This window comes from Oncorhynchus mykiss, chromosome 6 (genome assembly GCF_057628025.1).
Source record: "Oncorhynchus mykiss isolate SJ-2025 chromosome 6, ASM5762802v1, whole genome shotgun sequence".
NCBI classification, from domain to species: Eukaryota; Metazoa; Chordata; class Actinopteri; order Salmoniformes; family Salmonidae; genus Oncorhynchus; species Oncorhynchus mykiss.
In genome coordinates this window covers 33,488,627-33,631,742 of record NC_143027.1, presented here as the reverse complement: position 1 = coordinate 33,631,742, position 143,116 = coordinate 33,488,627, and the positions used below count along the sequence as shown (strand labels likewise).

General features: G+C 42.3%; 8 protein-coding genes, 2 long non-coding RNA genes and 1 pseudogene across 17 annotated transcripts in view; 5 read left to right on the top strand and 6 right to left on the bottom strand.

Annotated features, from left to right (window-relative positions):
* The window catches only part of LOC110525815 (tissue-type plasminogen activator), a 19,600-nt gene extending 12,681 nt beyond the window's left edge, over window positions 1-6,919 (bottom strand). Inside the window, exon 1 of one of the 2 annotated variants that reach the window (XM_036979957.2) lies at window positions 6,426-6,919. The gene's annotated coding sequence lies outside the window, so the exon portion shown is untranslated. The remainder of the gene's footprint in view (window positions 1-6,425) is intronic. The other variant, XM_036979956.2, reaches the window with a different exon arrangement.
* Window positions 6,920-57,929: 51,010 nt separating this feature from the next.
* LOC110525814 (non-selective voltage-gated ion channel VDAC2) lies at window positions 57,930-72,628 on the bottom strand. 2 transcript variants are annotated; one of them, XM_036979952.2, is made up of 10 exons: window positions 72,489-72,589; window positions 67,188-67,303; window positions 65,597-65,668; window positions 65,009-65,058; window positions 61,046-61,198; window positions 60,580-60,632; window positions 60,135-60,362; window positions 59,816-59,966; window positions 59,636-59,693; window positions 57,930-59,463 (listed from the first exon to the last, which is right to left on the bottom strand). In XM_036979952.2, exons 1-10 carry the CDS (start codon window positions 72,581-72,583, stop codon window positions 59,372-59,374), a joined length of 1,068 nt encoding a protein of 355 aa, XP_036835847.1. In that variant the 5' UTR covers window positions 72,584-72,589; the 3' UTR covers window positions 57,930-59,371. The 2 variants fall into 2 exon arrangements, with proteins under 2 accessions (XP_036835847.1, XP_036835850.1); XM_036979955.2 differs by lacking the exon at window positions 67,188-67,303 and having other exon boundaries at window positions 72,489-72,628.
* Window positions 72,629-81,075: 8,447 nt separating this feature from the next.
* LOC110525813 (DNA polymerase beta) lies at window positions 81,076-88,168 on the top strand. The gene is made up of 14 exons (XM_021606251.3): window positions 81,076-81,459; window positions 81,965-82,022; window positions 82,192-82,258; window positions 82,436-82,510; window positions 82,693-82,751; window positions 82,904-82,953; window positions 83,116-83,167; window positions 83,321-83,375; window positions 83,472-83,544; window positions 83,724-83,794; window positions 84,797-84,883; window positions 85,181-85,248; window positions 85,405-85,544; window positions 87,233-88,168. The coding sequence occupies exons 1-14, from the start codon at window positions 81,399-81,401 to the stop codon at window positions 87,325-87,327; spliced, it is 1,011 nt and encodes a 336-aa protein (XP_021461926.1). The 5' UTR covers window positions 81,076-81,398; the 3' UTR covers window positions 87,328-88,168.
* Window positions 88,169-88,514: 346 nt separating this feature from the next.
* Window positions 88,515-92,682, top strand: LOC110525812 (dynein light chain 1, cytoplasmic). Its single transcript, XM_021606250.3, has 3 exons — window positions 88,515-88,672; window positions 91,750-91,888; window positions 92,302-92,682. The coding sequence occupies exons 1-3, from the start codon at window positions 88,551-88,553 to the stop codon at window positions 92,437-92,439; spliced, it is 399 nt and encodes a 132-aa protein (XP_021461925.2). The 5' UTR covers window positions 88,515-88,550; the 3' UTR covers window positions 92,440-92,682.
* Window positions 92,683-93,746: 1,064 nt separating this feature from the next.
* Window positions 93,747-98,473, bottom strand: LOC110525811 (large ribosomal subunit protein eL6). 2 transcript variants are annotated; one of them, XM_021606249.3, is made up of 7 exons: window positions 97,814-98,473; window positions 96,760-96,909; window positions 96,548-96,646; window positions 96,163-96,306; window positions 95,285-95,333; window positions 94,865-95,049; window positions 93,747-93,927 (listed from the first exon to the last, which is right to left on the bottom strand). In XM_021606249.3, the coding sequence occupies exons 2-7, from the start codon at window positions 96,907-96,909 to the stop codon at window positions 93,775-93,777; spliced, it is 780 nt and encodes a 259-aa protein (XP_021461924.1). In that variant the 5' UTR covers window positions 97,814-98,473; the 3' UTR covers window positions 93,747-93,774. The 2 variants fall into 2 exon arrangements, with proteins under 2 accessions (XP_021461924.1, XP_090093840.1); XM_090237714.1 differs by having other exon boundaries at window positions 96,760-97,086; window positions 97,712-97,822.
* Window positions 98,474-98,949: 476 nt separating this feature from the next.
* On the bottom strand, window positions 98,950-103,499 carry LOC110525808 (3-ketoacyl-CoA thiolase, mitochondrial). The gene is made up of 10 exons (XM_021606246.3): window positions 103,119-103,499; window positions 102,330-102,496; window positions 102,099-102,227; window positions 101,556-101,672; window positions 101,273-101,420; window positions 100,897-101,072; window positions 100,561-100,690; window positions 100,371-100,441; window positions 100,013-100,167; window positions 98,950-99,776 (listed from the first exon to the last, which is right to left on the bottom strand). The coding sequence occupies exons 1-10, from the start codon at window positions 103,132-103,134 to the stop codon at window positions 99,692-99,694; spliced, it is 1,194 nt and encodes a 397-aa protein (XP_021461921.1). The 5' UTR covers window positions 103,135-103,499; the 3' UTR covers window positions 98,950-99,691.
* Window positions 103,397-105,088, top strand: LOC110525810 (uncharacterized). 4 transcript variants are annotated; one of them, XR_016496629.1, is made up of 4 exons: window positions 103,427-103,499; window positions 104,023-104,054; window positions 104,146-104,227; window positions 104,410-105,088. It is a non-coding gene; the product is annotated as an uncharacterized LOC110525810 (long non-coding RNA). The 4 variants fall into 4 exon arrangements; XR_016496631.1 differs by having other exon boundaries at window positions 103,477-103,613; XR_016496630.1 differs by lacking the exon at window positions 104,023-104,054 and having other exon boundaries at window positions 103,397-103,499; window positions 104,410-105,004.
* On the bottom strand, window positions 104,977-107,911 carry c6h22orf39 (chromosome 6 C22orf39 homolog). The gene is made up of 3 exons (XM_021606247.3): window positions 107,610-107,911; window positions 106,204-106,371; window positions 104,977-105,982 (listed from the first exon to the last, which is right to left on the bottom strand). The coding sequence occupies exons 1-3, from the start codon at window positions 107,637-107,639 to the stop codon at window positions 105,845-105,847; spliced, it is 336 nt and encodes a 111-aa protein (XP_021461922.1). The 5' UTR covers window positions 107,640-107,911; the 3' UTR covers window positions 104,977-105,844.
* A 251-nt stretch (window positions 107,912-108,162) lies between these two features.
* LOC110525806 (ubiquitin recognition factor in ER-associated degradation protein 1) lies at window positions 108,163-111,859 on the bottom strand. The gene is made up of 12 exons (XM_021606245.3): window positions 111,809-111,859; window positions 111,226-111,358; window positions 110,975-111,007; window positions 110,750-110,871; window positions 110,358-110,488; window positions 110,179-110,251; window positions 109,942-110,010; window positions 109,760-109,828; window positions 109,636-109,686; window positions 109,408-109,496; window positions 109,095-109,179; window positions 108,163-108,935 (listed from the first exon to the last, which is right to left on the bottom strand). Exons 1-12 carry the CDS (start codon window positions 111,809-111,811, stop codon window positions 108,864-108,866), a joined length of 930 nt encoding a protein of 309 aa, XP_021461920.1. The 5' UTR covers window positions 111,812-111,859; the 3' UTR covers window positions 108,163-108,863.
* Window positions 111,860-112,218: 359 nt separating this feature from the next.
* On the top strand, window positions 112,219-119,777 carry LOC110526890 (cell division control protein 45 homolog; annotated as a pseudogene). The gene is made up of 12 exons (XR_016496969.1): window positions 112,219-112,418; window positions 112,647-112,706; window positions 112,845-112,937; window positions 113,053-113,232; window positions 116,564-116,785; window positions 117,027-117,125; window positions 117,794-117,951; window positions 118,488-118,617; window positions 118,673-118,756; window positions 118,922-119,038; window positions 119,192-119,269; window positions 119,499-119,777. The product of XR_016496969.1 is annotated as a cell division control protein 45 homolog (transcript).
* A 4,682-nt stretch (window positions 119,778-124,459) lies between these two features.
* LOC149982836 (uncharacterized) lies at window positions 124,460-130,903 on the top strand. The gene is made up of 2 exons (XR_016496628.1): window positions 124,460-124,562; window positions 128,004-130,903. It is a non-coding gene; the product is annotated as an uncharacterized LOC149982836 (long non-coding RNA).
* The last annotated feature ends 12,213 nt before the right edge of the window (window positions 130,904-143,116 follow it).

Below are 143,116 nucleotides of genomic sequence, written 5' to 3'. Positions count from 1 at the left end.
AGGTTGGATGGAGAGCATTTGTGAACAGCAGTTTTCAGTTCTTTCCACAGATTCTCGATTGGATTCAGGTCTGGACTTTGACTTGGCCATTCTAACACCTGGATATGTTTATTTTTGAACCATTCCATTGTAGATTTTGCTTTATGTTTTGGATCATTGTCTTGTTGGAAGACAAATCTCCGTCCCAGTCTCAGGTCTTTTGCAGACTCCATCAGGTTTTCTTTCAGAATGGTCCTGTATTTTGCTCCATCCATCTTCCCATCAATTTTAACCATCTTCCCTGTCCCTGCTGAAGAAAAGCAGTCCCAAACCATGATGCTGCCTCCACCATGTTTGACAGTGGGGATGGCGTGTTCAGCTGTGTTGCTTTTACGCCAAACATAACGTTTTGCATTGGTGCCAAAAAGTTCAATTTTGGTTTCATCTGACCAGAGCACCTTCTTCCACATGTTTGGTGTGTCTCCCAGGTGGCTTGTGGCAAACTTTAAACAACACTTTTTATGGATATCTTTAAGAAATGGCTTTCTTCTTGCCACTCTTCCATAAAGACCAGATGTGTGCAATATACGACTGATTGTTGTCCTATGGACAGAGTCTCCCACCTCAGCTGTAGATCTCTGCAGTTCATCCAGAGTGATCATGGGCCTCTTGGCTGCATCTCTGATCAGTCTTCTCCTTGTATGAGCTGAAAGTTTAGAGGGACGGCAGGTCTTGGTAGATTTGCAGTGGTCTGATACTCCTTCCATTTCAATATTATCGCTTGCACAGTGCTCCTTGGAATGTTTAAAGCTTGGGAAATCTTTTTGTATCCAAATCCGGCTTTAAACTTCTTCACAACAGTATCTCGGACCTGCCTGGTGTGTTCCTTGTTCTTCATGATGCTCTCTGCGCTTTTGACGGACCTCTGAGACTATCACAGTGCAGGTGCATTTATACGGAGACTTGATTACACACAGGTGGATTGTATTTATCATCATTAGTCATTTAGGTCAACATTGGATCATTCAGAGATCCTCACTGAACTTCTGGAGAGAGTTTGCTGCACTAAAAGTAAAGGGGCTGAATAATTTTGCACGCCCAATTTTTCAGTTTTTGATTTGTTAAAAAAGTTTGAAATATCCAATAAATGTTGTTCCACTTCATGATTGTGTCCCACTTGTTGTTGATTCTTCACAAAAAAATACAGTTTTATATCTTTATGTTTGAAGCCTGAAATGTGGCAAAAGGTCGCAAAGTTCAAGGGGGCCGAATACTTTCGCAAGGCACTGTATGTGCCATGATGGCATACCCTTAACACAGTTATTACAGAGTTTACTCTGCACTGAGGGAAACCAGGCAGCCATAGGAGTGATCTGATAAGCATCACATTGAACCAGAGTGAACTAGAATGATACGCACCTGTGGTTTGGTTCTAGCTAATTATCTTCCTTTCCTTCTCTTCCTAGGTTTGTTTCCAATACTCTACAATAGTCTTATTTTCTATGTCTGTAACATGTGCGCTGAGAGTCAGGAAGCAAGTTCAGGGAGTGAGTGTTTTAATAAATAAACGTAACATAATGCAAAACAACACAAACAACGCACAGACATGACACAGGAACAGAAACAATAACGCCTGGGGAAGGAACCAAAGGGAGTGACAAATATAGGGCAGGTAGTCAGGGAAGTGATGGAGTCCAGGTGAGTCTGATGACGCACAGGTGCACGTAACGATAGTGACAGGTGTGCGCCATAACGAGCAGCCTGGTGACCTAAAGGCCAGAGAGGGTGCACACGCGACAATGTCTCGTCATTACTTTTTGGGGACGAGACACTGGATATGTTGCGCCCACACTATCATAAGGACTATACTAAGTTATTAACTGTGTCATAATAATGATATAACACATGTCATGAAATCTGACGTCTGCCTATGACCACTGACCTAACACTGTGATGACACTATGTGTTACTTAGGTATGGTAAGCTACTTGGCTGGAGCCATGCCTGCTATACCAGGGTCTTTATCTAAACCCCTCTAAAGGGGGTCTGGTGTGGGGGTCTACTACAGAGGGGCCATTGTGGTCTTTCATGCCCACTCTACACATGGTCTGTGTGACAAATGGCACCGTATTCTCTATTTAGTGCACTACAAGGGCTCTGGACAAAAGTAGTGCACTAAATAGGAAATAGGGTACAATTTGGGATGCATCTACGGTATAACACCTGCTCTGTTCATCGGAGAGACGGTGAATGTAGCCACAGAAAAACATTCCGGTTTAGAGAGAGGGAAGGGGGAGAAGAGGGAGAGAAGAAAGATTAGAAGAAAAAGTAGAGATTCAGGCGAAAGAGAAAGGAGCGACATAAGAGAAAAAGGGTGAGAGAGAAAGAGGGAAAAGTGACAAAGTAACAGAATACAAAGAGGAGAAAGAGGGGAAAGCAACCCCCTGAAGTCAGCAGGGTAGTGAATGAGTCGACCGCAGCTAGCTGTATGGAGAGAATAGTTGAATCATCAACCGTAGGCTGCGGAGAGAAAGGGTAGAGGTAATAGGGAAGAAGGATGGACCAATGGATGGATAGATAGAGAGATTATACATAAAGAGCCATCAGATCACATTTTAAAATTAGACATATCAAATAGAGCTCCCACTGTCTAACAAATTAAACCCACTAAACGTATCACTCTATGACCAGACAGACTGGCCGACCAGTGACCACAGAAGGCCAGTCACTCATGACCTGTGAATCAGACAGAGCACTGAGTGCACTGAGACAGAGCACCGCCACACAATGCCTGGTGACACAACCCACTACAATACTCACTAACAGACTACGATACTCATTCAGAGCAAAGAATGCACTAAATGCACTGATCCGTAAGCAATGATCTGGGATCAACTTGTTACTAAGCAACATAGCTGAGTTTGGACTACTATGTAGCCCCTTAATCGTCAGCCGGTTCCTGGAAGGGACCCTGTCCTGATGGTGGTGCATGTGAGCCACCTCATGTTTGTCTCGTTCATTCACAGTGTATCCGAGGACACTAAGAGTGTGCTGTAGTACTGAGAGATGCTGTCCAGAGGAAATCCCAAGTTAAGAGAGCTGCTTAAAGCCTACAATTATATACAGGGCTAGTCAGGCACGAGGTGGAACCAACACACGCACACATACAGTTAAAGTCGGAAGTTTACATACGCTTAGGTTGGAGTCATTAAAACTTGTTTTTCAATCACTCCACACATTTCTTGCTAACAAACTATAGTTTTGGCAAGGTGGTTAGGACATATACTTTGTGCATGACACAAGTAATTTTTCCAACAATTATAGACAGATTATTTCACTTATAAGTCACTGTATCACAATTCCAGTGGGTCAGAAGTTTACAAACACTAAGTTGACAGTGCCTTTAAACGGCTTGGAAAATTACAGAAAATGATGTCGTGGCTTTAGAAGCTTCTGATTGACATCATTTGACTCAATTAGAGGTGTACCTGTGGATGTCTTTCAAGGCTTACCTTCAAACTCTGTGCCTCTTTGCTTGACATCATGGGAAAATCAGCCAAGACCTCAGAAATAAAATTGTAGACCTCCACAAGTCTGGTTCATCCTTGGGAGCAATTTCCAAATGCCTGAAAGTATCAAGTTCATCCGGACAAACAATAGTATGCAAGTATAAACACCATGGGAACACGCTGCCATCATACCTCTCAGGAAGGAGACATGTTCTGTCTCCTAAAAATGAACTTACTTTGTTACCAAAAGTGCAAATTCATCCCAGAACAAAGGACATTGTGTTGATGCTGGAGGAAACAGGTACAAAAGTATCTATATCCACAGTAAAACAAGTCTTGTATCAACATAACCTGAAAAGCCGCTCAGCAAGGAAGAAGCCACTGCTTCAAAACTGCCATAAAAAAGCCAGACTATAGTTTAGAACCGCACATGGGGACAAAGATCGTACTTTTGGAGAAATGTCCTCTGGTCTGATGAAACAAAAATAGAACTGTTTGGCCATAATGACCATCGTTATGTTTGGAGGAAAAAGGGGAATGCTTGCAAGCCGAAGAACACCATCCCAACTGTGAAGCACGGGGGGTGCTTTCCTGCAGGAGGGACTGGTGCACTTCACAAAATAGATGGCATCATGAGGTAGGAAAAGTATGTGGATATATTGAAGCAATATCTCAAGACATCAGTCAGGAAGTTAAAGCTTGGTCGCAAATGGGTCTTCCAAATGGACAATGACCCCAAGCATACTTCCAAAGTTGTGGCAAAATAGCTTAACGACAACAAAGTCAAGGTATTGGAGTGGCCATCACAAAGCCCTGACCCCAATCCTATAGGAAATTTGTTGGCAGAACTGAAAAAGCGTGTGTGAGCAAGGAGGCCTACAAACCTGACTCAATTACACCAGCTGTGTCAGGAGGAACGGGCCAAAATTCACCCAACTTATTGTGGGAAGCTTGTGGAAGGCTACCCGAAATATTTGACCCAAGTTAAACAATTTAAAGGCAATGCTACCAAATACTAATTGAGTGTATGTAAACTTCTGACCCACTGGGAATGTGAAGAAAGAAATAAAAGCTGAAATAAATCATTCTCTCTACTATTATTCTGACATTTCACATTCTTAAAATAAAGTGGTGATCCTAACTGACCCAAGACGGGGAATTTTTACTAGGATTAAATGTCAGGAATTGTGAAAAACTGAGTTTAAATGTATTTGGCTAAGGTGTATGTAAACTTCCGACTTCAACTGTACACACACACACACACACACACACACACACAGCTACCTCCAGGGAACCACATTCCAATAAACATTTTCTCTGTGTAATCTCCGTCCTGTTATCTGAAATAACACTGCTTCACTTGTTACAACTATTTGCAACAAGAAGTTTAAGAATGACCTCATTTTAGAGCTGTTGATTACTGAGAGAGCTGATGGATGATGAAATGAGAGCGGGATAGTGAGATGAACACTGGAGAGAAAGGTGGGAGAGAGATGACGGTATGAAACAGAATGTGAGGGGAGTATTAGGTTGAGAGAGAGGGATAGAGAGCGAAGAATGGAGAGAGAGGTGGAGGGATGGCGAGAGAGGTGGAGGGATGGAGCGAGAATGATGACATTAGTGAAAGAATACAAGAGTATCAAGTGGAGAAAGGGATAAAGAGAGATGAATGGAGAGAGAGAGGTGGAGGGATGGAGAAAGAGAGATGAGTTTGGGTGTGAAAGATTTGTGATGGAAGGGGAGAGGAATGTGGGAGAGAGAGATGTGGCAGGGAATGGTCAGCAGTAGTTGATTTGAGCAGTGAGAAAGCACTAATAGGTGAATTCCTTTTGACTGACTAACTCTGTCACTCCCAACATAGCCTACATGTGCCAAGGTGCGGAGACATCCACCATCAGGTGACAAGAATGGCATAGACCTGAAATACATGAGAGCTATATACTGTGTAAGTAATGGAGCATAACTGGCCTACACAATAGGAACCAAGAGTGTAAATATATGCTTGCCATTTACACCCTTAACTGATCCAAATTCCCATAGGACCAGACCTGGGTTCAAATACTATTTCAAATATCTCAATTACTTTTACATAGATTTCGAATGAAGTATTCAGATATTTTTTCCTTGAAAAGACAAGTAGTTGAATATCGAAATGTATTTGGAAATACCCCTGGAAAGTATTTGAAAATACTCAAATACACTGACTAAATTACATTCCCATGCATTTAACAAAGGTATTTGAAAATGTTATTTTAAAATACTTTTTTTACAAATAACCATTCAAATACTCAAATACAAGTATTTGTTTTGGACTGTTTATTTTAAAATACTCAAATACACAGAATTTTATTTTATTTTAAATACCTCAAATACATACGTATTGGAACCCAGGTCTCCATAGGACATACAGTAGTTTATAAACCAAATCTAGATGTAATTGAATTGGCCCATATTCCTGATAAATAAATTAAGGGAAACACTAAAGTATAGATTCAACTATGTAATCTCATCTATAGATAAGATAAATAAAAACATTTCTAAGCATCCAAAACAACAACCTATGAGAAACTGCCATAATGACTTAATTATAATTAGCCTACCTATGCATTCAGATTAAAAATATGCACAAGGGCAAAGCATGGAAAAACTCGATTAAAACAAACGTGGGGGAAATAACGTTAAAAGTTCATTGAAATTTGATTTGACATTCCATTTGAGTACAGTAACGTTATTACTGAAATCCTTTGGCATTCCATTAGAAATCAACTGTTATTTAGCGGACTAAATCCACTCCATGATGAAGGAAGTCTGCTTGCTATACATAAATAATCCGCAAAATGTTGTAGTCTAATGCAATCACTTCTACAAAAGCCTAAACACCAACTGAAATCTGGAAAACAGAAGGCAATGTGGTTGTATTGACATCGATATTCTTACCTTGTCCTTGTGTATGGTATGTTCCTAGTCCTCAATATCCCTCTAGTGACAGTTGGTTTCGGGGGTCCAGGGCGGGTTGACGATGAAGTGTGATCGCTGCTCTGCTTCTCTCGGTTTTTATCCGAGCCTCTAGTTTTTTTTGCGGAAGAGGGAGGGTTGTTTGGAAATGATCGAGCCAGAGAGGCAGGCTTGCCCGATGATGATGCGGTTTGGGCGGGTATCTGGCTTGGCTCCGGATTAGAGCATATAAACAACTGATAACGGATAGCGTATAATAGCTAGAGTATGAGGTCAGCGTCAATGAGGTAATCAGTATTCACAACGTGATTTATTGACACTCGATATGTTGAGTCACTTCTGTTGAAAACGTAGATTTTTCTATTGTTACTATACATGATTACTATACATGACTATTTCCAGAGGCATTGTTCTGTCTGTCTGTCTGTCTGTCTGTCTGTCTGTCTGTGTGTGTGTGTGTGTGTGTGTGTCTGTGTGTGTGTGTGTATCTGGTTGGCATTGGCCTCCCCATGGCTCCTGGCCAGGCCAGAGTTAAGGCTGTCGGTGACAGGGTGGGTTCAGTTCCAATGAAAATCCAGTTAGTGGTGAATCTGGCACCAGGGCTGTGACCCCATTGTGGTTCTCTGACATCCCACAATCCCCTGTCTTGACCCATCCCATCCTCAGGAAGTCTGTCAATCACTCAGTCACCAAGGCCCAGTTTTCTAAAAAAATATATATATATTGAAATAGAATTAATAGATCGGACAACTCAGTGACTTGAATGGGGATCGCTGTTCTATTCATTCTATTTCCATGCCATTTAACCCTATTTGATACCCGAAATCCAGATAGATAACTTTTGAAAAACTTGGTCCTGAATAGCAACTCATTCAATAGAAACAACAGAAATTCTAATTCTACAGCTTCTTCATTGCAACTCCACTTTAGGGGCTGCTACAAAGACTTCAAAACATTGTCCTAGTGTGCTGTTACGGAGAATATGACTGAAGTTGTTTAACTTTTATTCAACTGGGAGAGGAAACTATTTTTATGGACTAATTTAGTGGTTGGGGAAGTTAATTGAGCATGTCTTTGTCAACTCCATCTCTGTTAGATTAGTGTGGAGTCACCAGGGTTTGATGAGGAAACGCACGCATACATTTACAGTACACACACAAACACACACTTACAGTACACACACACGTTTGTCACTGATTGTGTCACGATACGTTGTGCTCGTACTACTTGATGAATAAGGATGCAATTATAACCAAGTCATGTCAACAAAATAATTATCTGTAATTAATGCAATGCGATGACCACAATGCCAATGCAATGAAACAGTTTTGATCCCCTTTTGTAGGCATGTAGCGCAACGCAACGCAACATGATTCTAGGGTTTGGTGCACAATTTTGTACTAAGCTTAGGGAAGGTATTAGGCCTACAACTCAGGTTTTTGTTACTTTAAGGCATGCACATTTGGAACTATATCAAGTTACAGCTATACACTTTTACCTCTACTACGATGTATAGTTTTGTGCATAGCAGAGTTAACTTAGGCCAAAGGCAACTGTGCACTGTAATTGTGACATTACTAGGCCTTTTTACAAAACCCCATATTAAGCCAACAGGACCAGGAAACAACACCATTTTTAGTAAATGTAAACAGGAAATAGTTTCTCTAAACATAGGCCACTCAGTTAGAGTCTCTATGCACATACAAAGCACACGTCACAAGTGTAAAGACTTTGTCTACGTCATATGTGTGGAGTTTTTGTACATAAATAAAAGCATGTATACAGGATGGGTATGAACCACAGTGAGGGTGCAAATCAGCCGGATGTGGGAAGGATGTTTCATGTTGTTGTTGATCTGGAAATGTGATGACATTTTCATTACAAACAAGTTGAATTCTTTGTGATGACACTTTTCTGGAAAAACTGAGCTTTTGAGTGCCAATAATCTGTTGCAACAGTCATTGCATTATTGTCTTACATTAGGTGGCATCACTTCTATGTGACACTCGTCCCCCTCAACTGACAAATCATTGTGCTATCTGACTTAAGGCAATGTCATTGCATAGCATTGTGATCATGATACCACTAAGTTTTTTACCAGGATTACTTACACTCTTAGAAAAAAAAGTGCTATCTAGAACCTAAAAGGGTTTTTCGGCTGTCCCATAGGATAATCCTTTGAAGAACCCATTCTGGTGCCAGGTAGAATGCTTTTTGTCAACCTGGGCTCAGGGGTAGACGTAGCATAGTAAATGTAAATCCGGGGGACTGCAATTCATTTGATATGTTACATTTCGTATGGTATGTTATTCATATTTTTTAATTTTTTATTTAACCTTTATTTAACCAGGTAGGCTAATTAAGAACAAGTTCTCATTTACAACTGAGACCTGGCCAAGATAAAGCAAAGCAGTGTGACACAAACAACAACACAGAGTTACACATGAAATAAACACACATACAGTCAATAACACAATAGAAGAAAAGTCTATATACAGTGTGTGCAAATGAGGTAGGATAAGAGAGGTAAGGCAATAAATAGGCCATAGTGGTGAAATAATTACAATTTAGCAATTAAACACTGTAGTGATAGCTATGCAGAAGATGAATGTGCAAGTAGAGATACTGGGGTGCAAAGGAGCAAAATAAATAAATAACAGTATGGAGATGAGGTAGTTGGATTGGCTATTTACAGATGGACTATGTACAGATGCAGTGATTTATGAGCTGCCCAGACAGCTGGTGCTTACATTTAGTGAGGGAGATATGAGTCTCCAGTTTCAATGATTTTTGCAATTCGTTCCAGTCATTGGCAGCAGAGAACTGGAAAGCAAGGCGGCCAAATTAGGAATTGGCTTTAGGGGTGACCAATGAAATATACCTGCTGGAGCGCGTGCTACAGGTGGGTGCTGCTATGGTAACCAGTGAATATGAAGCGAGGGCCAACCAACGAGAGCATACAGGTCACAGTGGTGGGTAGTATATGAGGCTTTGGTGACAAAACGGATGGCACTGTGATAGACTGCATCCAATTTGCTGAGTAGAGTGGATCCAATATGTGCGCCAATGGTATGATATGTTACAAATTACAATTTGTATGATATGTTACGAATTCCAATTTATTTTGGCTAATGTTAGATAGATAGGCGACTAAAGATTCACTTAGCTAGGTGGATAATGTTAGCTAGGCCAGGGGTTAGGCTTAGGGGTTAAAGGAATACTTTGGGATTTGGTGATTTTGGGTCATTTCCTCTTTACTCAGAGTCAAACAAACTCATGGATACTATTTTTATGTCTCTGCAGTTTGAAGGAAGTTGAAAGTAGCATATCGTTAGCTTAGGGCAATTGCTGAAAGTCAATTTGTACTGTATGTACTAGCCAGCTCCTCTCAGAAGCAAAGAAATAGACATTCTAACAAATCCAAAGCTGTGTGGCTCGCACTTTGTATGCTCAGTATTCTTAACAAGTATATATTAGATTATCCAATTTTTTTATAATTTTTTTCTTTCTTTTTTTTATTCTCCAAACTGTGTATTTCTGTCACACCCTGATCTTTTTCACCTGCCTTAAAAAAATGTATTTAATTTTTAACCTTTATTTAACTAGGCATGTCAGTTAAGAACAAATTGTTATTTAAAATAACAGCCTACCCCGGCCAAACCAGACAACGCTGGGCCAATTGTGCGCCACAATTGGGACTCCCAATCAGGGCCAGATGTGATGCAGCCTGAGTTCAAACCAGGTACTGCAGTGACAGCTCTTACACTGAGATACAGTGTCTAAGACCACTGCGCCACTCAGGAGCCCAATTATCCCCAGTGTATTTATACCTGTGTTCTCTGTTTGTCTATTGACAGTTTGTTTTGTTCGTCAAGCCTACCAGTGTTTTTCCACTTGCTCCTGTCCTTTTCTAGTTCCTGTTTTCTAGTTTTCCCGGTTTTGACCATTCTGCCTGCCCTGACCCTGAGCCTGCCTGTCATTCTGTACCTTGTCACACCACCCTGGATTATTGACCTCTGCCTGCCCTGACCCCGAGACTGCCTGCCATTCTGTACCTTATGGACTCTGATCTGGATTACTGACCTCTGCCTGCCCTTGACCTGTCGTTTTGCCTGCCCCCTGTTCCAGTAATAAACTTTTGTTGCTTCGACACTGTCTGCAACTGGGTCTTCTCCTGAAACGTGGTAATTTCATTAATCCGCTGTGATGATGGGCGCAAGGATAAATTGTGTTCGAGTGTAAACACAGTTGGCCAACTGACACAGCAGGACAGTGGCAGTTTTGAACGAGTTCACTAGATATCAACCCTTACAAAAAAAGATTGCTGTTTTGAAACTTCAGTAACTGCAATCAACTGTGGTATTTTGGACACAGTAATTGCAGAATAACTGCAGTGTAAAACAGTGTTATTTTTTGCAGCATACTGCACTCTAACTGCAGTTATACATCAGTGTACTGCAATCTTTATTTGTAAGGAAGTAAGCAAAGTGTGGAAGAGTACATCGGCAGACATGTCCAAAGCAATAATTTTACCTAGTAACCGTGACTGAAGATTGTTGACACTGCTGGACGTATTTTCAAGCAATTCAATAGCTTACGTTAGCCCACGTAGCTAGCTACAGTGCCTTCAGAAAGTTTTCACACCCATTTACTTTTTCCACATTTTGTTGTGTTACAGCCTGAATATCAAATGTATTAAATTCAGTTTTTGGGGGTCACTGGCCTTCACAAAATACCCCATAATGTAAAAGTGGAATAATGTTTTTAGAAGAATTTCCAAATTAATTAAATATGAAAAGCTGAAATGTCTTGAGTCTATAAGTATTCAACCACATTGTTATGGCATGCCTAAATAAGTTCAGAAGTAAAAAATGTGCTTAACAAGTCACATAATGTGTCGCATGGACTACAAAATAGTGTTTAACATTATTTTTTAATGACTACCTAATCTCTGTACCCCACACATACAATTATCTGTAAGGTCCTCAGTCAAGTAGTGAATTTCAGATTCAACCACAAAGACCAGGAAGATTTTCCAATGCCTTGCAATTAAGGGCACCTATTGGTAGACGAGTATAAAAATACAAGTATTTTAAAAAGCAGACATTGAATATCCCTTTGAGCAAGGTGAATATATGAATTACACTTTACATGGTGTGTCAATACACCCAGTCACTACAAAGATACAGGCGTATTTCCTAACTCAGTTGCCAGAGAGGAAGGATTTAATTATATCTGAAACCGCTCAGGGATTTCACCATGGTGACTGTGGTGACTTTAAAACAGTTAGAGTTGTTTTAAATGGCTGTGATAAGGGGAAAACTGATTATGGATCAACAATATTGTTGTTATTCCACAATACTAACCTAACTGACAGAGTGAAAAGGAGGAAGCCTGTAACAGAATAAAAAATATTACAAGACATGCATCCTGTTTGAAATAAGGCATTCAAGTTCAACTGCAAAGAAATGTTTATGTTCTAAATACAAACATTATGCTTGGGGCAAATCTAACAACACATTACTGTGTACCACTCTTCATATTTTCAAGCATAGTGGTGGCTGCATCATGTAATGGGTATGCTTCTCTAGAACGTTTTTTAGGATAAAAAGAAACGGAATAGAGCTAAGCACAGGCAAAATCCTAGAGGAAAACCGGGGTCAGTCTGCTTCCACCAGACACTGGGGGATTAATTAACTTTTCAGCAGGACAATAACCTAAAACACAAGGCCAAATCTACAATGGAGTTGCTTACCAAGAAGACAATCAAATCACATGTATTTATATAGCCCTTCTTACATCAGCTGATATCTCAAAGTGCTGTACAGAAACCCAACCTAAAACCCCAAACAATGCAGGTATAGAAGCACGGTGGCTAGGAAAAACTCCCTAGAAAGGCCAAAACCTAGGAAGAAACCTAGAGAGGAACAGAGCTATGAGGGGTGGCCAGTCCTCTTCTGGCTGTGCCAGGGGGAGATTATAACAGAACATATGAGAGAGAGAAGAGAGAAGAGAGAGAGACCAGTGACTCAACCTACTCAAATGACGCACACCCCTCCTAGGGACGGCATGGAAGAGCACCAGTAGGCCAGTGACTCAGCCCCTGTAATAGGGTTAGAGGCAAAGAATCCCAGTGGAGAGAGGGGAACCGGCCAGGCAGAGACAGCAAGGGTGGTTCGTTGCTCCATTGCCTTTCCATTCACCTTCACAATCCTGGGCCAGACTACACTCAATCATAGGACCTACTGAAGAGATGAGTCTTCAATAAAGATTTAATGGTTGAGACCGAGTCCGTGTCTCTCACGTGGGTAGGCAGACCATTCCATAAAAATGGAGCTCTATAAGAGAAAGCCCTGCCTCCAGCTGTTTGCTTAGAAATTCTAGGGACAATTAGGAGGCCTGTGTCTTGTGACCGTAGCGTACGTGTAGGTATGTACGGCAGGAACAAATCGGAAAGATAGGTAGGAGCAAACCCATGTAATGCTTTGTAGGTTAGCAGTAAAAACTTGAAATCAGCCATTGCCTTAACAGGAAGCCAGTGTAGGGAGGCTAGCACTGGAGTAAAATGATCAAAGTTTTTGGTTCCAGTCAGGATTCTAGCAGCCATATTTACAACTAACTGGAGTTTATTTTGTGCTTTATCCGGGTAGCCGGAAAGTAGAGCATTGCAGTAGTCTAATTAGCCTGTTTGGGCTAGGGGGCAGCATTTTAACTTTTGGATGAAAAGCGTGCCCAGAGTAAACTGCCTCCTACTCAGTCCCAGATATGCATATTAGTAGTATTGGATGGAACACACTCTGAAGTTTCTAAACATGTTTGAATGATGTCTGTGAGTATAACATAACTCATATGGCAGGCAAAAACCTGAGAAAGAATCCAACCAGGAAGTGGGAAATCTGAGGTTTGTAGTTTTTCAACTCAGCCAATATTGAAGATACAGTGGGATATTGGTAATCTTGCACTTCCTAAGGCTTCCACTAGATGTCAACAGTCTTTAGAATGTTGTTTCAGGCTTCTACTGTGAAGGGGCTGAATGAGAGGGGATTGAGTCAGGTGTCTGGCAGAGAGCCACGGGCTCGTGACGCGCGGTCATGAGAAAGTTACCTCTCGTTCCATTGCTTTTCTACAGACAAAGGAATTCTCCGGTTGGGACATTACTGAACATTTACGATAAAAACATCCTAAAGATTGATTCTATACATCGTTTGATATGTTTCCACGACCAGTAATATAACTTTTTGGAATTTTCGTCCGACAATTCCGTTGGACTTGCCCGCGCCTCGTGAGTTTCGATTTGTTTACTAAACGCCCTAACAAAAGGAGGTGTTTGGACATAAATGAAGAACTTTATCGAACAAATCAAACATTTATTGTGGAACTTGGATTCCTTAGAGTGCATTCTGATGAAGATCATCAAAGGTAAGTGAATATTTACAATGCTATTTCTGACTTCTGTTGACTCCAACATGGCAGATATTTCTTTGACTGGTTTGGGCTCTGAGCGTCATACTCAGATTATGCTTTTTCCGTAAAGTTTTTTTTAAATCTGACACAGCGGTTGCATTAAGGTGAAGTTTATCTAAAGTTCCATGTATAATAGTTGTATCTATTATCAATGTTTATTATGAGTATTTCTGTGAATTGATGTGGCTCTCTGCAAAATCACCGCATGTTTTGGAACTACTGAACATAACACGTCAATGTAAAATATTCACTTTATCAAACAAAACATACATGTATTGTGTAACATGAAGTCCTATGAGTGTCATCTGATGAAGATCATCAAAGGTTAGTGATTCATTTGATCTATATTTCTGCTTTTTGTGACAACTCTCTTTGGCTGGAAAAATTGCTGTGTTTTTCTGTGACTTGATGGTGACCTAACATAATAGTTTGTGGAGCTTTCGCTGTAAAGCCTTTTTGAAATCAGACACTGTGGCTGGATTAACGAGAATTTTGCCCAATACTTGTATGCTTGAGAAATTTGATTTATGAGATTTCTGTTGATTGAATTTGGTGCCCTGAAATTTCATTGGCTGTTGGCGAGGTTCCCAGACAGGCTAACCTAGAAGTGACAGAAGCATTGATAAAAAAAAATTGGACAGAAAATGTCTGATATTTGCATTGTTACGTACATGGAAAAAGAGAGATCAGGGTCCAGAGTTACGCCGAGGTCCTTCACAGTTTTATTTGAGACGACTGTACAACCATCGAGATTAATTGTCAGGAACAATGAATGTCCCTGAGTGGCCGAGTTACAGCTTTGGGTTCAATTTAGCTTGAAGAGCTTGAAGAATTTTGAAAAGAATAATGGGCTGAACAATGCAGGTGTAGAAAGTTCGGAGGCTTCCCCAGAAAGACACCTGTAATCACTGCCAAAGGTGCTTCTACAAAGTATTGATTTTTTTTTAAACTTTGGCATTATAGGATATTGTGTGTGGATGGGTGAGATTTTTATTTTATTTCATTCATTTTGGATTTAGGCTGTAACACAACAAAATCTGGAATAATTTCTGAAAGCAATGTGTAACTGTAGAAAAACAACCCCACTTATTTGTCACTCTCCTTAGCTGGTCTCAGATTATCTTGAAGTGTTTGTGACAGTACCACCTGTCCCCCGTTGGTGCCAAGAGCTCTAGGGACATAAATCTGCCCTGTCAATCCGGATCCAATAACCTACTCACCCTGACAGGCCCCATTCTTTCACCACTTAATTTCCCAGAACACTGTGCAGATATCAACGATGCTTGTCTGTTGAACTTATGCCTGTTTGTGATCAAATGTCCAAATGTCCTTTTCAGGAGTCAGTGCTTCATCACATCTGTGGGGTCCATCGCTGGGAAGAGAATGGAGTGGAACACAGCTGTTACCATTGAGAGCTAACAGAGGACCAACAGAGGAAGAAGAGGTGGCTACAGCAAGATTCCCTAACCTACAAAGCCCTGCACTCTCTGGTCATGGACTAACGCCGGCTGCTTTAATCTACGTCCACGTCATCGGTGCCTGGGGAGCAGTTGTTGTTGGGGTTAACTTTTTCAAAGGCAGAACAGCAGATTTTTCCACCTTGCCAGCCAAGGGAATTCGAACCAGCAACCTTTCGGTTACTGCCCAGACGTTCTTAACCGCATGGCTACCAGCTTACCACTCAAAAATGCAGGAATGACCCGATGGAGTGTGTCCTGCAGAGACGCATGCACAAATCAGTGAAATACTGGGAGCCAAAATCCCAGTGGAAGTGGCCCTCGACTGGCTGTCAACATAGCCCACATCCCACATCCAGCAAGGAGGAGGTAATTTATATATAAATATTTTTAACCTCTATTTAACTAGGCAAGTCAGTTAAGAACAAATTCTTATTTACAATGACTACCCCGGCCTCCCCTAACCAGGAAGACACTGGGCCAACCGCCCTATGGGCCTCCCAATCACGGCCGGTTGTGATACAGCCCGGGATCAAACCAGTGATGCCTCTAGCACTGAAATGCAGTGCCTTAGACCACTGCGCCACTTGTGAGCACAGACATCAAGAGCACAGACATCAAGATTCAAGGACACTTGAGGGCTATTCTGACCCCCCCACCCAACCACGGTTCATCGATTGTCATATCACTACATAGGTACACACTATGATTTGTTGGGTTTTTACCATTTACCTAAAGTATTAAAATGTTATTGATACATTGATCTGACTGCTTTATTTCATACACAACATCATATGGCATACTGTAATACATTACTTATAGTAGATAGTAACAAAACAGGTGGTACTGGTTCAAATAAATAATGGCATTTATTAATGTGATTCGACAGAATTGTACAAAATAGGATGTACTGGTTTATTAGAGGGATTTGACCAAGTTGGTTGGTTAGGCAATGTCTGGCTGTGAAGCTGAGTCATCGTAGTGTAATACAATAGGCCCATCACATCGTCTACCTTATTGAATCAATCCCACGTACACCTCTGACGGCGAGGGATATTTGTGTCACATGACACAAACACATGAAGGCAAGACTCTTCTGTTCCCTTGTCCCAGTCTCTCTCCATTCAGTGCCCATTCAATGACCAGTTGAAAAAATAAACCTGGGACCTAAGGGCACATAAATAGTTATTTTTAGTAGCTACATACAGTGCCTTGCGAAAGTATTCGGCCCCCTTGAACTTTGCAACCTTTTGCCACATTTCAGGCTTCAAACATAAAGATATAAAACTGTATTTTTTTGTGAAGAATCAACAACAAATGGGACACAATCATGAAGTGGAATGACATTTATTGGATATTTCAAACTTTTTTAACAAATCAAAAACTGAAAAATTGGGCGTGCAAAATTATTCAGCCCCCTTAAGTTAATACTTTGTAGCGCCACCTTTTGCTGCGATTACAGCTGTAAGTCGCTTGGGGTATGTCTCTATCAGTTTTGCACATCGAGAGACTGAAATTTTTTCCCATTCCTCCTTGCAAAACAGCTCGAGCTCAGTGAGGTTGGATGGAGAGCATTTGTGAACAGCAGTTTTCAGTTCTTTCCACAGATTCTCGATTGGATTCAGGTCTGGACTTTGACTTGGCCATTCTAACACCTGGATATGTTTATTTTTGAACCATTCCATTGTAGATTTTGCTTTATGTTTTGGATCATTGTCTTGTTGGAAGACAAAATCTCCGTCCCAGTCTCAGGTCTTTTGCAGACTCCATCAGGTTCTCTTCCAGAATGGTCCTGTATTTGGCTCCATCCATCTTCCCATCAATTTGAACCATCTTCCCTGTCCCTGCTGAAGAAAAGCAGGCCCAAACCATGATGCTGCCACCACCATGTTTGACAGTGGGGATGGTGTGTTCAGAGTGATGAGCTGTGTTGCTTTTACGCCAAACATAACGTTTTGCATTGTTGCCAAAAAGTTCAATTTTGGTTTCATCTGACCAGAGCACCTTCTTCCACATGTTTGGTGTGTCTCCCAGGTGGCTAGTGGCAAACTTTAAACAACACTTTTTATGGATATCTTTAAGAAATGGCTTTCTTCTTGCCACTCTTCCATAAAGGCCAGATTTGTGCAATATACGACTGATTGTTGTCCTATGGACAGAGTCTCCCACCTCAGCTGTAGATCTCTGCAGTTCATCCAGAGTGATCATGGGCCTCTTGGCTGCATCTCTGATCAGTCTTCTCCTTGTATGAGCTGAAAGTTTAGAGGGACGGCCAGGTCTTGGTAGATTTGCAGTGGTCTGATACTCCTTCCATTTCAATATTATCGCTTGCACAGTGCTCCTTGGGATGTTTAAAGCTTGGGAAATCTTTTTGTATCCAAATCCGGCTTTAAACTTCTTCACAACAGTATCTCGGACCTGCCTGGTGTGTTCCTTGTTCTTCATGATGCTCTCTGCGCTTTTAACGGACCTCTGAGACTATCACAGTGCAGGTGCATTTATACGGAGACTTGATTACACACAGGTGGATTGTATTTATCATCATTAGTCATTTAGGTCAACATTGAATCATTCAGAGATCCTCACTGAACTTCTGGAGAGAGTTTGCTGCACTGAAAGTAAAGGGGCTGAATCATTTTGCACGCCCAATTTTTCAGTTTTTGATTTGTTAAAAAAGTTTGAAATATCCAATAAAAGTTCAAGGGGGCCGAATACTTTCGCAAGGCACTGTAGCTAATCAAATGTCTACCCAGACTATTTGCATTGCCCCCACCCCCCTGTCCCACCCTCTTCCATGCTGCTGCTACTCTCTGTTATTATCTTTAATAACTCTACCTACATGTACATATTACCTCAATTACCTCGACACCGCTGCCCCCGCACATTGACTCTGCACTGGTACCCCTTGTATATGGCCCCACTATTGTTATTTACTGCTGCTCTTTTAATTCTTTATTCTTATCTCTTACCTTTTTGGGGGGGTGTTGTCTTAAAACTGCATTGTTGGTTAAGGGCTTGTAAGTAAGCATTTCACTGTAAGGTTGTATTCGGCGCATGTGACAAATAACATCTGATTTCATTTCATTTCATGTAACAAGGATTAAAAGGGATTTGCCAGTATATTGTCGACTTGATTCATGATGATGACTGCTAGCTAAGATTTTGAAAGTATGATGTTGACATGATCAGCCCAATCAAAGCTACTGTACATATAACACGCCCAATTTTTCAGTTTTTGATTTGTTAAAAAAGTTTGAAATATCCAATAAATGTCGTTCCACTTCATGATTGTGTCCCACTTGTTGTTGATTCTTCACAAAAAAATACAGTTTTATATCTTTATGTTTGAAGCCTGAAATGTGGCAAAAGGTTGTAAAGTTCAAGGGGGCCGAATACTTTCTCAAGGCACTGTATATATATTTATTTATACTGTATATATATATAAAAAAAACGTAAAACAAATCCTCTCACCCTTGACCCATCCTCCTCTACTATATTCACTGCCTCAGCATATGACACCTTCTGCACTACTCTGACTCTGGCCACTTCAACCTGCCTCTCTCGCACTGGACTCATCCGATCACCAGCAACATGAGCATCACTACAGTTGACGCACAACGTTATCCACGAAAACTACACAATCCTCTGTCCCATGCCCACCTGCATACTTCCCACATCTTAGAATCTCCCTCCTACACACTACTGCAACATGACCATAAATGTTGCACCTGAAACAGTGCAGTGGATTCTGCACAAACCCTTTAACAGGATAACTGATACATCCTAACATTACTTTATCTGGTAGAGACTCGGACTCAAAAGGACTGACAGTGACTCCTTTGTTTCACCATGCTCCCCACCGTGTCTGCGTCAAACCAAACGGCGGGCTTCACAAACACCAGGAATTTTCAACTTCAATTGCTCCACCTCCACACTTAACGCTACCCCAGAAATCACTCCTTTCAATGGTGCCCTTTTACTAAACAAGAAACAGATCTTGACCCAAGTTGCGTCACACAGAGTGCCTGCTCACTCTGGCCAGAAGAAACACAAACAAATATCACCAGTCCACTACAGGTTACCGTCACTGATTCAGTTGCACCCAACTCCTTTGTCATCCACCCTGAAACCATAAATGAATCTGCCAAAAGGCATGCGTCCACTTTCTCTAAAAATGTCAGTCCTACTGGTCCAGATTTGATCATGTCTGGCGCCATTCTTCCTCATCATACATCTTCCCACTACACTCGGCTCTTCTCCTTCTTCCTCGCTGTCCATAACCATCATCCGCTGCATTGGCGGGGTGTTTCTCCAACACCCAACTTCTGTTCCTTAGCCCAATTTACAAGTCTGGCTATCTCTGGCCTCTCCTTCAGCCACAACAAAAGCAATTTCAGCAGGAATCGTCTGTCTTTTGTAATCATACCAACCGTCACATAATTTGAGTGCCCCGGATGTAAGTTTACTATGTTACGTCTAGTCTATGAGAGCAGGCTGTTGTGGTTCCAAGTAGAACCATTTTTGGTTCCATGTAGAACCCTTTCCACAGAGGGTTCTACATGGAACCAAAAGGGGTTTTATCTGAAACCAAAAACAGTTATCCTATGGGGACAGCCGACAAACCATTTTGGAACCCTTTTTTCTAAGAGTGTAGGGTAATTTCCAAGTAGAAATTGTACCCTAATTTTCCGTTATTATGACACTCCACTGTGCCAAGCAGGGATTGGCCTAATAGGGCTTACTTGCGCAGGACTATAGTAAGATCACTATTGGTCCAAGAGGTGCTAAGAGCTTATGGTGGTACTTTCCAAAAAACGGCATGTTTTTTTCAATGCAAATAAGTACACCATGCATTGTAAATACTTTCTTTATGGGAGATGCCATCCCTCATACTTTCTTTTTTGGACTACATGTTTACCCCAATCAGCACCCAATTCCATAGACACCTTTGATTTAGTAAGTTTGCTCACAACACAGGTGTGTTTGCGAGAGGAAAATTATTTTACCCTAAGGTCCTGTTTGTACTGTACTGTATTTCCCATCAGGATTGTAGGGAGAGTAAACTATTGCACACAATGCCTGAACCAAACTTATGTTGAAAACCCCAGTGTTCAAATTATACATTCACTTAGGGGTGCCCGATGTCTCTTTGGGGTGCCCAAAGTCTCATGACAAACGTGCTTAGGAAACTCAAGTGTAAAGATTTTTCCGCTTGATCTAGGTCCAGATGTATTATGTGATGTGACCTAGGGGTCTGTAAGGCTTTGATTAAACATTTGAAAGCAATCCAAGTATTTTAAAATCCTCTTAGTGCTGTTGCTAGGGAGAGTAAACCCAGATACCTGGGGACAATTCTTGGCAGCAAGCTGCAATGGGAGGAGAACTCAAAGGTCATTCACTCAAAGACCAAGCAGAGACTTTTCCTCCTAAGAAAACATAACTTCTTTGATGTTGACAACTGAGAGTTTGGGCCTATGAGTGAATGGCCTTTGAGTTCTCCTGTACACAGCAGGCGGGGGCGACACCATACTCCAACTAGCTAACTAGCAAGCTAGGTAGCAAACGGTGTTGCTAACTAGCAAGCTAGCTACTTAGTTAGAACACTGTGTTGCCCCTGCCTCCCGCCTGCTGTGTACCAGAGTAGCTGGGGAGGGGCAAACAGTCAACAGTGTCCTTCACCCCCGCCTGTCAGGCACTGTTTTGCCACAGTCCTGTTAACGATGGTGAGGGCAGGCAGGAGCAAAGAACACCGTCTACCGCTAGCTAGCAAGGAGGACTCCGGTATACAGCAGACAGGGGCGAAAAACTCAGACATTACTTTAATACTTTCTTCTTATTTTTCTTCTTCTTCTATTTCAGTAGGGTTTAACGGCGGTTGGCATCCAATATGTTGCTTTACCGCCCCTAACTGAACTACAATACAGATCCATTACACTTTGTGATACAACATGGGAAAGGACAACCGGGAAAGGTACAAAATAAAAAATATACAGATATTTTTTATTACTCTGCCAGCTAACCCTATATTCATTAAAACCAATCACCTTATTCCACTACTTTAACCCTATGTAAGTCTACCCTAGACCAACAGCCTCAGAGGACAGGACACTGAACATACGCTGTAACTCTTCTGAAGTCAAATCTCGTACCCCCAAGTATTTCTTTGCAGCTGGCACCACAACATCTTTTTTCACATCTACTTATGTTCCATCACCGCGATACAGTTGATAACCATTTCTATGAGCGCTAAGAAGCCAACCTTACTGAAACATAGATGTATATCACTCATTGGCCTATACCTCTGTTCTGGCAGTTATCTACTATTCATAGGGATCCTCTCAGAATCCCTCACCCTTGATCCACTCTCCTCTACTTTCTTCACTGCCTCAGCATACAACACCTTCTGCACTACTCTGGACCTGGCCACCTCATCTGCCTCTCTAGCACCGGACACCTCCGATCCCCAGCAACATGGGTGTAACGGATGTGAAATGGCTAGCTAGTTAGCGGTTCCCTTGCTCTGAGACCTTGAAGCAGTAGTTCCCCTTGCTCTGCAAGGGCCGTGGCTTTTGTGAAGCGATGGGTAACGATGCTTTGTGGGTGACTGTTGTTGATGTGTGCAGAGGGTTCCTGGTTCGCGCCTGGGTATGGGCGAGGGGGACGGTCTAAAGTTATACTGTTACATGGGCACCCCTACTGTTGACACACACTACTTTTTCCAACGAAACGACACATTCCTCTGTCCCATGTCCTCCTGCACACTTCCCACATCTTGAAATCTCCCTCCTACACACTGCTTCGACATGCCCATAAACGTGATACTTATAACACCACAGGGGGTTTGGCACAAAAGCTCCAACAGCATAACTCATATATCCTAATCCTAACATTACTTTGTCAGGTAAAGACTCTGAATCAAAGCTCAAAAGAACAGACTGTGCGTCGCACCAAACGGCGGGCGTCACAAACACCAAGAATCTTCATCTTCAATTGCTCCACCTCCACACTTAACTTTACCCCAGAAATCATTCCCTTCACTGGAGCCACGTACCTAAGCGTAAAGCAAGATACAAGTATTTTTCCAAATTGCATCGCACGGAGCGCCTGCTACCTCTGATCAGAAGAACACAAACAAACGTCAAAGTCCAATTTGGATGACTTTCACCGACTCAACAACACCCACCATCTTTTCCACCCAACCTGAAACCACCAATGGATTAGCCAAAATGTCTTGATCCAACTTCTTCAAAAATCTAACTCACACTATACCAAACTTATCTCTATCATAACCATGTCCATCGATGCAAAGCTCGGGCTCCGGGCTCCTCACCACACCTTCCACCTCTTCCATTTCTCCTCCAAAACACTTATGGGCATCCGGCTCACTCTGTCTGAACTTAACACCAATCTTCCTTGACATACCCTCTCCCTTGTTATTGCTGGCTTCAACAGATTTGCACCCATCATCTGCCTCCCTCAGTATTTTCAACCTCATTTCTCTTTCCCTCCAACCCTCCTCCCTTAACCAATTACCCGACTCCTTCTGAAAATATTCCACTTTTCCAAGTCGAAATCTCCTCCAGGGACATGTTGTGCCCTGTACTCGACCTACAGTCGTCCACTATCCCCAGGTCCTTTCAGCCGTTCCACAAAGAAGTAAAGCACATTCAGATACAACACCACAGGTTGTTGTTTTCCCCTCTGTCTCCCTTGACTTGTTCTCCTATCTTATCTTTAATACATTTTGACCCCCAAGCATGAAGATGTCGTGCTCGAAAGGGGGGGGGGGGGGGGCATTCATGCAGGAACCAATACGAAGGTCTGCAGTCTACAGGAGGGACACACTCTATTCACGCTACACTAGGCCTTCAGTTTCTCACACAGAACAAGAATGCACTATGCTCTAGTGGGTGGATCCACGCCGCGTGCAGGTTTACAGGAAATAGGACTGCTAGTGTTACAAAGTTAATTTCATTATCAAAAGTGTATGCCAGGTAGCTGGGTTTATTGCTATAAAGCAAACGTTTTTCGTTGGGCAAAGTCTATGTTCCTATGTCTATGTAGGACAAATTTTACAGTCACTCAAGTCACAAGCGAAAGATGCAGTAGTTGTGCTATATTACAGTAGCATCAGGCAAGACTATGCCAGTAGTGTTCTCTACTAAGGGGAAAACAACAACTAAAAAGCTTATGATGTTTATAATCACAATATAAGGATATTGTTTATAAATGGAAACACAAACTATTCGCATGACATAGGTTTAGGACACAACATCGGGAGTCCGTGTATTGGTTGGACTCCATGAGTTTGCATAAATCTGGTGGGTTGAGATGGAAAATAATCATAACACAATATTATATTTTAGCTCCACAAAAAAAATACTTTCCTGCCAACAAAACCACCGTATTCCTGGCAAGTGCCTACCACGCACTTCAAGCGAGACTTCATAACACAAAATCTACAGCAGGAATATGGTGCGGTTCGGACCAAAGTTGGATTCAGACGTTTATTTGATAGCAAGGGACACATTTCACTTTATGTCTGGTCAGTAGACTTCCTAAAGATTACAGTATATGCTTTTGTTGAAAGGGACGGTTATTGGGGGTGAAGCCGGCTATATTATGGTAGTATTATTTTCAGTCGCCACCCACCAGACGGATGCACAACTCAGGGAGTCCAAGCCATAGAGTACCACAGTGCGAGTCATAACACCTATAAAACCCAGCGGTCAAACAATGAAATGGTTCCAATCGTTTTTCCACCATTCATTTTTTCCACAGGAGATTTTAGAAACATTTAAAATATGAGCTGTGTTTCATGTAGGGTTACCCTGGTGTGACATTTTGATAATGTGGCTATAATAAAGAACTACAAATGCCATAAGGATCTGGACGAGACTGCTGAATCGAGGATTAACTATATAATGTTAGCTAAATGTAGTAATGAATAAATTGACTGCATTTCTTTAAAAGTTTTAAATTGACACAATACCTGTTAGCAAAGGTGTCAGCTAGAGATGACGTGCAGGATCTTGCAGGGATTTGTAGTTTTGCACGATGTCTACTTTGATGCGAATCTGAGCGGAATATATTGATAAAAGTCACCTTATCCCAGAGAGATTTACATGGTTATCAGAACGTCATGCCAGGGTAAGCCTACACAAAACACAGCCCTTATTTGAATTGTTTCTAAAATCCCCTATGGGAAAAATGAATGGTGGAAAAACTATTGGAACCATTTCCCTGTTTGACCGCTAGGTTTTATGGGTAATATGACACCTCCACTGTGGGGCTCAATACACACTTCCGATGTTGTGTCTCAAAGCTACACATGATACTGCTGTGATGCTGGCTGTTGCTTTATAAATAATACATTTGATGTTGTCCTCCTGTAGCCTGCTGACAATGCAATACAGCATCAGTGTTGTCATTTCAGTGTTGTCATAATGTGGCCCAATAATGTATGTATTAAGAGGCAACAACTATGGATCTTGAGCTAGTAACCCTGTCATTATAGGGCAAGTAGTAGCCAAAGAAACTTGCTCACTCCTGTGCCCAAAAGTTCCAGGCATGCTTAGGACTATATACATGATAGGCTAATAGTCATGTATGAGTTGCCTCAGTGATGACATGAACCTTTATGTTTCTTACTATCATCAGATAGCCTACAAGCTGTGCTGTTGCACAGTCATATTGGATGTAATATTCAATTCCCTCATTCCCTCTCTACATAGGGTGGATGCTTTAAATTTAACTTACAGGAAATGCACTCAGCTGTATCCTTTCACCCAGTCCATAGAACTCTACATCCTTGCTGGCCTATGACATCACACCTAGTCACAGGATGAGAGGGACGTAGATGTACAATATTATAGATCACACCATGGGAACTGGTCCACACCCATTCAGTTAGCCCTTCCCTCCACTGTCTGTGCATTGTCTGTCTGTCTGTCTGCACCACTACACTGCTTAATGTAGTCTCAAGTGAATTCAGCTTAGAGGGCACAGTGGTAGTACTGTGTGGACCCCCACCAACTATGTAGGTCAGTGGTAATGACAGTGCCTGTAAGTATGGTATCAAATCCCTTTGCTGGCTGATGCTTAACATGATTGTTTGTCATTTAATATTATAAGAGTTATGAAAAGGGAGTGAATGTATGTGAGCATTAATATTTGATTTGATTTGATGAGCTCCTCAGAGACCACAGAGAGAGGAAGGTCATTGGATCTACCTAAGTAGTGACGTTATATAATGGACCATTTTGGAGTCAGAGAAAAAGGTCTAATGTTCACATACATTACTTCCTTTTCCTGGATCTCATGCTCTGGCACTTCAGCCACCTTTCAGTCTATAGTCTCCATTGCTTATTGTCCACAACTGCTCACTCCACTCCTGGAGGGCCATGTCTGTGTGCTGGCTGTATTTTGGCCCAGTGTAGGCCATGATCCTTTTCTCTGGGGACTGATGCCACTGTTTGTAGAACACTCACTCATCCTGTAACCAATCAGGGTAGTCGCCGGTTAGCTAGAACGGATACCAAGCATTAGAGTTGAATGAGCAAGTAGGCTACATGATCAATGTCCTTAACTGAAGGTTAAGGGTGAGGTCGAGGTTGATGATTAATGGTAAAAATGCATTTGTGGTAAGAAAGTGCACCTTCGTAGAAAAGACAGAGGGTAAAAACAACATGTACAGTAACCATCAGTGTTACTTCCACGTAACTTTTGGGTCATAGGAAGTGGAAATGACATGGAGGGAAGGGCGTGAGGGCACTGACAGCCCCTCCCACTGGCATTGTTTTAATGGGACATCTGCTACTTCCTGAATCATTGGTGATGATGCCATCCGTTACCTCCTGGGAACTACAGCATGCAATGACATTCTAGACGATTCTGTGCTTCCAACCTTGTGGCAACAGTTTGGGGAAGGCCCTTTCTTGTTTCAGCATGACAATGCCCCGTGCACAAAGCAAGGTTCATAAAGAAATGGTTTGTCAAGATTGGTGTGGAAGAACTTGACTGTCCTGCACAGAGCCCTGATCTCAACTCCATCGAATACCTTTAGGATGAATTGGAACGCCGACTGCGAGCCAGGCCTAATCAACCCAACATCAGTCTCCGACATCACTAACGCTCTTGTAGCTGAATGGAAGCAAGTCCCCGCAGCAATGTTCCAACATCTAGTGGAAAGCCTTCCCAGAAGATTGGAGGCTGTTACAGCAGAAAAGAGGGAACCAACTCCATATTAATGCCCCTAATTTTGGAATGAGCTATTCCACAAGCAGGTGTCCACATACTTTTAGTAATGTAGTGAATCTGTTTGCATCATATCTAGGGGTAGCTATGGAGTAGAGTATGATAGGAAGATGACACTTTGAACCTGACAGATTAGGTTTATTACCATATTTTTACCAAATCCCACTAGGAGCCTAAATCCCACTAGGAGCCTAAATTACTCACAGCATCACTTAGATTAGATGGAAACCTTCAAGAAATCTTGCATCTTTCAGGCCACATACGATGTCATGGCACATTCCATGATTCTCTGATGACATTCTGACTTGTTATGTTCCCTTATTAGTTTTATTGCGGTCCACAATGGGGCAGGAAAAAAAACTACGATACAGCCATTTTTAGCTTCTGCAGTAGTAAAATGACCTGAAAGCTGTGGCTATTTCAGTATGTGGGTTCTGTGTTGGTCATTTGGCATAGGATCGTCTTCGCTTTGGTGCCTGTGGTAGCTAGTTAGCGAGTGGCAGTGTGTGTGGGGGTGTGACAATTATTTCTGGTTTGTGTCGGATTTAATGTGTAGGCGGGGGGGGGCTAATTCTTGGTGTCAATATGGGTGTGGGTGTGGAGAGGTAATTTGTAAGTGTGCTTTTGTGTGTTTGTGAGAGAGAGAATGGGTGTGAGGCTTTCTTGTTTTCAGGTCATGCTTTAACGACTGTGTTGTTGTCAGACAGACTTGGTCTCAACCACAACCCTCTCCTGCACCCACGTACTGCTAAACCTCAGGACACACACACACACTAACACACACTTACACAAACACACACACACATGCACACATTGTCGTAGCTCTGTCCATGCAGAGTACAAACCCAGGTTGCTATCGTATCAATGTAATAACATCAGATTTCCAGCCAAGGTTAACTGTACAATGTAAATATTTGCCTTATTAGAATACAATACATTTTTCTTAATCAGCCCTTCAATGTCAGGCCAAAGTCAGCTTCAGGTTCAGGTTTTGTGTGTGTGTGGTATGAAAAAGCCTTTGATTGAGTCACACTTTCACAGATACATTATAATACCTCATACAAACGATATCATACACCCCAATAACTTCATAGACACTGCCCAGCGTACGTCAGCTAACCTCAGGGGTGAAATAAGTAGTGGTGGTAGGCTACACCGTACTGGTTGAACATGAGCCTATCACAGGAATTTTAAAAAAGATGCCAAGAAAACCTTAGGCTATTACACTATTATTTATCATTACATCATGTCACCTGCATGAGAAATTAGCGAATGGACATGAAAACACTCCAAATTTGTAGGTTAAAGGAAACTGCAGAGGTTCAAAGAACGTTTTACTATGGTTCCCTGAAAGTTTTCCTGGGAGGTTTTATTAATGTTCTGAGAACAAAATATATAGGTTATTTGAAGGTAATTAAATAAGGTTAGAGAACATTCTCTAAATGTTGTGAATGTTTTGAAGGAAATGTAAAGGTTATTTGGAAGTATTGAATAACTTCCTTAACATTTTATTGAGTCTTTAATAACACTGCTATCTTAGGTTAACTGTTTTGAAGTCCAAGCACAGATAGGACACATGTCAATTATTTTGCTTAGGCATTAATCGTGCAAACACATTTATTTTTTTACTGTGGCACGACGTCAGTGAGATTCAAATCTACAATCTTCTGTTCTCTATCAATGGAATTAGCCCACAACAACACCAGGATGGAGCTAGCATGTCATGGTTTTTTTAACTCACGCACAGCTCTTCATTTTAGTATATTCAAACAGACCCCATTTCAAAGGAAATAAACACTCGTTAAGATTAGGTGTGGCCAATTAGTGGGTGCGGCCAACACACCTGAACACACTAATAGAGGATAGAGAGAGTTTTGTTGACGCTGAGAACGGAATGTACAGTATATGTTTTTAAATAACATTCTTAGAACATTACTAATGTTTTCTTGTGTTTTTATGGAATGTTTTTGTAATGTTCTGAGAACATGATTTAAATAGAAACATGAAGAAACCTGTAGAAAACGTTATGCTGTAGTACTGAAATTCCCACAGAATTAAATGTTTTCTTAATGTTCTCTGAACGTTTTGAGAGCATTTCCAATGCCAAATCAGTTGGAGAACGTCCCTAGAACATTACCAAAATGTAAGTGTAACCATGTTTTAACTTTTAGGAAATGTTCTGTTAAAGTAAAAAATAATGTTTGTTTTTTGTAAAGTTCCATGTGCTCATAATGTTTCAAAGCCAAGCAACTATCCTGCACCATTCCCAAAAAGTTGTGGGAAGGTTGTATGCAAAATAACCATAGGACAACCCAGCGCTCAACAAGCTCTAAGAAACATATGGTTCTCAGAACGTTATGTGCTAGCTGGGTGGTTATGTTTTTGTCACACTGAAAGGTAATACATTTTCAAAGTTAAATGATAAATCTTTACTATTAGGCCCACAGAGAATGTATTAAATTAATAGGAATTCTATATGTAATTCTATGTTTAGGCCCCCCAAAAATGTTCTTGCATACGCAAGCGTGTGCACACTTATGAGGTACTGCACATATACCATAGAAGAAGAAATTAAGAAAGAATCATACTGTAGGAGGAAATTAAATCTACTTTCGCCCCTGGCTAACCTTACAGCCACTACGGAGAAGAGGGAGATGCTTTCCATGTCTAGTTATATGTTTCACTTTACTGTGTCACAGTTTCCAATGGTGAATGGGTTGTTATGATATTCTGATTGTGTTCGGGTTAGCAATCAGTTATTTCTCAGACTACGATTATGTGACTAAAACACATACTGACTGTATATTCTCTGCTGACCGATGATGACCTCATGACTATTTGTTATCCTAATGATTACTATCATCTGTACTGCCTAACCACTTGCATATTAGGTACAGTGTAGTACTAGAGTTAAACATTATACAGTGTTATTGTTCCATATTAAGCACAGTTTGATAGTTAAACATTATACAGTGGTATTGTTCATAATGTTCCAATGTTATTGTTTTGCCTGTAGAATCTGGAACCAATTAAGTCCTTAGGGTTTTTACAGGTTTGGACAGTTTTAGGACAGTTCAGCCTGCGACAATCAAAAACACGTTTATACATTGTAGAGTTATGTAACAGTACATAACTGTCTCTCTCCTCCCTTCTCTAACTCTCTCTCTCGCTTTCTCTCAGACTGGACCATGTAAGTGTTGTAGCAGCGAGGGAGGTTCCTGAAGGACTGCATTCCTCCTTGGGCATCAACGATCTGCATCTACTGGCCATGGAGTACTGCCTAGGAGGAGACCTGAGGAAAGTGTGTTATTCTTACACACACGCCCCGTGGCTACGGCTGAGGACACAAATGCGTACAAGAAGTCCCGCTACGACCTCCACAGAGCGATCAAACAGGAAAAAGTACACTATAGGAACAAGGTGGAATCCTATTACACCGGCTCTGAGACTTGACGCATTGCAGGTTACAATGGAAGACCTAGCTGTGATATGCCCAACGATAACTCTTCACCAGATGAACTCAATGCAATGCATATGCACGCTTCCACAAAAGGAATGCCAAGCCGCACATGAGGGCCCTAGACCCAGTCCAATTTGCATCCTGCCCGAAAGATCTACAGACAATGCAATCTCAATTGCATTCCACACTGCCCTCTCCCACCTGGACAACAGGAATACCAACAGTTGAAGTCGGAAGTTTACATACACTTAGGTTGAAGTCATTAAAACTCGTTTTTCAACCACTCCACTAATTTCTTGTTAACAAACTATCGTTTTGGAAAGTCGGTTAGGACACCTACTGTGTGGATGACACAAGTAATTTTTCTAATAATTGTTTACAGACCGATTATTTCACTTATAATTCACTGTATCACAATTCCAGTGGGTCAGAAGCTTACATACACTAACTTGACTGTGCCTTTAAACAGCTTGGACAATTCCAGAAAATTATGTCATGACTTTAGAAGCTTCTGATAGCCTAATTGACATAATTTGGGTCAATTTCAGGTGTACCTGTGGATGTAGTTCAAGGCCTACCTTCAAACTCAGTGTCTCTTTGCTTGATATCATGGGAAAATCAAAAGAAATCAGCCAAAACATCAGAAAAAACCTCCACAAGTCTGGTTCATCCTTGGGAGCAATTTTGAAACGCCTGAAGGTACCATGTTCATCTGTACAAACAATAGTACTCAAGTATAAACACCATGGGACCACGCAGCCGTCATACCGCTCAGGAAGGAGACGCATTCTGTCTCCTAGAGATGAACGTACTTTGGTGCGAAAGTGCAAATCAATCCCAGAACAACAGCAAAGGGCCTTGTGAAAATGCTGGAGGAAACAGGTACAAAAGTATCTATATCCACAGTAAAACGAGTCCTATATCGACATAACCTGAAAGACCGCTCAGCAAGGAAGAAGCCACTGCTTGAAAACTGCTATAGAAAAGCCAGACTACAGTTTGCAACTGCACATGGGGACAAAGATCGTACTTTTTGGAGAAATGTCCTCTGGTCTGAAGAAACAAAAATAGAACTGTTTGGCCATAATGACCATCGTTATGTTTGGAGGAAAAAGGGGGAGGCTTGCAAGCCGAAGAACACCATCCCAACCGTAAAGCACGGGGGTGGCAGCATCATGTTGTGGGGGTGCTTTGCTGCAGGAGGGACTGGTGCACTTCACAAAATAGATGGCATCATGAGGGAGGGAAATTATGTGGATATATTGAAGCAACATCTCAAGACATCAGTTAAAGTTAAAGCTTGGTCGCAAATGGGTCTTCCAAATGGACAATAACTTAAGGACAACAAAGTCAAGGTATTGGAGTGGCCATCACAAAGCCCTGACCTCAATCCCATAGAAGAACTGAAAAAGCGTGTATGAGCACGGAGGCCTACAAACCTGACTCAGTTACAGCAGCTCTGTCAGGAGGAATGGGCCAAAATTCACCCAACTTATTGTGGGAAGGCTATCCGAAACTTTTGACCCAAGTTAAATAATTTAAAGGCAATGCTGCCAAATACTAATCGAGTGTATGTAAACTTCTGACCCACTGGAAATGCGATGAAAGAAATAAAAGCTGATATAAATCATTCGCTCTACTATTATTCTGACATTTCACATTCTTAAAATAAAGTGGTGATCCTAACTGACCTAAGACAGGGAATTTGTACTAGGATTAAATGTCAGGAATTGTGAAAAACTGAGTTTAAATGTATTTGGCTATGGTGTATGTAAACTTCCGACTTCAACTGTATGTGAGAATCCTGTTCATTCTACTACAGTTTAGCGTTCAACACCGTAGTGCCCTCCAAGCTCGTCATCAAGCTCTGGTCCCTGGGAATGAACAACTTCCCCTGCAACTTTATCCTGGACTTCCTGACGGGGTGACACCAGGTGGTGAGAGTAGAAAACAACACCTGTGTTGACACGGGGGCATCTCAGGAGTTTGTGCTTAGCCCCCTCCTGTACTCCCTGTTTACCCACGACTACGTGGGTAAACAGCATGACTCCGTGGCCACGCACAACTCCAACTCCATCATCAAGTTTGCTGATGACACGACAGTGGTAGGCCTGATCACAAACAGCGAAGAGTCAGCCTACAGGGAGGAGGTCAGTGACCTAGCAGTGTGATGCCAGGACAACAACCTCTCTCTCAACGTGAGAAAGACAATGGAGATGATCGTGGACTACAGGAAAAGAAGGGCCGAACACGCTCTCGTTCACATCGATGGGGCTGTAGTGGAGCGGGTCAAAAGTTTTAAGTTCCTTGGTGTCCACATCACCAACAAACTGTCATGTCCAAACACACCAAGAAAGTTGTGAAGAGGGCACAACAACGCCTTTTCGCCCTCAGGAGACTGAGAAGATTTGGCATGGGTACCCAGATCCTCAAAAAGTTCTATAACTGCACCATTGAGAACATTCTGACCAGTTGCATCACCTCCTGGTATGGCAATTGCTCGACATCCGACCGTAAAGCACTACAGAGGGTAGTGCGTACAGCCCAGTACATCACTGTTGCCAAGCTTGCTGCTATCCAGGACCTATATACTAGACTCCAGTCACCCAAGCCATAGACTGTTCTCTCTGCTACCGCACTGCAAGCAGTACTGGAGCGCCAAGTCTAGGTCCAAAGGGCACCTTAAGAGCTTCTCCCCCAAGCCATGAGACTGCTGAACAATTAATCAAATGGCCACCCGGACTATTTGCATTGACCGGTACCCCTTGTATTGTATTTAAAACTTGTTTTTACACTGCCGCTACTTGCTGTTTATTATCTATGCATAGTCACTTTACCCCTACCTACATGTACAAATTACATTGACTAACCTGTACCCCTGCACATTGACTCGGTACCAGTACCCCATGTATATAGCCTCATTGCTGTTATTTTATCATGTTACTTTAAATTTGACTTTTTTTTTTACTTTAGTTTATTTAGTTAATATTTTCTTAACTCTATATTATTAAAACTGCATTGTTGGTTAAGGGCTTGTAAGTAAGCATTTCACGGTAAGGTTGTAATATCTGTTGTATTCGGCGCAGGAAATAAATACAATTTGATTTGATTATGAGACACAGCTTTCGATTGCCAATAGATGGGCCTAGCGGCAGATTGACGAGGTCGGCATTTTCTGAGTTAAACTGAACGAGACCCACCTAGAACAACACAAAACCTCACATAATTTTCCGAAAAACCTTGACAATTGCTCTCAACCAGTGGTTTAGGTAAGCGCTGATGCCGCCCTTTGATAAGCAGACCCCACTTTGTCAAAGGCAGGGGCGCAAAATATTTAGCTTGTCCATTCCCAGCGCGCCTCTCCAGAGTGTTGTTGGAGAGATGTATCATAAATCATGTAGCAGATATAGGATATGGTAGAAAGAGTGTGTGGCCTTTTCTGCAGCCTACAGGCTGGAGATAACATGGATGTCTATGTAATGAGACTGACACTTCTTACAGGTTTCTCCGATCAAATAGCCTAACCTAAATGGTGCTCAATCAAATAAAAAAGTAGCTGTCATTTTAAGAAACAACATATCCTAAAAACAGGACAGGTCAAAGTAAAATGGATAATATGGAATGGACAATCACAACTGTTGTCCAGGTTGGTTTTAAGTTTGTATCTGTCAATTTTTTTTTGACAAGCTGATCATAGCGAAGAATAAAATACTTCTGCATTTCCCGTTGTGTAAACACGTTACAAATGGGCTCACGATAACTCCTGATGAATTTGGGTAGCTGATATTCAGAGTTTAAATAGCCAAACGAATTAGTCACAGGAATCAGGACTAATAAAGCCAATGCAATGGCCTGTTTTACAAACGGTGGGCCTACCACAACATGGATGGATGGGCGTTCATAAAATTCCGTTGGGAGCTGGTAGTAAGCACAAGCCGAGTAAGCACAAGCCGACGTCTTTTGGACGTCTTTTTTTGGTCTTATCAGGACGTCGTTATTTAGTGTTTTTCAAACGGTAGGCTTACCACATAGATGGGCATTCATAAAATGCAATTTCAGACAACACTGTAGGCTACACCTCAGTAAACACAGACTGAGGCCTTTTGGATATCTTTTTTTGGTGCAGACCGGCCTTGGTTTCCACATCCACAGACATTGGTTTTTGGTCTGATCAGAACCAATCATGAACGTCTATGGTTGGTTCAGATTTGGTGCGGTCCTTGATTTCAACATCAACAGACATAGCTTTTTTTTCTATGATTGGTTTGGTTCAGATTGTGTCTGGTTTGGACCAGCCTTGGTTTGTCCCGAACATAGATGTTTGTAAATGACTTATTTTCAACTTTCATTCAGAACCAAAAATTAGCCTGATTTCAACATCCGGAAAATACATATTTTCAATGACTGTAAAACACGTATTTTAAAAATCAGGAAAATAAGTATTTTCAACTTTCATTCAGAACTGAAAATTAACCTGATTTCAACGTCTAGAAAATACGTATTTTTCTATGTCCAGAAAAGATGCCTTTTCAACATCCTGAAAAATATGTATTTTAAACAAACGGAAAATACTGTAACGACCCTGGGTTTATAAGCGCGGAAATCGACTCTGCCGTTCGAGCATGCTTTTGCGGCACAGTCGATAGCGCGCCAGACCTCGGGCTCCCTGCCTGTTTCATTACATTGGTGTCAGAAGTGGGATCCCACTTTTGTGCCGCAAAAGCATGCTCGTGCAGCAGAGTCGATTTCCACGCTTCTAAACCCAGGGTCGTTACAATACCTTTTCACCTTTCATTCAGAACCTAAATTGAACTTAACTTCAACGTCTGGAAAAGCTGTCTTTTAGACGTATTTTTAACGTTATTTTGCTTACTGGGGCAATTCTAGTTTTGTGGGGGCGGCATTTTTTGGTCGCGGCAAGGACCCTGGTTCAGACTGTCTGCCTGGTGCCGACTTGTCTATACTGTGCCCCTCCCCTCTCTCTGTCCCTCGCTAGCTCGTTATGAAAAGATGCGAGTGTTCTCGGAAGTATGGCAATTTATTAGTCTCCTCCGTTCCAAAATACTTAATCTTAAGAGCTAGGAATCGAATCTTGATTCTCAGAAATGGGAGTGAACGCTGAGAGTCCACATGCAACGAGTCGAGAAATCAATTATTTTGAACTCGACTCCACAACTACATCATCGTCGTTAACAGTTTGAAAAATTGCAGAGAAAGGCAAGCGACAGCAGCGAAGTCCAGTATGGCAAAACTTAGAGAAGTTAAATGAGAAGGAAATGTAAACTTTGCGAAGTGGAATAGAGGTACAGCAATCCGCAGTGGTAGTACAAGTGCAATGCTTAAACATCTGAAAGGCACCCAACGTAAGACCCAAACCTTGGCTGGTAGCAGCGCAGCTGCATTGTGGATTTTTTTCTTATTGTTCTAATGGAAAACAGAGAAACAAATCTCACTTAAACCGTCATATCAGTCTGTTTGACCACTTGAAACTTTATATGTAGGTGTCTTTCCTCATGCTGAACAAATTTGCCTAAAGGGCCCATAAGGTCCTTCAGGATAGGTTTTCCTCCATCTTGGACATTTTTACAAACCTTTGAATAACTTATTTTCATTGGCCATAAATCCAAATAACACAAAATTGGGTGTGTAGGCTTGAAACTTTTTAGGGGCATCTAACACATGATCATGATGAACCAGGTTAAGTTTGGCATATCTTAAAATAAGGAAAATATTAACAATGTACTTTTTTGTCTATGTAATGCTTAAAATAATCATACAAATCTACTTAATAGACTAAAAGTCAGATTCTCTCCAAATGTGGCATTCAAAGATGGCCACACTATACCAGTAGATGCATATTTGCACATACACTAATATGCGAAAATTTGGCTAAAAAAATCTTAAACTATTCTTCTCATAAGACCAAGTGACACCAAATGTGAAATGTAGACCCATGGTACATGTTTTAACATCGTTTGAGAAAGCTAAGGGATTGATCAAAACACGACGGAGTTATTGAAAAACAAAAAATCTGATTTTACTTGTCATCCACTCCACAGTGGCCTTTCAACTTGAAACTTGTCATCGCTATCATGGACAACCCTAAAATGAACCACACTGTATTTGGTATTGATATCACAAAAAACAAGGAAACTATTAATAACTTGTTCTTTGCATATGTGACGCTAATGCTCAAAATCATCAGCAACAATTTTCTCCTCGTGAACCATATGTCAGATTGACTCTTTGGCTTTGTTGTTTCTGCATTCAAATATGACCACGCTATACCTATAGATTCGCGTTAACACATATGCTAATGGATAAAAATACTTGTACAAAATTATTCTCATGAACCATAAATCAGATTGACTCCAGATGTGGTATATAGACTCAATTAATTAATGTCTAATGAATTTGAGAATGATTAGTTGCTGCATTCTAAATCGGCCACGCTACACCACTAAATTACACTATCTAGTGGTAATGGTGATAACAGCGATAATGGCCCCAGAGGGGCGGTCTGCCGTTGTACGGGCTCCTTAACCAACTGTGCTATTTTGTAAGATTTTTCACATTGTTTGTAGCTAATTGTGTACATAATGTTGCTGCTACAGTCTCTTATGACCGAAAATAGCTTCTGGACATCAGAACAGCTAGTACTCGTCTCAGACTGGACAAAGTTTTTTTCTTTAATGAGTCCAACGTGATAGATATACTGCTTTCTCAAGACAAGGCCCAAATCCCCGTCATCAGTGTGAAGAAAAGACGGAGGAAAAGGGGGAGGAGGACCGGGTGCCTTGTAAGATGATCTACGATCAAGACTATCCTAATAATTGGACATTAAAAACGGTAATATCTTATGTTTCACCAAGACTTGACTAAATGACGACACGGATAATATAGAGCTGGCTGGCTTCTCTGTGTTTCGGCAGGATCGTGCAGCTACGTCTGGTAAGGCAAGGGGCGGGGAAATGTGTCTATTTGTCAATAACTGCTGGTGCGCAATGTCTAATATTAAAGAAGTCCCGAGGTATTGCTCACCTGAGGTAGAATACCTCATGATAAGCTGTAGGACACACTATCTACAAAGAGAGTTCTCATCTATATTATTCGTAGGCATCTATTTACCACCACAAAGACCGCACTCAAGGAGCTGTATTAGGCCATAAGCAAACATGAAAATGCTCATCCAGAAGCGGTTCTCCTAGTGGCCGGGGACTTTAATGCAGGCAAACTTAAATCCATTTTACGTAAGACTGTTTTGCTAGCACAGACTGGAATATGTTCCAGGATTCATCCAATGGCATTGAGGAGTATACCACCTCAGTCACCGGCTTCATCAATAAGTGCATCGATGACGTCGTCCCCACGTGACCAGAAGCCATGGATTACAGGCAAAGATTGAATCCTACTACTAACGTGTGAGAGCACCAGCTGTTCCGGATGACTGAACGATCACGCTCTCCGTAGCCGATGTGAGCAAGACCTTTAAACAGGTCGGCAGGGTACCCTAGTGGTTAGAGCGTTGGACTAGTAACCGGAAGGTTGCAAGTTCAAATCCCTGAGCTGACTAGGTACAAATCTGTCATTCTGCCCCTGAACAGGCAGTTAACCCACTGTTCCTAGGCCGTCATTGAAAATAAGAATTTGTTTTTAATGACTTGCCTAGTTAAATAAAGGTAAAAAAATAAAAATAAAGGTCAACATTCACAAAGCCGAGGGGCCAGACGGATTACCAGGACGTGTACTCAAAGCATGCGTGGACCAACTGGCAAGTGTCTTCACTGACATTTTCAACCTCTCCCTGGCCGAGTCTGTAATACCTACATGTGTCAAAGACCACCATAGTCCCTGTGCCCAAGAAAGGAAAGGTAACCTGCCTAAATTGTTACCGCCCTGTAGCACTCACACCGGTAACAATGAAGTGCTTTGAAAGGCTGGTCATGGCTCACATCAACACCATTATGCCAGAGACCCAGTTCAATTCTCAAACCGCCCCAACAGATTCACAGATGACACAATCTCAATCCCACTCCACACTTCCCTTTCCCACCTGGACAAAAGGAACACCTATGTGAGAATGCTGTTCATTGACTACAGCTCAGCGTTCAACACCATAGTGCCCACAAAGCTCATCACTAAGGAACCTGGGACTAAACTTCTCCCTTGGCACAAAGTTTGGACGCACCTAATAGTGAAGACATCAAAACTATGAAATAACACATGGAATCATGTAGTAACCAAAAAAGTGTTAAACAAATCAAAATATTGTTTAGATTCTTCAAAGTAGACACCCTTGGCCTTGAAGACAGCTTTCCACACTCTTGGCATTCTCTCAACCAGCTTCATGAGGAATGCTTTTCCAACAGTCTTGAAGGAGTTCCCACATATGCTGAGCACTTGTTGACTGCTTTTCCTTCACTCTGCGGTCCAACTCATCCCAAACCATCTCAATTGGGTTGAGGTCGGGTGATTGTGGATGCCAGGTTATCTGATGCAGCACTCCATCACTCTCCTTATTGGTCAAATAGCCCGTACACAGCCTGGAGGTGTGTTTTGGGTCATTGTCCTGTTGAAAAACAAATGATAATCCTACTAAGTGCAAACCAGATGGGATGGCGTATCGCTGCAGAATGCAGTGGTAGCCATGCTGGTTAAGTGTGCCTTGAATTCTAAATAAATGACCTACAGTGTCACCAGCAAAGCACCCCGAAACCATCACACGTCCTCCATGCTTCACGGTGGGAACCACACATGCAGAGATTATCCGTTCACCTATTCTGCGTCTCACAAAGAACCAAAAATCAGACCAGAGGACACATTTCCACCGGTCTAATGTCCATTGCTCGTGTTTCTTGGCCCAAGCAAGTCTCTTCTTCTTATTGTTGTCCTTTAGTAGTGGTTTCTTTGCAGCAATTCAACCATGAAGGCCTGATTCACACAGTCTCCTCGGAACAGTTTAAGTTGAGATGTGTCTGTTACTTGAACTCTGTGAAGCATTTATTTGGGCTGCAATTTCTGAGGCTAGTAACTCTAATGAACTTATCCTTTGCAGCAGGAGGTAACTCTGGGTCTTCCTTTCCTGTGGTGGCCTCATGAGAAACAGTTTCATCATAGCGCTTAATGGTTTTTGTGACTGCACTTGAAAAAACTTTCAAAGTTCTTGAAGTTTTCAAGATTGACTGACCTTCATGTCTTAAAGTAATGATGGACTGTCGTTTCCCTTTGCTTACTTGAGCTGTTCTTGCCATAACATGGACTTGGTATTTTACCAAATAGTGCTATCTTCTGTATACCACCCTTAACTTGTCACAAAACAACTGGTTCCAACACATTAAGAAGTAAAGAAATTCCACAAATGAACTTTTAACAAGGCACACCTGTTAATTGAAAAGCATTCCAGGTGACTACCTCATGAAGCTGGTTGAGAGAATGCCAATAGTGTATAAAGCTGTCATCAAGGCAAAGGGTGGCTATTTGAAGAATCTCAAATAAAAAATATATTTTGATTTGTTAAACACTTTTTGGTTACTGCATGATTCCATATGTGTTATTTTATAGTGTTGATGTCTTAACTATTATTCAACAATGTAGGAAATAGTACTTGAATGAGTAGGTGTGTCCAAACTTTTCACTGGTACTGCATGTCAGTATCTCTAGTGGATTCCATTTACACAGTGTTTTCCATGAGTTCTCAAAGTTCTTGATGTTGTGTAGCTGCCACCTGCAGTATGGTGTCTGTGTCATATGCCAGCAGTTTAGCCAAGTTCCACATTCCTGATGGAGACATCACAGAGTCCCTGTCTGAGAGGCGGAAGTTAATGTGTGATCAACTTCCTGTTGGATGGAGTAAATGGGCGAGCCTGTCTGTGTCACACATACACACATCTGTCAGTCTGACCTTTAGAGTGCCATCATAAATGGCCCTAACCCACAGCCCTGAGTTTGATTCCTGCTCAGGCCACATGTACTGAATATACACTACATGATCAAAAGTATGTGGACACCTGCTCGTCAAACATCTCATTCCAAAATCAAGGGCATTAATATAGAGTTGGTTCCCCCCCTTAGCTGCTATAATAGCCTCCACTCCTCTGGGAAGGCTTTCCACTAGATGTTGGAACATTGCTGAGGGGACTTGCTTCCATTCAGTTACAAGAGCATTAGTGAGGTCGGGCGCTAATGTAGGGCGATTAGGCCTGGCTCGCAGTCGGAATTCCAATTCATCCCAAAGGTGATGGGGTTGAGGTCAGGGCTCTGTGCAGGCCAGTCAAGTTCTTCCACACCGATCTCAACAAACCATTTATGTATGGACCTCACTTTGTGCACGGGGGCATTGTCATGCTGAAACAGGAAAGAGCCTTCCCCAAACTGTTGCCACAAGGTTGGAAGCACAGAATCATCTAGAATGTCACTCTATGCTGTAGTGTTAAGATTTCCCTTCACTGGAACTTAGGGGCCCGAACCATGAAAAACAGCCCCAGACCATTATACCTCCTCCACCAAACGTTACAGTTGGCGCTATGCATTCGGGCAGGTAGCGTTCTCCTGCCATCCGCCAAACCCAGATTTGTCTGTTGGACTGACAAGGAAGTGAAGCGTGATTCATCACTCCAGAGAACGCTTTTCCACTGCTTCAGCCAACGCTTGGCATTGCGCATGGTGATCTTACGCTTGTATGCGGCTGCTCTGCCATGGAAACCCATTTCATGAAGCTCCCAACTAACAGTTCTTGTGTTGACATTGCTTCCAAAGGCAGTTTCAAACTCGGTAGTGAGTGTTGCAACCGAGGACAGATTATTTTTACACGCTACGAGCTGCAGCACTCAGCGGTCCCGTTCTGTGAGCTTGTGTGGCCTACCATTTCACAGCTGAGCCGTTGTTGCTCCTATACGTTTCCACTTCACGATAACAGCACTTACAGTTGACCGGGGCAGCTCGAGCAGGACAGAAATTTGACGAACTGACTTGTTGGAAAGGTGACATCCTATGACGGTGCCATGTTGAAAGTCACTGAGCTCTTCAGTACGGGCCATTTAAAATATATATATATTTCACCTTTATTTAACCAGGTAGGCTAGTTGAGAACAAGTTCTCATTTGCAACTGCGACCTGGCCAAGATAAAGCAAAGCAGTGTGACACAGACAACAACACAGAGTTACACATGGAGTAAACAATAAACAAGCCAATAACACAATAAACAAGTCAATGACACATTAGAAAAAATCTAATCTATATACAGTGTGTGCAAAAGGCATGAGGAGGTAGGCAATATATAGGCCATAGGAGCGAATAATTACAATTTAGCAGATTAGCACTGGAGTGATAAATGAGCAGATGAGAATGTGCAAGTAGAAATACTGGTGTGCAAAAGAGCAGAAAAGTAAATTAAATAAAAACAGTATGTGGATGAGGTAGGTAGATTGGGTGGGCTATTTACAGATGGACTATGTACAGCTGCAGCGATCGGTTAGCTGCTCAGATAGTTGATGTTTAAAGTTGGTGGGGGAAATAAAATTCTCCAACTTCAGCGAATTTTGCAAAAGCATTCCAGGTGATTCCAGTCACTGGCAGCAGAGAACTGGAAGGAAAGGCAGCCAAATTAGGTATTGGCTTTGGGAATGATCAATGAGATATACCCACTGGAACGTGTGCTACGGGTGGGTGTTGTTATCGTGACCAGTGAACTGAGATAAGGCGGAGCTTTACCTAGCATGGACTTGTAGATGACCTGGAGCCAGTGGGTCTGGCAACGAATATGTAGCGAGGGCCAGCCGACTAGAGCATACAGGTTGCAGTGGTGGGTGGTATAAGGTGATTTGGTAACAAAACGGATGGCACTGTGATAGACTGCATCCAGTTTGCTGAGTAGAGTGTTGGAAGCTATTTTGTAGATGACATCGCCGAAGTCGAGGATCGGTATGATATTCAGTTTTACTAGGGTAAGTTTTGCGGCGTGAGTGAAGGAGGCTTTGTTGCGAAATAAAAAGCCGATTCTAGATTTGATTTTGGATTAGAGATGTTTAATATGAGTCTGGAAGGAGAGTTTACAGTCTACCCAGACACCTAGGTATTTATAGTTATCCACATATTCTAGGTCGGAACCGTCCAGGGTGGTGATGCTAGTCGGGCGGGCAGGTGTGGGCAGCGAACGGTTGAAAAGCATGCATTTGGTTTTACTAGCGTTTAAGAGCAGTTGGAGGCCACAGAAGGAGTGTTGTATGGCATTGAAGCTCGTTTGGAGGTTAGTTAGCACAGTGTCCAAGGCAGGGCCAGAAGTATACAGAATGGTGTTGTCTGCAGAGAGGTGGATCAGGGAATCACCCGCAGCAGGAGCGACATCATTGATATATACAGAGAAAAGAGTCGGCCCGAGAATTGAACCCTGTGGTACCCCCATAGACTGCCAGAGGTCCGAACAACATGCCTTCCGATTTGGCACACTGAACTCTGTCAGCAAAGTAGTTGGTGAACCAGGCGAGGCAGTCATTAGAAAAACCAAGGCTATTGAGTCTGTCGATAAGAATACGGTGATTGACAGAGACGAAAGCCTTGGCCAGGTCGATGAAGACGGCTACACAGTACTGTCTTTTATCGATGGCGGTTATGATATCGTTTAGTACCTTGAGCGTGGCTGAGGTGCACCCGTGACCGTCTCGGAAGCCAGATTGCACAGTGGAGAAGGTACGGTGGGATCCGAAATGGTCAGTGATCTGTTTATTAACTTGGCTTTTGAAGACTTTAGATAGGCAGAGCAGGATGGATATAGGTCTGTAACAGTTTGGGTCTAGGGTGCCACCCCCTTTGAAGAGGTGGATGACAATGGCAGCTTTCCAATCTTTAGGGATCTCGGACGATACGAAAGAAAGGTTGAACAGGCTGGTAATAGGGGTTGCAACAATTGCGGCAGATAGTTTTAGAAAGAGATGGTCCAGATTTTCTAGCCCAGCTGATTTGTACGGGTCCAGGTTTTGCCGCTCTTTCAGAACATCTGCTGTCTGGATTTGGGTGAAGGAGAAGCTGGGGAGGCTTGGGCGAGTAGCTGCGGGGGAGGCGGAGCTGTTGGCCGGGGTTGGAGTACCCAGTAAGAAGGCATGGCCAGCCGTTGACAAATTTTCGATTATCATGGATTTATCAGTGGTGACCGTGTTACCTTGCCTCAGTGCAGTGGGCAGCTGGGAGGAGGTGCTCTTGTTCTCCATGGACTTTACAGTGTCCCAAAACTTTTTGGAGTTAGAGCTACAGGATGCAAATTTCTGCTTGAAAAAGCTAGCCCTTGCTTTCCTGACTGACTGTGTGTATTGGTTCCTGACTTCCCTGAACAGTTGCATATCGTGGGGACTATTCGATGCTATTGCAGTCCGCCACATTATGCTTTTGTGCTGGTCAAGGGCAGTCAGGTCTGGAGTGAACCAAGGGCTATATCTGTTCTTAGTTCTGCATTTTTTGAACGGGGCATGCTTATCTAAGATGGTGAGGAAATTACTTTTAAAGAATGACCAAGCATCCTCGACTGACAGGATGAGGTCGATATCCTTCCAGGATACCTAGGTCATGTCGATTAGAAAGGCCTGCTCGCAGAAGTGTTTTAGGGAGCGTTTGACAGTGATGAGGGGTGATCGTTTGACCGCGGACCCATAGCAGATACAGGCAATGGGGCAGTGATCGCTGAGATCCTGATTGAAAACAGCGGAGGTGTATTTGGAGGGCAAGTTGGTCAGGATAATGTCTATGAGAGTGCCCATGTTTACTGATTTAGGGTTGTACCTGGTGGGTTCCTTGATGATTTGTGTGAGATTGAGGGCATCTAGCTTAGATTGTAGGACTGCCGGGGTGTTAAGCATATCCCAGTTTAGGTCACCTAACAGAATGAACTCTGAAGCTAGATGGGGGGCGATCAATTCCCAAATGGTGTCCAGGGCACAGCTGGGAGCGGAGGGGGGTCGATAGCAGGCGGCAACAGTGAGAGACTTATTTCTGGAGAGGTTCATTTTTAAAATTAGAAGTTCAAACTGTTTGGGTATAGACCTGGAAAGTATGACAGAACTTTGCAGGCTATCTCTGCAGTAGATTGCAACTCCTCCCCCTTTGGCAGTTCTATCTTGACGTAAAATGTTGTAGCTACGTATGGAAATCTCAGAATTGTTGGTGGCCTTCCTAAGCCAGGATTCAGACACGGCAAGCACATCAGGGTTGGCGGAGTGTGCTAAAGCAGTGAGTAAAACAAACTTAGGGAGGAGGCTTCTGATGTTGACATGCATGAAACCAAGATTTTTTCTATCACAGAAGTCAACAAATGAGGGTGCCTGGGGACACGCAGGGCCTGGGTTTACCTCCACATCACCCGAGGAACAGAGGAGGAGTAGGATGAGGGTACGGCTAAAGGCTATCAAAACTGGTCGCCTAGAGCAATTGGGGACAAAGAATAAAAGGAGCAGATTTCTGGGCGTGGTAGAATAGATTCAGGGCATAATGTGCAGACAGGGGTATGGTGGGGTGCGGGTACAGCGGGGGTAATCCCAGGCACTGAGTGATGTTAAGAGAGGTTGTATCTCTGGATAAGCTGGTTATAATGGGTGAGGTCACCGCATGAGTCACCCATTCTACTGCCAATGTTTGGCTATGGAGATTGCATGGCGGTGTGCTTGATTTTATACACCTGTCAGCAATGAGAGTGGCTGAAATAGCCGAATCCACTCATTTGAAGGGGTGTCCACATACATTTGTATATATAGCGTATGTGTTTACTGTAAGGTACTTTCTTTGGATAATAGCGTCTTGTAAATTACTATGTTATTACATGCATATTACATATTGAAGAGAGGCCTGGAGAAGAGGGGCCACACATACATTGTTATTGTTCTTCATAGTCATTATTGAGTGGGCCTGTTTAGATGCTCGACATTAGGTGAACTGTGTTTCACTTCAGTTTAATTTATCCACACTGATACAATTATTTTCCATCACCCTGTTTACCAGACTTGACGATGCTAAATATGAAGTTGCAAGTCTCTAGAAACTAACCACAAACTTCCTGATATTCATAGGCACACATCATCCAACACACACCAAATCATATATCATCTCATCCTCCGGTATGCACACAGATTTGAAAGAGCAGACTGTGGATACAGAGGATACTTCTCCACCCGAACACTCACATGGAAATGTACAGGACATACACTCACACCATATTCACTCACAGGAAACACACGTAAATATACAAACACACACATGCTTAGGAATCCATATGTTAATTCATACATCTCACATCTCTGAGAGCAGGCACAGACAGACAAGTGAAAACACTTGAAATGCAGACATGCTAAACATGCACTCACACCATACTCAACTTGTAACACACACACATGCAAACATGCACAAACACACACACACACATGATTAATCGTCCTGTCTCCCTGGTGACCTTTGGTGGGAACTTCCTGCTGATGAGAGTTTTACACTGTACCACCCTCTGGGCCCTGACACACACACACACACACACACACACACACACACACTCACACTCACACTCACACTCACACTCACACACAAAGAGACACAGGGGCACAACAGGTTACAAATCTTGCTGCTGTGATTGCACACCGTGGTATTTCACCCAATAGATATGGGAGTTTATCAAAATTGGATTTGTTTTTGAATTCTTTGTGGGTCTGTGTAATCTGAGGGAAATATGTGTCTCTATTATGGTCATACATTTGGCAGGAGGTTAGGAAGTGCAGGTCAGTTTCCACCTCATATTGTGGGCAGTGTGTACATAGCCTGTCTTCTCTTGAGAGCCAGGTCTGCCTTCGGCGGCCTTTCTCAAAAACAAAGCTATGCTCACTGAGTCTGTACATAGTGAAATATTTCCTTAATTTTGGGTCAGTCACGGTGGTCAGGTATTCTGCCACTGTGTACTCTCTGTTTAGGGCCAAATAGTATTTTAGTTTGCTCAATTTGTTTTGTAAATTATTTTCATTGTGTCAAGTAATTATCTTTTTGTTTTCTCATGGTTTGGTTGGTTCTAATTGTGTAGCTGTCCTGGGGCTCTGTAGGGTCTGTTTGTGTTTGTGAACAGAGCCCCAGGATCAGCTTGCTTAGAGGGCTCTTCTACAGGTTAATTTCCCTGTAGGTGATGGCTTTGATATGGAAGGTTTGGGAATCGCTTCCTTGTAGGTGGTTTTAGAATTTAACACTTCTTACCTGAATTTTTCATAATTATCGGATATCGGCCTAATTCTGCTCTGCATGCATTATTTGTTGTTTTACGTTGTACACAGAGGATATTTTTCCAGACTTCTGTCTCTCTCTCTCGCTCTCTAGCCCCCCTAGCTTCTGCACTGACTTACCTCCATAAGAACAGGATCATCTACAGAGATCTGAAGCTAGAGAACATCGTCCTCCAGCAGGGAGAGAAGAGAGTGGGTCTCCCTGTGTGATTTTAGGAATTGAAGACTTTGCACTCCTGCTCCCTGACAAATTCTGAGGCTTTAGCTCAACAAGCTAACATGATTTTGAATCACACAGACAATACCTGGATAATCACAGAAGCACAAACACTGCAAACCCCAATGCAGACAGACACCCACCCTCTGTAATAGTTCTTACCTTGCCCAATATGTCCCCATCTTGTCAATGATGCAATATACCATCCATCCCTAAACTCCTAAATAGGTTTGCATGGACACAAATAGAGTTATGTAACGAAGGCCAGTCAGACATATTAAAACAAGTTCTTGCTGAGTTTATGTGTTTCTGTATGCCCTTGTATTGTTTTATAACATTACATGGAGGGTACAGCACAAAACACATATTTCTGTCTGGATTAAATTGACCGTAAAAATGTTTATTGTGAAATGTTTCACTCATCGGCAAACAGCAATACTGGTGAAGGAGTTCCTGTGCTTGGAGTTCAGTGCTTGCTTTGAGAGACAGGGGCTGTAGAACTATTAAATGAAGGGGTTCTTAAAGGCAGTAGAGCCCCAAAGTAGATTTGATATTTAGTAGTTAATTGTATGTTATGTGTAGTTACTGTTTTGCTATGTAATTTCTTAGAAAAAACTAAGAACACTTCATACAGTGTAATAAATCATTATCCTGTTTTCTCTCCCTCTCTCTGTAGTTGATACATACGATCATAGATCTGGGCTATGCCAAAGAGCTGGACCAGAACAGTTTGTGTACCTCATTCGTCGTGAAACACTGCGATACCTCGTGCGTGGTGCTACTGTGGCGAACACTACTACTATTTTTTCTATTTGTGTATCTCTCTCTGGTTGTACTTGGCCCGTATCCACAAAGTGTCTCGGAGTAGAAAATTGGTTTTAAGTGCTGAGAATAGACATTTCACTCTTACGGGTTAAAAGAAAAGCAAGTGACTTGATGCCTATTGTGCCAAAGCGATGAGCAGTGGTGGAAAAAGTACCCAATTGTCATACTTGAGTAAAAATAAAGATAACTTGATAGAAAATGACTCAAGTGAAAGTCACCTAGTACAATATTATTTGAGTAAAGTATTTGGTTTTAAATATACTTAAGTATCCAAAGTAAATGTAATTGCTCAAATATATTGAAGTAACAAAAGTACAAGTGAAAGTTTAAATCATTTCAAATTCCTTATATTAAGCAAATCAGACAGCATCATTTTCTTGTTTTTTAAATTTACAGATAGCCAAGGACACACTCCAACACTCAGACACCATTTACACATGAAGCATGTGTGTTTAGTGAGTCCACTCCCTCTCCAGCCTCTAAGTCATCAGGCTGCTGATTATCCCGCACACCTGTCACCATCGTCTCATGACACTCACCTGGACTCCATCACCTCCTTGATTATCTTCCCTATATCTGTCACTCCCCTTGGTTCTTTCCTCAGGTGTTATTGACTCTGTTTTCATGTCGGTGCATTGTGTGTGTTTCGTGGTCATTGTGTGTGTTTCGTGGTCATTGTGTGTGTTTCGTGGTCATTGTGTGTGTTTCGTGTTCATTGTTTCTTCTATTTATTAAAACTCACTTCCTGAACTTGCTTCCTGACTCTCAGCGCACTCCTTACACCGCCAGAGGCAGTAGGGTAGACCAGGGATGTTCTCTTGATAAGTGTGTGGATTTTACAATTTTCCTGTCCTGCTAAGTATTCCAAATGTAACACGTTCTTTTGGGTGTCAGAGATAATGTATTCAGTAAAAAGTACATTTCTTTAGGAATACATTACAGTGAAGTAAAAGCAAAAGCTGTCAGAAATATAAAAAGTTAAGTACAGATATCCCCAAAAATGCCTTAAAAATAAAAAATATTTTTTACTTAAGTACTTTACACCACTGGTGACAGGAGTATTGATATAACAGTAATATTGAGCATGGTTACATGCACACAATAATGCGATTATTGTGGATAGTCAGGTTCATATAATAGTCAATAAAAAACGTTTACATGCTTTGCATGTAAAAACAGGTTTTAACAGGATTTAACAGAACACATCTGAAATCAGGCTACTGATGGGACTTTGATAAATGCAGAACATCGTCAATCAAAAGAAGCATTCTACCACAGTGAACGTGTAATTTTTTCAAAGACTATTTACAGTGCATTCGGAAAGTATTAAGACCACTTAACTTTTTCCACATTTTGTTACGTTACAGCCTTATTCTAAAATGGATTCAATAGTTTTTTACCTTGTCAATCTACACACAATACCCCATAGTGACAAAGCAAAAACAGGTTTTTAGACATTTTTGCAAATGTACTTATTAATGTTTTTATGTGAGAAGTATTTATAAGATGTATACTTTCAGTTTTTACTATTAAACTGTTTACATGTCCTAATAACTTGAAAGACTGCTCAGAAAAAAATATGTTTTAATCAGTGTATGCTTACTTCGATTATGACCTTACATCGATTAAGATAAACAGAGTCATGTGTTTACATGACTAATGCCATACTCAACCTTCTGCCATAGCTAGTTTAATATCAAATTATTAGTGTACATGTAAACATACTCATAATTCTGCTTTTCATAACCATTGGATTTGGTATAAAAAAAGAAGGTTATGCATGACAACATATTAGGCAATAAGTAAGACAAGGCAAAGTGATCGTGTCAGGCGAAAATGACATATGATGATACAAGCGTTTTACTATTGCAACATTCACCGTTGTTGTCTGAAGCATGCTATAGAATTCACAGCTGAGATATACTTTTATGAGTTGATCCATCCTGAGATGCTTTGTGGATACAACTGATCTCACTTTCCCTCTCTAGCTTCCTCTTTGTCAAGAACATTTTTTCACTGTTTTTCTTTTTGGGGAAAATAAACCAGTTTTATGTCCGTTCTCACCCTTCAGCTAACCCTTATAGTTCTTGCACCTGTTAGAAACACACACATACCCATTGTTTCTTTTTCCTGTTGTTTACAATCTTGAGCTACAATAAAATAAACCTGTTGAATGTTATTCCTACAGGGCAGGATGTTTGGTTATGATAGGCCACACTCCAAACTCATGTTAAAATATTATTATATTTCAACACGCTATCAAAGTCTGTTAAGAACTGAAGAATGAGGAGAGTGGCCAGTGTTGACAGGACTGGCATCGCCAAGCTTGCAGTGTGTGTGTGTGTGTGTGTGTGTGTGTGTGTGTGTGTGTGTGTGTGTGTGTGTGTGTGTGTGTGTGTGTGTGTGTGTGTGTGTGTGTGTGTGTGTGTGTGTGTGTGTGTGTGTGTGTGTGTGTGTGTGTGTGTGTGTGTGTGTGTGTGTGTGTGTGTGTGTGTGTGTGTGTGTGTGTGTGTGTGTGTGCATACATGAATGCCTGTGAATATATTAACATTATAGTTATTATACAAATTATCTTCTCCCTCTCTCTCTCTCTCTCCTATTTCTCTCTCTTTCTCATTCCTTCTCTCAGGCATAATAAGTTGAAGTTGAAGCAGGATGTTATGACATTGTGGTTTATGAGGACCTGACAGGGGAGTTCACCTGGCCCAGCCCAACAACCTTAACATGTGAGTCGCTACATCGCCACCCGGGGCAATTTCTCCTGGCCACTAAAGTACTTTGAATTGAAGAAAACACAAGATAAGTCATTTGATAATTGGGTGTGTGTTTGTGTTGTAGACTATTGTAACTTATTTTGTATGTAATGTTGCTGCTACCGTCTCTTATGCCCGAAAAGAGCTTCTGGATATCAGAACAGCGATTACTCACCTCAAACTGGATAAAGATTTTTTCTTTAATGAGTCTGACGTGAAGGATATTATAAGGGCACCAGGCGAGACCCAAATACAGACACAGGAGGCAGATGGTTGAGCTCCAATATTTATTATAACAAAAGAGGTAGGCAAAAGGCAGGTCGGGTACAGGCGAGAGTTCATAAACCAGGTCAAACGGTACAAGATGATAGGTAGGCTCGAGGTCAGGGGCAGGCAGAGTGGTCAGGCAGGCGGGCTCAGAGTCAGGACAGGCAAGGGTCAAAACCAGGAGGGCAAGAAAAGGGAGACTGGGAAAAGCAGGAGCTGAGACACAAAAACGTTGGTTGGCTTGACAAACAAGACGAACTGGTACAGAGAGACAGGAAACACAGGGGATAAATACACCAGGGATAATAAGCGACACCTGGAGGGGGTGGAGACAAGCACAAGGACAGGTGAAACAGATCAGGGCGTGACAGATATACTGTTTCTCCTGGACCAGGCCCAAATCTCCGTCATTCGCATGAAGAAGAGATGGAGATACAAGGGGAGCAGATCCGGGGGTCTTGTGAGAATTCACCAGCGAGTGGGTAACCCGCCTCTACCATCCGTTCTATTGACCAACATGCAATCACTGGAGAATAAACTGGATGAGCTCCGTTCGAGACTATCCTTCCAACGGGACATTAAACATAATATCTTGTGTTTCACCAAGTCGTAGCTGAATGACGACACGGATAATATACTATTGGCTGGGTTTTCTATGCATCGGCAGGACAGAACAGCTACGTCCGGTAAGACGAGGGGTGGTGGTGTGTGTCTATATGTCAATAACAACTGGTGTGCGATGTCTAATATTAACATCTCTAGGCTAGGTGGCGGTATTTTCACGTCCGGATGAAAAGCGTTGTCGTGGAAATTTCCTCTATTTACCAAATCATGGGAGCAAAACACACACAAGTCAGAGTTAGTTATAAAAGTCCATCTTTAATTATATCAGCTCTATAGCATTTTGACTTTCAACAGTTCAGTATCTCTAATGAAAAGTTGAGAGTCCCCACACAATGGCAAAATGGGATCCTTTATAGCAAAGATCACACATAGTCAGACAGCATAGACATAATTCATCGTTCAGCTTTGTCTCCTTTCCCAAACCCCAGAACCATAAACCAATCCTCCATATCAACAGGCATATATCAAATTGTCATTTAGATACAACCCACTCTAAATACAAACTCACAGAGAGGAAAGTGAGGCTATAGGTTAAGATAAAAGGGAGCATGAGAATGATTCCAGACACTGCCACCCTCCTTTCCCCACTTAAAGAAAAAGGTAAGGAGTAAAATATATGTTTACACATGATGACACTTTGACCTCTCCCCTCTCTGTGGCCCATGCAACTTAGTTTTGACATGGAACAGATAACTGCAACCTCGCCACAGCATTATACAAAAATACCATTCTGATGAGAAGTAACTTACACCCATTTGATGAATATAAAAACATTTTACATATGTTACCAACAATTTCTGAATCTTCCCTAAAAGTGTGTTCAAAGTAAACTGCCTGCTACTCAGGCCCAGAAGCTAGGATATGCATATTATTAGATGTGGATAGAAAACACTCTGAAGTTTCTAAAACTGTTTGAATGATGTATGTGAGTGTAACAAAACTTATTTGGCAGGCGAAACCCAGAGGACAAAACAACCAGGATTTTTTTTTTTTTGAGGTCACTCTCTTTTCAATGGGTTTTCTATGGGGATCTAGATTTCTAAGGCACTTGCTTGCAGGTCCTATCGCTTCCACTAGATGTAAACAGTCTTTAGAAATTGGTTGAAGTAATGAAATGAAGAAGTAGGGCTGTTCAGAACGAGGGTCCAGTGTAGTGTACTGTTGTGGTTGGGGCGCGTGACCTGAAAGCTCGCTCCACTTATTATTGAACGCAGTCTATCCCGTCTTAAATTTGATCAATTATTTACGTTAAAAAATACCTAAAGTTGTATTAGGAAAGTTGTTTGAAATGCTTGGACAAAGATTACAGGTCATTTATTAGATATTTTGTTGTCATGTTGTGCGAGTTGGAACCTGTGTTTTTCTGGATCAAACGCGCCAAATGAATGGACATTTTGGAGATATAACGACGGAATTAATCAAACAAAAGGAGGTTTTGTGATATTTATGGGACATATTGGAGTGGCAACAAAAGAAGATCTTCAAAGGTAAGGCATGAATTATATCGTTATTTCTGAGTTTTGTGTCGCGCCTGGCGGGATGAAATATGATTGTCTGTGTTGGTTTGATGGGATGTTGTCCTCAGATAATAGCATGGTTTGCTTTCGCCGTAAAGCCTTTTTGAAATCTGACACGGTGGCTGGATTAACAAGAAGTAAAGGTTTAATTTGGTGTATTGCACTTGTATGAAAGTTAAATATTTCTAATATTTTAATTTGAATTTGGCGCTCTGCCATTTCACCGGATGTTGTCAAATCGATCCTGTTAACGGGATTTGATCCCTAAGAAGTTGTTTAAGGAAGTAAGTATTGAGGTATTGCTTGCCTGAGGTAGAGTATCTCATGATAAGCTGTAGAAGCTGTAGAAGCTGTAGAACACACTATCTACCAACTTTTCATGTATATTTTTCGTAGCCGTCCATTTACCACACAAACCCATGCTGGCACTAAGACCGCACTCAACAAGCTGTATAAGGCCATAAGCAAACAAGAAAATGCTCATCCGGAAGCAGCGCACCTAGTGGCCGGGGACTTTAATGCAGTCAAACTTAAATCCATTTTACGTAATTTCTACCAGCATGTCACATGTGCAACCAGAGGGAAAACAAATCTAGACCACATTTACTCCACACACAGAGACGCATACAAAGCTCTCCCTCGCCCTCCATTTGGAAAATCTGACCATAATTCTATCCTCCTAATTCCTGCTTACAAGCAAAAACTAAAGCGGGAAGTACCAGTGACTCGCTCAATACGGAAGTGGACAGATGCTTTCGCTACACTATAGGACTGTAGCACTATAGCACTATAGGACTATAAGATGCTACACTATAGGACTGTTTTGCAAGCAAAGACTGGAATATGTTCCGGGGTTCATACAATGGCATTGAGAAGTATACCACCTCAGTCACCGGCTTCATCAATAAGTGGATCGACGTCATCGTCCCCACAGTGACCATACGTATATATCCCAAACAGACGCCATGGACTACAGGCAACATCCGCACTGAGCTAAAGGTTAGAGCTACCGCTTTCAAGGATCAAGACGCAAATCTGGATGCTTATAAGAAATCCCGCTATGCCCTCCAACGAACCATCAAACAGGCAAAGCGTCAATACAGGACTAAGATTGAATCCTACTACATCGGTTGTTGACGCCCGTCGGATGTGGCAGGGCTTGCAAACTATTATGGACTACAAAGGGAAACCCAGCCGCGAGCTGCGCAGTGTCGCGAGAGGAGATGATGCTCCTCCAGACAGACATTGTGGAGCTCAAGAGACAACTGTGGATGAGTGGAGAGGCCCTGGACACACTGTAAGAGACAGAAACATCTCAACAGTCCAGTTAACTCAGAGCAAGATCTATAAATACATCTAACCAGTTTCATCGTGTCAGCTGATGCTTGGCCTTTAGTGAGCTAATACTGTAAATGTTCATTCTCTGTTCTCACCTCTTTCGGGCCACAGTGAGGGGAAGGCCAAGGAGATGTTCCGCAAACTCAGAGAGAAACCCAGAGGTTGGTTTACCACTTCTCCCTTCATGATCATTTACCGTCACATAGATTATAGACACCTGATGTCTATTTGTGATTCTGAGAACATGTCATTATAGAATGGAAAACAACCTCTCTTTCTCTCTTCCTCTCACTCTCCCGCTCTCTCCCCTCTCCCTCTCTCCCCTCTCACTTTCCTCCCCCTTCCTCCATCTCTATCTCTTTCTGTCTCCAGATCTCCCTCCCTCCCTCGCTCCCTCCAGACCCGAGGTATAGGGGGGGGGGGGGGGGGGGGCAGTCAGAAGGTAGTGCGTCTGGTAGTCTAGGCATTCCAATTCCACGAGAGAAAACTCAAAGATTTCGACACACACCTCAGGTACTCATGCACACACACACTAGTCTACACACACCTCAGATGCCGTTACATATACACACATTTGCGTTTTCACTCTCTCCCTGCGGTAAGATCAAATCAAATTGTATTTGTCACTTGCGCCGAATACAACCTTACAGTGAAATGCTTACTTACAAGCCCTTAACCAACAATGCGGTTTTAAGAAAAATAAGTGTTAAGTAAAAAATGGATAAATAAAAAATAGAAGTAACATGTAATTAAAAAGCAGCCGTAAAATAACTTTAGCAGGCTATATACAGTGCCTTGCGAAAGTATTCGGCCCCCTTGAACTTTGCGACCTTTTGCCACATTTCAGGCTTCAAACATAAAGATATAAAACTGTATTTTTTTGTGAAGAATCAACAACAAGTGGGACACAATCATGAAGTGGAACGACATTTATTGGATATTTCAAACTTTTTTAACAAATCAAAAACTGAAAAATTGGGCGTGCAAAATTATCCAGCCCCCTTAAGTTAATACTTTGTAGCGCCACCTTTTGCTACGATTACAGCTGTAAGTCGCTTGGGGTATGTCTCTATCAGTTTTGCACATCGGGAGACTGACATTTTTTCCCATTCCTCCTTGCAAAACAGCTCGAGCTCAGTGAGGTTGGATGGAGAGCATTTGTGAACAGCAGTTTTCAGTTCTTTCTACAGATTCTCGATTGGATTCAGGTCTGGACTTTGACTTGGCCATTCTAACACCTGGATATGTTTATTTTTGAACCATTCCATTGTAGATTTTGCTTTATGTTTTGGATCATTGTCTTGTTGGAAGACAAATCTCCGTCCCAGTCTCAGGTCTTTTGCAGACTCCATCAGGTTTTCTTCCAGAATGGTCCTGTATTTGGCTCCATCCATCTTCCCATCAATTTTAACCATCTTCCCTGTCCCTGCTGAAGAAAAGCAGGCCCAAACCATGATGCTGCCACCACCATGTTTGACAGTGGGGATGGTGTGTTCAGCTGTGTTGCTTTTACGCCAAACATAACGTTTTGCATTGTTGCCAAAAAGTTCAATTTTGGTTTCATCTGACCAGAGCACCTTCTTCCACATGTTTGGTGTGTCTCCCAGGTGGCTTGTGGCAAACTTTAAACAACACTTTTTATGGATATCTTTAAGAAATGGCTTTCTTCTTGCCACTCTTCCATAAAGGCCAGATTTGTGCAATATACGACTGATTGTTGTCCTATGGACAGTCTCCCACCTCAGCTGTAGATCTATGCAGTTCATCCAGAGTGATCATGGGCCTCTTGGCTGCATCTCTGATCAGTCTTCTCCTTGTATGAGCTGAAAGTTGAGAGGGACGGCCAGGTCTTGGTAGATTTGCAGTGGTCTGATACTCCTTCCATTTCAATATTATCGCTTGCACAGTGCTCCTTGGGATGTTTAAAGCTTGGGAAATATTTTTGTATCCAAATCCGGCTTTAAACTTCTTCACAACAGTATCTCGGACCTGCCTGGTGTGTTCCTTGTTCTTCATGATGCTCTCTGCGCTTTTAACGGACCTCTGAGACTATCACAGTGCAGGTGCATTTATACGGAGACTTGATTACACACAGGTGGATTGTATTTATCATCATTAGTCATTTAGGTCAACATTGGATCATTCAGAGATCCTCACTGAACTTCTGGAGAGAGTTTGCTGCACTGAAAGTAAAGGGGCTGAATAATTTTGCACGCCCAATTTTTCAGTTTTTGATTTGTTAAAAAAGTTTGAAATATCCAATAAATGTCGTTCCACTTCATGATTGTGTCCCACTTGTTGTTGATTCTTCACAAAAAAATACAGTTTTATATCTTTATGTTTGAAGCCTGAAATGTGGCAAAAGGTCGCAAAGTTCAAGGGGGCCAAATACTTTCGCAAGGCACTGTATATGGGGTACCAGTACAGAGTCAATGTGCGGGGGCACCGGTTAGTCGAGGTAATTGAGGTAATATGCAGTGGTGTAAAGTACTTAAGTAAAAATACTTTAAAGTACTACATAAGTAATTTTTTTGCGTATATGTACTTTACTTAACTATTTATATTTTTGACAACTTTTACTTTTACTCCACTACATTCCTAAAGAAAATAATGTACTTTTTACTCCTTACATTTTCCCTGACAACCAAAAGTACTTGTCATATTTTGAATGCTTAGCAGGACAGAAAAATTGTCTAATTTACACACTTATCAAGAGAACATCCCTGGTCATCCCTACTGCCTCTGATCAGGCAGACTCACTAAACACAAATGCTTCGTTTGTAAATAATGTCTGAGTGTTGAACTGTGCCCCTGGCTATCCTTTTAAAAAAAAAACATGTTTTTCTTAATATAAGAAATGTTTAATGATTTATACTTTTACTTTAGACTTTTACTCAAGTGGTATTTTACTGGGGGACTTTCACTTTTACTTTAGTCATTTTCTTTTAAGGTATCTTTACTTTTACTCGTGTGTGTGTGTGTGTGAGAGATCTCCTGATCAGTGTATATCCTTCTTTGTTTTTCAGGTGGACAGATAGTGTGTTAATGTGGTGTGTCTCAAGCTGATGTCAAACAGAAGCGCTGTCCCGTTCCAGACTCCCTGTCGTGGTCCTCTGCTGCTGCTGTGTGGTGGGGAAGACTTACTGCAACAGAGTGCATTGAGCCATTTAACATTGATATTGACTCTTGGAGTTTCCCCTAAAATAATGTATTGAACCAACATTGATATTTTCCAGGCTTATGGGGGTGTCCACGTGAACATATCCAACACCCCCTGTAATCTACACCATGGTGCATTGGAGTAATCCAGTAGATTTGAATGGGGAAAATGTACTCTACTGAACCAGGTGACATAGCTGTATTTAAACCAGTGGCCTAGTCAGATCCAAACTGTCCTCTTGACTAAGGTCCTGGTGATACTGGTCCTTAAATGGGTCAGGTCTGGTCTGGACTGAACTCTGGTGATGATTCCTAATCTTTCAAACATTTTATGTTATGCTTGCCACAAAATATTTCCTGACCAAAGTTTTAGCTGTAGCTTTCATATTCTTTCTGAATTAATACTTTCCAAATTCACTTTACATATTCTCTGGGGTTTTGTGTATACTGTATATTTGTTATTGATGTTTCAACATATTTTGCAGTATAATATTTGGTTGTTTGATTTCGTTGTATTTTACTGTGGTCTTATTGTTGTTAAGTGTAAGTACGTGTATCTGGTTGAATTGAACTTCAACCACCAAGGAACTATCTGCCTGACAGATATTGTAACAAACTGTAAAGGTGTCCGCTTACATAGGTTCGGTGTGCTCCTAGCAGAATTTGGCTAAGCGAAGTGAAAGTCTGTGCTCGCAGACTCCCTTAAAATACCTTTGCTTGAAAAACAAGGAAAAAGCTGCAATATTACTGTTTGACGCCGTAGCCAGTACACTTTGTCAAAATAGTCCAAATGAATCGAAGATAACTCAAGAAATCTGTAATTAATGTTGACGGTTTTGCCAAGATCTTACATCTAACCAAGATGTTTGGTACAGTATTTCTCAAGTGACAAAATGTGCATGAAAACAAGAACAAAGATTTTGAAATTCTTCTTTATTCCATGAACTCCAGTTTGAGGTTTCAACTATTGACAACCTTCCCTCTCCCAAGCACAGCAGACACAAAATTGCATGATAGTAGTAGAGTTCCCGAAAATAAAATACAAAAAAAAAATAATTACAAAGAGGTAAGGAAGATATCCACCATGCCTGTATGCCTTCTCAAAACTCTAAACCAAAATAAGAGAATTCAAATGGAGAAATGTATGGGGTATTAGTTTGGCAATCAGAGATACTTACACACAGAGAGTTGAAATGGTCAAAACAGAAGTAACAGGAGACATTGAGAAAACAGTGGGACATTAGGCAGAACCAGAACCATGTATTTAGTAGGCTAATGCGGTTTCTGCATGTTGATGCATTTACATGACACTTAAACATTCTATGGCAGCCATGTTAGCTTCCTTAACATTACATGGGGAATATTTAAACAATGCTATGTAACAGAATGTTGGCCTAACTTTCTAAATGTATGGCTCTGGGCAGAACATTCAGCTATTGTTACACTGCTTTATGTTCTGGAATGGGAATACAAGTCAGTCAACAAATCTTACTGTCAAGGTGGAATCTTCCAAGTTCTCTGTACTACAGATATTTCCCTGATTTGGAAACAGAAACTCAACCCGTCTCATTTTCAAGTTATTAGCCACCCATTTTATTGCAGTATGCTCGTGTCAATGTGTCCCTGTTTATGTATCACTGAAAGTGGACATCCTTCCACAAACAGGCCTGTAAAAGGTCTGGGACAACGGAACATCATGACATTTAAAAAATAAGTTATTCCTTGAAAACAACTCCCCTCTGGCTTTGATCGAATCAATAGTGTACCACAAATACACAAACCGAAGTACACTGTCAATCTAAAAAATGTTTTGTCACAAGTCAAAAGTAGATTAAACACATGATCTCAGGCAAAGGGAAAGTATACCACACAATCAAACCCTACTAAAAAGGTGCACACACAGAAAAGAGGATATGTCTGCTTATGGGGAGGAAGTGGAACAAAAGGTTGACTTCAGACTTGTCTGTTTCAAACACACTGTTCTGCATACAGTACACCACTTTTGATCAGAGCCCTATGTGAATTAGTAAACTCCTGGTGAATAGAGTGTCATTTGAGACTTGCTCACTGGCTGCCTGCTCCAGTGCCATGGCATGACAGATGTCCCTTACGTAGTGGTATTGCTAAGGAGATAATACAGAGAGATGGTGAACCTAAAGCTAACCAAAAAACAACTTGGTTCTCGACAGTCTGTCCATTTTAATATAGTACTGGGGGTCTCAGAGGGTGCTAAGGGCTGTAGGGTTAAGGCCAAAAGACACACTCTCTCTGTGCGTGTGTATGTGTATGTGTGTTTTGTCAGATTCGGGATCTTTCCCTTCCTTCACCCATCCCCCTCTTCTCCTCTCCCCTCCATCCTTATGCCTCCAGCTCAAAGCCCATGCCAACCTTGTGGCCGCCTGCGTTGAAGTTCTTCCCATCGATCAGAGCTGAGAGAGTCAGCTTCACTCCTACAGAGAGAGACACCAGTCTTAACACACAAAGTACAGCTCTTTTCATATATAGAGCATAGACATCACCTCTTCCTTTCTTCTAACCAACTCCTGTGGTACTAATAGGCAAGGTGTGTAGATATAGACAGATGCAGCTAGTCATCTGGTGTAAAGGTCAGTTTTGAGTTACCTGGCCGGAGAACCTGTGTGTAGCCGACTCCAATCAGACTGGCGTTGTTGACTTTGGCCTGCAGGGGGAGACAGACAGACACAAAGAGGTGAGACAAGCGTGTATTTGGATGGTTGTGTGGTTCTTGTTCTGGCACTATGGACTGGTATGTGGTTCTGTATGTGTGGTTGTGGTACCCACAGACAGGGAAGCGTCCTTGTCCAGCTGGTATTTGGCTCCGATGCCAAAGCGTGTGTTGTTGCTGCCGGCCGTCCAGGCAAGGTTGATGGCTGTTTCCAAGTGGCAGTTCACCTTCTGGTAGATGGAGCCACCGAACTCTGTACCGTCGTTACTGAAAGAACAAAACACCATGGGCTTCATCAGTAGGGTACTACATAGCTCTTAAATCAACTTCCTGTGGATCATGACAACAAAAATTGTGCATGGAGAAAACAACTCTGCGCAAACACAAAACAACCTCTGCTGGACAGTAGTCAGGGTTAGGTGTAGTGGTACTCACACATTGGTGTGGAGCTGGAAGTCCCCAGCCTTGTATCCCAGGGCAAAGTTGTTCTGGGACAGTTTGGACTTGGCTGTGTCGAAGGCCATCTGGTACCCAGCCAGCCAGCCCTCATAGCCCAGCACGGCAGCAGCATGGACCGTGGGGCCTGCCATGTCAAAGTCCAGGTCACAGCCCAGGTTGATGAAGTCCCGCTTGTAACCAGTCTTCAGCTTGGCACTCTTCTTACTGCAGACAGAGGGGAAGGGGACAGGAGGAACGTAGAGAGGGTGTCAGGATTGCTGTGACATTATGTTCCCCAATTTGACAACGGATGAAAAAAACTGCCCAAGTGACCGTTTTACTCCCTTTACTGGTGCTGTTTATTTCAAAATCCTTCATGTTCGTGTGCACCACTAAGGCATATGGAGGGAGGTAATGATTGACCAGCGAGTGATTAACTTACCCAGTGTTGGGCACGAACGATGTGTCCAGAGCCAGCTTCAAGCCCTTAGCCAACTACAGAAACACAGGACAGAGAAGGAGATACAGTACATACACAGGAGGTTGGTGACAACGTAATTGGGGAGGACGGGCTCGTGGTTACTCGCTGGGGCGGAATAGGTGGAATGGTATCAAATACATCAAACACACGTTTTTTTAGGTGTTTGATGTCATTCCATTTAACGCCGTTCCGGCTATTATTATGAGCCGTCCTCCCGTCAGCAGCCTCCAGTGATTACATATTGGTGAACAGCAGACACAGAACAATGAGAACAATAGGGGTAATAATATTACTGACTAAACTTTGAGTTTAATGTTTTATTGGATGCATTTACATACGGGTGTTCAATGAGTTAACATCAAGTGCTGTCAGGAGCTGGTTTGGTGCGGTGTAACCTGATTTTGGGCTAAACTGGTTTCAAACTCACCTGGTCCTCTATGGAGACCTCAGTGGTCAGGGTGTTGTCTGTGTTCCATTTCTGGTTGAAGCTCAGGCCCAGCTCCTTCACCTTATATTTGGTCTCCAGGTTACCTGCTGCCTTCCCTGTGTCTGTGTTACTGGAGCCCGAGGTCGCAAACTCCTGAGAGATGGAAGGAGAGTGGAGGGTGTGGAAGAGGGAAATGAGGGATGGTTAACAGCAGAAAAGTAAGAAAACAGCAGAAGAAACTGGAGCATAGGAGAGAAAAGGTAGAAGAGAATGGGGAACTGTTGTTACAGGAGGCTGCTAAAGAGGGCTTAGCACACTCCTCACTGATGAGAGAAAGAGACGGGGGATACAGAGGTGAAGATAAATAGACAGGGAAAGAGATAAGTACCCCTACCACATCTCTGCCAAGCAATTCCTCTCAGGTTTGCATGACTGACATGTCAGCAGCTACCGTTTAGAATAGTGGTAGATGCTCAAGCCAGTCATCTGGTCACTGGCAGACCAGTGACCTGTAGACCAGTAACCGGGCCAGTTAGACCAGTCTAAATGTCTGTCATTATGGCCTGTCATTATGGGCTTAGCAGTGCAAGGGGAATGGTATCAATCAATCAGCTGGGACTGCTGCAAGAACGGCTGCAGGGAGGAAAAGCCTTCTCCACACACACACACACTCACACCCTTACCATCTGACAATGAAGTCCAGAGAGGAAGCAGAAAAAAGGCAGAGAAAGAGAGAGGCAGATATTGTTAGGTCAGAACCATACAGATATTCACATTCAATCACTTTTCCACTCTTTCAGAAAAGAAGATTCTAATGCACATAATGTATGTACCAGAGTTACCAAAGCTGCACCAGCTTGTATGAACTGTGAAACATAGATATACAACATCTCATTTACAGGACACGCTTGACTTTTGGGGGAAATGATCGTCCAAGTAAAGTGTATTTCATGAAATCTGCTTTGTGATTCAATTCAATCGCAGGGAGAGGAAGATGAGCTATCCAAAAGGCTGATATAGATACGGGCAATTCCATGGAAAGGTCAACATGAGCATGCCCAAATGAAACCACGTTCATTATGCTTAAGGTTTTGTTGGAGTTTAGGTTTTATTTGAAAAGTTTAAGAAGGAAATTGCATGAATTTTGACCATTTAGAGTAAGTCTCAAAAAAGGCTTTTCAGTCAATCATATTTCATGGCTTTTAGAAAGGGCTCACATTGCTTGTTTTTCCCCTCACAGCTGTCCCCCCCCCCCCCCCCCCCCCCATATGAGATTCAGATGAGATGTTAATGAAACAATACAGACCAAATTGAAGTGTCTTGAGTTGTGTTTGTGTCTTCTGCAGTCTTGTAATGACAGGGGTGTGAATGGCACAGACAATGTAACGTCCATAACGTTTTAAGGAAAAGTTTTTGTAAAACATGCACCTTACATCGGATCATCTTGAAACTGTCTCTGTAAAGATAACTTTCACGGTTGCATATGGTCTATAATTGGTTTCTCTCTTTTCATTGTTATGATATCCATAACTTCCATTACGGTGGTGGATGGGATGGATCTTCAGAAGATTGTACCTTCACCACATTTTGTGTGGTAGTTCTGGGATGTACTGAAGCAATTGTTGATATCTTGAAAATGACGTGTTCTAGCTAAGATTCTCTCTGAAAATATATGCTGAAATGCATTTCTCATACATGGCAGTACTGTTTTAAATTATAATTTTTTTTAGATAGAACGATAATGAAATAGTGATTTTCAACAATCTTTGAATATTCCTGGAGTGTTCTTTTCTTCTTCAAATGAAAGCCCCCCAAAATATACAGACTTTATCCAGTGTCCAGAAAGGTGGATTGGCAGTATAGGCACATTTATAGTGTCTAATTTGCATATTTCAGAAAATTTGTAATATAAAAAAAATATATATATTTATGTCTACATTTAACTGGTAAAGGTTCATTTTGATATATATAAAGTGGAGGGGAAAAAATCAGGACCTGCCTATTCAGGCTACCTGTAATTGTGCAATCCTAAAGTACTATGCCTTCTGCTGACCTTGGAAAAACCATCCAAATGACAACAAATGTGTAATGATAGATTTTGATAATGAAATCTTTACGATTTGAATGTTTATTTCAGACTAACATGCATAATGGAGGGTGTAACATCCATAAAATTAGTTTTCCCTCTCTAAAGTAAGAATGGAAATGACAATATTTTCAAAATGATAATTTTTGTGTTCAACCATGCCTTTCCTTCAAAATGGCTATCCATGTTTGGACCTAATAATTACAAACTCACAGACGTTTGCTAATATGTTCACTCTCCACAAAAAGCTTGTCCATTTCATGTAACATCCAGAACTCTTCTTATTTGCTTTGTTTCTCCAACATGCCAATATTTAGAAGTCTGCTGGGGGGCTATACACTCCCCCCAAGGGGTACTATAAACATACACATCAACATTTACATTTTGTTTGTCCATTCTGTGAGACATTAAAGTTGTGATTTTGCCCGCAAATGTAATGTCCATAACTCTGGAATCGACCATATCCAAAATGTGTACAGGCCGAAATATGAAGACAATGACAAAAAACAACATAATCCTACACACAGTATTGTTGCCCCTGACATCTTTTAAGAGAATATAACACAAAGTATTTAGGGAGCAGCAATGCTATGGGCGGTATCCATTTTGTTCTAATGTATAGGTAGATTGTAGTCCGACAGTGATCTGCCAAGCTGACTGGGTTCGACAGCTTGTCAGACTCTCTGGCAGACACACACACACACACACACACACACACACACACACACACACACACACACACACACTGCCAGCAGACAGTGAGTCAGCCATTTCAACTTTCTTGTTCAGCCCTGAGGTTAGGGTCTAGACATGCAGCTTATACTGTAAGGCTAGACTACACAAACACACAGACTATTGCATGGGTGTGGCCTAAATGTAAATGTTACACATCTGTGATAAATTAATTGGAAAACTTGTTTTTTATCATCCCCAGCACCACAATGTAATGTGAATGTGTGTGTTAGTATTTCTCAAATATTACACATCTGATCAATGAGTGTTGCATGGCAATCCCGGGTAAATATATTTTAGCTTAGAGAGGCACACAGGTGCACATTTGGTTCATAGGGAAGTTGTGGGTTTTTGGTTTCCCATTGGTCCTGGGAATGAAGCAATACGTTTCCTGACCGGCAAAACTTTTTTTAAACATTCTGAGAATAGAAGTGAAAATGTTCTGGGAACATTCATTTTTTAGGTTGCAGGGATGTTCTGAGAATGTTTTACTATGGTTCCCTGAAAGTTTTCCTGTGAGGTTTTATAGGTTATTTTAAGATAATTAAATAACGTTCTGAGAATCTATCATCTTCTGTTCTCTATCTATGGAATTAGTCCACTGCACCACCATGATGGAGCTAGCATGCCATGTTTTTTTTACTCATACAAAGCTGTTCATTTCAGTCTATTCAAACAGACCCCATTTCAAAGGAAACAAGCACTCATTAAGATCAGGTGTGGCCAATTAGTGGATGCAGTCAACACACCTGAACACACTTAAGGTAGAAGATAGACATTTTTGTTGACACTGAGAACAGAATGTTTTTAAATAAGATTCTTAGAACATTCTTTGAACGTTAATGTTTTCTTGTGGTTTTTATGTAAAGTTTTCTTAATGTTCTGAGAACATGACTTTAAAATAGAACCATGAGGAAACCTGCAGAAAATGTTATGCTGAAGTACTGAAATTCCCACCTAAGGTTGTCAGAACGTCATGTGCTAGCTGGGTATCCTGCACCATTCCCAGAAAGTTGTGGGAAGGTTGTATGCAAAACAAACATAGGACAACCACGCTCTCACCAAACTCCAAGAAACATAATGTATAAAAACAGAGGAATTCAATAAATGTGAAAGAGAGAGATAGAGAGAGAGGTTGTACTTACAACTCCACTCTGGGCCTTGGTCTTTAGGTCCAGTTTCACAATTCCAAAGCCTGGAGGGGAAAAGAGAAAGAAAAGAGGGGGAAAAGAAAAATCATGTCTCTATTCATAAAAAATAGAGGAGCAGACCCCATTTGATTTGGGATACTTCTCTGTAGCCCTTCGTTATTGGATGCATAATTTACATGACGGTTTTCATTGAGGGTCATCCAAGCTTTACAGTTGTGAAACAAGAACATTTGCAGAAAAGTAGATCTAATGGTATGAAACAACGATGACAAGAGACACTGTTTGACTCAATATAAATGAGCATGAAACAAGCCTAAAAACAGTCCCAGTCCCCATCCGCTGACCCATGGGGTCGTAAATAATGTAAGAGGTCACAGAGTCCTTGATGACCAGCTGAGGTTTATGGTCTCAGAGGGAGAGAGCAAGAGAGAGAGAAAGAAAGAGAGGAGAGAAAGAGAGGAGAGAGACATAGGTTGGAGTGATCCTAAGAGCTTACAAACACATGAAATATGTAATTGTGTCCTCCCTTTCTCCTTGCGTGTGGTGGTGGTGGGTGGGGGTCTGGGGGATTTACTGACTTACCATAGCCCTTGCTGAAGATGTCTTTGGCAGATTTTCCCAGGTCTGAGTATGCAGGAGGAACAGCCATGGTGACTGTGGAGAGAGAGAGAGACAGGTTTGGGTGTATCTCTGATAGTACAACAATAATTCTCTGAGTCACAGGAGGCAAAATTCTGTACAAATGGAGCACAACCTCCAGCACACAAGCAAAACATCACATTACTTCTATGCAAAATAGGTCCAACACAGTAACTGCCTATGACTTCACACAGAACACTGCTGTGTTATAGTGAAGTGGCTTTGAACTGAAGCAAACACACACAGCATCTAGGCATACACACAGTGTCCACACAGCGTCCATCTATGCGTTCACAGTCACACACACACCTCACGCTGCTCTAGAAAGGTTTTCAACAGAAGCAAACACACACCACACAGCGCCTACTAACTAGAGGATCTACAGGCCCACTAATGACTTACCCTTGGTAAGTCCCTCGTACATTCCTTGACTGTGTCCTAAATAATATCCACACTAGCATACTAGACTATTCAGTATGAATGGTCAATACATTGCTTCATACTAAAGTAGTATCCAAAATCTTGTTGAAGCCTTTATGAAGGTGTGTTTTGTAAAGCCAACGTACTGTGAAGTACTGACGGCCTTGCCAGCTACACTGGCCCTGCCTGGTCTGGTCTACTGGGCCTGTGATATATTGCTTGTCGCTTTCCCCTACATCCCCACTTTAGCCCAGCCAATTAGTTTAACTCCATTTTCTCCTAGCATCAGTCCATTAGCGAACCGCTAGCTAGCATGGTTTAACTTAATGGTATTGACTTGTGTTTTGACCACTGGTATACCAGGTAATCATCTCTCTAAACAAGGAACCACATGGCACCATATTAGGGACAGCCTGAATGGGGCCATGGTATGATTAGTTAGTTGATTTTTGGGTGAACTGTGCCTTTAAAATCTTGCCACTTCTTTTGCCTAAGTCAGCATTGTTAGTAGCTTGCTGCCTGGGATTGAAACGGTTAGCGTGAAGTGGAAGAAGATGTATGACATATAGCAATCACAGTGTACGCCACAGCATTCGCTCTACTATGTGCTGTTGAGCGACAGTAAGCCTAAGCCAGGGTTTGGCTGGTCAGCAACTATCACCACTGCACACAACTGCACTACGCTAGCTTTTATGATGTCACCAGGGTCCCCTGAGTCTCTGCTAGGATAATTTACCGGTGTGTGCATGCGTGCATGAAGGTGACTTTGCCATGGCAGTGTGTCTCTTTGTGCTCTTGCTGGTGTCCAGGGGCTGTGTCCCAACACTCCTACATACCTTCCTACCTTTCAGATTAGTGGCTTGTCATATTGGGCATATCATGTGACCGATCAAGTCCTTTCAAATCAGAAGTCATGAAGGAATGGAGACAAGGACAAGGCGGTCTAAGACTGTTAGGACAAAGCCTACTCTCTGGAATGACAGATACAGGTAGATTGATCAATCGATTCAGATAGCCGAGGGGACCCTGATAACATCTTTCTCTACGCACCTCCCTCTCTCACCCACCTCCGTATCTCCCCCACCTCCTTCCCTCCCTCACCTCCCTCACTCACCCTTGTGGCAACATGGCACACAGGGAGCTCCTTTGTTCTGACTGGCCTGTGCTGCTGGACTCTCCCCCTCCTTCCTCACCAGGCTCGCCTTCTCTCCGCCTTTGTCTGACATGACTCTTCAGATGTGGGGAAGGAAGGACAGAAGACTTTGGCATGCAATCTCTGTATTCACAACAATGATGGTGGTGTCTGTACTCTGTACTTGGTCTGTCTCATGTAACTGGACTGGATATATTTGTGAATTTGTATTGAGTATTAGGTGCTGCCTTTTGTTGGAAGTGGTTTTGGAAAGGATAGCCGAAGCAGTCTCTTTAAGTTCTCTTAGTTGCATGCCCTATACTGGCATGGTTATCATCACAGTCCATGTAGCACTGTGACTCTAAAGCCAAGCAATCAAACAATTAAACTGTCCCTTTCCTCTGAGCTCTTCACATTTGTCAGAACACATGATCAATTCCCCATGAACGCGTCTCCAGGGAAGGGCCTGCAACTATTACTCTAATATTGAACCAAGGGGTGTGTGCTCAAAACTGATAAAGCAGTGCTCTATGGGGCCTCCCGAGTGGCGCAGCGGTCTAAGGCACTGCATCGTAGTGCTTGAGGTGTCACTACAGACCCAGGTTCGGTCCCAGGCTGTGCACAATTGGCCCAGCGTCGTCCGGGTTAGGGGAAGGATTGGCCGGTCGGAATGTCCTTGTCCCATCGTGCTCTAGCGACTCCTTGTGGAGGGCTGGGCGCATGCTCGCTGATTCCGGTCTCCTGTTTTATGTTGTTTTCTCCAACACATTGGTGCGACTGGCTTCCAGACACTCTTACTGACAGTTGTGGCTGCTTCGTGTGATGTATTGTTGTCTCTACCTTCTTGCCCTTTGTGCTGTTGTCTGTGCCCAATAATGTTTGTACCATGTGTTGTGCTGCTACCATGTTGTTGTCATGTTGTGTTGCTACCATGCTGTGTTGTTATGCGTTGCTACAATGTTGTTGCCTTAGGTCTCTCTTTACGTAGTGTCTCTCGTCGTGATGTGTTTTTTTGTCCTATATTTTTATTTTATATTTTTAATCCCAGCCCGCGTCCCCGCAGGAGGCCTTTTGCCTTTTGGTAGGCCGTCATTGTAAATAAGAATGCTCGTAATTGACTTACCTAGTTAAATAAAGGTTAAATTAATACAATTCCCGGGTTAAGCGAGCAGTGTGTCATGAAGCAGTGCGGCTTGGCAGGGTGGTGTTTCGGAGGACTCGTGGCTCTCGACCTTCGTCTCTCCCGAGTCCGTAACGGGAGTTGCAGCCATGGGACAAGACTGTAACTACCAATTGGATATCAAGAAAATTGTGGAGAAAAATGGGTAAAAAGCTATTAAAAATAAAAACAATAACACTGTTCTATGGCCCGTATGACTGACATGTTGGCTGACATGTCTATCACCCAAAGTCATAGGCTCTATAGATGACAAGAACACGCCCATCTATGAGAACATAGTGATCTGGTAACACACACACACACTACTGTGGTACCGAGAGCATCTGGTGATTTGGGGACACAGCGGTGAGGTGGATGATTTGCTTTGTGGTGATTATCCTGGTGTCACTGGGAATTTAGCAAACAGGCAGAAACACACACGGACACACCTTTTGTCCTCTATGCCTGTCTCAGTGCTGTTGTCTATGCTCAAAGGCTTTATGATAGTCAGCTGACTGATGCAAGGGGGGCATTCTGCAGACTCAGCATGGTGTGGAATCTGTCTTTGTCAATCAATCACCCCCCCCCCCCCCACCGACACACACCCGGCCCCCTTTCTTCCCTCCTTACTCAGTTCCTGTTAGAGGAATTTAATTCCTATATGTTCGTTAACCAATTCAATTATATCAAAGCAAAACACTGTCCATTTCTAAGAATTTGTAAGGTTCTTATTTGCATAAAACATACAAAGATCAGTCTCAAAATGAATCAGTAGCGTTTATTTCCGAGAGCTCTGCTCAAAATACCATGTACATTAGTTTATATACCATTCTAACCTACGTACATACTTACACACTAACATTTGGATTCTCTCTTTTTCTACTGAAGTCTCACCATAGTTTATTACCACTCAGCTGACAGTTCCAGTCCCCCCCAGATACGGGAAACCTGGAGGGGCTCTCCCTGTCCTATCTTATCTCTCCAGAGTTAAAGCTGGGTCGGTTCAAACATAGGTTAAGGATCCTCTTTGTTTTCGTTAGGCACACACATGCATTCCTCTCTTCCCCCCCTCCAACGTAGTTGGAGCTGTGTTTATTATTTTGAATTACTCCTTGTTCATGCTACATAACCTCTAATCCCTAATGGTTAAGTTTCCGGGTAGAATTATTTAATAATTTATCTTAAACCTTGATAAAATATCTTAACAGTTCCTTCTTCCCAGCTTCCTCACCCTCTCCTCCCCCTTCTCCCTCTCCCCCTACCCCCTAACCTCTGTTCTATAAATAACCCAGGTGAACTCAACACCATACCTCATATGGCCACGCCATTTTGAAATGGGTGCTTTACTCCTCTACCGCTGGCAAACCTAACCTCACACACCTCGTCACTCCCACCCAACCCCCACCCACATAAATCCTCTCTCGACCCCTACTTTCCTCTACCTTGATCCCACCCACACCCCCATTCCTCACTCCCCACGTACAGCCCCCTCTCTGACAACTTCACTAGCTCTAGGGGTCACGACGACATTCATAAATCAGCTACGCACAGGACAGGAAATCAACTGAAAACAGATAGGCATAACACATCCAGTGGGATCCTGGGAAATGTAGTTACCAACCAGACATCATTCACCATAGCAGTCCTTAGTCTTTATGCCATTCAAACAAAATAAGCATCATCGTTGGGGAGATCAGTTAGCTGCAAAAATGATCATGTCAGCCCAAAGACACTGGTTTGGTGATAGAGACTGACTAGGGACAGGCAAGGGTGAGGCTTTACTTAAGGTCTGCTTATAAACGGCGTACAAACCATTATTATATGCTTGTTACTCAGTTGTAAACATTTTTTAACCATTATACCTTGGTCTATTTTTAATCCAATGTTTAACAAACAATGTAGGCTGATAATGTTCAGCAATTAATAAAACAGATCCTCACATGCAGTGTAACCCAGATGGGCCTATGTGGCATGCTGGTAGTGGAATGTGTGAGATAAGGTCGGGGGAAATGAAGTTACACCTTGTGAATATATAGCCTGAATGTACAGTGGTGCATGGGTTAGCTATGGCTACCCATGCACCTATGTCCTTGCCGTTCTGCCGCCATAGGCGAGACCAATGTTCGTGGATGCGGAAATCATGGCCGGTCTGGAATTGCACAAAAGAAAAGACGTCCAAAAGGTGTCGGCGAAACCCCTGATCATGACAATGGGGTGAAACTCACTGTTGTGATTGTCCATTCTACATTGTCCATTCTACTTTGACCTGTCCTGTTTTTAGGATATGTTGTTTCTTAACATGACAACAAATGTTCTATTTGATTGAGCGGCAGTTAGGTTAGGCTATTTGATTGGAGAAACCTGCATTTGGTAAAAAGTGTCTGTCTAATTACACTGTCATAACTTATGTCCAGCCTGTAGGCTACAGAAAAGGCCACATACTATTTCTACCATATCCTATATCTGATACATGATTTCTGTTAGATTTTTGTTGTAATTGAGGGAACGTTGGTGGAGCGCTGCAGAGATGCGTCTCTCCAACAGCACCCTGGAGAGGTGTGCTGTGAATGGACACGCTAAATATTTTGCACCCCTGCCTTTGACAAAGTGGGCACTGCTTATCAAAGGGCGGCATCAGCGCTCACCTAAAATGCCCATATGCCACTGATTGAGAGAAATTGTCATTGTTTTGGGCAGAATTATTGTTGTTGGAGGTGCGCCTTGGCCAGTTTAGCTCAGAAAATGCTGCCCGTGTCAATCTGCAGCCATAGGCGGCTGCCTAATCCTGCCTAATGAGTGTGGCATCACATCTTGACCTACTCAACAGTGCATTCCTTCCAACCAACGCCATGCACTTCAGGACAGCCATGTTCCTATAGGGGTTGATATTCAGCCTGTGTACATGGACCTATATATACAGAAAAAACGACTTAAGTAGTACTTTAAAGTATCTTTTACTTAAGTACTTTACACCACTGCCTAGATTGTGATTAATAATAGCATTCTTTTAACGAGTCTAAACTTGAACCTACTAGAACTATCTACAGGCCTTCTCTCATCAGGCATTTTACTAGGTCTAGGCCTACTGCTTCAGACACTACTACCACAAAAATAAGCAAGGTTTGTGTCATTCTTTGTTGTCCATAGGCGGCGGCGCAATAGGATTCCAGAACTTCAGAGAGCAACAAAGGTTCAAGAAGAGCAAACACCTATTGTGCGATCACACAATGTTTTCACTTTCACTTGAAATCCCCAATCTTTTTCACTTTCATTCCTGTTGGTGGGCCGACTGTCTACTACGCTCATGATTGAACACAGTAGAAGGTCAGGTGGCTCCAACAATCGAGAGTGGATTATATATTTGCTGCATGTTACACCAGAACCCGGCGTGCGTAAAGTCCACCGTGCCAACCCGAAGACAAACCTAACCCTCCTTGTTTCTGCAGCACAAACCATGCTGTCAACGGGCCTTCAACTTTACAAAACATTTTACAAAAACACGGAAACTATCATACAGGGTGTAATTTATGGGATGACATATATTGCCCTTTGCAATAGACAAATGGCAAGCCTAGGTCTCCAATGTTCATAGTTCAATGCATTGCTCTGTTTACAAAAATCTATAGCGCTATAACTATAGACAGTCTCTAAAAACAATGACAGAATCTACAATAAAATTGACAACAACTCAACCATTTTAATATCCTGCTGAAATTCAGAGACTACATGTAATTGGCACTAAAAGTGAAATACTGTGCGTAATGCGCACTAGTTAGCAATCAAATATGTTTATTTTACATTGTATAGCCCACAATAAATGTTATAGCTTATAATCAACCTGCATAGTCTAGTGTTATAGGAATCTAATTTGTCCGAATAATTCTTAAATATACCTCAAGTGTTGAGATATCTACCGTTTATAGACAGACAGGCCTGTATGTCCTGCAGCCCTACTATGCTGAGGCCTACCACACTGTATTCTCGCTTCCACACTTTACGCGTCTAAGCCATTTAAACAACAATCAAATGAGTCAAATATATTTTCAGTATCAATCCAATAGACAGGCTTTTCCGTCAGAGCCTTTCACAATAAAATATCCCTGAAGGTGCCATGAATTTCCTACCTTATTTTAAGGGGCGATGAGCGAAGTTTCAGAACGTTCTGTCTCGCGCAATAGGGCACAGTGAAGGAGAAAGCACAGAGTTGCGGACTGAGCATGCGCAAACATTATGACACAAAGGGCGGGGTCATTGTGTAATTGTCATTGAACAAAGAGAGAGGTAGCCAATAACTGTTTTCGAAAGCTTGTTTATGTCTATGGTTTGCAGTAGCCTTCAGGCTCAGGGCTGGGGAGTAACAGATTACAAAACAAATAAATAAACTGTAACTGTAATCCCTTACTTTACCAGCAAATATATTGTAATCAGATTACAGATACTTTTGGGGAAAAAAGATATGATTACTTCTAGGATTACTTTTAAAGCTGCAATATGTAACTTTTTGGGTGACCAGACCAAATTGAGTTATAGATCCTTCATTCTCATTGAAAGCAAGTCGAAGAAACGGTAGATCTATTCTATGTGCACCATTTTTATGCTTCCTGTTCTTAAATGTCATTCTTTCAGTTCATAGAGAGGCATTTTGGATTGTGCTGTGGATGGGGCAGCATTGTTTTTAGCGGCCCCACAAGGTATACGTTTGATGGCAGTACTGTTGTTTTTGATCCGGAATCACTATGTAAATTAACACCCTTGCACAGAAGAACTTTTGCGGCTCCGCCATCTTTTTATTTTGATGGAGGTTGGGTTTTCCAGTTTAACCTTCTCGCCTAACAATTGTTTACAGACAGATTGTTTCACTTATAATTCATTGTATCGCAATTCCAGAAGTTTACATACACTAAATTGACTGTGCCTTTAAGCAGCTTGGAAAATTCCAGAAAATTATGTCATGGCTTTAGAAGCTTCTGATAGGAAAATTGACATAATTTGAGTCAATTGGAGGTGTACCCGTGGATGCATTTCAAGGCCTACCTTCAAATTCATCATGGGAATATCAAAAGAAATCAGCAAAGACCTCAGAAAAAAAGTGTCGACCTCCAAAAGACTGCTTGATCCTTGGGAGCAATTTCGAAACGCCTGAAGGTACCACGTTCATCTGTACAAACAACAGTATGCCAGTATAAACACCATGGGACAACACAGCCATCATACCGCTCAGGAAGGAGATGCGTTCTGTCTCCTAGAGATGAACGTACTTTGGTGCGAAAAGTGCAAATCAATCCCATAACAACAGCAAAGGACCTTGTGAAGATGCTGGAGGAAACAGGTACAAAAGTATCTATATCCACAGTAAAACGAGTCCTATATCGACATAACCTGAAAGGCCCCTCAGCAAGGAAGAATCCACTCCTCCAAAACCACCATAAAAAAGCCAGAGTACGGTTTTCAACTGCACATGGAGACAAAGATCGTACTTTTGGAGAAATGTTCTCTGGTCTGAAGAAACAAAAATAGAACTGTTTGGCCATAATGACCATTGTTATGTTTGGAGGGAAAAGGGGGAGACTTGCAAGCCAAAGAACGCCATCCCAACCGTGAAGCACGGGGGTGGCAGCATCATGTTGTGGGGGTGCTTTGCTGCAGGAGGGACTGGTGCACTTCACAAAATAGATGGCATCAAGAGGGAGGGAAATTATGTGGATATATTGAAGCAACATCTCAAGACATCAATCAGGAAGTTAAAGCTTGGTTGCAAACGGGTCTTCCAAATGGACAATACCCCAAGCATACTTCCAAAGTTGTAGCAAAATGGCTTAAGGACAACAAAGTCAAGGTATTGGAGTGGCCATCACAAAGCCCTGACCTCAATCCCATAGAAGATTTGTGGGCAGAACTGAAAAAACGTGTGCGAGCAAGGAGGCCTACAAACCTGACTCAGTTACAGCAGCTCTGTCAGGAGGAATGGCGAAAATTGACCAGATTTATTGTGGGAAGCTTGTGGAAGGCTACTCGAAATGTTTGACCCAAGTTAAACAATTTAAAAGCAATGCTACTAAATACTAATTGAATGTATGTAAACTTCTGACCCAGTGGGAATGTGATTAAAGAAATAAAAGCTGAAATAAATCCTTCTCTCTACTATTATTCTGACATTTCACATTCTTAAAATAAAGTGGTGATCCTTACTGACCTAAAACAGGGAATTTTTACCCGGATTAAATGTCAGGAATTGTTAAACTGAGTTTAAATGTATTTGGCTAAGGTGTATGTAAACTTCCAACTTCAACTGTATGTGAGAATGCTGTTCACCGACTACAGCTTAGTGTTCAACACCGTAGTGCTAAATAGCGGACTTAACGTTTAAGAGCTAACAACCACATTTTCTCTAACAGCAGGTCATAGTCGGAGTGTTTTCTTCTAACTGGCTAGCAAGCTAGCTACTTTTTTACCGACATAACGTTACTTTCTGAAATCTGAACTCAGTGGAAAAACCTCTAGCTAGCTAGCTAACCCAATTTAGAATGTCTGTATTGGTCTCTGTTTCAATAGATGTTCAGTGATGTGTGAGGGTCCCTCCATGATATCTGGGCCCATACCCCCAGAGCACTCCTTTTTCCCCAAATACTACAAACGTCCTGTCTCTGGTAAGATAGCTAACATGTACACCTTTTAAAAATCCCAATAATTGTTGGTACAACATGTCACCCAGTGTCTTACTGTTCATTGTCTTCCTTACACTCCTATCCTTCTGTGGGTGAGTCTTATCCCAGCTAGGGGTCGTCTGGAGGGGAACGCTGATGGGAGTCCAGCCTTTCTCTCTGGTCCCCTTACCCCGGACCCTGTGTTGTACTCAGGCTGCTACAGCACACGTATCCCTCAGCACCAATGAATTAGCCCTAACGCCACACACATCCTGGAGAGGGGCCAGAGAGGGGTGACAGGGGCCCTGAATAGTTAGACTTTATCTCATTGTAGTACATTATATGCAAGGCTGTTGTTTAATATACAGGAAAATATATTCAAAAGGTTAAACAGACTGTGGTACCTCTCTCACATTCTATATAATCTCGGTTTGTCCCACAGAGCAGCTGGTGTGTGACTACGGAAAAGAGAACGTACATCGGGTGAGGGAGATCCCCCCTCACTTCGTCAAGCCACCCAAAACCATACAAGGAACCAGGGTTTACAGGTGAGATAGGCACCTTAAAATAGCCTCTGATTGAACGAATGGATGAACTTTGACTCCAGCTCAAATGTAAACATGTATTCCTCCAATGAGGATATTAGCTGTGTATTGGCATATCTACCTCCACAGCTGAAGGTTTTTGATAACAAAGAGATGCATATTATTCAACTTACATTTTCCTCCAAATGTGGCTGAGCATCTCTTGTGTACTCTGTCTGTTTCCGCTAAGGACCATGTTGAACATAAATGTCTCTCTCTCTCTGACCTACTGTTTTGACCTTGATTCTCAGAATGCCTGGTTATGAAAAGCCAACTGACATTAACTCCTAAGTTATTGAACTGTTGCACCCTCTACAGCAACCACAGTTATTATTTGCCTTGCTGGTCATTTATAAACGTCTGGGATGGCGATCTTAAATGGCCACATGTACTCTTAAATCTCCACCCGGCACAGCCAGAAGAGGACTGGCCACCCCTCTGAGTCTGGTTCCTCTTTACGTTTCTTCCTAGGTTCCTGCCTTGTAGGGAGTTTTTCCTTGCCATTGTGCTTCTACATGTGCATTACTTGCACTTTGGGGTTTTAGGCTGTGTACCTGTTAAGCCACTGTGACAACTGATGTAAAAAGGGTTTTATAAAATACATTTGATTGATTGATGATGAGCCCAAATGCATGCTTAATGAATGAATATATCCAGTACATCCAGTTTCAGGTTGTTACTGTAATTTAATTATGCCAATGTGTCTTCATTAATTGAAAACCCTTAATCTATTTTATGAGATTTTGTAAGATTCTTGTTTTCATAAAATAGACGGAGACCAGCCATTTCAATAATAGGTAACAGAATTTATTCTCGGAGCGCGCTGCCACATTACCACAAGCAACAGTTTATATACAATAACATGACGTCATTTCATTGCTTAACAGAATCCCCTCCTCTCGACCGGGACAAAGTGTGGTTAAAAGTTAATTCTAACTTACTAACACACTCCCAGGTAACTTTTGGCCCCTCAACATTATCGATCACCACTTAGCTGACAGTTCTAATTAACAGAAAACCTAGGAATGCACTCACTTCCTTATCTAAAACACCCCAGAGCTCAGTTTCGTCGGTTCAACCATAGGTTAACTACCTTATCTGTTTACTTAATCCACAAACCATTTATTTCTTCCTAGTTGGAATGGGGTTCATTAACTTTAATTACTCCTTGTCCGTGTCACACAATCCCTTCTTATGAACTCATATTGTTAATCAGATATAATAAAACAGAGTAGAAGTTTGCTTAGTTACAGTTCCATTTAAAATGATTTGTTCAGTCATTTAATCATAATTTTCCCAACACAGGTGCAGGGCAGGACGGTAGACTTTGTGAGCCACAACAAACAGGCTGCAGGGAAGACAGTTCTCTGTCGCTCCCAGTCATTGACCAATCTGAAGAACAGCCAGCCTGTGCCCAGTGCAGTCAAGGGACAGGTGCCTCAGTAGTGAGTACACTGAACCAATATACAGTATGCTCCTCTGTTATTTAAAAATGGGTCTCTCTCTTGCATTCAAAAGTGTAAGTCACTGGAAGTATCAAATTAACTTTTTCAATAATTCTGCCTCACGGTTAACAAAGCTTACTCTTTTCTGACACTATTATTCATTCTCTCTCTTCCTCTGTCTATCAGCTTTGAGGAGTGGAAGAAGCAGTGGCAGAGGAGAAGAGTAGGAACATTCCTGATCCATCCATTTAATCTGGCCACACCCTGATGCCGGAGAGGGAGAGACAGGAGACCCTGCAGTCACTCAAAGAGAGTAGGTATTTTACCATAAACACATTTAAATTATTTCTCTTATGCCTCTCACTGAGCATTTGGTCCTGACTTTTTTTGGTGTGGACCGGCTTTGATTCGTCTCCATGTTTGGACCAAATCAAGGCCTGTCCGGACCAAATATGAGGCAATTATAGACATCTATGTTTGGTTCAGTCCGGTCCAGCCTATATTTGGCCCAAACATAGAGACGTCTATGATTGGTTCAGATTTGGACCGGACCAAATCTGAAACAATCATAGACATCTATGTTTCACAAGTTTGGACAGCACAATACAGCACAGTACAGTTGAATACAGTAAAGAAAAGCACAGTACAGTACAGCCCAGTATAATGTATTGTACCCTACTTACTTTACTCAAATGTACCCTATTCTACTGACCTAAACTGTACTGTACTCTACTGAATTAAACTCTACTGTATCGCACTCCACTTTGCTCCTGAGTGACGCAGTGGTCTAAGGCACTGCATCTCAGTGCAAGAGGCACCACTGTATCACATCCGGACGTCAGGAAGTCCAGGATACAGTTGCAGAGGGAGGTGTTTGGTCCCAGGGTCCTTAGCTTATTGATGAGCTTTGAGGGCACTATGGTGTTGAACACTGAGCTGTAGTCAATGAATAGCATTCTCACATAGGTGTTCCTTTTGTCCAGGTGGGAAAGGGCAGTGTAGAGTGCAATAGAGATTGCATCATCTGTGGATCTGTTGGGGCGGTATGCAAATTGGAGTGGGTCTAGGGTTTCTGGGATAATGGTGTTGATGTGAGCCATGACAAGCCTTTCAAGCACTTCATGGCTACAGGCTGAAAATGTCAGTGAAGACACTTGCCAGTTGGTCAGCGCATGCTCGCAGTACACATGCTCCTGGTAATCCGTCTGGCCCTGCGGCCTTGTGAATGTTGACCTGTTTAAAGGTCTTACTCACATAGGTTGCGGAAAGCGTGATCACACAGTCTTCCGGAACAGCTGGTGCTCTCATGCATGTTTCAGTGTTATTTGCCTTGAAGCGAGCGTAGAAGTAGTTTAGCTCGTCTGGTAAACTTGTGTCACTGGGCAGCTCTTGGCTTTGCTTCCCTTTGTAGTCTGTAATAGTTTGTAAGCCCTGCCACATCCGATGAGCGTCAGAGCCGGTCTAGTACGATTCGATCTTAGTCAACAGTGAAGAGGCGACTCCGGGATGCTGGCCTTCTAGGCAGAGTTTCTCTGTCCAGCGTTTGTGTTCTTTTGCCCATCTTAATCTTTCAGATGTATTGGCCAGTCTGAGATATGGCTTCTTCTTTGCAACTCTGCCTAGAAGGCCAGCATACCGGAGTCGCCTCTTCACTGTTGACGTTGAGACTGGTGTTTTGGGGGTACTATTTAATGAAGCTGCCAGTTGAGGACTTGTGAGGCGTCTGTTTCTCAAACTAGACACGAATGTATTTGTCCTCTTGCTCAGTTGTGCACCGGGGCCTTCCACTCTTTCTATTCTGGTTAGAGCCAGTTTGCGCAGTTCTGTGAAGGAAGTAGTACACAGCGTTGTACGAGATCTTCAGTTTCTTGTCAATTTCTCACATGGAATAGCCTTCATTTCTCAGAACAAGAATAGACTGATGAGTTTCAGAAGAAAGTACTTTGTTTCTGGCCATTTTGAGCCTGTAATCGAACCCACAAATGCTGATGCTCCAGATACTCAACTAGTCTAAAAGAAGGCCAGTTTTATTGCTTCTTTAATCAGAACAACAGTTTTCAGCTGTGCTAATATAATTGCAAAGGGTTTTCTAATGATCAATTAGCCTTTTAAACAGATAAACTTGGATTAGCTAACACAATATGCCATTGGAACACAGGAGTGATGGTTGCTGATAGTGAGACTCTGTACGCCTATGTAAATATTTTATTTAAAAATCAGTTTCCAGCTACAATAGTCATTTACAACATGAACAATGTCTACACTGTAGTTCTGATCAATTTGATGTTATTTTAATTGATTTTTATCTATCTTTAAAAAACAAGGACATTTCGAAATGATCCCAAACTTTTGAACGGTAGTGTATATACTAGGCGATGTCAGAAGGACAAAAAAATTGTCAAAGACTCCAGCCACCCAAGTCATAGACTGTTCTCTCTGCGACCGCACAGCAAGCGGTACCGGAGCGCCATGTCTAGGAACAAAAGGTTCCTTAACAGCTTCTACCACCCTCCCCCTTTGTTTTTACACTGCTGCTACTCGCTGTTTATTATCTATGCACAAATTACCTCGACTAACCTGTTCCTCCCGCATATTGACTCGGTACCGGTACCCCTGTATATAGGCAAGTTATTGTTATTTTGTTGTTTTAAAAAAAAAAATGTGTTACTTTCGTTTATTTAGTAAATATTTTCTTAACTATTTCTTGAACTGCATTGTTGGTTAAGGGCAGTAAGGTCTAGCACCTGATGTATTTGGCGCATGTGACAAAAACTATTTGTAAAGTATTTATGCAATCTCAGAAGAAATGGTACAAGAGGTTCAAGACCCTCGTAAGACATCACAGTAAAATAGATGGATGTATTGCAAAGGGAAATGGTAAAATGGTAGTTAATTTGGAAAGATGGATTAGACTGTGGACATCTGAGGGTTGGAATTAAGATCAGAGTGACTGGTTGAATGGCCGATACACTATATTGAATTTGAAATGTTTTCCACCAAGTCACCTAACTAGGGGAGAGGGAAGTAGGGGCAAATTAAAAAATAAGTAGGTTTTTATCAAGGATCTATCTGTACTGTGCTCCGTTCATCCTTCCCTCGATACTGACTAGTCTCCCAGTCCCTACTGCTGAAAAACATCCCCACAGCATGATGCTGCCACCACCATGCTTCACCGTAGGGATGGTGCCAGGTTTCCTCCAGACTTGACTAGGGCTGTTATGGTGGTCACGAGTCATGATGGCGGTCAAATTCCATATGGCCTTTAGTCACGGTAATTAGAATGTCCCTTCATATCTAGTAGGAGTATGGTTTGTTAATGAGGAGCAGCTGAGCAGATGACCAATCTTAAAGAAATCATTTGAGATATCCAAACTGGTGGAGAGAGTGCTGGGTTTGATTTTTTTGTGCTTCTGCGGATCAGAAGGAACGTTTGTTGCGTCTCACCCAATTTGATAAGTTTGAAGTGTCGTGTGTTTCTTTCGAACAGGGCACCCCTCAAGGGGGTTATATCTGACATCTCGTGGGAAGTTGATTTTGAAGAGATTAAAAATATTCATGGAGTGATTGATGCACGTCAGATGAATCGTATGGTGAATAGTGAAAAAGTTAAGTCTATATGTTCTTTTGTTTTTTTATACTCTTTCTACTCAAGTGCAGTTGGGGTATATAAACTACAGAGTCAGAGCATTTATCCAAAGACCAATGCAGTGTGATCATTGTAAAGCTTTTGCTCATGTGACATATTGCAAATGTGGTTGGAACCAAAAAGCAACATATTTCAATTACCCGACAAGGGTTAAAGAGAATGAGGTGTCCAAAGTCAGTGCTGTCCAGAGCATTTCATATGCAGCAGCTGTCAAAAGGGTTTAGGGTTTGAATGGTGGTGGATAGGCCTTCACTGCTGGCTGCAGCATATGTGTTTCACCAGCAGGACCCTGACATGTTAAAGGTTAAGAAGGTGGACTTTGAGGCCTTTATAGCTATGGTGATTAATAGCACTGCCAAGGTGGAGAGAAGGTCCAGGAAGATAGATATTGTGGATTCGGCAATATTTCTTGGCAGAGCAGCCCTAGAGCCTGAGAAGGGTGATATCGAGATTTGAAAGAAGGAAGAAGTGGGAGTTTTGTTTTGTTTTTGTCAATGTACTATTTTATTTGGGTGGGTATGGATTTTCTTCTTTTACCTTGTTTTGGTTTTTCAACCGTCCACTTGGTGGCAGCAATACTAATTTGGGGGTTGTAGTCCGCGGTAAAACCATCAGAAGAAGAAGAAGCAGCAGAAGAAAGGCAGTGTTAGCTACACTACTTGCAAGCACGTAAAATAAGAATACAATATAATTTTGGAAAAGCTTGAATACAGAGATGAGTAAAAGGAAAGCGCCACAGGAATCCCCAAACGAGGGAATAACAGACTTTCTTACCGGTAAGCCAAGATACTTGAAGGCTAGCTAGCTAACGACAGCTGGCTAGCACATAATAGATAGTTTAGCTAGCTAGCTATCTTCATTTGCAACCAAACATCGCAACTTAATATTGATAGCTTTTTACTAGCTCGCAATGAAACACGAATGCAAACTTGCTAGTTGTATGGTAGCTAGATTTAGCTATTAGTTCAATCTTTAAAATCTAACCCCGTCGTCCTTGTAAGTGTAAGTGTGTGTGTGTGTGTGTGTGTGTGTGTGTGTGTGTGTGTGTGTGTGATGATGATGATGATGATGATGAGGATGGAGGATGGAGGCTGTGTCAAACTCGTCACACATTTAAAAAATCTACTTTACACAGCCTGTCATTGGTGAGGTAGAATGTGAGCATTTGTGATGCTCGTGGTTAATAGCCTGTTAATCTCTCCAATATTCTGTTAGAGTTTGTTTCTTCCATATGCGAAGCCTGTGAGTGAGTGTGCTTTTGTATCTGTTTCTTTCTCCCAGAATTGGCCAACTATGAGAGGAATGTCAACAGAGCTATACACAAGTACAATGCCTACAGGTATGAGATGGGAGTAGTGTAGTGAGGGATGTGAGTGTCCCTTTACAACAGACATCTGTTTAAGTGGCTCATTCAGTCATGGTCATACGAACATATATATTTTTTATTTACGCCCCGTTTACTCCCTCATTTACTGGAAATAACTTTGTGTTGTGCCACTGTTCTTCAGGAAAGCAGCTTCAGTGATCTCAAAGTACCCCCAGAAGATCAAAAATGGGGAAGAGGCCAAGAAACTGGTGAGGACATAAGTGATGAGAGAGAAAGATGTCACAGACAGTACAGTGCTGTTATAGCGGTGGTTGACTGTAGTTGATTGACTTGAAAGCTCATCTGATGACAGCCAATGCTCACCAGTGACTTACTATAACAATATTATCATTATACTTTCTATTGTGTTCATCTATTTTAAATAGGATGGCGTTGGAAAAGAGATTGCTAAGAAGATCGATGAGTTTTTACAAACAGGAACACTTAAGAAGTTAGAAAAGGTAAGTGTTTGAGGGATGACATGTGAAACTTAATGCAAGGACAGTGAACTCTGCAGCCTGTCACTTCTTTGTCCCCTGTGACCACAATACAAAATGCACAAATAACCTTTTTAAAGATGATGATTATATTATTAATTTCACTCAGTTTGATGCAGGCTAATGGATTGTGTTTATCTTCCCAGATTCGTAATGATGACACCAGCTCCTCCATCAATTTCCTTACCAGAGTCACTGGTATTGGGTATGTCTTCTGCATGGTTTGTTAAACCCAATCCCTGACCCTAGCCCCTGGGTGGCAAACCCTTTTCGTGGAGAGCTACCATTCTGCATGATTTTGTTCCAGCCCTTATTTAAGACACCTGAGCAGTTAACTCTTTCTTTCTCCTCCGCTAGTCCTGCTGCTGCCAGAAAGTTCTTTGATGAGGGAGTGAAGACTCTGGAAGGTTTGCTCAGCTTTTAAAGCATTTTTTTTTTACATTTAGAAGAAGATACCAGAGTAGCCTGCAGTGCATATGGTGAAGGGTTGAGTATATGTAGGAATGCCATACAATTTCAAAAGTAACTTCAATTGTTATTAGACTACATTAACACTGTTGTGCTTTTAGATCTGAAGAAAATCGAACACAAGCTCAATCATCATCAGCAGATTGGACTCAAGTAAGTATGAATTTCCTATGTCAGTGTCTCAGTCTGCATGCACCAATGTAAGTGTTTTGCTGATGTTGTATGTGCATCATTGGTTGGTGACTCATACATTCCAATGTAAGTTTCCTTTGCATGCTTGGTGGTGCTGCCCTGTGCCCGCTGTAGGTACTTTGAGGAGTTTGAGAAGAGGATTCCACGATCTGAGATGACGAAGATGGAGGTGAGAGAGAGAATTCGGATAGATTTTTTTAAAAGTGGTTAGAATGGCATGTATTTACTCTTACCTCTGTCTTATGCTTCTTGTGTGTTTGTCCAGACTCTCATTCTGCAGGAGCTGGAGTTGGTGGATACTGAGTACATTGGGACAATCTGTGGAAGCTACAGGAGAGGTGAGTCCACCATGTACTCTGTGGTTTTTACTATTACTAACTGTGTGTGGTGTTTATATTTGCAATTGTCATGTTGTATCAAGGAAGTGATTGCACTGGGAAGACAGATTTTTATGCATGTGATTATTGTTTTAGGTCATTTCTTCATTATTTAACTGTTCCTGCATTCCCTCCTGCAGGTGCTGAATCCAGTGGGGATATTGATATCTTACTGACCCACCCAAACTACACCTCTGTGGATGAGAAACAGGTAACCACCAAACTCCACAATGCCAACTGCTACTTTGGCACTGTATTGAATTAATATATATTACACAGGGGAGGACCATCCTCCTCAGTGAATTTCATAAAAACAATGAAACATTTAAAAATGTATCCTTTTTTAGAAAGAACTATACAAAATATATTCAGGTCACCAAATAATTGATTAAACACACTGTTTTGCAGTAGCTTCAACAGCACTCTGTAGGGTAGAACCATGGTGTTTAGACGGAGGACAGCTAGCTTCCGCCCTCCTCTGGGTACATTGACTTCAGTACAAAATTTAGGATGCTCATGGTTCTCACCCTCTTCCATAGACTTACACAGTAATTATGACAACTTCTGGAGGACATCCTCCAACCTATTAGAGCTCTTGCAGCATGAACTGACGTGTTGTCCACCCAATCAAAGGATCAGAGAATGAATCTAGTACTGAAAGCATAAGCTACAGTTTGCTAGCACTGTAGTGCATAAAATGTGATGAGTAGTTGATTAAAAAGTTTTGGCAGATGCCAGGAGAATGCAGAGTTTGGTGGAGGAGGAATAATGGTCTGGGGGTGTTTTTCAAGGTTCGTTCTAGGCCCCTTAGTTCCAGTGAAGGGAAATCTTAACATTACAGCATACAATGACATTCTAGACGATTCTGTGCTTCCAACTTTGTGGCAACAGTTTGGGAAGGGCCTTTCCTGTTTCGGCATGACAATGCCCCCGTGCACAAAGTGAGGTCCATACAGAAATGGTTTGTTGAGATCGGTGTGGAAGAACTTGACTGGCCGGGACAGAGCCCTGACCTTAACCCCATCTAACACCTTTGGGATGAATTGGAATGCCGTCTGCGTGCCAGGCCTAATCGCCCAACCTCACTAATGCTCTTGTTGCTGAATGGCAGCAAGTTCCCGCAGCAATGTTCCAACATCATTGCATTCAACAGAAGATAACTCTTATGACTTGCATATACTCATAACATAATTATTTGCTCTTCCTCTTCCAGCCCAAACTTCTCCATGCCGTGGTGGAGCATTTTGAATCCATTGGGTTCATTACAGACACTCTGTCCAAAGGAGACACCAAATACATGGTGAGGACATTTTGTGGCTAGCAAGCTGCAAGGAATGTTGCTTAATCTGTCTAGTAACTAAGATGTTTTATGTTGTCATTGGTGATGTATTTTGTGCAGAGAGGGTCTGTACTTTACTAAATCGGAAGCAACCAGTCAAGCAGATGGCTCAGTGGTTATTTATGTGGTTGTTGCTCTCTCTCTAGGAGGTCTGTCAGCAGAATTAGTTTCATCAGTCAGAAAGTTTATCTATTCAGTCTTTATTTAGCTATAAAAGTGTCCTACCCCTCTACCACATGGTCATTAATATGTTTCTAGGGAGTCTGCCAGCTGCAGCAGAAGGATGAAGACGAGGAGGAATATCTTCACAGACGCATTGATATCAGGTGGGTAGCTAGTTACCCTCCACATACACACCTAATCACATGGTTCTTATGACTCTGTTGCCTGGAGGATGGTCAGATAGAGCACTTTCAACGACATTTGATTATCTTTTCCTTCACCTTGCTATAACAGATACAATTTCCCTTATCTCACGGCAGGTTAATTCCTAAGGACCAGTATTACTGTGGTGTGCTGTATTTCACTGGCAGTGACATCTTCAATAAGAACATGAGAACTCACGCTCTGGAGAAAGGCTTCACCCTCAACGAGTATACCATCCGTCCAGTGGGGGTCACTGGTGAGTCACGCTGAAATATCATATACCCTTGCCCCTATTCCTAGACCAGGGTGTCAAACATATGGGCCCACGAGCCGATTAAATGTGACTCACGTTTTTAGTTTAAAAAAATGTAATCTAGATATAATCAAAATCATTTTGGGGGGGAAATATATACACATTTTGACGGTGAGGAAATCTTTAAAAACAATTGTGCGGCCCTATGGACCTCGGTGAATACAGAGTGAAATGCATAAATATCTCATTTCCATAAATATTCACATCCCTGAGTCAATACATGTTAGAGCTGTAATTGCTGCCAAAGATGGTTCTGAGTCTTTCTGGGTAAGTCTTCATGAGCTTTATACACCTGGATTGAACAATGTTTGCACATTATTCTTTTTTTAAATTCTTAAAGCTCTCTCAAGTTGGATGTTGATCATTGCTAGATAGCCATTTTCAAGTCTTGTTAAATATTTTCAAGACAATTAAAAAAACTTTTTTTTTGGCAACTTTAACTAGGCCACTCCGGAACATTCAATGTCATCTTGGTAAGCAACTCCAGTATATACAGTATTTTGCCTTGTGTTTTAGGTTATTCCCTGCTGCAAGGTGAATTTGTCTCCCAGTGTCTGTTGGAAATGATGAAAAGCACACCAATAACATGATGCAATCACCACCATGCTTGAAAATATGAAGTGGTGTACGCCGTGATGTTGGATTTGATCCAAACATAACTATGTTCTGAGTACAAAGCGTTCATTTCTTAGACACATTTTTTGCAGTTTTTTAGTGTTATTGTAGACTTTTGTGTGTGTGTGTCTTTCTGCAAACCGGATGCATGTTTTGGAATATTTGTATTATGTACAGGCCCCCTTCTTTTTACTCTGTCATTTAGGTTAGTGTTTTGGGTAGTGACTACTATGTTGTTGAACCATCCTCAGTTTTTTCCTATCACAGCCATTTAACTCACCATTGGCCTCATGGTGAAATCCCTGAGCAGTTTCCTTCCTCTCCGGCAACTTACTAAGGAAGGGCGCCAGTATCTTTGTAGTGACTGGGTGTATTGATACACCATCCAAGGTGTCATTTATAACTTCACCATGCTCAAGGGGATATATTCAATGTCTGCTTTTTTTATTTTTACCCATCTACCAATAGGTGCCCTTCTTTGCCAGGTATTGTAAACCTCCTGGTCTTTGTGGTTGAATTGGTGTTTGAAATGTACTGCTCGACTGAGTGACCTTCCACATATTTGTATGTGTGGGGTACAGAGATGAGGTAGTCATTCAAAAAATCATGTTAAACACTATTGCACGCGACGTGTAATAGTGACTTGTTAAGCACATTTTTACTCCTGAACTTATTTAGGCTTGCAATAACAAAGGGGTTGAATACTTATTGACCCAAGACATTTCAGATTTTCATTTTTATTTCATATGTAAAATTTCCAAAAAACATAATTCCACTTTGACGTTATGGGGTATTGTGTGTAGGCCAGTGAATACTTTCGGACGGCATGTAATAAATCCTTCAGATCAAAGTGTCTGGAGGTTGATTTTAAAAATATATATATTTATTAGGCACCTGTATCTTATTTCCTGAAATTCAGCAATGTATCCATCTCACCGTCACAGTTGGGTTAGCCAACTGTGTAAAGTCAGTTTAAACAGCAAGGTTAGTTCATGTCTGTGTTTCTGTGGTTGTAGGTATGGCCGGGGAACCTCTGATGGTGGACAGTGAGAAGGATATCTTTGACTACATCCAATGGAAATACAGAGAGCCTAAAGAACGCAGCGAGTGAAAGGGATGAAAGACACTTTTTATCCCCACATGATTTAACTGCCAACAAGGCTGAAATTGTGTATGTTTGTTTTTATCTATGTGTCTTAGGGTTTCTTTTGATTTTGGTGTGTTTTTCCAGGAGGGAAAAATAGCACAACCTTGTTGGTCTTTTTTTAAGTTGTTCTGAGGTTTCTCCAACAGATTGACAGAACATGTATAGTTAAAATATACTTGCAAACACTCTAACTCTTGTGATATGCGTGATCTGTTTTTTTTTTTTTGACGACATCACCAGAGATTTATACCCTCTGACAATGCCAAGACAGAATTATTTGTTTACATTGCTGTCACTCAGCAGAATCATCCAAATATATTTGTATTGTGCTAAAATAATTTGTGTATCGAACAGCAATGCAGTCTGTTACTGCTTTGTCACTATCTTGTTTGGCTAGCTAGGCAACAATGTTACCTTGACTGCAGAAACAGACTATCTACCAGGCTAAAGCATTGGGCTAGTGTTAGGACAATACCAGATCTTTTAGTATGCCTGACTAGTCACTGCTGTAGCATCTTTGTACATTGTTGTTTCCTTCACTCACTGTCAAGTTTTATATGTATTATGTCTGGGAGACATGTATCATGCTTTTGAGATGAAGTTACTTCCAAGATGAAGACACTTTGGAGTGATGAATGGATATTATGTTACATATTGTTCTGTCTTTTTAGAACCAGACGTACCCATGAGCAGTTGGAGTCCATTTTCTCTCTAGATTTTTTTAATTAATTTTTATGGGTGGAAATGTAACACTGTAATTGAGCTCTATCCGCATGATTTCTAGGGAATAAATGGTGCACATAAACATGTCGAGATGGCCTGTAACTACCCTTATGGAATCTCCCCCCGCCCCCCCCCCCCAAAAAAAAAACTGAAGATTTTCGAGAAAGGTGAATTGATACTGCTAGTTAACAGATAACTATTTATTTTGTGTTTTTATGAGTAATTAAAAAAAAGAAGTATTCTCTTTAACTTTGACTGTGTACTGCTAAGCATTAGCAGAAGTCTAATAGTACTGTCTTTGCTAATGTTGTTTACAATTACACAGCGGTTGCCACGGAAACCAACGACGTTTGAACCGCAAAGCATGATGGGCTGAAATAAAATGCAGCAAGAAATGCCAGCAAAAGCTGCGAGAGATTGACCAATAACTACACCGTGTGCATAACGGTTAGCCAATAGGAGATATGTGCGATCGTGTCTTCTGTCAGTTACACACCCACATTACTTTTTGTCCACCACTTAGCGGGAGTTGTAGCTGTGAAATCAAGCGTCCATATAGCAGAGACAACCGGCGTTGGAAAATAAGGTAAAAAAAATTGTTAGGCTATTATGAGCTCTCCTTCATTTTTTAAATTAGTGTAGGTGGTCTAAGAATAATTTGCGATCTGAGTTGATAAGTACAGTTGAACCCGCTAACGTTAGCTATTTGCGTCTGAGTGGCACACAACAGGCGTCATTAATTAATCTTCTACAAGCTAACGTTAGTCTACTAACGGTAGCTAGCTAGTTCATGTTAGATTGCTAGCCAGATATCAAGTTACATTACGACATCTAACATAATATCATTAATGACTTGTTTGCAAGGTGGCACCCATGGAGATCCTATTAAATTACTAGAGGGGCAATGTGAACCCAAAAAGTTCCAGAATGTGGTGAAAAAATGGCAGCCATATTGGTCAGGGAGAAATCAAAACCAGTCTAATTGGAATGAATGGCAGAGGCATAATCCTCCTGCTTTTACTCATGCAGGAAAATAAAAGTAAAGCATGCGATATAAATTGTGTAATAAAATGTTTCAACCTAAAATATTGTAAGTTAATAGAAAAATCATGCAGGTTTTATATCTACACGTTGTCTATCTATATCAACAGACCATAAATGGATACATTTATTTTCTTAGAAAGGTGTGTTTATTATGATACAACATCAGTACTTGTTGCATTATTTTACAACTTGTCCAATGCTGCTTTCACATGCTAGTTGGATCTCGGAAACGCGAAAATGTCCCAACTTGCTAACTGCATGAACATATACCTGCCATGTGCAACTCCCTGACCAAAATGGCTTTTAGCCCATCATAAGACAGTTAAAGCCTATGTCTAGTATTGTAATTCCTAATTTTATGATAGCATCTGTCTTACGAATTTAAATGAAACACTTTGCAAGCTGCAAACAGCAATGTTAAGTTATTATGCTAATTTTAACTTGACTAATTTGGGGAAATGGTGAGTTATGGTTTTTGTTTTGTTCAAAATAACAAAAATGTTGCTTGACAACTTGAATAGATTGGAGAAGATGAGAATTCTAGCTACACATAAGTAGTGGTGAGGTGGAGTCTACCGTGTCCGGATGCAATTTCACCATTAATTTTCTGTATTCAGGGTACACTCAAACATCGTTTTATGATTGAGAGTAACAGCTGATTTTGAGATTGTATATAGATTTGCTCTCCTTAATTAAATACACAACAGACCAAAAGTATGTGGACACCTGCTTGTCTATCATCTTATTCCAAAATCATGGGCATTAATATGGAGTTGGTCCCCTTTTGTTGCTTTAACAGCCTCCACTCCTCTGGGAAGGCTTTCCACTAGATGTTGGAACATTGCTGCGGGGACTTGCTTCCATTCAGGCATGAGCGTTAGAAAGGTCTGGCATTGATGTTGGGCGATTTAGACCTGGCTCGCAGTCGGCGTTCTAATTCATCCCAAAGGTGTTTGATGGGGTTGGACCACGCTTTGTGATCAGGGACATTGACATGCTGAAACAGGAAAGGGCCTTCCTCAAACTGTTGCCTCAAAATTGGATACACAGAATCGTTTAAAATGTAATTGTATGCTGTAGCAATAAGATTTCTCTTCACTGGAATTAAGGGGCCTAGCCCGAACCATGAAAAAGCACTAGAACATTACTGCTCCTCCACCAAACTTTACAGTAGGCACTATGCATTGGGGGCAGGTAGGGTTCTCCTTGCATGTGCCAAACCCAGATAGTGAAGCGTGATTAATCACTCCAGAGAACGCGTTTCCACCAACCCCAGCCGACGCTTGGCTTTGCGCGTGTTGATCTTAGGCTTGTGTGTGGCTGCTCGGCCATGGAAACCCATTTCATGAAGCCCCCGAGGAACTGTTATTTTGCTGATGTTGCTTCCAGAGGCAAGTTTGAACTCGGTAGTGAGTGTTGCAACTGAGGACAAACTATTTTTATAGTGTGTGTCATCTGATTTATTCGTTTTAGACTCTGAATTGTTTAATCAAACTTTTTGCCACCAGCTCCTGATTAGGCTACTGATCACATGTGCGCTACGCCTGCGCTCGTTTTCCCTGGCTAAACTAGCTGGCTTGCTGGACTATGCTAGTTTTCATTCTCATTGTCAAACTTCATAAATACTGCACCCTCAACTTCAAAAATCATGTAATTAAGAAATTACCTGGAAAGAAACTTTACAATTATGTATTGTTTTGTTGAATAGTCATGACTGTTTTGAGGCAAATGTCGTAAGACAACAGTAGCGAAATATATCATTGCTTTGCCGACACAGCCAGATGTGTAGTCTTGTACTTGTAACCTTATTTCAATTTACTATTGTATTTGTTGATTAAATCTGACATTTTATTAATGAATAATCCAGAAGTGAGATCTCGAAAATATATAAACTATACAGATCGCATTTACTACAATGAATGGCTAAATTAATTTCGGACACTAAGGGTCCGGAGCTCCCCTTCCTCCTCATATTAGAAGTGTATCCATAGAAACTACACAGAGCGCGGTTGCCATGCCATGTGCCAGTCATTATTTAACTGGTATTTGCACAGCAGTAAGCCACGGTTGGTTAGCCAGAATGGATTCCGACCCTACGCTTGCTTACAGCTGTGCTAGGTTTGGACAGGCTGCATGTTTAGATTAAGACACCGCGGAGCTGGCTCAAAACATGGCTCGGAAAACGTACCTCAATCCAGGGATGCGAAATGCGTTGTACTCCGATTTGTCCAATTCACTGTTATACCGAGAAGATTGAATGAATGCTACTCTAGCAGTCGTTTTTATCTTCTGTGTAACAGTTGGGATGATGGGACAATTCGGAGTACACCTCATTTCTCACCCCTGGGTTGAGGTATGTTTTCCGAGCCATATCCTGCACCTGCTCTGCGGTGTCTTGCTGGCCCCAGTAAGGAAGCGTAGGGTTCGGAATCTATTCTGGCTACTGCTTGGTGTGTTAAGCTCTGATCTGAAGATGTTAGCTAGTGGATGATGAGTCTTAATACGCCAAGTTCTTTCTAGAAGTGTTTAGTGAATAGCGTTTAAAATGCTGGGTGAGCCCAGGTTGAACCCTATCAGTCTGTCCTTGTTGGTTAATACCGTGATGTTTTGGTTTCCTAGGGCAACCATGTCTGACAGAAAAGCAGTCATAAAAAATGCCGACATGTCAGAGGAGATGCAGCAGGATGCAGTGGAGTGTGCCACGCAGGCTCTGGAGAAGTACAACATCGAGAAAGACATTGCCGCATACATCAAGAAGGTACCCACCCAAGACTTACCTATTCAATAACTATCATGGTCTGTGGCTGAATGACTCCCTGCCTATTCCCCATACAGAGCAGTGTGACTCTTGCCAAAAGTTACTCTCTGGGGGGATCGATTAATTCTGTGGCTATCCATATTTTATGATTGTCTAAAATATTGTTCGATGCTCAAACAATTGGTTGAATTGCATACATGGGGAAAGGGATGTTATCCCCAGGCTTTGGTATAACATTGAGTTCAAGTAGTCCGACCTTCATTCTAAATAATGTTAGCTACCTGATTTACTGGTTAACTATAAATCTAAGTAAAATTCTATGACATTTACTACAGTGGTGCAGGGTCACTGGATTGTAAAAAATTAACACTGCTGTCTTGTTGATCATGCATTCCTGTCTCTGCCCCTTCCAGGAGTTTGACAAGAAGTACAACCCCACCTGGCATTGCATTGTAGGGAGGAACTTTGGCAGCTACGTGACCCATGAGACCAAGCATTTCATCTACTTCTACTTGGGCCAGGTGGCCATCCTGCTCTTCAAGTCTGGCTGAGGAGCCAGCCGCCCCAGCCCCTTTAACATCAACTGACCATTAAATATTGACTGACTCGACAGAAAGGCTCTTTCATTCCTGGTCAACGGGAACTGCCTTTCTGTGCTGCTTTCTACCATTTTGTTCCTCTTTGTTTAAAGAAAATACCTGGCCATGTGAGAGAAATGAAACACTTGTATTTATGTTTTCTATTGCAGTAGATTGTCACTAATTTGATTTTAAATTAAAGCGATATCGTTTGGCTTTCTGGGTTTACCTGTTGTAGTTTATTTTAGCTACTTGTGTTCACTTAATATGAAGCATCTTGGTCCATCACCCAAATGTATTGAATGACAGCACTGATTGTAAGGAGGGGGAACAGGTTTCTCCTGATAACCAGAAACTGTGTGGGATAAGGCTTTAAATATATCAGTCCACTTGAAAATGAATTACATTAGCCCGGGTAAATATTGGTCACAATGAAAAGGTGATAATCGTCCAAATAATTCATACATTGCCACACCTTTAGATGGCATGAGTAAATTATAGCTAGAACAGCAAACAGGACTTATGGGAAGTGGTGAAAAGTAAAGATGCCTTAATAGAAAATGACTCCAAACAGTAAGAGAGTCCAAATGTACTTGGTTTAAAATATAATGGTTTTTACTTGATACTTTAAGTGAAGCAGTTGGGATGACCAGGGATATTAAGTGTGAATTTGTCAATGGAACACATTTCCCCTGACACCCAAAAGTACATGGAGTAAATGTAGGCAAAATTGTAAAGTACTTTAGACCACTGCTTGTGGGTAGGCAATGCAGCCAAGTGACTGGTGTACATCTGTTTTCCAGAGTAAAGTGACCTTTATTTGAAGAAAAACCTGGTCCAGGGATCATAATTCTATGGTCTGGCTCATGCTAAAAATGGCCACCCTTTCTACAACAAAAGATGGCAACTTACTGTCAAAGCAGCTGTATGTTGAGCATTTTCATGCAACTGTTCCTAACATTGTATCACTAGTCTAGCACAACCTACCAAACTGTTCCATCATAAATACAAGCCGAATGGCTTAAAGCTTAAATGTCAGTGAAGACAGACTCATTCTGTGTAGGGGGTGGATGTGAGGCAATAGGAAACTGATTTGTCGATACAATAGCAGCAACCAAACACCTGATGTGTCCTGAATGCCTTTGACAGCCCAGCCTGCAATAGAAGCCCATTAGGAGTTTGAGTTACAGGGGAGCTACTGAACTACAGTGTCCTCAAATGCTTTGTGGATTTGAAACTCAATCAGCCCATTTACACACAATCACAAGGTGAGATAGGACTGTGGTGGTACTCTTTATTACAACACATTTAGAAAACCAGTTTGTGAGGGTAGACCCCATTGGAGAGGCAGAAAGAGGATCGCAGGTAGCCCTTCAGCTGGGGAACCTTCTTAATGAGGGGTAGAAGCTGAGAGTCCACAGCCTTCTGGTCCTCCTTCCTCTGCACTGTCAACTGGTACTTCTGTAGCGGGGGTAGAGGTAAGAGTTTCAGATAGCTTGTGACATCCCAGTTAAAAGCATTTTTTCTAGCCACAACCAGAGGGAAGAACCGTTATTCACCATATATTAAGCAAAATACCTACTCCCAATTGAAAGATTTCCAACCAATTGGGACAGATTAATGTGAATATTAAAAAATATGCATAAATTATGCACATTTCCCCACCAGCAGTCTTTCCACCAAACTGAATTGCAGCGGATAAAAATCAGTGCGTGGTGACAGTGTACACAAAATTTACTTTTTCACTTCAGTTTTCCTGTACCGAAAGAAATGTAATGTTCAATGTGTTTCCATCGCATTTTCAACTCTACCAAACAATTGCGCTCTAGCCAACAGCTCACAGACAGATACAGGTAGGTTAGTCTACAACACGAGATTATTATGGATAAGAGCGAGGATATTTGTGTCAGACAGCTGTCAAGCATCAATCGTGTCACCAGAATAGGACCCTCAACATTTATCTGGAGCCTAACAGTCAGTGGGAGGACGACACACCATGACAACGCGTGACTCAGTTTTCTTCGATGTGTTATTATATAAATATTTGTGCCATTGCTTGCATCATTTTACCATCAAAATGATCCACCATTTCGAACAAATGTTGGCATTTATAAAATTGTGCCGACACTTCCTGTTTCCTTTCACAGCAGTCCTGATTTTGTATGATTCCTTTTTAAAATATACGGTATGACTTAACTAGTGGATGGAAATGTGATTAATGACTGCATTCTCCAAATAACATTCTAAGGAATGTAGGATTAATGCACCATGGTTTTTATGTTACTTGTCCAATAACAGCACTCAATAGTAACCATTACTCCTCACTCCCACTAGTCTAAATCCCAGGAGGGTTTGGAAGTGTGTATAGCTTGTGTATATCTAGTAGTGTGGGGTTGACCTCTTTCTCTGTGTCAAAGATCTCTCCTTCCTGGTGGCGGGGTCTCCTCAGCCTCTTCTTCTTGAAGTAGGCATCTGACAGAGTCTTGGGGATCTTCATGCCAGAGATGTCAACCTTGGTTGCTGTGGCAATGACAAACTTCTGGTGTGCCCGGCGCAGGGGAACACGGTTCAGGGCCAGGGGACCTAGAGGATGGAGAAAGCAAGAGGGTGATTGAGTTACAACTGAAAACGCAAGAACAGCATACTTTTCCAAACCTCACATCAAGATAAGGCTACCTAACGGGGTACTGCAGCTGCACAGACGTGAATGTGAGCTATAAAATCTCACTGGACATTCCGACCAGATCTACTCTATGCAACACTTGTTTGGCCAATTCACTGATTAATAGGAATGTTTCAAAGCACTGGTTGTTCTTACCAGTTACAAGCAGGAGACCACTGGAAAGCTGCTTCAGGAACACAACACGCTGAGGGGAGAGAAGAGTCAGTTACTGCATTGCACAGGGCAACATCTACCACATGTACATGCTACTGAAGTGATAACCAGTCCTGGTTCTGAAAAACCATGAAGACTTCGTAAAACCAATGGTAATAGTGCTATAGCCTAAACCAAACAAGCTGGCCTTCTACTAGAATGTAGAGCTGATCAATCTACTTGTTACAGTAAGAAAAATATCCACAACACTAGTATAACACAATTGTACTAGACCACTGACTTAAAAATGTATTGGGAAACTCATACATAAATCAAACAAATCTGTTCAGATATTGTTTATCAACTTGAAATTCTCCACTTCACACATTTATGTTCTTCCAATACAACGCTGTGAGTGTCCTCTGCCAATTGAGCAGCACTTAAAGCTGAAACCATAGCAGCAGGCCCTGCTACGTGCATTCAGTGTGTGGGCGCAGTCCTATGTGTGGGCACTACTGTAATATGCCTGTGTGAGGCTTGAACGTGTGTTTTTCATTGTGGGAAAAAGGAAACTGAGTTGGTAGTGTGGGAGTATTGTGCAGCTTATCGCATGTAGAGCAAAGGACAGTTCTAAGGAGGGTAGCAGTGCAACAAGGGTGTTTAGAATAGTGTGCACAGCTAAATGCTACTGAGTTTGCTTTCGCATGCTCAAGCTATGTATATTTATGAGTGATGGCAGTGTCATGTGTAGCCATGCGAGTGTTCACCTTCCTGCACTAGTGTCCAGTGAGCAGGACAAGGACTCTTCCAGGGGGTGGTGCATGAGTGTTTCAGAGGTGATGTATGCGTTTGTGCACGCACGAGTCTGTGTGTGATCTCACCTTTCCACGGTGGCGCCCAGTGAGTAGTACAAGCACGGTTCCTGGGGTGATGGTGGCACGCAGGTTCCTCTTGTGCTGGCTGAAAGGCTTCTTACCATGGTTCTTCAGCTTATGGGGCACATCCTCTGTGGGGTAGTAACGGGGCTGGGGGGCACAGAGTCAGGGGATCAAACTACTTCACAGGTGTAGAACCATTTAACACCACCAGCCATGTCTCGTAATTAGACCTCACTGCAGTATATTGAAATGGTGAAAAGTTAATCTGCCGAATGATTGTGCGCTGCAAAACTCAAGACAATTTTGTCGATCCAAGAGCAATTGCATCGATCCATGTGCAACATGACACCAACTACAATTAAGGAAACTGTTTGAGCCAATGACTCACCATCTTACGTATCTTGACAACACGAGTGCCTCCATTCTTGTCTCCACCAACAGTCTTGGTGATTGTGGATGGAGTCTTGACCTTCATCTTCTTCTCAATCTGAAACAAGCAAAACACTTCAGTACAATACACATACAAACTTGAAGTCTAACAGGTCCAATGTAGAGAACCAAGGGGACAGCTTTCCCCAGACTGTGCATCCCTTCTCTCACCTTGGTCTCAGTGGTCTTGGTCTTTCTCTTGTACATGGCCCTGCGGGCGTACATGGCGGTGCGGGAGTAGCGACCAATGCCCCTGGCCAGGACAGGGTTCCGGCTGCAATGAGCCTTCTTGGCCACCTTCTTCTTGTCTCCCTCTGCCATCTTGGGACAGACCAGGGGACCCGAATGGGTTAAAACATATGGATACAATACTATAGAACAATATTTATATAATCACTGGATGCATTACTGGTGAATCATGAACTGATCATACTGGCTAGCTAGATCCTTTGATGGTATGATGCTCAGAGGTTGCAGGTCATAGGTCAGGAGAGATAGCTAACTAAGTTAAGCACATTTGTGGCTCCAGATATTCAATAACAGGTAACCAAAGTACTAGTTTGTCATATTCCAATACAATATAACCAGCAGGCCCCATACTGGGAGGTGGCCTTTTAGCCATTGTTATTAAGTAGTTAGTTTGCCATAAACATTTCGATAGATCACATCTGCGACTTGCTAGCATAACAGAAACAAATAAATGCCAGCGTGCAGGTAAAACTCTGACATTTTAAACAGTCAATTAACTAGTTAGGCACGACAGACTTGTCAATATGCCAGAGTTGGCCAAAACACCTCAAACCTGGGAGTGAACACGCACGCATGACGTTATACCTTAGCCGGTAGCTACATCTAGCAATCTAGCTGGCTAACCTTTTGACTATTTCGGCAATTCTCTATAATATACCATTACACATAGATAAGTAATATCCGGTGACAAGCCACTAACGTATAAACCAGGGTACATAAACATAATATTGGTCAAACGTGAAATCTGCTCAAGTTACAACGCGTTGCGCTAGCATGTAGCCGTGGGCCTACATTTCCGAAACATAAAGCAATTTATTTACAAGGCACCACACAAAACACAACAATTGTCATACATATTAACTGCTTAGGATACAAATAACATTCCCATGCGAATGGGAAATGGTTATTTAGTCCATTTTGCACAGATGAACACCGATTTTCTTTATGAAGTTGGGTGGGGAGAAACCAATCTTACCTTTGCTATGAAAAAAAGACCGACATCCGGGGAAGTTACGTATATATCTACGTTGCATGTCACGTCGACGTAAGGATGCAAAAACGACGCAAAAAATATTGGGGGCTTGTAGTTCAGAGAATCAATAAAATACAACAATTTGTAATCAGTAAATATTTAAGCAATAAGGCACGAATATTTAAGCAATATACCACGGCTAAGTGCTGATCTTATGTACGACACAAAGCCCTAGTGCCTGGATACAGCCCTTAGCCGTAGTATATTGGCCATATACCACAAACCTCCAAGGTACCTTATTGCTATTATAAACTGGTTACCAACGTAATTAGAGCAGTACAAATACATGTTTTGTCATACCCATGGTATACGGTCTGATATCAGCCAATCAGCATTCAGGGATCAAACATGAATGCTGCTTGGCTGACAGCCGTGGTATATCGCGAGTATGACAAAACATTTATTTTTACTGCTCTATTTATGTTGGTAACCAGTTTATAATAGCAATAAGGCACCTCGAGGGTTTGTGATATATGACTAATATACCACGGCTAAGGGCTGTTCTTACGCACGACGCAAATCGGAGTGCCTGGATACAGCCCTTAGCCGTGGTATATTGGCCATATACCACACCACACCCCCTCGTGCCTTATTGCTGGATATAGCTGGCTAAGGGCTGTATCCAGGGACTCCGCTTTGCGTCCTGGTTAAGAACAGCCCTTAGCCGTGGAATATGGCCATATACCACACCTCCTTGAGCCTTATTGCTTAATTAAAACACATAAATGCTGTATTTGTATGATAAAATAGTGATTAATGACTGAGTCGTATTTGTAATTTATAGAGCTACATTTTCTGTTCGCTTTTAGCACTCATGATAAAATAATGATGAGCTGCCTTTGAAAATATACTGTATGTATCCATACCAATCTGTAGAGACTCATATCAGTTTTTCTCAAAGGGTCAGTTTCCAGGATCCAGATTACGGTGGCGTTCCAGGTCACCTACATTGCTATACTGATGTGGTTCCTGAGAAAAATACTTCTTCAGGCATTATGACATCCCAAAATGGGAGTATTATTGCAATAGGCCTAGTAAATAATATTATTTAAAGAATGTGAACAACAATCCTACACAAATGTATTGATAATTTTTTTATTTTGAAAAATCTAACAAATCTTAAATGCAACCTTGCAGATCCCTGCGGAGTGATAATTCATATTAAAATGCAAGGCAAGAGAGAGGCTGTAAGGAAGAGGCAGAGATGCTTCTCTCCTTCCACAGAAAGCAACTTCACCCAAACTCAAACCACACTTCTCATCTCAATTGTTAATATGCTACAGCGAGAGGTAAATAGTACAACCAATGAGCTAGCACTGTTATCAAGGCAAAGACAAAGACAGTCCCTTACAAAAAAAAAAACAGATTTAGCCCTTCAGATTCACAAGGCCTCTTTAAGCAGATACAGACAGTATGGTTTCCATACATAAACATTTAGAAAAGGTAAAAGGAATATGAAGTATACGAGGGAGTTTATCACAGACATTTGGGTTACAAAACACCCTTGTTTCTGTGTTTAGGTAAACAGCAATCATTTTCTGGAGTAATTGACGAGATATTGTGTATTTCTTCGAGTGTAGGTGGTAGAGTCTTGGGATGTTTCAAAGTATGCATCAAACATACAAAAATCTTGAGGGGTGGATATTCTTACATTTCAAGTCGATGCAATCCGGTGTTTAAACTCCACATTGGACAAAAATCTTAAGTCGCATTCGAGTGTGTATATGGCATGTACTCTATTGGGTATGTAGGGTGTGGTGTATTTCGAGTTTGGATGGTATTGAAAGTACACTTCTGAGTGTGCATGGTTTGGTCTCTTCCTCAGTGAGTGTTCTCTATGATGATGGCGATGCCCTGTCCACCACCGATGCAGGCTGATCCCACAGCATACTTTCCCCCAATCCCCCTGAGAGAAAGAAAAACACAAATGAATCATTAGACCACTTCTCTGTGACATAACATGAATAGCTCAGCCATTGAATTGTGTCTTATTTTTTTCATAGTTAAAAGCATTTGCCTGTTACTTCACATGAGACAACAATGAATTGTTCTAATTTTATTTGACCATTTTTGTCTACATATTTACAGAGTGATAAGAAGTGATCCGGAGTAGTAAGAAGACTACTGGTGTGGTGGGGTTACCTGAGCTTGTGGACCAGGTGCGCAGTGATGCGTGCTCCTGAGGCTCCCAGGGGGTGCCCGATGGCAATGGCCCCCCCATCGGCATTACTCTTCTCTGGGTCCAGACCCAACACCTTGGAAACCGCAAGGTACTGAGCAGCAAACGCCTCATTCACCTGAGAGAGAGCAGAGGGGATAGAGAGAAGGACAGGAGAAGACAGAGCAGGAGAAAGACAGAGCAAGTGAGAAGGAGACAAAATGAGGAAATCAATTCTATCAGGTAAGCTGCATGACCCAGAGTATACCAAAACAGAGCAACCAAATATCTGCCACTTTCTGCATCAGTTCCTATTTATGAACATAAAACAGACAAGTATACCTCCACCAGATCCATGTCTTGGAGGGTGAGACCTGCTTTTTTCAGGGCTTCAGTGATGGCTGGAACTGGGCCTGATGGTGGAGAATGACAGAACCTTACGAACAGAAATCACATGATGGCCATGCTAGAAAGGCCTATATATTGGGATGTATCATATGTTTTCATCAAGTACATGTTGTCAGTCACCCACCGATTCCCATAATGCTTGGGTCACATCCGGAGACGTGATATGCCACTATTCTTGCCAATGGGGTGAGCTTGTGCTCTTTCACAGCTTCCTCACTGGCTATCACCAAGGCAGCAGCTCCGTCTGACACGCCCTGTGGAATAGGAACAGAACATGAAGATCAGTACATTCAAAACTAGCACACGGGATTTACACCCAGCAAACTAAAATGATCTGCACTCCATTTAAAACCGGTGTGCTTGGGGACAGATTGAATGTGATACTCTGTTAGTAGAAGATGGTAGGAACTGGGTGGAAGAGCTTGGGTCCAGAATTGAATCGGTCTTATTTAGTACTCACTGATGCATTGGCAGCAGTGACCGTTCCTTCCTTCTTGAAGACAGGAGGTAGCCTAGCCATCTGCTCCAGGGTGGTCTGGGGGCGAGGGTGCTCGTCCTGGGTCATGGGTACCTTGCCCTTCTTAGCCTTCACATCAATGGGCGCGATCTCTGCCGTGTAGTGGCCCGCCTCGTGGGCTAAGGTTTAGAGAGCACACAGACAAACTCAGGGATGTGGTCAGCATTCAGATGGAAATCTGGAAAAACAGTTTATTGTCATGGTAATATGGCGTTCACTGTCATAATATTTCTGAGGGCAGATAATTAGGAATCCCTGATTAATCAAGGCAGAGATTGTAAACATGTGAGCTTAGTTAGGGTAAGGGTTGATTTCTGACCTGCCTTCCACCTCTGCTGTGTCTGGTGTGCGTATTTGTCACAGTCGTCTCTGCTGATCTCGTATTTCACTGCCAGGTTCTCTGCTGTGATGCCCATGGGGATCTTAATGTGCAGGTCAGTAAGTCCCGCCCACAGAGTGTCCTCCAGCTGAGACAAAGGAAAGAGAGAACACGTTAGCTTAGCCCTTGGTTCAGAGCAGCTGTTAGAGGGCCCTTATGGTCAAAAGTGACAAAATCTATACCCATTTGGTATTTTATCTCTCCTCATTTATTAATTCAATACCTTGAGGTCGAGTCCGAACTTCGTTCCGAAGCGGACGTTGCGGACAGCATACGGCGCCTGGCTCATGCTCTCTGAGCCTCCACACAATACCACCTCTGAGTCCTTCAGACAGATTTCCTACAGACACAGACAGGGTCTTAAAGAAGACAAATGGTACAAGGCTACTAATGTTCCTATGCCATCGGCAGAAACTATGCACCTACAATTGACCTACAAACAATGAAATGGTGGTTTGAGTTTAACATTTCTTTTTTTTTAAACACATGGGGGCATGGGGTGACCTCAATATACTTTAAAATGACAAAAACAACTCAAAACTTTGTAGAAATGATAACGGACCTATATTCATACCGTTTATTGACTGTCCAGATCACTAATTATCACTGCGCACAGTCAATGGAACTACATTCAAAGTTTATTGGCTCTCCAGCTCAGGGAGCATAGAAAACTCCCAAAGCACTAGAGGACAATTTTTAGCACATTTTGACAGCAAGAAAATAAAACCCCTGGTGTAGAGTCTCAGTGTTTATATGTCTACTATACCTGAGCTCCATTGATGATGGACTGAAAGCCAGATCCACACAGGCGGTTTACGGTGAGAGCAGGCACTGGGATGGGCACCCCACACCTCAGGCCCACGTGACGGGCGATGTATGGAGCATCTGCAGAGCTCTGAAGGGAAGGAGATTGGGAGAGAGAGGTATAGTCAGCTCAAACATTTCCTTCCTTGAGTTTATCCTTGCCTCTGCTTGCTTTTTGGAGTTTTAAGCACACCTGCATGACGTTTCCAAAGATGACACTGTTGACAAGCTCGGGTGCCACTCCCCCGGCGGCGAGAGCAGCCTTGGAGGCATGCTCTGCTAGGTCTGTTGCACTGTGGTCTTTCAGAACCCCGCCGTAGGTGCCAAACGGGGTCCGCTTAGCAGACACAATAAACACACCTGGATGGAGAGAAAGAAGAGGGTTTGGGTGTGAGGTGACTAATCCAGCTTTACTGCAGCTTTAGAGTTGTTGATGACATCATCTATGTGAATATCTAAAGCAATACAAATATTTGACTTGAAAAGTGCTGCCTTGCCTAGATTCACTGCTTTAGAGTCCTATCATAATCTACTGCAGTGCCATTGTAATTATCTTGTAACTAAGAAATGCCGCGGTCACCTTTAACCTACATTCATCTCCAACTCACCTAGCCGATAAAAACGTTAACGATAGAGAGGATTAACTGACAGTTGTTAAACTATGTAACAAGACAACACTTAAATAGCTTTGTTTACATATAGAGACAGACTGACAGCGGTCATTCGTTCATTGAATACCAACAGCTCCAAAGACAGGAACAAATTAATCAGCTCAAAATTGATTGTTTTGATAATCTATGAACACTAGCTATACTTTACCAATTTTCAGGAGTCACCTGGTTATTATTTTACAGATGTTAACGTGTGCCACGCAGTATGCATAGCTGCCTTTATTTTGCAGAGCAAGCAAAGCATGTTCATAGAAAAGCATGCATTTCGTGGTGAGTGCGTGGTTTATGCTAAATATCAAAATATAACTTACTTCTGATAAGTGACATAATATTGATTCCTCCTCACGTCCACGAAGGTCAGTGTATCTGTGGGAATTTAAGGGCACTTTCTGCCAAACCCTGGCAAATCTTGACCTTTTACCTAAATAATGTGTAACTAATCATTGAGACAACAACATTCGATACAACGAACGTTTCATGTTCAGATGGTACTGGAAGGATATTTTTAAATGGTTACTGATAGAATATTTATTCCGTGATGTAGCTATGTCTATTCTAATGTTACCAATGGTATATATCTGACGTAACCAGATCAATGTTACAACAATGGGATCGAAAGTGTCCATGTGAAACTCGAGATTCATGTACGTCATTCTCTCCATTTTCAAGCAAGGAGGCAGCAGTGATACACGGTAATAACTGTTATTTGACGTGTTTAAACACGAGTCATATAGTATAGCAATCATGTATCTGGCTGTATCGCGTACCCTGTGTATGGTATTGTCCCGACAGACTGCGGTGGCAAGGTGAGTTGTAACATGCACCGTGTGCATAGCTAGCAACGTTGTTACAGCAGTTGAACATGCTTTATTCTACATGTAGCTACATATTGTATTTAATTCTATCATAGTTGTTGTCCAGTTGTATGCTAAAATCTGAGCCAGTTAGCTAGCTAAGTTATCTATTTACTGCAGTGCTGTTACAATGGCTAGATTTAGCTAACTAATACTCCCCTTCCTCTGACTTGCTATGTTCTGAACAGCTCTTTGATTGGAGTGAATGGTCAAGTCAGACAAGGTTCTTGTTGTCTACAAAGAGTTTGTTCTCTGGTGCACGTTAGTTTCAGTCGTCTACTCTGTTTTCTATTGGCACCATTTGTTATAATTGCACTACAGGCTCAACTCTCACTCATTCTGCCTATGTGTGCCATTACAGGGCGGAGCCAAAGAAGAAGAAAGTGGACCCTCGTAAAGAGCACTATTAGTGCAATCCAAATGCATTGCTCTGTCCTAATGTACACCTGAACAGGTCCTTACTCTATTTGTTCATTTCCTCTAGGGTGTGCTGTGTTCCTCAGCTTCCCTTTGAGGAGAGTGAATAACGGGCTCTACTGCTGAAGGAGTGGTCCTGCTACAAACAGGTATGTGATCTTGTAAGCCAATGTTGGCCGAAGCTTCATCACCACAGCCCCGTTAAAGATCCTTATTTAGAAGCAAAAAAACAGTGAGCAGACAATTACTGTACCTTCTTTGCAGACATTTTGTTATAACCAGTTCCTGTGCCACATTTGAATTTCTTTCCACCCTGCCCCTCTATGAGCAGACCCAGCACCGGGTTGAGATGGAGGCAGTAAGTCTGGCTGTGGAGGCCAAGTGGGATGCTCTGGAGGAGCTGAGGCTGGAGTGAGAGGAGCTCTACAAGGAATCACTGAGGCCAAACCCCCTGCTCTTCCCTTTCAACCACCAGGGATCCAGCTTCACGAGGCACCTGAGGGCAAATGCAACATCAAAGTTTACACCCAGTGAGTGTAACACATTGTGGGCGTAATACGCGTTGACATGGTTGTTCATCCATGTTTTCACATGATTTGAACAGACAGACAAAATATTTGACGAGGATGTTCATGAAAGAAGATAAACATTTAAGCTTGCTCAGAACAACGGCCCGGGCACCATTAGTGGGTGTATGTCTCATTCAAAGTAAGGGTAATTTAACTGCTTTACTGACCATGACCTATTCATCGTATTGACAACTGCCCTAGCATGGATACACAAGTTTCTATTCACACTCATGAAGTGATTCACATTCTGTAGTGTGTGTGCTCTGTAATGTTATATTCATAGATCTCATAGGTTTAAATACAGTCTGTAAGTAAAACATACCAGGGTGTTAAAATAAAGGATTCACATTTGTTTTATTTGAAATGCATTTTTATGTATGCATGTATGTAACACTAGATAAGGTATCATGTGAAATAATAAAAGGCAAAGATCCTGTGTAACGGTGTTACAGAAACACTGGCCTCAATTGCAATAGGTAGAGTCTCTTTCCACACAATGACGAGACAAAAACAGTCAGACCACTGGTGGAAGCCAGAATACTGGATGGTGTGCCTACCCTTTTCCTAATCCAGTATCTCTTTTAGCTGTTCCCCAAAATATTATTTCCCAGTACACACATAATGTATGGAAAGAATGCACAACACTCTGCCACTATCAATAATTTTGTTTTTGATTAGAGTAGAACTTTCTAGCAGTAGAGAACACCGCCCTAATACCAGTGAAGAAAATTGGACACCTCTGGAAAAAAAATCTACGCCAGAGTGGTTTTGTTCCTGGAGAGCAGGCTTTTCCCCAACCAAGCCTAGCACTAAAACACCTTTCTAAACATGGTTTCAACTGAACCAATAAGAGTCAGGTGGTTAAGAGCATATTAGCTGGGACAAAAGCCTTCACACCCTCTGCAAGGGGCATATTCAGAAAAGTTCAAGAACATAAAGTAAAAATACATTGTGTAGAACATACATTCTGCCATGAACAATTATGACTTGTTCCAAAAATACTTGTACTTTAAAATTCTAGCTCTAATGTCAATGGATTGCTCTGAATAACCCCAGGACCATGGCTCCCTAGCCACAATCTCTACAGTTAAAGCTAGAAGAATTGGTTAAGTTTGTGTAGTGAAACAGATCTCAGATGCCACATTGACCTTGGTCTGCCCATGATTAGGGCCATGGCAGTATTGACCCAGGGGATGGTTAGGACTGGGAATCTGGGGACTTTCCCTGGTGCAGGGGCATGTGCCAGTCTCTGGGCGGATCTCGTCTCAGGTCCCACACAGGGGTGAACTTCCTCTGCTCTGCCTCCCGGTTCCTCTCACTCTGCTGTAAAGACTCCTGCAGTAGGGACAGCATAAGAGAGAGAACAGACCAAGTTGGTTGGTTGATCTCTCACAATTGAGACATATTACAAATGTAGTATCCTGTACAGAAGCAAACTGTAGCCAACATTTCTGGACCTTGATGGCAGTTTCCCTGTAAATACAGTATTGCTGTTCCAACGTTGATTAGGCCATTTCCCCTCACAGCAGAAATGATGATTGAGTGCTAAACTGTACCTTGGTCTCAGGGCATGGGTTCTTCTCCCACTCTCTACATGAGTAGTAGTCTTCTTTCCACTGCCCGCAGGAGGGGGATGTGCCATGGGCATAGTAGTTATGGAAACGGTTCCACAGGCTTTTGCAGTGTCTGAATTCACTCCAGTAGTCATCACAGGTCCGGGGCGGCTATGGCGGTCACATATCACAGGTAAATAGACATAAGCATATGACGTGATCGAGGTTAATACTTCTGCCATATTTACACTGAACAAAAATATAAACAACATGTGTTGTAAGATCCCAAAAATGTTCCATATGCACAAAAAGCATATTTCTCTCAAACTTGTTTACATCCCTGTTATTGAGCATTTCTCCTTTTTTCCAAGATCATCCATCCACCTGACAGGTGTGGCATATCAAGAAGCTGATTAAACAGCATGATCATTAAACAGGTGCACCTTGTGCTGGGGACAATAAAAGGCCACTTTAAAATGTGGAGTTTTGTCACAACACAGTTCCACAGATTCTCTGAGACGGTGCGTGGTCTGACGTACAGTTTTATATGGACCTTGAAACTGAGATATCTTTAGTTCGTTCTCAAAACAACATCTGGGCGTACTGCCAAATTGCAGCTACTGATAGGTGTGATTTGTCATCAGCCACTTGCAAGAACACAGAAATTGGTTATAAGAAAAGCAAACATTAAAATTCCCATTACACACGCCCCTACCTTTTTAAAAATGGTATCTGTGACAAACAGATGCATATCTGTATTCCCAGTCGTGTACAATCATGCCTAATGAATTTATTTCAATTGACTGATTTCCTTATTTTTTAATTTTTTTTATTTCACCTTTATTTAATATATGAACTGTAACTCAGTAAAACCTTTGAAATTGTTGCATTTTTTTTTACTTTTTGCTCAGTGTACATAGGATGATACATGTACAGTATGAATCAATTCCTCGAGCATTGTTCTAAATTTCCTAAATGTGACAGCAGCATTTCATTGTGTTAGGGCTGTATTGCCATTTGATAACTGAAAAACTAGCTGGCGTTCCAGTATAATCAGAGTTCAAGAAAAACACAATGGTGAGGCGTTGACCGTCCACTAAACAACACCTATCAAAGTGCCAATTTGCTAGATACTAACTAATCTGTGGTTAATTGGTTATCTAGCTTCGATATTCTCTCAAGTCGGATGATCAGTCGAGGGAAGAAAACCTTTGCTCAAATTCATGCTATCCCTTTCAATGTGGTTTTAGCTTGCTAGCTAACATGTACACTAGCCTCGAACAGCAGAGCATACTATCGAGTCATATAACGCTCGCTAGCTACAAACGAGTTACATTGGTGACTAGGGCCTTTAGTGAAATACGGTGACCTTACGTTATCATAAACAATACATGAATTTGGTACATTACCCTCCACATTGCTCCAGAATCTGCCATCATCACCTCCGTTGTTTTGACTTTTGACAAGAGGACGAAAACGGCCAATCAAGCACTGTGAAAAGGTCGTCACTAGTTACCTAAACCAAAAATTAATAAACCCCGCCTATTTATGTAATTCCTTCTTAAAATGTTATTTTAAACTTCACCTCAACCACAGTGCTAACCTTATCCATAACCCTAAATTAAGAGCAAAAAGCACATTTTTGTTTTCATAAAAAAAATAATTTACGATGACTTTGTGGCTGTGGTAACTAATAGAAAACTGAAAAAGCAGGAGTCCCACCCACCCACTTCCGGCAATGAATGAACTCGAGAACAAGAAGCTGATATTTGCAGAAGTATGCAAAGAAAATTATTCACATCTATAAATTGCTCTATCCCTTTACTGTGCTTATTGCACACGTATGAATTACAATATGTAGCCATTTCAATACCTGCTGATACACATTAACTTTGGGCTCTATGAACCAAAATGTTAAAATCCTTCCACACACAATTATTTAAAGACAAAAATAAACAGAGATTTATACAGAGTGCACTTTATTCAAAACGCTGTACTTTATTTCAGAGTTGATCAATAAACAAAGGAATGGCTCTTATCCACCTCCACCACTCATCACTCTCAAAGTTCGAGTTCAACAGGTTCCAATGTCAGAAGCGTTTCCTAATTAATTTGATACATATTCAAAGAAAAATCTAACCCACTCCATCATCAACAAGGGTAATCCCATTATGAGAAAACAAGGTAGAATTTTTTTTATATTCATCATATTGTAGCAAAAGGAAAGGGTAGCTGGCTTTGGCTGGGCTCAGACCAGCAACCCTGTACTCTAACCACAGGAGGTTGGTGGCACCATAATTGGGGACGACGGTAATGGCTAGAACAGCACAAGTTGAATGGTATCAAAGACATGGTTTGATGCCATTCCATTCGCTCCGCTCCAGCCATTATTGTGAGCCGTTCTCTCCGCAGAAGTCTCCACTGACTAACCTCAGTCCGAATAGCATTCCATTTTTTAGAAGAGCTTTTAACATGCTGACCATGGACAAGACCGTTACAATATCATCAAAAGAAAGTAAAACCTTGCTGATTCCTGCTACGGGACAGAAAAATCAACCAAGCTCTTTTCATGACTTGCTTTTATTGGTTTCTTATGATGGATGTGTGGGTATGTAGAGTCTATAGTAAGTCAGTCAGTCTCTGCAGTTGAATACTGTAGTGCCTCAAGGCTTTCTGCCACCTTTCTTGCGTAGTGACTGTCCCTCACCAGAAAAGGCGATGAATTCTGAATCCTCCTGTAAATATAAAAGACCAGCTTTAGCTTAATGCATTCAAATTTGGCACATCCAATATAAACTGTCTAAATATGGCTTTTATACCTTTCTGAATTTCAGTTTTGCAGGAAAGGGATTGAGCGGTTTATTACCTTTGACTTTTTTGACCATCGTACTTACATCCTCTGTTGTTTTCCTGGGCTGAGGCCTGGAGTTTCTGATGAAGGTGATCCTTCCGACCTTGTACTCGTAGTTAGGAATCCCTCTGTATGGGGACAGAGAGGGATTAAAGGTTAAGACCAGAGCCGGTGTCATCATAGCATGTCACATGTAGTTTTGCAAAATCCCAGGAACTTTAAAAGTTCCCAGAATTTTGCAACCCTAGTCACATATGCATTCAGGGAGATAATGCAGATCTGATCTGCAAATACAAAAGTGACAGGATATGGGGAAAGGGCTAGGGATTGGTTTTAGACTGGTCATAGCTCCCAACCTTTTAATGTCACTGGGATCGATGGGGACGGGGCTAGGCTCAATGCCTTTCTTTTTGCCATCCAGACGATTGCCTGAACCAGTGAAGGCCTATAGAGAGAATAAATATTCATAGATTCATTCATGGGTTAATTTGCGAATGACTGTGTATGAGATACAAATAAATTAAAGTGAACCATACAGTATGTGTATAAACTGCAGTAAGTAAGAAAAATATAAGCAAACTCACTCTGAATCTCATGTCCATGTCAGTCCAAGTGCTGGGGTCTCCTTCCTCTTCCTGTTGTGAGGAGTGATTAGAGTTCATCCAAACATACACCAGATTAGAAATATTAAATACGTGTGGTTCTTACTGTGGGCTCCTCTGGTGCTTTGTAACGTCTCTCTGGTTCTTTGTAACCCAACGGAGCATCAAAGTCCACCTGAGAGACAACAACAGGTATGGCTGGGTGAGGTAGAGCTATTCGGTACCATAATCTAAGCTACAGTGTTGTGTCTCCATTTAAGGTATGATAAACAGTACAGAGGATCTTACATTCATATCACATTCAATGATAGATACGGCCTTGTCTGGCTTAGTCTCCATCACTCGCAGTTCATAGATCTGAAATCAGTATAGAGAGAAAAAAAATGGTGTTAGAAAGATAATACAGGTCAGGCACAACTGTAAGCCACACCTTAAATTTAGAAGCAACATTCTGCTGGAAAGTCAAATTCCATTACAGTTTTGTCTTGTAACCCAGTCATCATACCAATAACATTAAATAGTTACCTTTTCATTGTAGTTAATTGCAATAACATCTCCTGTGGTTAAGCAGGCAAAGTTTCTCAAGGCATTTTCCAACCTATGAGACAGACAAGCAGAATGTGAGAATAATTTCAGAGTAGTTTTTGTGTCTATTTTCAATGGCACTTAAATGTGCAGAGAGATAAGTCTATAACTGTAGCTACACTGCTTTGGGGTTAGTGATATCCAGGAAGTCTGGGCTCTGAGGCTGGAACTTGGAGTATGTTGCCACCATGAGGTTAACACTCTCCACCTGGACCAGGCCCCCTTCCTCCAGCAGGAGATTCTGCATCATCTACAGTGAAACACACAAACAGCCATGTTACTACAGACACACTACAAAAAAAGGGTCATGACCACAGAGAGCTGGTTATATGTGAGCAAAGATTTTAATGAGCGTGACTTATAAACCTACACTGTGTGTCCCTAATTTAAAACATCCTTTGATAGAAAACTTAAATATGGCACTAGATATATGCCAGGGGCTATGAATATGTTTATTAAAACTTCACCAGTTTATAAAAAACAAGTGTTGAAATAAAACAACCCTGCTCACCCAGTGTGGCAGGTAACAAATACCCTCATCTGCTACAAACTCCAAGACACCACAGTGTGTCATTCTGTCTGAGTTCTTGTTGGTCAGTTTGAACAACATGGGGTAGGTAATGTTAAGTCTGCCTTTGGGGGAAAAGAGTGAAGGGTAAAAAAACAACATCTGCTGGGTAAATGGCATTTGTAGATTAGAGTTTAAATCTGGATAATGTAGGAAGAGTATACTTACTTAGTTGATCAAGTGCTGATGGCGGCATTATAACTATAAGGAGAAAACATTACAGTGATATGAGCACTGAAGAACACTTAGAGCAGGATAATACATACTACATTGACTGTATGATGAGGGTAACTGCAATCTCTCACTTGTGTATGGGGAACTGGTGCAAAGCATAGGTGTTAAACTCCATACATTCCTTGTATAGTTATGATAAATTCGAATGTACAATTTATAGAACAGCCATCACATAGATTACTGACTTTTTCCTCCTTTCTCCACATCCGACCGGTCGTTGGGACCCGCCAGCATGGACACAGAGTAGCAGCGGTATTGAGTGGAGAAGCGGTTTTGGAAAGCCCGTGGGATCGGGTGATCAAACATGTTGAAGGAAAACTGTGACATATATTTCGAAAAACAATTAGGCAGTATTGTTAGGTTAAAATTAGCTATTTTGAGACAGTTAGTCAGCTGGTTACTGCAGCTAATTTACCCTGATTTATTTAAAAATATATATTTAATTTCAAACATCTTCATAACTACTAGCTAGCCTGCGTAATGTAAAACTAGGTGACAAGTGACACCCTATAACGATTTTTTAAAGCAGTACGATTCACAAGTAAAGTAGTAAAGTATCTGAGCAAGGTAGCTATTTATTTAGTCTTAAATCGCATAGAGACAATGTGTCATTTTAGTTAAATGGCTAGCCAGGGAGCTAGCTACCGTTACCTATTTCCTACTCGCTAACGGTAGTTAATTTAGCTAATGAATTTCGAATGCGATGTTGTTAGTGTAGGTACTATTTGACAAAAGCAACAGTCAAAACCAATGTTATTGAGTACTTACCATGATGTGCTACTGTACGCCAAAACGTTATATATCAAAATGTATTGAATAAAGCTATAATAAATAGCTTATTTGTTATTCTTCTTCTATTAAATAGCTTATTACTGCTCCGGCAAACTGGCTGCTGGTTGAAACTCCTATGTTGTTTTCCGCTTAGCCACGATGACAGCAGGAAGTGACGAATATCACAAAACAAAGCATGAACAGCAATCATAATCCAGAAAACAAGATCACATCCTACGCGATTGGCTCACAGAGCTGGATGGATAGATACCCTATCCAAATTCGCACGTCAGCTGACGAAATTTAAACAGCCAATAAAACTCCACTTTGTAGAGTTTGTGTAAAACTGAACAATAGAAATTGCATGCTGGTAGGTAGAGTTTTATTGGCTGTTTAAATTTCGTTAGCTGACGTGCGAATTTGGCGTGATATTTCCTCAAGGAACTGTTGGGCATGCAACAAAAAAGCTCCTGGTGTTTCAACTTGAGCTCAAAGAACAAATAGCGCATAGCTATATATATATATTTTTTATGAAACCTCACGAAAATAGTGTGAAATGTTTATTGCGGACATAAGAAAGGAATTCTACGACATTGTGGTCAACCAGGTGAGAGCTTCTGAAACTGAAATTAGCTTCCTGCATGCTAATTAGTTAGATAACGTTGACTACTGTAATTAGTTAACGTACTTAGCTAACAATAGAGAGGAGAGGACTATTTTTTTCAGTCGGCTAACGTTAATTTGCCTGCTATTTTGCAACAAGTGAATACGATGTTACTTTTACAAGCTTCTGTGACTTGAATATTGTTATGTTTCTCAATTGCGTTGTTTTCAGAGAATTGCTCTCCTGGTGTCATCGGATATCGATGCACTCTGCGCCTGTAAGATGTTACAGGTGAATTAGAGCCCTTTCGTTTGCTGTCAAATAAGTTAACTTTCTGACATAGCTGCACTGTTTGTTGTCAACTGTTCTGCTGCATAGTTGTGTAATTCAAATGTATTCTGATTGCTTCTTACACCACCCTCTACACAGGCACTGTTTCACTGTGGCTAGGTCCAGTACACCTTGGTGCCAGTGACAGGGTGGCAAGACCTTGGTACTGCCTTCCTAGAGCACAAGGAGCAGGTAGTGTGACACTCCTGTCCAGTCCTGATAGCCCTGGAGTTAATCGTATGGTGTCAAATATGACTATCAAGAACACAAACATCTATGACAGGTGTGTTATTTGCTCTAATTTCAGTTCCACTATTTTGTCCTGATCAACTGTGGAGCCAATGTTGATCTCCTGGAAACCTTACAGCCAGAGGAAGACTCCATCTTCTTCATCTGTGACACACACAGACCTGTGGATGTAGTCAATGTCTATCTCCCAAATTACACCTTTTCTTGTAAAAAGTGCAAAAGTACTGCACTATGTGGAGAATAGGGTGCCATTTGGGACATAGTCATGGTCTGTTATTTAGGGTACACCAGTCCTTTACTAGCCCAGCTTCTAGACCAAGATTATATTCTATGTCTAGCCGTATAACACTAGCCCACTTATTTACCGCCGTTTGTCTGTGGCTCTTTGGTGGACGGTTTCGATTCATAATGCGTTGTTTGCATCGCCTTGTTGTGCCGGGAAATAATTAAATCCAATTGTTGACCCCCCCCCCCCCAAATCAAAACATTGATGTCAGTGTGTGCATGCCCCATTCTGCTTCTTGTCTGTGGCATCATGGCTCCTATATTGCAAGGCTGATTAGCTAGGACAAACAAGTGTGAGGAACAGACAGGTGTGCACGCAAAGCGAGAACACAACATGGAATGCATGTTTTGGTTTTGATTTGGAGGGTGGTGGTAGCATCTAACAATTGGATTTAATAGTTTCTTGTGCACTACGTGGTCATGTAAGGGAGGGCTTTCTAAGTACTGACTATGGATATACATTCCAACGTGGAACATTTGCCACTATACAGGTAGTCATTTGATTGTGAGTTCTCGAAAGCATTTGCTATTGGAATACAATTAGACCTTGTATTATTAATAAATTAAATTATTAATAAAGAGGTCTAAGTTTGGGCCAGTCGTTCACAAGTGGTTGATTGACTTTGGCAGCAGTTGCGTGACTTCACAGGAGAAAAGTCCTTGAGGATACTACCTTTGAGATGATAAAGAGCAAAGAAATTGTTGTCCAGATGGCATAACCACCATCAACCAGTGTTCTGAACCCAATCTCCCACCCCCCCCCCCCCCCCCCCCCCCCCCCCCCCCCCCAAGGTGAAGCTGATGATAAAGCAGGATGATGGCCTTGGAATGCCCTCCTATGACAACATCTTCCACGATGAAAAGAAAGGCAGCGAGGACTGGGAATAAGAGTGATGGAGGCTCAGTGCCTTCTGGGAAACGGAGACGATGCGATGACGTATTACCATATTGATGTCACAAAAGTTATGACAAAGAAATATACCCTCTATTTATCCCATCCAAACTCTACGTAAATAACCATTTGAGCCAAGGTGGATCTTTCTCATATTTATGGTTCTTATTTTTAAAAAAATGTCCGGTGTAATTTGATTTGTGTGTATGACAATGATTCCACAAATAGCGGACAAAGCCGATCATATTGCAGTGATGTATTGCTATTTATACCAACATGTTCCCATGTTTTAGGGGGCAGTGGAGAGAAGGATAGAGCGAAGGAGATGGTTCTTTAGAGTTTTAAAAGTTTAAATAGTAATGATATTGTGCCTTTTTTAAAACTTTCATTTCAGACGCGAGATCCTGTTTGACTATGAGCAATATGAATACCGTGGAACTTCAGTGAGTATGGATTATATATTGATTATGTTGAAACTGGGTCCTCTCTATCTAATCCTCACAGCATCAGTCAAAAGTTTGGACACACCTAATCATTCAAGGGGTTTTCTTTATTTTTACTATTTTCTATATTGTATAATAATGGTGAAGACCTCAACTATGAAATAACACATGGAATCATGTAGTAACCAAAAAGGGTTAAACAAATCAAAATATATTTTGGATAATTCAAAGTAGCCACCCTTTGCCTTGTCGACAGCTTTACACACTTGGCATTCTCTCAACCAGCTTCACCTGCAATGCTTTTCCAGCAGCCTTGAAGGAGTTTCCACATATGCAGAGCACTTGTTGGCTGCTTTTCCTTCACTCTGTGGTCCAACTCATTCCAAACCATCTCAATTGGGTTGAGGTCAGGTGATTGTGCAGGCCAGGTCATCTGATGCAGCACTCCACCACTCTTCTTATTGGTCAAATAGCCCTTCCGCAGCCTGGAAGTATGTTCGGTCATTGTCCTGTTGAATAACAAATGATTGTCCCACTAAGCGCAAACCAGATGGGATGGTGTATCGCTGCAGAATGCTGTGGTAGCTATGCTGGTTAAGAGTGCCTTGAATTCTAAATAAATCACTGAGTGTCACCAGCAAAGCACCATTACACCTCAACCATGCTTCACGGTGGGAACCACGCATGCAGAGATCATCAGTTCACCTACTCTGAAAGATGAACGCAGCAAAGTACAGAGTTCCTTGATAAACCTGCTCCAGAGCGCTTAGGACCTCCAGACTGGGGTGAAGGTACACCTTCCAACAGGACAACGACCCTAAGCACAAAGCAGGAGTGGCTTCGGGACAAGTCTCTGAATGTCATTGAGTGTTCCAGCCAGAGCCCTGGACTTGAACCTGATCGAACATCTCTGGAGAGACCTGAAAAAAGCTGTGCAGCAACGCTCCCCATCCAACCTGACAAAGCTTGAGAGGATCTACAGATAAGAATGGGAGAAACCCCTTCAAATACAGGTGTGCCAAGCTTGTAGCATTATACCCAAGAATACTCAAAGCAAAAACAGGTTTAGACATTTTTGCTAATTTATTAAAAACAGACATCTGGGCCACTCAAGGACAATGAGACTTGTCCTGAAGCGACTCCTGCATTGTCTTGGATATGTGCTAAGGGTCGTTGTCCTGTTGGAAGGTGAACCTTTGCCCCAGTCTGAGGTCCTGAGCACTCTGGAGTAGGTTTTCATCAAGGATCTCTCTCTGTACTTTGCTCTGTTAATCTTTCCCTCGATCCTGACTAGTTTTCCAATCCCTGCTGCGGAAAAACATTCCCACAGCATGATGCTGCCACCGTGCTTCAACGTAGGGAAGGTATTGGCCAGGTGATGAGTATTGCCTGGTTTCTTTCAGATGTGACTCTTGGCATTCAGACCAAAGAGTTCAATCTTGGTTTCATCAGACCAGAGAATCTTGTTTCTCATGGTCTGAGAGTCCTTTAGGTGCCTTTTGACAAACTCCAAGCGGGCTCTCATGGAAGCCACTCCTCTGTAAAAGGCCTGTCTGGCCACTTTACCATTAAAAGCCTGATTGGTGGAGTGCTGCAGAGATGGTTGTCCTTCTGGAAAGTTCTCCCATCTCCACCTCATGACTTGGTTTTTGCTCTGACATGCACTGTCAACTGTGGGACCTTATTTACACAGGTGTGTGCCTTTCCAAATCATCATGTCCAATCAATTTAATTTACCATAGGTGGACTCCAATCAAGTTGTAGAAACATCTCAAGGATGATCAATGGAAACAGAATGCACCTGAGCTCAATTGAGTTTCATAGCAAATGGTCTGAATACTTATGTAAATAAGGTATTTCCTGTTTTTCATTTCACATTTGCTAAAATCTCTAAACATGTTTTGGCTTTGTCTATTATGTGTAGTTTGAGGAACATTTTATAAGGCTAACATAACAATGTGGAAAAAGTGAAGTGGCCTGCTTGTCACCCTCTGCTCTCTGTCCTGCATTCTTTGTGTGTTAACCCCTTGAAACACTGTCTCCGTCTGTGTCTGGCCCTGTACCAACACTGGTCTCTGTATGAGAGTATATGTAACTCATACCTCCTGCAACTTCAAGCTCTGGTCCATGCACAGCCAGAAGAAACTCCAAGAGTTCCTTGCTGACATGGGGTATGCTACCCTCAAGTTTTGACTGTCAACTAGAATCATCTGTCAAATAAGCAAATGATCATTCTAGGGACATGCGGGACTCAAATTCTTGAGTATAATTTACTAATCAATTAGTCAGTGGCCTCTGAAGGACAAATGTCACTTCATCAAGAGTAATGAGCAGCAGTTTGTCATTTGATTCATTGATGATAATGGGTGGTTTGAATTATTATTAAAGATTCTTTCTGTTTGTGTTGTCCAGCCTGCCCCTGAAGCAGGTGAAGCAGAAGTTCAACTCCATGGACATGTCAATCAAAGAGAATCTCTGAGAAGTCATAGAATAATCGTCCAAGAAATACAGGTAAGAGTGTCTGTTTTAGTGCATCAATATATGGAAACACTTAAGTAAATGAGGGATACAAAGTGTATTAAAAGCAGGTGCTTCCACACGGGTGTGGTTCCTGAGTAAATTAAGCAGTTAACATCCCATGCTTAGGGTCGTGTATAAAAGTCCTGTGCATACCATTATTTTGGCTACCATAGCTATGTCCCCATAGGATGACATTGCCTCTCCACAGGACATGAGAAGTCACTGATTGGTTTGATGAGCATGAAAATGATGTAAACACATGCCATGGCCGTCCCAGTTACCGTACCTCAACCCAATGAACGCTTATGGGAGATTCTGGAGCGGCGCCTGAGACAGAATTTTCCATCAACATAACAACACCAAATTATGGAATTTCTTGTGGAAGAATGGTGTCACATCTCATATAGAGTTCCAGACACTTGTAGAATCTATGCCAAGGTGCATTGAAGCTGTTCTGGCACGTGGTGGCCCGGTGCCTGATAAAGACACTTTATGGTTGTGGTCAATTTATTTGACCAGTTACCTGTATCTGTAAATAATCCCCGGTATCAATGACTCTGGATTCCGTTGTCTGACTCTGTATATTATGAATACAATATTCTCCTCTCTTAATATACCCAAAACCATCATTTTAAATGCTCTTGTCACTGTTCCTTCAGTATGAAGGACATCGGTATCCAGACGCTCGGCGTTCACTTTGGCTTCAAGAATCGTTTCCTGGCAATGTGGTGCACGCTGCTGTCGCCCTGCTGGAGAACACTGAGAAGGATGAGAGCCCTGGCGACAACTTCATCAAGGCCCTTGACTTCCTCTCCTGGTACACACACGTGCATCCATGCGCACACACACACACACACACATGAATATAAACCAAATACATCTGGATGCATATCATTAAAGAAAAGGTTCACCCATCTTGAATGTTGTTGTTTTTGTTGGGGTCTTTTCATGTGTATCTGAGTTATTGGAGTTCAAGCAGACAGAAATCCTGCCCGGTATGTTGTAGCACCGTGATAGACGCTCTCACTACACTGGAAGTTAATATAATATGACTTTTAGATTGTGAAAACGTCTATCATACATGTCAGAATTCCTACTTCGAGAAATGTGTAATTTAACGCAGAGTCCAGCACATTTTTTATCCAGGGTGCATTGCATGGTGCCGATGCTGGAGGTATTATAGAAAGGATATATTAAACATTTCAATAGATTTCTATCTCCATACAAACGGGATGAGACGGGAGACTACCTACCTGAATTTGTCCAATAGAATCAAATTTTATTGCACAACTTTTTGCTATGCTGTGCGCTAATGAATGCACCCTAGGTGTTAGAATGATCCCATCCTGATAGGAGTAACCTTGAGTGTCTCCATGGTGGCATTGACCTGGCTAAGAAGAAGCTGAAAGCCATCCAACAGAGCTGCATCTGCACCAACCTCATACTGTCACAGGGACCCTTCCTCTACTGCTACCTCTTGGAGGTGCGTGTGTGAGTGAGATGCCCCCCCTTTAATGCTCCTCTCCATCTCTATGCATGGCACTCCTGATGTGAAGCTGTTCTCCAAGCCCATGGCTTTGACTCTGCTCTGCAAGTACCTGCTCAAAGCCTTCGTACGCTCCGTGAGTTCCTCACTGTGTTTCACCTACCCACTGTCCAAGACCCCGTCTAGCTTTATTGCCCCTTGTCTTCAATTAGTTTCAAAAGAAAATGTGTTTTTAGATGTTCCTTTGGGGTCCTTTGCATCGCTCTTGCTCTTGCTTATGTCTGCCTATGCCTGTTCAAAGACAAGGAATAAGCGCTGTAAGCTACTGCCCTTGGTCATAGCTGCGCCCATGGATTTTGAAGGGAACTGTCATCGTTGTGGGCATCCCACCTGAGTCTGAGACATCCGACAAGAAGAAGTGAGTCCATAACGTGTGTCAGTCGTGTGCAAGATAACAGCACTTGAATGTTCTTGGTTGTATTTTGTGGGGAAACCAAAAAATGACCATTGTAATTTGTTTCCTTTCATTTGCTCTGCCTTTACTTTCTCTCACCCTCTCCCCCTCCAATAGTTTCATTGGCTGTGCGTTTGAGAAGGCAGCAGAGAGCACCAGCTCCAGAACTCTCGACAACCACTTCGACACCTCTAAGTAAAATGTTCTTGTCATTGTATATATTGGCCACAAGAGAGCAGACATTACAGATGGAACCTGTTAGCTGTACACTTCTTTTTCTTACACACAGTTCAATACTTGATTTTGGATCTCATCAGATACCTCAAGTCATTCTTACAGGTGTAATCATTACATCATCAGGTGTTAACCATTTCCCCATGGGAACAGACACACACACATCATTACCTGTGTTTTCCCTTTGCAGTCATTGAGCTAAAGATGGAGGACAGGACTAATTTTCTGAATGCTCTCATCACCCTGCTGTCCTAAGGCACACTGTTTGGGTAAAGTTCCTGAAGGTGACATATGAAAGCTGTCGATGCTGGAAGAGACTGACATTACAATTAGATTCATGCCCAATGTGATGAAGATCTCGATTGTGTGCTTCACCTCTTTTATTCAGCTAACAGTATTTCCAATGTTTTGTCTATTCAGCTCTGGACACTTTGATGCCAATTCCATGTGTATATTGTAAAAAATAAAATTAAATGTTTAAATGTTTTTAATCTCATGTAAATTCGTTTTTTTCCTTCGGTTGTCTTTATTTTTTATTTTATGTAACACTTAATAAATTATATTTTATCCACATATAATTGTTGAAGCTACCATCTACTAGGGGAAGGATACGTTTCAAACATTGTAGTAGGGTGTGTAATAAAATTTCTCAGTATGTGATATGGACCATAGAAACTGTGATGGTTAAACCATCTCCCCCAGTCTACTGATCTGGAGCATGGGTTAATACACGTTGGCCCATTCTTTATTCATGGCTGTGTTCTTAGGCAAAATTGTGAGTGAGCCCACTCCCTTGGCTGAGAAGCAACCCCACACATGAATGGTATCAGGATGCTTTACTGTTGGCATGACACAGGACTGATGGTAGAGCTCACCTTGTCTTCTCCGGACAAGCTTTTTTCCGGATGCCCCAAACAATCGGAAAGGGGATTCATCAGAGAAAATGACTTTACCCCAGTCCTCAGCAGTCCAATCCCTGTACCTTTTGCAGAATATCAGTCTGTCCCTGATGTTTTTCCTGGAGAGAAGTGGCTTCTTTGCTGCCCTTCTTGACACCAGGCCATCCTTCAAAAGTCTTTGCCTCACTGTGCATGCAGATTCACTCACACCTGCCTGCTGCCATTCCTGAGCAAGCTCTGTACTGGTGGTGCCCCGATCCCGCAGCTGAATCAACTTTAGGAGACGGTCCTGGCGCTTGCTGGACTTTCTTGGGCACCCTGAAGCTTTCACAACAATTGAACCACTCTCCTTGAAGTTCTTGATGATCTGATAAATGGTTGATTTAGGTGCAATCTTACTGGCAGCAATATCCTTGCCTGTGAAGCCCTTTTGGTGCAAAGCAATGACGGCACGTGTTTCCTTGCAGGTAACCATGGTTGGCAGAGGAAGAACAATGGTTCCAAGCACCACCCTCCTTTTGAAGCTTCCAGTCTGTTATTCAAACTCAATCAGCATGACAGAGTGATCTCCAGCCTTGTCCTCGTCAACACTCACACCTGTGTTAACGAGAGAATCACAAACATGTCAGCTGGTCCTTTTGTGGCAGGGCTGAAATGCAGTGGAAATGTTTTTGGGGGATTCAGTTCATTTGCATGGCAAAGAGGGACTTTGCAATTCATCTGATCACTCTTCATAACATTCTGGAGTATATGCAAATTGCCATCATACAAACTGAGGCAGCAGACTTTGAAAATTAATATTTGTGTCATACTCAACTTTTCCCACGACCGTATATAAAGTTGAAGTCGGAAGTTTACATACACTTAGGTTGGAGTCATTAAAACCTGTTTTTCAATCACTCCATACATTTCTTGTTAACGAACTATAGTTTTGGCAAGTCGATTAGGACATCTACTTTGTGCAATGACACAAGTAATTTTTCCAACAATTGTTTGCAGACAGATTATTTAACTTATAATTCACTGTATCACAATTCCATTGGGTCATACACTAAGTTGACTGTGCTTTTAAACAGTTTGGAAAATTCCAGAAAATTATGTCATGGCTTTAGAATCTTCTGATAGCCTAATTGATGTCAATTGGAGGTGTACCTGTGGATGTTTTTCAAGGCCTACCTTCAAACTCAGTGCCTCTTTGCTTGACATCATGGGAAATCAAAAGAAATCAGCCAAGACCTCAGAAAAATAATTGTAGACCACAAGTCTGGTTCATCCTTGAGAGCAATTTCCAAATGCCTGAAGGTACCACGTTCATTTGTACAAACAATAGTATAAACACCATGGGCTGTAGCTCCCTTCAGTAACCACGAGCACAACCGTTCCTTGATTTTAACTGGCGGCTTTATTCTGTAGTTTTAGTCAGAATTATCACCTTCCAGTTAAAATCAAGGAACGGTTGTGCTCGTGGTTACTGAAGGGAGCTACAGTGAGAACTCATTGGCTGCTTATTACAGAAGGGAGGAAATCAAACTTCACACTTATTATTCCTGGCATGAATTCACACTTCATCCTAACATACACTCTTCAACTTTTATGAACTACACCCGATGACATGAAAACTTAGCTAACGCAGCCCAGGATTGCCTTCCCTCCAAAAGTGTGTTGCTACAATAAGGATCCCCGTTACAACAGTATTAGCTACGTTGTTCCGCTTGTATTATCATTTCCCCCGCACAGCGGACACGTAAACAATTCAAACAAAAGACAACGACATAATCTGGAAGTCTAACTGTCAGTTACATGGGCCCACACAGCCGTCATACCGCTCAGGAAGGAGATGTGTTCTGTCTCCTAGAGATTAACGTACTTTGGTGTGAAAAGTGCAAATCAATCCCAGAACAAAAGCAAAGGACCTTGTGAAGATTCTGGAAGAAACGGGTACAAAAGTATCTATATCCACAGTAAAACGAGTCCTACATCGACATAACCTGAAAGGCCGCTCAGCAATGAAGAAGCCACTGCTCCTAAACCGCCATAAAAAAGCCAGACTACGGTTTGCAACTGCACATGGGGACAAAGATCACACTCTTTGGAGAAATGTCCTCTGGTCTGATGAAACAAAAATATAACCGTTTGGCCGTAATGACCATCGTTATGTTTGGAGGAAATAGGGGGAGGCTTGCAAGCCGAAGAACGCCATCCCATCCGTGAAGAATGGGTGTGGCAGTATCATGTTGTGGGGGTGCTTTGCTGCAGGAGGGACTGGTGCACTTCACAAAATAGATGGCGTCATGAAAAAGGAAAATTATGTGGATATATTGAAGCAACATTTCAAGACATCAGTCAGGAAGTTAAAGCTTGGTCGCAAATGGGTCTTCCAAATGGACAATGACCTCAAGCATACTTCCAAAGTTGTGGCAAAATGGCTTAAGGACAACAAAGTCAAGGTATTGGAGTGGCCATCACAACGCCCAGACCTCAGTCCTATAAAAAAATCTGTGGGCAGAACTGAAAATGCATGTGCGAACAAGGAGGCCTACAAACCTGACTGTTACACCAGCTCTGTCAGGAGGAATGGGCCAAAATTCACCCAACTTATTGTGGGAAGCTTGTGGAAGGCTACCCAAAACTTTTGACCCAAGTTAAACAATTTAAAGGCAAATACTAAGTGAGTGTATGTATACTTCTGACCCACTGGGAATGTGTTGAAAGAAATAAAAGCTGAAATAAATCCTTCTCTCTACTATTATTCTGACATTTCACATTCTTAAAATAAATTGATGATCCTAACTGACCTAAGACCGGGATTTTTTTCTGGGATTAAATGTCAGGAATTGTGAAAAACTGAGTTTAAATGTATTTGGCTAAGGTGTATGTTAACATCTGACTTCAACTGTATATATACACACACACACACACACACACCAATTACTGGGTGGAACCTGTTTATTTTCTAGTGATGTTATTACCTAAAGTGAGCTTACAGAGACAAATTATTGTTTACTTCTACTTTGGGAGAAGATGTTCTCTTGAACTTGGCCAGTGTGATGTGGGACTTCGCTGCCATGACTTCCCTGGTCAGGGTCTGGTTTCACTATTCCACTATTCCTTTACATTGTGAACTTCATCCTTATCAAGGAATGTTCTGGCGGTTTTCCTGTCTGCCTTTTCACCAAATCACAACATGTTTGTGCCCCATCTCAACACCCCCATACCCTTTTACCTTCTCATAGCCTCACCCCAATCTATACAGAGGTCACATCTCTCAGATGCCATTGAAACATGAAGAGATTGTGAATTCCATCCAGTCAATTATGGTATCCCTCCCACTGGCCATTCTTCGGGGGAAACATCACTCATGGTCTCTGTTGCAAAAAGTTGGGAATTAGCAGAATTCTGTGTAAAGACAAAGTTTCTACCTGGGTGAGCTTCCCCTGACATCTGACCAGGGTCCAATAGTGCACTTTATAGGGAATAGGGTGTCGTGGGATGCAACCTCAATTGTACCTCTCCAGTCCTAACCCATCTTTACTTAATCTCCAAACAATCTCCATCTCGCCATAATTTCATTCCACCTTTAAACCAAACCACCTCACCCCTCAAACCCCACCATATTTATTGATTACCATCTTCCACCCATCCAACCCCCAGTGATGTGTAACCACCGCTCTTTCCGCTGCTCTGTTCCAGAGGATTATGACACACTCCCCTGGTCGGGTCGCCACGACACACACACACACGTGGCAGGAGAGGGGTAGGGTGTGGGACAGAGAGTATTAGATGACCTTACAGTCTCACACACTCGTGTTGCCTTTACTCCTCCGGGCTTTGCTACTTTGTTCACAGAAGGACCCCAGTGACTACTTTACCCAAGAGCACTTTGTGCGATTGTGTGTATGGGTCACTGTGTCAATACCATTGCAGCTCTTTACCTCTTTATTCATATAGTATTACATATTTGTTTATTGGTTAGAAAGACTTAAAGAGATGTTTGAAAGTTTTAGGGAAGACATTTTCAAACTTAAAATGTTGCTTAATGATTAACATTCTCTCAAACAAACTCACTTTCAAAGTGAAGGAGATGAGTTGTGGTCTCTTCGGCAGTTTACTTTAATGTTTTTTTTTACAGTGGCTGTGAAGCATTCAGGCACATTATATTTACAGCATGTCTCAATCACTTCTCACATATAACCCTCTCCATCTAAAGCCATTTCACTATTTCTCTTCCTCTTTCTTTCTCGATTTAACAATCCCAGATTCCTGATGGGATTAGCCAGGCTGGACGACCAGGGACAAAAGCCCACAGCTGACTCCTACTCCCTGTCGCCCGTCTCACCGAGTCACTGCTGAGGAGGGTGAGTGGGTTACACACACACACACACACAAATAAGTTGCTCTTCCCCAGTGCTGAATTTACTGAGCCAATCGTCACTAGCTCCCTCAAACTTCAGCTGGGGTCTACAGATGCCCTTTACATTTTGACCCTTAATCCTAGTGTCCTCTGACCTCTCACAGTTATAGGTTCAGCCTCGAAAGCTGGCATCACTACCCTCTTTCTAAACAAACTCTTGAAACAGAGTATAAATGTTGTGCATTCTTCTTATTTTTTATTTGGTAGTGTAGCAATGAACCTGACTTCAGTGCATGCTTTTTTTCTTTCCTTCTTAAAACCGAGATGCCATCGAACTACAGACCATGTTGGGAACAAAGGACCTACCACTGCTACTGCTTTCTGAAAGTCTAACCACCTACCCACCGTCATGGATCTGTGACTATACCAAATGCTTAGACACATACACGGCATGGAGAGGCCAGTGTCTTAGATGACTGGGCAGCCTCACAGAAGGCCAGACCTGAGGCCAATTAAAGCCTTTCACGAGAAGGGACACACTGCACTTCCTGGAAACCTCACAGAGAGGGAAGGACATTCTTTACACTATCCTAGTCCAGTCCTGAGGGTATTCAAAACAGAATCCACTGGGCCAAAACTGGTTGAGTCAACATTGTGTCCATGTCATTTCAACCCCAAAATATTTTTTTAAAGTCATCAACATAAGGGAACTTCATATTTCCTTTCACCCAATTTATAACCTATATGCCATGGTGACATTGGTTTCACTTTAGTTGACAACTCAACCAAATGTTAATCAAAACTAGATATGAACTAACATCTGTGCCCAGTGGGAGGGTTTCAAACCATACTGTTTCTGCTACTTCGTACCAAGATAAACTTTGATAGGGGCTCACACACTCATAGGAATGATCTAAACACTAATTTAATCCTAAACTAATAGTTTGTTGTTTATTTTTCCCAAGCTGTGCTGTTGTGAGCATCAGTCAACAGAGAAAATCCACACCAGTGCCTGGAATAAGCAACACAGAGTTTCCTGCAAGACGCAATTAGTGTCAAAACAATGCTCTCCTCAGGATCCTGTGTGTGTGTTGTAACTTGTTTGTTTATTTACCCTTGTACTGATTGCCATTTCCCATGTAAATATGTGGGCCAACAGGCCCAGCTGATACTAAAAACAGCCTCCTCCATTAATTACAAAGACCTTGGGTTGACTACAGTCGTGGCCAAAACTTTTGAGAATGACACAAATATTAATTCCCACAAGGTTTTGTCAGATGTTACTATGGAATACTGAAGTACAGTGCCTTGCGAAAGTATTCGGCCCCCTTGAACTTTGCGACCTTTTGTCACATTTCAGGCTTCAAACATAAAGATATAAAACTGTATTTTTTTTGTGAAGAATCAACAACAAGTGGGACACAATCATGAAGTGGAACGACATTTATTGGATATTTCAAACTTTTTTCACAAATCAAAAACTAAAAAATTGGGCGTGCAAAATTATTCAGCCCCTTTACTTTCAGTACAGCAAACTCTCTCCAGAAATTCAGTGAGGATCTCTGAATGATCCAATGTTGACCTAAATGACTAATGATGATAAATACAATCCACCTGTGTGTAATCAAGTCTCCGTATAAATGCAACTGCACTGTGATAGTCTCAGAGGTCCGTTAAAAGCGCAGAGAGCATCATGAAGAACAAGGAACACACCAGGCAGGTCCGAGATACTGTTGTGAAGAAGTTTAAAGCCGGATTTGGATACAAAAAGATTTCCCAAGCTTTAAACATCCCAAGGAGCACTGTGCAAGCGATAATATTGAAATGGAAGGAGTATCAGACCACTGCAAATCTACCAAGACCTGGCCGTCCCTCTAAACTTTCAGCTCATACAAGGAGAAGACTGATCAGAGATGTAGCCAAAAGGCCCATGATCACTCTGGATGAACTGCAGAGATCTACAGCTGAGGTGGGAGACTCTGTCCATAGGACAACAATCAGTCGTATATTGCACAAATCTGGCCTTTATGGAAGAGTGGCAAGAAGAAAGCCATTTCTTAAAGATATCCATAAAAAGTGTTGTTTAAAGTTTGCCACAAGCCACCTGGGAGACACACCAAACATGTGGAAGAAGGTGCTCTGGTCAGATGAAACCAAAATTGAACTTTTTTGCAAAAATGCAAAACTTTATTTTTGGCGTAAAAGCAACACAGCTCATCAACCTGAACACACCATCCCCACTGTCAAACATGGTGGAGGCAGCATCATGGTTTGGGCCTGCTTTTCTTCAGCAGGGACAGGGAAGATGGTTAAAATTGATGGGAAGATGGATGGAGCCAAATACAGGACCATTCTGGAAGAAAACCTGATGGAGTCTGCAAAAGACCTGAGACTGGGACGGAGATTTGTCTTCCAACAAGACAATGATCCAAAACATAAAGCAAAATCTACAATGGAATGGTTCAAAAATAAACATATCCAGGTGTTAGAATGGCCAAGTCAAAGTCCAGACCTGAATCCAATCGAGAATCTGTAGAAAGAACTGAAAACTGCTGTTCACAAATGCTCTCCATCCAACCTCACTGAGCTCGAGCTGTTTTGCAAGGAGGAATGGGAAAAAATGTCAGTCTCTCGATGTGCAAAACTGATAGAGACATACCCCAAGCGACTTACAGCTGTAATCGCAGCAAAAGGTGGCGCTACAAAGTATTAACTTATGGGGGCTGAATAATTTTGCACGCCCAATTTTTCAGTTTTTGATTTGTTAAAAAAGTTTGAAATATCCAATAAATGTCGTTCCACTTCATGATTGTGTCCCACTTGTTGTTGATTCTTCACAAAAAATACAGTTTTATATCTTTATGTTTGAAGCCTGAAATGTGGCAAAAGGTCGCAAAGTTCAAGGGGGCCAAATACTTTCGCAAGGCACTGTATAATTACAAGCATTTCTTAAGTGTCAAAGGCTTTTATTGACAATTACATGAAGTTGATGCAAAGAGTCAATATTTGCAGTGTTGACCCTTCTTTTTCAAGGGCAATCCGCCCTGGCATGCTGTCAATTAACTTCTGGGCCACATCCTGACTGATGGCAGCCCATTCTGGCATAATCAATGCTTGGAGTTTGTCAGAATTTGTGGGTTTTTGTTTGTCCACCCGCCTCTTGAGGATTGACCACAAGTTCTCAATGGGATTAAGGTCTGGGGAGTTTCCTGGCCATGGACCCAAAATGTTGATGTTTTGTTCCCCGAGCCACCTAGTTATCACTTTTGCCTTATGGCAAGATGCTCCATCATGCTGGAAAAGGCATTGTTGGTCACCAAACTGTTCCTGGATGGTTGGGAGAAGTTGCTCTCGGATGATGTGTTGGTACCATTCTTTATTCATGGCTGTGTTCTTAGGCAAAATTTGGTGCAAGGCAATGATGACGGCACGTGTTTCCTTGCAGGTAATCTTGGTTGACAGAGGAAGAACAATGATTCCAAGCACCACCCTCCTTTTGAAGCTTCCAGTCTGTTATTCGAACTCAATCAGCATGACAGAGTGATCTCCAGCCCTGTCCTCGTCAACACTCACACCTGTGTTAACGAGAGAATTACTGACATGATATGATGTCAGCTGGTCCTTTTGTGGCAGGGCTGAAATGCAGTGGAAATGTTTTTGGGGATTCAGTTCATTTGCATGGCAAAGAGGGACTTTGTAATTAATTGCAATTCATCTGATTACTCTTCATAACATTCTGGAGTGTATGCAAATTGCCATCATACAAACTGAGGCAGCAGACTTTGTGAAAATTTATATTTGTCTCATTCTCAAAACTTTTGGCCACGAATGTAGACAGAGTAGATAGAGGACCGCTGGCATGGCATGCACTCACACCTTAGGATACTCACTGTTTCTCCAAATGATGTGTTGTATGTAATTCCTGGGTTATAGTTTGGTTTACTTGATTGGTCACTTCAACCCTCCTCCCCCCAAATGTGGGTTCTTAGCTGAAAAGGTTGACAGACATACAAGAAGAGAGACTCAGAAAATGTCTCCTGAGCCGACTGACATTCCACAACCTGCAGGCCCTCTCATTCATCTCAGCAGAGAGCTGTCAGGCATTTGTCTGGTCCGGCTGCCTTGTGGTTTCTTGGATGTGTTGTCTGTTCTGTGCCATGTTTGTTTCAGTGTTTAACAGGGTTGTTTTTTGTGTTTTGGCCTGATGTTGTTGTATTGGTGTACTATACAGTAGGCAGACTGGTGTTGTATTGGTGTACTATACAGTAGGCAGACTGGTGTTGTATTGGTGTACTATACAGTAGGCAGACTGTTGTTTAGAATCTGTTCATCTATTCTGGATGATTGGTGGAGTGGAAAATTGGATAAAACTCTCGTTCTCAAAATCTTTTCACTTTATGTTAATATTTTGTAATGCAATCGATAACCTCCTCACTGGGGTCTTGATTCCTCATTCTAGTGTAAAGGAACAACATGTTGTTCCATCTAGATGACAAAAGCAGGAATGTCTCGGGTGGGATGTCAGAGGGAGTAGCCTCTGTTTTTTTTGCTGACAAGTCCAAAAACATCTCCAACACAAACACAACCACTTTAGGACGGTGTAGTGCAGGGTAGATGAGATTAATGATTTGGAATGAGTGACTTTGTCTGGCCCAGGTTTTTTTTTGTTTGTGTGTGTGTGTGTGTGTGTGTGTGTGTGTGTGTGTGTGTGTGTGTGTGTGTGTGTGTGTGTGTGTGTGTGTGTGTGTGTGTGTGGAAGTGTGTGTATGGAAGTGTGTGGACGTGTTTAACTATACTTGTGGGGATCAGAAGTCCCCACAAGAATAGTAAACAAACAAAACTTTGACCAACTGGGGACATTTTGTTGACCCCTACAAGGTCAAATGCTATTTCTAGGGGGTTAAGGTTAGAATTAGGTTTAGGTTTAGGGTTAGGAGCTAGGGTTGGTTTTAGGGTTAGTGTTAGGAGCTAGGGTTAGGTTTAGGGTCAAGGTTAGGTTTTTGGGTTAAGCTTAGGGTTAGGGGTTAAGGAAAATAGGATTTTGAATGGGACTGAATTGTATGTCCCAACAAGGTTAGCTGTGCAAGACTGTGTGTGTGTGTCTCTCTCTCTGCGCGCGTTCATGGACATGTGTGTGTGCATCTGTGTGTTTGTTCATGCTTGAGGGATAGTAGTGTGAGACAACAACTAGAGAGCCCATAACAAGGAGTGTTTCACATGTGTGATGGAGCAGTGTTTAAGCCCCCTCTCACCCATATTTCACATGTCCCTCCCTGTTCCGTTGTCTGACAGGAAGTCTGATCGTGCTACTGGGCTGGCTTACGTCTCAGTGGTCCACAACTATCTAGCCATGAATTGTGCCACTTACCACTTCTAAAAATAGCTTATGTACTCAACAGTTAAGATGATAAACTCCCATTTGTCCTTTTACTGTAAGCATGGGAATGGAGTGACTGAAACTCTGTTTTATTGGAGTCTCTTTATCTGGATGCACCTGCTTTGACTGAGTCATATTTTACTCTCTCTTTTTTTGTCTGAATCACCTTGTTAAAGTAAATCACCTAACCTTTTATTTATCAAAGATCTGACTAAGAGAGAAAGTATGCTCCTACCAGACTCCTTTATAGAAACTCCCTAACTGGGATTTAGAGGCTTGATATGACATAAAGTATAATATTTTGTTATTCAGAAGGTGAGTGGTCTTTATCTTTCCTTCTTTCTTTCCCCTCCCGCTGTATCTCTCTGTCTTTCAGTCTTTGTCTATTTTTCACCATAAGGTGTGCAGTGACCACCTGACCTTAATGCTTTGAGTGCTCCAGCAGATGTGAGGTGTCAGAGGGTTTGTGACCTCAGTGACGTGGGGGGTTCCAGAGAGATGAGCTCATGCGTGATCAGTAGAGGGAAGTGACTTCTCACTCCACAGGCCAAGGTTAGAGGTGAAAGGTCAGGTCATGAGAAACAACAACCCAGCCCAACTGCCAACCACCGTACTGGGTTAATGTTACCTTAAAGCACAGATTTTGGATCGGTTTACCCTTCCCAAATCCTAACCTTAACCAGGGGGTGGGGTGCAAAAAGAATCAGGGGACTCTTTAGCTCCCAGAACCCACCCCCTTCTCTTCGGGTCCAATCGCTCTCCCTCAACTAGGTCAAGTTTACTGTTCACTAAAATGGCTTCTCCATGTGTCAGAAACCATGATGTTCCCAATGCTACTGAGATTATTATATATATATTGTATCATTGTATTACATTGGTCACCTGTTTGAGAATGAAATGTGTTGAGATGGAGTAGAATATTGGTAAAGCAATATGAAAAATTCAATAAAGTTAATCTACATTATTTATCCCTACTTGTTTTATCGTCAACATTTTGGATCAGATTGGATTGTTGTTTTTTCCATGTGAAGACATTCCAAAAACGTTTTTAGAGAGAAACCATTTGTGATAGTTCATAAACACAGAAAGAAACATTCTTACATCTCGTACACATAGTTACTCATGCTTTGTTCATTGCTGAATCACTGGCTGTTCGTAAATCCCTTCTCCCTGTCCCAGACAGGGGAGTGTGTGTGTGTGTGGGTATGTCCACAGGCTGGGCCTTTATTAGGCTCATCCATACCACCACATTATAGATCCTGTAGCTAGGCAACTGCAGGTCCTAAAACATTACATGGCAAGGGCCCATTGAGTGACATTGCTGGCCCTGTTTGCTTCTTTTCTCTCTGGAATGGGGGTATTTTAAAGGTGCACCCTCAACTTTACACACACACCCTGGCTTCGTCGCCCTCTGTGAGGTGGCTGGAGGAGTGGAACTAACAGTCCCACAATAACAGCCGAGAGAGCCAGCCCATTTCCAACAGAGCAGGGTCTGCTTCTTTGTGCCCAAACACCAGATACACACCACAGTCTGAATGCCAATAGAGGGAGGGATGCAATGCCTAGCTTGTCGTCATAGCGAAAAATGACTATAAATGTTACTATGAAAGTTTATCAATGCATAGATTCAAAATTGAGTTATATCAAGTGGGCAGGCTCTTGGCCACATTTGGCTAAACTATCAATTGGATACATGCAATTTTTGAACCTACATTTTCTCTCTGCTAATAGTTATTTTTTCACCAAAGAATAATCAGCCCAACTCATATAGCTACCTCGACCGAATTGTTCTCGTGAATGGCCTTTACATTCCCTAGCTATGTGGGCGTATGACCCACTAAGGGGTAATTTTAACAACCTAACACATTGGTAAATCCAAACGCTGGCGGTATCGCTATACTTCTGGGTTAGGGTTGAATATTTTCCTTGTATCCCGGTAACTCAGTATATACCGCCAAAACTGAAAGTGTCATTCAAAAGTATTATAAAGCATATACTGTAAATAGACATGTCTGGATTTGATTAGAGCTTTCATTAAAAAAAGTAAACCCTGATGATACCTGAGCCCGATGAGCATTTTATGAGCCCAAGCCCAAATGATTGTGCCTTATCCAATACATACAGTCAGGTCCATAATTATTTGGACAGTGACACAATTTGAATAATTTTGGCTTTGTACGCCACCACAATGGATTGGAAAGGAAACAATCAAGTGCTTTAAGTGTACTTTCATCTTTAATTTAAGGTGTCAAAATGATTGTATGAACTGTGTAGGAATTACAACCATTTTTATGCATAGCCCCCCAATTTTAGGGGCTCAAAAGTAATTGGACAACTAACATAATCATAAATTAAATAGTGAGTTTTAATACTTGGTTGCAAATCCTTTGCAGTCAATGACTGCCTGAAGTCTAGAACCCATAGACATCACCAGATGCTGGGTTTCTTCCCTGGTGATTCTCTGCCAGGCCTTTACTGCAGTTGTCTTCAGTTCCTGCTTGTTCTTGGGGCATTTTGCCTTCAGTTTTTCCTTTAGCAAGTGAAATGCACGCTCAATTGGATTCAGGTCAGGTGATTTACTTGGCCATTGCAGAACATTCCACTTCTTTACCTTAAAAAAGTATTGGACTACTTTCGCAGTATGCTTCGGGTCATTGTCCATCTGCACTGTGAAGCAAAGTCAAATTAGTTTTGAAGCATTTGGCTGAATCTGAGCAGATAATATAGCCCTAAATACTTCAGAATTCATCCTGCTGCTTTTGTCAGCAGTCACATCATCAATAAATACAACGGAACCAGTTCCATTGGCAGCCATACATGCCCACACCATAGCACTACCTCCACCATGCTTCACAGATGGTGCTGACGGAGATGGCAGCATCGCGACTAGCTCTTAAGAAACTCTGCAGTATTTTGTTTATGAACTATTTTTTACATTAATAGCTAAGGAATTGTTTTGTGTCATAAAACCGGGAAGAACTATTGGATATTAGAGCATCGGTAACTCACCAGAACATCCAGCATTACAACCAGGATTACGACTTCCCTGGAGCGGATCCTTTGTTTGCTCTCCCCAGAGAATTTGAACTTATTCCAGAGGCTGACCCAAAACAACACTGGCGCAGGAGAGGTACTCGGGGCGGTCTTCTTGTTCGACTTAGGAAGTGTGCACACCACCCACTGCCCCTGAGTATTTTACTCGCTAATGTCCAATCTCTGGATAATAAAGTTGATGAACTCAAGGTGAGAGTTGCTTTTCAGAGAGACACCAGGGATTGTAACATACTCTGCTTCACAGAAACATGGCTTTCTCGAGATATACTGTCTGACTCTATAAAGCCAGTTGGGTTCTCAGTACATCTCGCCGACAGGAACAAACATCTCTCCGGGAACCAGAAGGGTGGATGTATATGTTTTATGATTAACGACTTATGGTGTAACTATGATAACATACAGGAACTGAAGTCCTTCTTTTCACCCAACCTAGAATATCCTACAATCAAATGCCGACCGTACTATCTCCCGAGAGAATTTGCAGCGGTCTATATCCCCCCTCAAGCCGATACCATGACGGCCCTCAAAGAACTTCACTGGACTTTATGCAAACTGGAAACCACATATCCTGAGGCTGCATTTATTGTAGCTGGAGATTTTAACAAAGCAAATTTGAGAAAAAGGCTCCCAAAATTCTATCAACATATTGTTTGTTGTACTCACGCTGCTAAAACTCTCGATCATTGTTATACTACCTTCCAGAATGCATATAAGGCCCTCGCCTGCCCTCGCCTTGCTCCTCCCCTCCTATAGTCAGAAACTCAAAAAGGAAGCACCCGTGGTAAGGACTATTCAACACTGGTCTGACCAATAGCAATCCACGCTTCAAGATTGTTTTTATCACGTGGACTGGGATATGTTCAGAGTAGCTTCAGAAAATAATATCAACACATATACCGATACAGTGAATGCATAGGAGATGTTGTACCCACTGTGACTATTATAACCTACCCCAACCAGAAACCGTGGACGGATAGATGGGAGCATTTGCGCAAAACTGAAAGCACGAACAACCGCATTTAACCAGGGCAAGAAGACTGGGAATATGGAAAAATACAAATAGTGTATTTATAGCCTCCGCAAAGGCTAAACGTCGGTATAGGGACGTATGTGACAGGGTCTACAGACAATCATGGATTATAAAAGGAAAACCAGCCACGTCGCGGAGACCGGCGTCTTGCATCTGAACACCTTCTTCACTCGCTTGAGGATAATACAGTGGCACTGACACGGCCCGCTATCAAGGATTGTGGGCTCTCCTCCTCCTAGGCCAACTTGAGTAAGTCATTTATGAGTGTTAACCCTCGCAGGGCTGCCGGCCCAGATGGTATCCCTAGCCTCGTTCACAAAGCATGCGCAGTCCAGCTGGCTGGTGTGTTTAGCCTGGATCTCAATCCCATAGAGCACTTATTGGACCTGTTGGATCGGAGTGTGAGAGCAAGAGCCATTCCCCCAAGAAATGTCCGGGAACTTGGTGGAAGAGTGGGGTAACATCTCACAGCAAGAACTGGCAAATCTGGTGCAGTCCATGAGGACATGCACTGCAGTACTTAATGCAGCTGGTGGCCACACCAGATACTGACTGTTACTTTTGATTTTGACCCCCCCTTTGTTTAGGGACCCATTATTCCATTTCTGTTAGTCACATGTCTGTGGAATTTGTTCAGTTTATGTCTCAGTTGTTGAATCTAATGTTCATACAAATATTTACACATGTTAAGTTTACTGAAAATAAACGCAGTTGACAGTGAGAGCACGTTTCTTTTTTTGCTGAGTTTATATATAGGGCTATATATCAATCTAGAACACGATTATCTATTTTGGATGCAATTTTAATGAAGTTGATGGATAAAGAGAAAGACTGCCAGAGTGTGCTCGAACATGCACTGATTTAAAGCAGCTATATTCGAGTGATAGGCTGTTTTAAAATTCTGCAAATGCAATTTTAATACAAATTTAAAAATAAGATGACTCCCAAAAACCAGATGTAGATGGTTAAATTCTGTCTTTATATTACTGTAGCATAGGTTATGCTGCAGCAAATGCATGGCTACATGTCACAATAAAAAAGTTACCATGATGAGATGATAGATCTACATTCATTGTGAACTGTTCTCCGTACTAAGATGGGCTGTCTGTCCCCCACCTTGAGTGTTGATGATTCGTCATGCAGAGGCCATAGAGAAACCATATTTGGACATTGCATATAATGTAACAGTTCCATTTCAGGCCATGCTGTTCATATAAATCATTTATTATAATTTACCGGTTTCTCTCAGTTATGTATCCTGGGAAAAGGGAGTGGTTTTGGGCGGTAAATCCTGGTAAATCTTTTTAACCTCTCCATTCAACCATATTGGAAACATATGTTAACATTGCCAAAGCAAGTGAAATGGATAATAAACAAAAGTAAAATAAACAATAAAAATTAAGAGTAAACATTACACTCATAAACGTTTCAAAGGAATAGAGACATTTCAAATGCCATATTATGGCTATGTACAGTGTTGTAACAATAAATAAACATAAATATGGGTTGTATTTGCAATGGTGTTTGTTCTTCACTGGTTGTGTTACGGTGAGTGAATGAGGACCCAAAAGCGAACTAACTTAAACAGAGCTTCTTTAATAACCAAACATAGGTAGGCTCAGATAGACCGGCAGATTCCGACAGGACAAGACAAGGTTACAGCAAACATGACGATAGTCTGGCTCAGGCATGAAACACAACAAACAAGAATCCGACAAGGACAGGAACAAAAACAGAGAGAGATATAGGGGACTAATCAGAGGGAAAAAGGGAACAGGTGGGAAACGGGGTGACGAGGTAGTCAGGAGGAGACAAGGAACAGCTGGGGGAAAGCGGGGGAGAAAAGGTAACCTAATACGACCAGCAGAGGGAGACAGGGTGAAAGGAAAGGACAGAGACACAACATGACAATACATGACAGTACCCCCCCACTCACCGAGCGCCTCCTGGCGCACTCGAGGAGGAAACCTGGCGGCAACGGAGGAAATCCTCGATCAGCGCACGGTCCAGCACGTCCCGAGAGGGAACCCAACTCCTTTCCTCAGGACCGTACCCCTCCCAATCAACGAGGTACTGGTGACCACGGCCCCGAGGACGCATGTCCAAAATCCTGCGGACCCTGTAGATGGGTGCGCCCTCGACAAGGATGGGGGGGGGGGGGAAGACGAGCGGGGGCGCAAAGAACGGGCTTAATACAGGAGACATGGAAGACCGGGTGGACGCGACGAAGGTATCGCGGAAGAAGAAGTCGAACTGCGACAGGATTAATGACCCGAGAAATACGGAACGGACCAATGAACCGCGGGGTCAACTTGCGAGAAGCCGTCTTAAGGGGAAGGTTCTGAGTGGAGAGCCAAACTCTCTGACCGCGACAATATCTAGGACTCTTAGTTCTACGCTTATTAGCAGCCCTCACAGTCTGCGTCCTATAACGGCAAAGTGCAGACCTGACCCTCTTCCAGGTGCGCTCGCAACGTTGGACAAAAGCCTGAGCGGAGGGGACGCTGGACTCGGCGAACTGAGATGAGAACAGCGGAGGCTGGTACCCGAGGCTACTCTGAAAAGGAGATAGCCCGGTCGCAGACGAAGGAAGCGAGTTGTGGGCGTATTCTGCCCAGGGGAGCTGTTCTGACCAAGACGCAGGGTTGCGAAAAGAAAGACTGCGTAAGATGCGACCAATAGTCTGATTGGCCCGTTCTGCTTGACCGTTAGACTGGGGGTGAAAGCCGGAAGAGAGACTGACGGAAGCCCCAATCAAACGGCAAAACTTCCTCCAAAATTGAGACGTGAATTGCGGACCTCTGTCCGAAACGACGTCTGACGGAAGGCCATGAATTCTGAAAACATTCTCGATGATGATTTGTGCCGTCTCTTTAGCAGAAGGAAGCTTAGCAAGGGGAATGAAATGAGCCGCCTTAGAGAACCTATCGACAACCGTAAGAATAACAGTCTTCCCCGCTGACGAAGGCAGTCCGGTGACAAAATCTAAGGCGATGTGAGACCACGGTCGAGAGGGAATGGGCAGCGGCCTGAGACGGCCGGCAGGAGGGGAGTTACCGGACTTAGTCTGCGCGCAGACCGAACAAGCAGCCACGAAACGACGCGTGTCATGCTCCCGGGTGGGCCACCAAAAACGCTGGCGAATGGAAGCAAGCGTACCCCGAACGCCAGGGTGGCCGGCTAACTTGGCAGAGTGAGCCCACTGAAGAACGGCCAGACGAGTAGGAACGGGAACGAAAAGAAGGTTCCTAGGACAAGCGCGCGGCGACGGAGTGTGAGTGAGCGCTTGCTTTACCTGCCTCTCAATTCCCCAGACAGTCAACCCGACAACACGCCCCTCAGGGAGAATCCCCTCGGGGTCAGTGGAGGCTACTGAAGAACTGAAGAGACGAGATAAAGCATCAGGCTTGGTGTTCTTAGAGCCCGGACGATAAGAAATCACGAACTCGAAACGAGCGAAAAACAGCGCCCAACGCGCCTGACGCGCATTAAGTCGTTTGGCAGAACGGATGTACTCAAGGTTCCTATGGTCAGTCCAAACGACAAAAGGAACGGTCGCCCCCTCCAACCACTGTCGCCATTCGCCTAGGGCTAACCGGATGGCGAGCAGTTCGCGGTTTCCCACATCATAGTTACGTTCCGACGGGGACAGGCGATGAGAAAAATACGCGCATGGGTGGACCTTGTCGTCAGAGAGGGAGCGCTGAGAAAGAATGGCTCCCACGCCCACCTCTGACGCGTCAACCTCGACAACGAACTGTCTAGAGACGTCAGGTGTAACAAGGATAGGAGCGGATGTAAAACGATTCTTGAGGAGATCAAAAGCTCCCTGGGCGGAAACGGACCACTTAAAGCACGTCTTGACAGAAGTAAGGGCTGTGAGAGGAGCTGCCACCTGACCGAAATTACGGATGAAACGACGATAGAAGTTCGCGAAGCCGAGAAAGCGCTGCAGCTCGACGCGTGACTTAGGGGCGGGCCAATCAATGACAGCTTGGACCTTAGCGGGATCCATCTTAATGCCTTCAGCGGAAATAACAGAACCGAGAAATGTGACGGAGGGGGCATGAAAAGTGCACTTCTCAGCCTTCACAAAAAGACAATTCTTTAAAAGGCGCTGGAGGACACGTCGAACGTGCTGAAGATGAATCTGGAGTGACGGTGAAAAAATCAGGATATCGTCAAGGTAAACGAAAACAAAGATGTTCAGCATGTCTCTCAGGACATCATTGACTAATGCCTGAAAGACAGCTGGAGCGTTAGCGAGGCCGAAAGGAAGAACCCGGTATTCAGAGTGCCCTAACGGAGTGTTAAACGCCGTCTTCCACTCGTCCCCCTCCCTGATGCGCACGAGATGGTAAGCGTTACGAAGGTCCAATTTAGTGAAAAACCTGGCTCCCTGCAGGATCTCGAAGGCTGAAGACATAAGAGGAAGCGGATAACGATTCTTAACTGTTATGTCATTCAGCCCTCGATAATCTATGCAGGGGCGCAGAGACCCGTCCTTCTTCTTGACAAAAAAAAAACCCCGCTCCGGCGGGAGAGGAGGAGGGGACTATGGTACCGGCGTCAAGAGCTACAGACAAATAATCCTCGAGAGCCTTACGTTCGGGAGCCGACAGAGAGTATAGTCTACCCCGGGGGGGAGTGGTTCCCGGAAGGAGATCAATACTACAATCATACGACCGGTGTGGAGGAAGAGAGGTGGCCCTGGACCGACTGAACACCGTGCGCAGATCGTGATATTCCTCCGGCACCCCTGTCAAATCACCAGGCTCCTCCTGTGAAGAAGAGACAGAGGAAACAGGAGGGATAGCAGACATTAAACATTTCACATGACAAGAGACGTTCCAGGAGAGGATAGAATTACTAGACCAATTAATGGAAGGATTATGACAAACTAGCCAGGGATGGCCCAGAAAAACAGGTGTAAAAGGTGAACGAAAAATCAAAAAAGAAATGGTTTCGCTATGATTACCAGAAACAGTGAGGGTTAAAGGTAGCGTCTCACGCTGAATCCTGGGGAGAGGACTACCATCCAGGGCGAACAAGGCCGTGGACTCCCTTAACTGTCTGAGAGGAATGTCATGTTCCCGAGCCCAGGTCTCGTCCATAAAACAGCCCTCCGCCCCAGAGTCTATTAAGGCACTGCAGGAAGCTGACGAACCGGACCGACAAGGTAGTGCAGGATCTTGAAGGAGAGACAGGAGTAGTAGCGCTCACCAGTAGCCCTCCGCTTACTGATGAGCTCTGGCTTTTACTGGACATGAAGTGACAAAATTACCAGCAGAACCGCAATAGAGACAGAGGCGGTTGGTGATTCTCCGTTCCCTCTCCTTAGTCGAGATGCGGATACCTCCCAGCTGCATAGGCTCAGCTCCCGAGCCGGCAGAGGAAGATGGTAGTGATGCGGAGAGGGGGGCAACGGAGAACGCGAGCTCCTTTCCACGAGCTCGGTGACGAAGATCAACCCGTCGCTCAATGCGAATAGCGAGTTCAATCAAGGAATCCACGCTGGAAGGAACCTCCCGGGAGAGAATCTCATCCTTTACCTCTGCGCGGAGACCCTCCAGAAGACGAGCGAGCAAAGCCGGCTCGTTCCAGCCACTGGAGGCAGCAAGAGTGCGAAACTCAATAGAGTAGTCTGTTATGGATCGATTGCCTTGACATAGGGAAGACAGGACCCTGGAAGCCTCCTCCCCAAAAACAGATCGATCAAAAACCCGTATCATCTCCTCCTTAAAGTCCTGATACTGGTTAGTACACTCAGCCCTTGCCTCCCAGATTGCCGTGCCCCACTCACGAGCCCGTCCAGTAAGGAGAGATATGACGTAGGCGACACGAGCAGTGCTCCTGGCGTAAGTGTTGGGCTGGAGAGAAAACACAATATCACACTGGGTGAGGAACGAGCGGCATTCAGTGGGCTCCCCAGAGTAACACGGCGGGTTATTGATTCTGGGCTCCGGAGATTCGAAAGCCCTGGAAGTGGCCGGTGGATCGAGGCGGAGATGGTGAACCTGTTCTGTGAGGTTGGAGACTTGGGTGGCCAGGGTCTCAACGGCATGTCGAGCAGCAGACAATTCCTGCTCGTGTCTGCCTAGCATCGCTCCCTGGATCTCGACGGCTGAGTGGAGAGGATCCGAAGTCGCTGGGTCCATTCTTGGTCGGATTCTTCTGTTACGGTGAGTGAATGAGGACCCAAAAGCGAACTAACTTAAACAGAGCTTCTTTAATAACCAAACATAGGTAGGCTCAGATAGACCGGCAGATTCCGACAGGACAAGACAAGGTTACAGCAAACATGACGATAGTCTGGCTCAGGCATGAAACACAACAAACAAGAATCCGACAAGGACAGGAACAAAAACAGAGAGAGATATAGGGGACTAATCAGAGGGAAAAAGGGAACAGGTGGGAAACGGGGTGACGAGGTAGTCAGGAGGAGACAAGGAACAGCTGGGGGAAAGCGGGGGAGAAAAGGTAACCTAATACGACCAGCAGAGGGAGACAGGGTGAAAGGAAAGGACAGAGACACAACATGACAATACATGACAGGTTGCCCTTTTCTTGTGGCAACAGGTCACAAATATTGCTGCTGTGATGGCACTGTGGTATTTCACCTAATAGATATGTGAGTTTATCAAAATGTGATTTGTGGGTCTGTCATCTGAGGGAAATATGTGTCTTCAATATGGTCATACATTTGCCAGGAGGTTAGGAAGTGCCGCTGAGTTTCCACCTCATTTTGTGGGCAGTGTGCACATAGCCTGTCTTCTCTTGCAAGCCAGGTCTGCCTTCGGCGGCCTCTCTCAATAGCAAGGCTATGCTCACTGAGTCTGTACATAGTCAAACCTTTTCTTAATTTTGGGTCAGTCACATGAGTCAGGTATTCTGTCACTGTGTACTCTCTGTTTAGGGCCAAATAGCATTCCAGTTTTCTCAATTTTTGTGTTAATTCTTTCCAATGTGACAAGTAATTATAATTTAGTTTTCTCATGATTTGTTTGGGTCTAATTGTGTTGCTGTCCTGGGGATGTTTGTCATTTTGAAACAGAGACCCAGGACCAGCTTGCTTAGGGGATCCTACAATCACTCTTCTCTAGGTTAATCTCTCTGTAGGTGATGGCTTTGTTATGGAAGGTTTGGGAACCTTTTCTTTTTAAGTGGTTGTAGAATTGAATGTCTCTTTTCTGGATTTTGATACTTAGCGGGTATTATACTAATTCTGTTCTGCATGCATTATTTGGTGTTTTACATTGTACACAGAGGATCTTTTTGCTAAATTCTACATGCTGAGTCTCAATTTGGTGTTTGTTCCATTTTGTGAATTATTGGCTGGTGAGCGGACCCCAGACCTCAAAACCATAAAGGGCAATGGTTTCTATAACTAATTCAAGTATTTTTTGTCAGATTCTAATTGGGATGTCAAACTTTTGATGACGTAGAAGGCCCTTCTTGCCTTATCTCTCAGATTGTTCACAAATTTGTGGAAGTTGCCTGTGGTGTTGATGTTTAGGCTGAGGTATGTATAATTTTTTTGTTTGTGCTCTAGGGCATTGGTGTCTAGATGGAACTTGTATTTGTGGTCCTGGCAACTGGACCTTTTTTGGAGCACCATTATTTTGTCTTACTTAGATTTACTGTCAGTGTCAGGTCTGACAGAATCTGTGCAGAAGATAAGATCTAGATGCTCTTGTATGCCTCCTTGGTTGGGGACAGAAGCACCAGATCAACAAACAGTAGACATTTGACTTCAGATTCTAGTAGGGTGAGGCCGGGTGCCCTCGCCAATTCATTGATATATATGGTGAAGAAGGTGGGGCTCAAGCTGCATCCCTGTCTCACCCCACAGCCCTGTGGAAAGAAATTTGTTTTTTGCCTATTTTAACCGCACACTTGTTTGTGTACATGGATTTTATAATGTTGTGTATGTTTTTCTCCTAACACCGCTTTTCATTAATTTGTATAGTAGAATATCATGCCAAATTGAGTCAAAAGATTTTTTGAAATCAACAAAGCATGAGAAGACTTTGCCTTTGTTTTGGTTTGTTTATTTGTCAGGGTATGCAGGGTGAATACGTGGTCTGTCGTACAGTAATTTGGTGAAAAGCCAATTTGACATTTGCTCAGTACATTGTTTTCACTGAGGAAATGTATGAGTCTGCTGTTAATGATAATGCAGAGGTTGCTGTTGATGCATATCCCGTGGTAGTTATTGGGGTCAAATTTGTCTCCACTTTTGTGGATTTGGGTGATCAGTCCTTGTGTCACGCCCCTGGCCATAGAGAGGTTTTTATTCTCTATTTTGCTTAGGCCAGGGTGTGACTAGGGTGGGCATTCTAGTTTCTTTACTCCTATGTTTTCTATTTCTTTGTTTTTGGCTGAGTGTGGTTCTCAATCAGAGGCAGCTGTTTATCGTTGTCTCTGATTGGGAATCATATTTAGGCAGCCTTTTTCCCACCTGTGTTTTGTGGGTAGTTGTTTTCTGTATAGTTTATTTGCCTTACAGAACTGTTTGTTTTTTCACTTTGTTATTTTGTTTGAGTGTTTTGGGGGGGGGGGGGGGGGGGGATATAGGCTGCACACATGAGGAAATGTTTGTCTGAGAATTTCCCTATTAATTTGTAGCCAGATGTAAAATGTTCCTGTTTTTAATAATTTAATGGTGGGTTAGGTCTGCTCTATACCAAATTAACATACCCCCTGAGTCTCTTCCCAGTTTCACACTTGGTCGTTTAGGGGATGGTACTACTAGCTTTCTATAACCTAGAGCGCAACCAGTGGGTCCATCTCCTCTATACCATGTTTCTTTTAGGATGGCAATGTCTGTATTTCCAATTTCTTTGAAGTCTGGTGATATTAATCCCACCAGGAAATGTGTTTTGCCATCCCAATCAGCCACCTCACAATCCGGGCCTACATAACCAAACCCACCCATTGGCGGGAAAGAGCGATAGTGGTGGAAAGACAGACATGCGGGGAGACGTTTCTAGCACATTCTCCCGAGCTTCAATTTACACGCCTGCTAAACAGCGCGTTGTGTAGAGGGAGCGCTGGCTGAAAGGGGGATGGGGTCGGGGAGTATTGTGTGCTGAAC

What these genes read in the sequence shown, in the direction of transcription:
- c6h22orf39 (XM_021606247.3), bottom strand. Translation starts at nt 107,639, where the DNA reads ATGATGGCAGATTCTGGAGCAATGTGGAGG. An exon ending in ATTCTGGAGCAATGTGGAGG is followed by an intron (nt 106,372 to 107,609) that starts GTAATGTACCAA and finishes TGACCGCCATAG; the next exon opens with CCGCCCCGGACCTGTGATGA. An exon ending in ACCCATGCCCTGAGACCAAG is followed by an intron (nt 105,983 to 106,203) that starts GTACAGTTTAGC and finishes TCCCTACTGCAG; the next exon opens with GAGTCTTTACAGCAGAGTGA.
- LOC110525813 (XM_021606251.3), top strand. Translation starts at nt 81,399, where the DNA reads ATGAGTAAAAGGAAAGCGCCACAGGAATCCCCAAACGAGGGAATAACA. An exon ending in GGGAGTGAAGACTCTGGAAG is followed by an intron (nt 82,954 to 83,115) that starts GTTTGCTCAGCT and finishes TTGTGCTTTTAG; the next exon opens with ATCTGAAGAAAATCGAACAC. An exon ending in AAGGAGACACCAAATACATG is followed by an intron (nt 84,884 to 85,180) that starts GTGAGGACATTT and finishes ATATGTTTCTAG; the next exon opens with GGAGTCTGCCAGCTGCAGCA.
- LOC110525808 (XM_021606246.3), bottom strand. An exon ending in TCTTTGGAAACGTCATGCAG is followed by an intron (nt 102,228 to 102,329) that starts GTGTGCTTAAAA and finishes CCTTCCCTTCAG; the next exon opens with AGCTCTGCAGATGCTCCATA. An exon ending in CACCTGGTCCACAAGCTCAG is followed by an intron (nt 99,777 to 100,012) that starts GTAACCCCACCA and finishes TCTTTCTCTCAG; the next exon opens with GGGGATTGGGGGAAAGTATG.
- LOC110525814 (XM_036979952.2), bottom strand. Translation starts at nt 72,583, where the DNA reads ATGCTCAGTCCGCAACTCTGTGCTTTCTCCTTCACTGTGCCCTATTGC. An exon ending in CCAAGGCCCAGAGTGGAGTT is followed by an intron (nt 61,199 to 65,008) that starts GTAAGTACAACC and finishes TCCATCTCTCAG; the next exon opens with GAGTTTGCGACCTCGGGCTC. An exon ending in ACAAGGACGCTTCCCTGTCT is followed by an intron (nt 59,694 to 59,815) that starts GTGGGTACCACA and finishes CTCCCCCTGCAG; the next exon opens with GCCAAAGTCAACAACGCCAG.
- LOC110525812 (XM_021606250.3), top strand. Translation starts at nt 88,551, where the DNA reads ATGTGCGATCGTGTCTTCTGTCAGTTACACACCCACATTACTTTTTGT. An exon ending in AACCGGCGTTGGAAAATAAG is followed by an intron (nt 88,673 to 91,749) that starts GTAAAAAAAATT and finishes TTGGTTTCCTAG; the next exon opens with GGCAACCATGTCTGACAGAA. An exon ending in TTGCCGCATACATCAAGAAG is followed by an intron (nt 91,889 to 92,301) that starts GTACCCACCCAA and finishes TGCCCCTTCCAG; the next exon opens with GAGTTTGACAAGAAGTACAA.
- LOC110525806 (XM_021606245.3), bottom strand. An exon ending in ATCACTAACCCCAAAGCAGT is followed by an intron (nt 110,252 to 110,357) that starts GTAGCTACAGTT and finishes TCTGTCTCATAG; the next exon opens with GTTGGAAAATGCCTTGAGAA. An exon ending in GATCCCAGTGACATTAAAAG is followed by an intron (nt 109,180 to 109,407) that starts GTTGGGAGCTAT and finishes GTCCCCATACAG; the next exon opens with AGGGATTCCTAACTACGAGT.
- LOC110525811 (XM_021606249.3), bottom strand. Translation starts at nt 96,909, where the DNA reads ATGGCAGAGGGAGACAAGAAGAAGGTGGCCAAGAAGGCTCATTGCAGC. An exon ending in CCAAGACCACTGAGACCAAG is followed by an intron (nt 96,647 to 96,759) that starts GTGAGAGAAGGG and finishes TGCTTGTTTCAG; the next exon opens with ATTGAGAAGAAGATGAAGGT. An exon ending in TCTTTGACACAGAGAAAGAG is followed by an intron (nt 93,928 to 94,864) that starts GTCAACCCCACA and finishes CCCCCGCTACAG; the next exon opens with AAGTACCAGTTGACAGTGCA.